The 144,179-nt window shown below is 44.1% G+C and overlaps 2 protein-coding genes across 2 annotated transcripts in view; both read right to left on the bottom strand.

Moving 5' to 3' along the window:
• The window catches only part of mc1r (melanocortin 1 receptor), a 1,718-nt gene extending 1,473 nt beyond the window's left edge, over positions 1-245 (bottom strand). Inside the window, exon 1 of the mRNA XM_078542981.1 lies at positions 1-245. This exon is cut by the window's left edge and continues 1,473 nt beyond it. Within this exon, the coding sequence (XP_078399107.1) occupies positions 1-214 (214 nt within the window). The 5' untranslated portion in view covers positions 215-245.
• Positions 246-71,317: 71,072 nt separating this feature from the next.
• Positions 71,318-141,122, bottom strand: slc22a31 (solute carrier family 22 member 31). Its single transcript, XM_078544461.1, has 9 exons — positions 140,634-141,122; positions 114,364-114,467; positions 111,380-111,534; positions 105,934-106,102; positions 100,932-101,077; positions 98,737-98,845; positions 90,908-91,122; positions 75,629-75,740; positions 71,318-72,351 (listed from the first exon to the last, which is right to left on the bottom strand). Exons 1-9 carry the CDS (start codon positions 141,024-141,026, stop codon positions 71,946-71,948), a joined length of 1,809 nt encoding a protein of 602 aa, XP_078400587.1. The 5' UTR covers positions 141,027-141,122; the 3' UTR covers positions 71,318-71,945.
• Positions 141,123-144,179: the final 3,057 nt, after the last annotated feature.

The raw sequence follows: 144,179 nt of genomic DNA, 5'->3' as shown, positions 1-144,179 counted from the left end.
GCAAATTTCGGTTTCTGATAATTGCTACGATAACCAGATTATTTTCCACCAAACTGACAATCCCAAGTGTTAAGAAAATCTCTTCTGGAATACTGACTTGTTCACACTTTAAAGTGGACGCATTGTAAGAACTGTTGGAATCCTTCGGCAACCAGTGGGATGAAATGTCCTTTGGCAATGTTCCGAGAGGAGTTAAACTTGTGATGTTCATCATTCAATAAGGTTAAACAATAAAGATAATACGAAAATAAATGTGGGTAACATGAAAACAAGATTGTAAAGGAGTTTTCAGTAATCACTTTCCCACTGGAGATGAAGACCTCTGGAACTGGAAAGCCTTTGTACACGGAGCAGGCAAAGTTATTAAGTTCTCAGAGCTAAAATAATTATTGTACCTTAAATGAAATTAGATGTACCAAACATATCAAAGAAATTACCCGTGCTTGAAAACTGGGTGCCTCTTTGGTGTTCATCAGCTGTTTGTAGAAAGTGACCGTACTTTTTCTGGCATATCTAATACAAACTTCAGTCGCAGTGTTTCTTTCATTTGTATCTGCTTTTGTTTCTCTCTCCGTGGATAAATTTTAAAGAGCACCGAAGTAACACCTTGAAGTCCTCTTTACTTAAATTGCTTCAGATCTGTTGTCTTGTTCTTCTTTGGGAATAGCTTGAAAAGGCAGGCTGGTTAGTAAAACATAAACTGAATTGCTTGATGAGGAAACTCAATTTATTAAACTTTCTCCTAAAAGATCATGCATTCTCCAGATAGGTCTTCCCACTAAACATAAATGAAAATTGACCAATCAAATGCTGGACCTACAGCATGCTATTAATTGATTGACAGTCAAAGGACTGGATCAGAAGAAGAAACAATTAACAAAGATCATCTGTTTTCTTGATGTTTGTCTGACTGTGAATGTATGCATGTAATTCAGATTACATAATGACAGCAAACTGTTGTGTTTCAATCCGCAGGGACTTCCCTCAACAATATGGTTCCTTATAGTGGTCGGCATGCATATCAGTGTAGTAAGAGTGCTCTGGTGTTCTAATCCACTGTGTATGTTACAATCCACATGCAAGTGAGTCTGCTCAACATTCCTCCCTATGGATAGCTTCTTTCACTCTTAAGTTATCAGGAGAGTTATTTTTAATTCATAAAGTGGTTGATATGGGAAATAAAATCACATGCTGATCCATACTTTTAAGACAGAGCTTAATTTATCCGGGTGGTTACAAGGAGTTTGACTCTTCATCTTGCAATTGAGGATGTTGTTGTTAGCTCTTTTTTTTCTTAAATTATACAACACTTCATTAATTGGCAACCCTTGATACTGGTTGCAAAAATACTCCATTATTCCGAATATTCCATTACTTATATTCCATTACTTAGCATGTCTGTCCCTCATGTTGATTAGCAAAAGAGACAACATTGATTGGAAGCTCTTGCGGGATTTCAAAACGTGGACAACGGGTGAATGGACGTGGAATCATTGATAAAGGATAAAAGGACAGATACCAGCAGATTTCTTGTACATTAGTAAACCAAAATGGCTTTGGAAGTTGCTGAGACTTTGCTATGGATGGAAGGTTTAACCCTGATTAGTTTACATAAAGAAACCAAAACTAAGCTAACAGGGTTGGTGGATAAATTGAAATTAGAATTAACCACAAGGATGAGGAAAGCAGACGTACTTGAAGTAGTAGCGAGGAATTTGAAATTGGAAGGGACACAAGAGAGACCATGTTCTCCATGGGGTGAGTCAATTGAGTTAGCTAGTATCCAGTTGCAAATTAAGCAGCTTGAACACAAAAAAGAAATGGAGGAACTTAAATTTGAAAAATGAAACGAACTGAGAAAACTTGAACAGGAGAAATGGAAATGTGAAAACTTGACCTCCAGAGAAAGAAGTTTGTAAGGGAAGAAAGAGAGAAGGAACGAGAAAGGGAATATCAACTTAAAAGTCTGGAATTTAAAAAAAGAGGCCTCAGATGTGGAGGAAAATTCTGATGATGATAAAACCACCCCATCCCAGAGCCCAGTGGGGAGAAGTTTAAATTTGTACAAGCCCTCCCAAATTTTGAAGGAAGAGATGTAGAAGCATTCATTATTTTGTTTGAGAAAGTAGCTATCATGAAGTGGCCAAAAGAAATCTGGACATTGCTCCTACAGAGTAGGTTGGTGGGTAGAGCTCATGAGGTTTATGCATCACTTTCAGAAGAGGTTTCTGAGGAATATGATGCAGGAAAAAAGGCTACTCTTTTTGTGTCCCTGAGGCATACAGGCAGAAATTTCGAAACATAATGAAGCAGCTGGGGCAAACCTATATTGAATTTGAGAGGATAAAGCAAAATAATTTTGGCCGTTGGATATGGGCATTAAAGGCAAATGTTACTTATGAAGCTCTTAGGCAAATAATTCCCCTGGAAGAATTTAAAAATTCATTTTCTCCAGTAGTTAGAACCCATGTTGAAGACCAAAGGGTTGAAACAGCTAGTCTGGCAGCAGAGGTGGCTGATGATTATGAGCTGGACCATAAATCCAAACCCTATTTCAGAACCCACACAAACACGCAAAGGATAGAAGGTTGGAAGGTAAAAGAAGGCAAGTAGCCAGGGAAGAGAGGGGACAGCTGGGAATGCCCCATAAATGCCTCCTCAGACTAGAAAGGAAGGTGCTGAGGGTGGAAATGACATTCGAAGCCTAAGTGTTTCCATTGTAATAACATGGCACACATTCGTGCAGACTGCTGGAAGTTGCGCGGGAAATTGATGAGACTTATGGGGAGGTGGTAGTTTAGTGGTATTGTCACTGGACTAATAACCCAGAGACCCAGGATAATGCCCTGGGGACCAGGTTCAAATCCCACCATGGCAGTTGGTGAAATTTGAAGTCAATGATGACCATGAAACCATTGTCGATTCCTTTCCTTTCCTTTAGGGAAAAAAATCTGGCATCCTGGTCTGGCCTACATGTGACTTCAGATCCACAGCAATGTGGTTGACTCTTAAATGTCCTCTGAAATGGCCTAGCAAACTACTAAGTTGTTTCAAACTGTTACCAAAGTCTGAAAGGAATGAAACCGGACAGACCAACTGGCATCGACCTAGGCACCAGGAACGACAATGGCAAACTCAGCCCAGCTGACCCTACAAAATCCTCCTTACTGGGCAAAAATTGGGAGAGCTGTCTCACAGACTAGTCAACCAACAGCCTGACATAGTCATACTCAGGGAATCATACCTTACAGACAATGTCCCAGATACCACCATCACCATCCCTGTCAGTGGGACAGGACAGACCCAGCAGAGGTGGTGGTATAGAGGTATACAATCAGGAGGAAGTTGCTCTGGGAGTCCACAATACCGACTTCGGACCCCATGAAGTCTCGTCATCAGGTCAAACATGGACAAGGAAGCCTCCTGCTGATTACCACATACCTCCTCCCCCTCAGCTGATGAATCAGTGCTCTTCCATGTTGAACACCATTTGGAGGTTGCACTGAGGGTGGCAAGGATGCAGAATTTACTCTGGGTGGTGGACTTCAATGTCCATCACCAAGAATGGCTCAGTAGCACGAATGCAGATCGAGCTGCCCGAGTCCTAAATGACATAGCTGCTAGACTGGGTCTGCAGCAGGTGGTGAGGGAACCAACAAGAGGGAAAAACATATTTGAATTATCCTCACCAACCTGCCTGCCACAGATGCATCTGTCTATGACAGTGTCGGTGGTAGTGACCACCACAAAGTCCTTGTGGAGACAAAGTCCCGCCTTCACATTGAGGATACCCTCCATCGTGTTGTGTGGCATTATCACTGAGCTAAATGGGATAGATTTTGAACAGATCTAGCAGCTCAAGACCAGGCATCCATGAGGTGCTGTGGGCCATCAGCACCAGCAGAATTGTACTCGAACACAATCTGTAACCTCATGGCCCAGCATATCCCCCACTCTACCATTACCATCAAGCCAGGGGATCAGCCTTGGTTCAATGAAGAGTGCGGAGGGCATGCCAGGAGCAACACCAAGCATACATAAAAATGAGGTGTCAACCTGGTGAAGCTACAACACAGGACTACTAGCATGCCAAACAGCATAAGGAGCAAGTGATAGACAGAGCTAAACAATCCCACAACCAACGGGTCAGATGTAAGCTCTGCAGTTCTGCCACATCCAGTTGTGAATGGTGGTGGACAATTAAACAATTCACTGGAGGAGGAGGGTCTACAAATATCCCCACCCTCAATGATGGGGTAGCCCAGCACATCAGTGCAAAAGATAAGGCTGAAGGACTTGCAACAACCTTCAGCCAAAAGTGGTGAGTAGATGATCCATCTTGGCCTCCTCTGGAGATCCCCAGCATCACAGATGCCAGTCTTCAGCCAATTTGTTTCACTCCACATGACATCAAGAAACGGCTAAAGGCACTGGATGATGCAAAGGCTATGGGCCCTGACATTATTCTCGCAATAGAACTGAAGACTTGTGCTCCAGAACTTGCTGTGCCCCTAGCCAAGCTGTTCCAGTACAGCTGCAACACTGGCACCTACCCGACTATGTGGAAAATTGCCCAGGTATATCCTGTACAGAAAAAGCAGCACAAATCCAACCCAGCCAATTACTGCCCCATCATTCAACTCTCAATCATCAGTAAAGTAGTGAAAGGGGTCATCAACAGTGCTATCAAGTGGCACTTGCTTTGTAATAACCTGCTCACTGACACTCAGTTTGGGTTCTGCCAGTCACTTAGCTCCTGACCTCATTACAGCCTTGGCTCAAGCATGTTCAAAAGAGCTGAACTCCAGAGGCGAGATGAGACTGCTCTTGATATCAAGGCAGCATTTGACCGAGTGTGGTATCAAGAAGCCCTAGTAAAACTGGAGTCAATGGGAATCAGGGGGAAAACTCTCTGCTGGTTGGAGTCATGCCTAGCACAAAGAAAGATGGCTGTGGTTGTTGCAGGTCAATCATCTCAGCTCCAGGACATCAATGCATGAGTTTCTCAGGGTAATGTCCTAGGACCAATCATCTTCAGCTACTTCATCAATGACCTTCCTTCCATCATAAGGTCAGAAGTAGGGATGTTTGTTGATGATTGCACAATGTTAAACACCATTTCTGACTCCTCAGATACTGGAACAGTCCATGTCCAAATGCAGCAAGACCTGGACAATTCTCAGGCTTGGGCTGACAAGTGGAAAGCAACATTTGTGTCAAACAAGTGCCAGGTAACAACCATCTCCAACAAGAAAGAATTTAACCATGACATTCAATGGCATTACCATTAATGAATCTCCCACTATCAATATCCTGGGGGTTACCATTGATCAGAAACTGATACTGTGGCTGCAAGAGCAGGTCAGAGGCTAGGAATCCTGTGGTGAGTGAATCACCTCCTGACTCTCCTAAGCCTTTTCACCATCTATAAGGCACAAGTCAGGGGTGTGATGGAATACTCTCCACTTGTCTGGATGTGTGCAGCTCCAACAATACTCAAGAAGCTTGACGCCATCCAGGATAAAGTATCCTGCTTGATTAGCATAATAATAAAAGTGAAACACTTTGGATGCTGGAAACCTGAAACAAAAACAGAAAATGTTGGAAAAACTCAGCATGTCTGGTAGCATCTGTGGAGAGAGAAACAGAGTTGATGTTCTGAGATCGTATGACTCTTCAGAACTGATTGGCACCCCATCCACAAATATTCACTCCCTCCACCACCGACGCACAGTAGCAGCAGTGTGTACCATCTACAAGAAGCACTGCAGGAACTCACCAAGGCTCCTTAGACAGCACCTGCGAAACTCATGACCACTACCATCTAGAAGGACAAGGGCAGCAGATAGCTGGGAACACCACCTCCTGGAAGTTCCCCTCCAAGTCATTCACCATCCTGACTTAGAAATATATTGCTGTTCCTTCACTGTCACTGGGTCAAAATCCTGGAACTCCCTCCCTAAAAGCACTGTGGGTGAACCTAGACCACATGGACTGCAGGGGTTCAAGAAGGCAGCTCACCACCACCTTCTCAAGGGCAATTAGGGATGGGCAATAAATGCTGGCTTAAACAGTGACGCTCACATCCCATGAATGAATATTAAAAAAATGTGTTGCCAATCTGTGGTAAAACTGTTGCAATTTCAAATTCCCTCAAATCTGTTTTATAATTTAAGTATTGTACAGCTAAACAGCAATGTGATATTAAAATCAGTACAATTATGTAACTGATCTTTTGAAGTAATAGACAAAAAATGTCAAAATCTGTGAAGGATTTATTCATGTGGTGCCAAATTCTTTCAGTAACTTTGTTAAAATAACCCTTTCAAAATATATAAACACATTTCATATACCAGTCTAAAATATAAATTTATGTCACTGAACATGTGGCAAATCATTGGGTAGATTCAAGACAGGAGACCATATCAGTAATATGGGAAATGAGGGTCATAGAATAGCAGGAAGGGACACAGAGATAAAACCTAAGACTACACCAATAGTCGAAACTATTGTCCTGATGTTGCAAAGACAACGGGCAGAATTTTGCCCTCGGTTGGCGGGCGGGGCCCACCAGCTCAGTGGCGGACGGGCAGCTGAAGTCCACCGCCGAAACGCGGCCCGCCGCCATTTTGAGTGGGCGGGCCAATTAAGGCCTGCCCAGTGGCCTGCCTGACAGGAAGCACAATGCGCTTCAGGTGCGGGGGGGTGGAGGGATTCCCCATCTGTCAAAGTGCTGAGATTCCCCATCTGCTCCCTGAGACTAAGTGCTCAGGAAGATTAGTGACAGTCTAAAAAACTTTAAAAATAGAAAAATTTAAAAATTATTAACATGTCCCCCTCATGTGACAATGTCACATGAGATGAGACATGTTAATAAATATCACAAATTTATTAAAGTTTTTAAAAATGGACATGAAACCTCATCCCACTAGCGGATGAGGTTTCATGTATTATCAGAAGCCCACTGGGGCTCCTGGCCAGCCTTAAGGTTGGACGGGCAGGGTCTTTAATTATCTTAATTACTCTGTCAATGGCCTCAATTGGTCATTGACAGGTCAGCGGGTGAACAGCTGATTTCGCTGTCCGCTCACCTTCCTAAAAATTTAAATGGATCGGGATGACGTCGGGGGTTCCTCCTGACGTCATCCCGCGTCATTTTCCTGTCGGCGAGCAGGCCCCGCCCCCAAATCGCCAATGGGAAAATTCTGGCCAACAAGAAGACAAAACTAAAGGCTCTGCATTTGAATTGATAGTGCACATTGAAGTAAATAAATATGATCTGGTAGCCAATACGGAGACGTGGCTGCAGGGTGACAAGGATTGGGTCCTGAATATTGAGTGGTATATGATATTCAAGAAGAATAGGAAGCTAGTAAAGGTGGAGGGGTAGCACTGGTGCGGGAGATCAGGATGTCGAATCGGTTTGGGTGGAGATGAGGAACAGTAGGGGAAAGAAGTCACTAGTGGGAGTGGTCTACAGGCCCCCTAACAGTAACCACACTCTAGGATAAAGTATACAAGAAGAAATATTGGGTGCTTGTGATAAAGGGTAAGCAATAATCATGGGTTAGAAATATCAAAGTTAATTAATTTAGGTAATTAGCATATTGTTACAAGATGCCATCCTCATTAGAACATGGAAATTGTCTTTGGGAATAGGTTATAAACACTGTAGATTTCAGATAATCTACATATAAACTGGAAAAATCAGATTGGCAGTAATAGCCTGGATGGGGAGTTCATAGAATGCCTTCGAGATAGTTTCTTAGAGCAGCATGTTCTGGAACCAATCAGAGAGCAGGTTATATTAGACTTGATATTGTGCAATGTGATAGGATTAATTAATGGCCTCAGATTGAAGGCACCCCTAGGTAAAAGCTACCACATCATGATTGAATTTTACATCCAGTTTGAAAGGGAGAAGGGTGGGTCTAAGACTAGTGTTTTAAACTTAACTATGAGGGCATGAAAGCTGAGCTAGCTGAAGTGAACTGGGATACTAGATTAGAGAATAGATCAATAGAGAAACAGTGGCAGATATTTAAGGGGATATTCAGAATACTCAGAATAAGTATATTCCTACTGTAAACAAAAATTCTAAGGGGAGGACCCACCATTGGTGGTTAACTAAAGAAATTAAGGAAAGTATCAAACTTAAGGTAAAAGTGTATAACCGCATAAAGATGAATGGCAATTCAGATGTTTGGTCAGAATATAAAGAATGGCAGAGAATGGTTAAAAGATTAATCAGGAGAAGGAAATTAGAGTATGAGAGGAAGCTAGCTAGGCATGTAAAAGTGGGTAGCAAGAGTTTCTATAGGTATTTAAAATGGAAAAGAGTAAGTAAAAGTGAGTGTTGGTCCCCTAGAGAGTGACAGTGGGGAGTTAATAGTCGATAATAAGGAAATGGTGGAAGAAATTAACAAAAATTTTGCTTCTGTGTTCACTATAAAGGATATAAAAACATTCCAGTAATAGCTGTAAATCAGGAGATGGAAGGGGGAGGGGAACTTGGTGAAATTACAATCACTAGGGAAGCAGTACTGAGCAAACTGATGGAACTGCGGTCTGACAAGTCTCTGGGTCCTGATGGACTTCATCCTAGAGTCTTAAAAGAGGTGGCTAATGAGGTAGTAGATGTGTTGGTGTTAAGGTTCCATCAGACTGGAAAGTAACAAATGTAACTCTTCTATTCAAGAAGGGAGGGAGGCAGAAACAGGAAACAATAGGTCAGTTAGCTTGAAATCTATTGTGGGGAAGGTGTTAGAATCGATCATTTAGGAGGTTATAGCTGGGTACATAAGAAACTCAAGGTAATTGGGAAGAGTCAGCATGGTTTCGTGAAAGAGAAATCATATTTAACCAGATTATTGGAGTTCTTTGAAGGAATAACATGCGTTGTGGATAAAAGGGAACCTGTAGATGTACTGTACTTGGATTTCCAGAAGGCATTTGATAAGGTGCCACAGCAACAGCCATTGCAGATAATAAAAGTTTATGGTGTAGGGGGTAACATTTTAGCATGGATTCAAGGTTGGCTAGCTGGCAAAAAACAGAGAGTATGCATAAATGGGTTTTTTTCTGATTGGCAGAATGTGATGAGAGGAGTCCCGCAGGGCTCTGTGCTGGGGCCTCAACTTTTTACAGTTTATATCAATGAGGGGAGTGAAGGCATGGTAGCTAAATTTGCAGATGACACTGAGATAGGTAGGAAAGTATGTTGTGAAGAGGACAGAAGGAGGTTGCCGACGGATATAGATAGGTTGAGTGAGTGGGCAAAAATCTGGCAGATGGAGTATAATGTAGGAAATTGTAAAGTTTTTCACTTTGGCAGGAAGAATAAAAAAGCAAAGTATTACTTAAACAGAATTCCGCGGTGCAGGGGGATCTAGGTGTTCTAGTGTATGAGTCACAGAAAGTTAATATGCAGGTACAGCTAATAATTAAGAAGGCTAATGGAATGCTATCCTTTATTATGAGGAGAATTGAACATAAAAGTAATGATGTTATGCTTCAGTTACACAGGGCATTGGTGAGACCACATCTCAAGTATTGTGTGTGGTTTTGGCCTCCTTATTTAAGGAATATAAATGCGTTGGAGGCAGTTCAGAGGAGATTTACTAGGTTGATACCTAAAATGAGCAGGTTGTTTTATGAGGAAAGGTTAGACAGACTGGCCTTCTCTCTTACACATTCCTTGAACGAGCACACCCAAGTCTCTTCTGTCTCATCAACACTCACAAGTTTCTCACCTTCTAAAAAATATTTTGTTTTTCTATTCTTATCACCAACTTGATTAACTTCACACTTCCTCCCATTATAATCCATCTGCCATATTGTTGCCCATTCACTTAACCTCTCTATATCTCTTTGCAGCCTTTCTGTGTCCTCCCCACAGCTTACCTTTGCACCCAGCTTTGTATCATCAGCAAACTTAGATACATTAATCGCTGTCTTTTCATCTAAGTCATTAATATAGATTGTAAATAGCTGAGACCCCAGCACTGACCCTTGCAGCACTCCACAATTCACTGCCTGCCCACTTGATAAAGCTCTGTTTATGCCCACTCTCTTCTTCCTGTCTGTTAACCAATCCTTTATCCATGCTAATATATTACCTCCAACTCCATGAGCCCTTATCTTGCTTATTAACCTTTTGTGTGGCACCTTATTGAATGCGTTTTGGAAATCCAGATATACTACATCTACTAGTTCCCCTCTATCTACCCTACTAGTTACATCCTTAACAAATTCTAATAAATTTGTCAATCAGGATTTCTCCTTAGTATAACCCTTTTGACTTGTTCTAATCATATTATGCTTTTCAAAGTGCATTTTTAAGACTTCCAGCATTTTCCCAACGACTGATATGAGGTTAACTGGCCTGTAATTCACTGTCTTCCCTCTCTCTCCTTTCTTGAAAAGTGGTGTAATATTTGGCAACTTTCAACCTGATGGGACTGCTCCCGAATCTAAGGAACTTTGGGAAATCATTGCTAGTGCATCCAATATCTGCAGCTAACACTTTTAGAACCCTAGGATGTAGGCCATCAGGTACCAGGGATTTGTTAGATTTTAGCCCCTTAAGTTTCTCCAATACTTTGCTGATATCAATTTCCTTAATTTCCTCACTCTTTTTAACCCCCAGGTTACTGCCTATTTCTGGTATGAAACATATCTTCAACTGTGAAGACAGACACAAAATATTTTTCAATGCCTCTACCATTTCCTCATTCCCCATAACAATTTCTTCTGTCTCTGCTTCTAAGGGACCAATGTTTATTTTAGCTCCTCTTTTTATTTGTATACACTTACAAAAGCTCTTACAATCATGTTTTATATTTCTAGCTAGTTTACTCTCAGATTCTATTTTTTCCCATTTTATTAACTCTTTGTGGCCCTTAACTGATTTCCAAAATACTCCCAAATCCTCAGACTTGCTATTTCTTTGCAAGATGATAGGACTCTTCTTTCAATCTAAAACAATCCTTAACTTTCTAAGTGAGCCATGGATGGGTCTCTCTTACTGAGGTTTTGTTTCTCAATGGAATGTATTTTTGTTGGACATTTTGAATTGTTTCTTCAAATGTCTCCCACAGCTCATTTACCACAATACCTTTTAGTCTATTTACCCAATTAACCTTGGCCAGATTTTAACATGGAATTCAATGGTATTATAATCACTATTTCCTAGTAGATCTTTTAACATGACATTACTAATTAACCCTGCATCATTACACAAGACTAGATCTAGGATAGCTTTATCCCTAGTTGGTTCCACAGCATATTGCTCCAAGAAACTGTCATGAAAACATTCTACAAGCTCATCTTCTAGATCACTCTTGCCAATTTGATTGTCCCAGTCTATATGAGGATTAATGTCCCCCACAATTATTGCATTGCCGTTGTTGCAAGCTCCAATAATTTGAGTTCAACAACGTCAGATCATGAACTCTCTCCTCCATCCTCACCCCTTTCTGATCCCCCTTTTTTCAAATATTTATTTTAAAAATTTTATATATACATTTTTTTCCCACCTATTTCTATGATTATTTAAAAAATTTATTTCCATTCATTGTTTTATCCCCACCTTTTAGCCTATTTTGATCCTTGCTCCCACACCATCCTCTCCCCCCACCACACACCCACTAGGGCCATCTGCCTCATCCTGCTCTCTACTCTTAATGTCACCATTAGCACCTCCTTTAGCCAGTTTCACCACCCCTTCGACCTTCTGTTTTTGACATCTTTTGCAATCTCTCCTTTGCCTCCACCTATCACTGGCCTTCTATCCAGCTTCATCTGTCCTACCCACCTTAAACACTATATATTTCACCACATTTCTACTTCTCTTTAGTTCTGAAGAAGTCACCTGGACTCGAAACGTTAACTCTGTCTTTCTCTCCATAGATGCTGTCAGACCTGCTGAGTTTTTCCAGCAATTTTTGTTTTTTTGTTCCAATAATTTCTTGTTTCATGCTCTGTCCAACAGTATAACTACTGTTAGGGGGCATATAAACTATTCCCATAAGTAGCCACTATTCTTAATTTCTACACACTGGGCAGGATTTTGCCCTTGGTAGGGGTGCTCGGCAGTGGTGGGCGGGGGCGGTCGGGAAGCCAACCACCGCCCGCGATGGCACCGGACCACGATTTCATGCTGGCGGGCCAATTAAGGCCCGCCCAGCGTTAAACGTGAGCGGCAGCGCTGAGTGCTATCCGTGTTGGGGGGGGAGGGGAGGAAAGTGAGCGGACCCAGGGCAAACTTGGCGCATGCGCACAAGTGAGCGCTGCATAATCTCCCCGAGGCACAGAGCTGCCTCAGGGAGATGAAGAAATATAACAAAAAATAATAAAGAAACTAAAACTGTAATAAAACATGTCCTCTCATGTGATTCTGTCAAATGAGCAGGGAGATGTTATTAATTCAATTGCAAAACTTTCATTTTATTTTTATTTGCTTTTGGAAACTTCATCCCGCCCGTGGATGAGGTTTCAAAAAACAAGCAAAGGCCGCTTGGCCTTTTTGCCCGCCCGCCAACTGTTGGGTTGGACGGGCAGCAAGAATTTTAATTTAATGGATTACTTAATAGCCTTAACAGGCCTTTTAATTGTCGGCAGGCACGCTGCCGGCTCCGGTGCACACCCGCTAACCAAACTATCACGCGACTGCATTTTGGCATCGGCACGCCCGGCCGACATCAACGCGCGTCATTTCATGCTCGAGCAGGTCGGGCACACAGCTGCCCACTGAGCAAAAATTTCTGTCCGCTGATCATCATGATCACCTGAGGCCAGATCCTTTCTCACTAATATCCTTGTGTCATTCTTTATTATCTGGGCTAGCCCTCCTCCTTTGCCGCACTGTCTCTCTTTCCGAAATATTGTGTACCCAGGAATATTTATTTCCCAACCTTGATCACCTTGGAATCCTGTTTTTGTAATGGCGATTAGATCTAAATCATTTACCTATACTTGTGCCACTAGTTCATTCATCTTATTGCAGATGCTTTGTGCATTCACGTAAAGAATATTTAGTTTTAATTTTTTTTACTTCTATTCCTTGCACTGACCTTATTCGCTGATGTACGCTTTTTATTAAACTCTCTGTCCCTACCTGTGCCATTCTGCTTGCCTTTACTCGTATCACTATTCTGTTCCGATGCCTCGACATTTTGTCTTTGGATTCTGAGGTAAGTAGCAGACTTCCCAGAACCTGTTCACCATCTACAAGGCACCAGTCAGGAGTGTGATGGAATACTCTCCACTTACCTGGATGAGTGCTGCTCAAGCAACATTCAAGCAGCTCAACTCCATCCAGAACAAAGCAGCCCACTTGATTGGCCCCCCATCCACCACCTTCAACATTCACTCCCTCCACCACCAATGCACAATGGCAGCTGTCTGTACCTCTACAAGATGCACTGTAGCAACTCACCAAGGTTCCTTCGACAGCACCTTCCAAACCTGTGACCTCTACCACCTAGGAGGATAAGGTCAGCAGATGCATGGGAACACCATAACCTGCAAGTTCCCCTCCAAACCACACACCATCCTGACTTGGAGCTATATTGCCATTCCTTCATAGTCAACTGGGTCAAAATCCCAGAACTTCCTTCCCAATGGCACTGTGGGTGTACGTACATCACATGGACTGCAGAGGTCCGAGAAGGTGGCACAACACCTCCTTCTCAAGGGTAATTAGGGGTGGGCAATAAATGCTGGCCTAGCCAGCGATGTCCACATCCTTAAACAAATAAAAAACATTGTTCTAGGAACATAAAAGCATTCTACAAATCCATCTCCCGGACTACCTTTGCCAATTTGATTTGTCCAGTCTAAATCAAGATTAATGTCCCAAACAATTCTTACATTGACTTTGTTACAAGTTCCAATTGTTTATTGCTTAATGTCGGGGACCTATAAACTAGTCTTAGCATTTTCTGATGCTTCTTATACCTAATCTCCACCCACACTGATCCTGCGCTCTGATCTTCTGAGCCAAGATCCATTCTCATTACTGTCCTTATGTCATCCTTTACTATCAGGTTATTTCTCCTCCTTTTCCATTATGTTTGTCTTTTTGAAATATTATGTATCCTGGAATATTTATTTCCCAAACTTGATCACCTTGTAACCATGCTTCTGTAATGGTGATTAAACTTAAACCATTTATCTCTATTTGTGCCACTAGCTCATCTACCTTATTATGAATGTCTTGTGCATTCAGATAAAGAGCCTTCAATTTTAGTTTTACCACCATTCACTGATGTACTATTTCTATTAAACTCTCTCTGTCCCTTTCCGTCCAACTCTGCCTGTCTTTATCTAAATCGCTACATTGCTTTATTGCCTCAAACTTTCTCTTTAGATTTCTATATCTTCCTTCTCCTGACCCCTAGCCCCTCTTTTAGTTTAAAGCTCCATCCACAACACTAGTCATACAATTCACCAGAACACTAATCCCACCCTGTTTTAAGTCAAGCCCATCCCAATGGAACAACACTCTTTTTCCATTGTATGGCGGCCACTGCTTCATGAATCAAAACCCTTTCTTCTCACACTACTCGTTGCATCATGCATTTAATTCATGTGGCTCAGATAACAATCCAGATGTTCTGTGTCTTAATTTTAGGCTCTAACTCCTCAGCCACTCTCAGCAGAACATCATTCCTAATTCTGTGTTCAAAGATTCAAAGTCAAAGGCTGAGGCTCCTCCATCACTATGTCCTCAATCCACATCCAGGTCGATTCCTTTGTGGACCATGAAAACTGAATCCTCCCCCTCCAACTTCAAGTTCTTCTCCAGCTGCAAGGAGATGTCTCTAACCCTGGCAGCTGGCAGGCATCAAAACCATTGGAACTCCTAGCCTCTGCTGCAGAGAACAGTATCTAATTTCCTGACTTTACTACCCTCATCACTAACACATTTCTTTTCACTATCCCCACTTGAATGGCTTCCTGCACCATGGTGCTATGGTCATTTTGCTCATCTATCCTGCACTTCCTGTTCTCATCCACAAAAATAGCAAGTACCTCGTACCTGTTGGTCAAAGTCAAAGGATAAAAGAGCACGAGGAGAGCGGAGACACAGGATGAAAGAGCGCGAGGAGAGCAGCGGAGGCACAGGATAAAATAGCACGAAGACAAACCTTGTAGTTAAGAAGCATATAACCTTAGTTGTTAGTGGTACTAGCATTCAATAAACACAGTAAATTGTAGCATACATAGGAAGAAAGTATTTAAAGTAAATTAAATAACATAAGTTAGAATGGCAGTACAGGTGTTAAGTTGCAGCTGTGAGGTGTGGGAGCTTTTGGACTCCACGGCGATCCATGACAAACATGCCTGCAGGAAGTATAAGCAGATTGAGGAATTCCAGATCATGATTATTGATCTGGAAGCCAAAATGCAGACACTGTGCAACATAAGGGAGGGGGAGAAATACCTGGATACTTTGTTCCAGAAGGCAGTTGTACCTCTTAGAAGAGGGTCATGTGTTTTGGTTAGCAGTGAGGGACAGGAGGATGTGACTGTCAGTGAGGCAGGTAATGGGACCGAGCAGACAGTAGGAGAGGAGCCTCAGGTTTTGCAATTATCAAATAGGTTTGAGGTGCTCACAGCCTGTGTGGATGAAAGCGAAGTCTGCAAGGTGGATGAGCTGGCTGGCCATGGCACTGTGGTACAGGAAGCCATTCAAGTGTGGGGGAGCAAAAAGGAATGTAGTGGTAGTAGGGGATAGTATAGTGAGAGGGATTGACATTGTTCTCTGCAGTAAAGATCGAGAGTCCAGATGGCTATGTTGCCTGCCTGGTGCCAGGGTTTGGGACATCTACTCAGGGCTGGAGGAACTTGCAGTCAGAGGGGGAGGTTCCAGTTGTCATGGTCCATGTAGGCACCAATGACATAGGTAGAACTAGGAAAGAGATTCTGCAAAGTCAGTATGAGGAGCTAGATACCAAATTAAGAAGCAGAACCTCAAAGGTAATAATCTCTGGATTATTACCTGAGGCATGTGCAAATTGGCATAGGACAAATAAGATTAGAGAGACAAATGCGTGACTCAGAGACTGGTGTGGGAGAAGTAGGTTCCGGTTGGTGGGGCATGGGCATCAGGATTGGGGAAAGTGGGGGCTGCACCGTTGGGACGGTTTACACCTGAACAGTGCTGGGACGAGTGTCCTTGCAAATCACAAAACTAGGGAAGTAGAGAGGACTTTAAACTAAACAAGAGGGATGAGGGATCAAGTTTGGGTAGTGGTAGCAATACAAGGTGTCATCAATTAAGATAGGAGAGCAAAATAGTAATATGAGAAATGAGGGCCAGAGAATGGCAGGAAGGGACAGAGAGAAAAAAACCTAAGAATACATCAACAGTCAAGACTAGATGTTACAAAGGTAACAAAAAGATGAAACTGAAGGCACTCTATCTGAATGCACGTAGCATTCATAACAAAGTAAATGAATTGATGGCCCGCATTGAAGTAAATAAATATGGTCTGATAGCAATTACGGAGACACGGCTGCAGGACGACAAAGATTGGGTCCTTAATATTGAAGGGTATATGACATTCAAGAAGAATAGGAAGCTAGGTAAATGTGGAGGGGGCATTGGTGCAATAGATAGAGATGACCTTGGTTCAGGAGATCAGGATGTAGAATCGGTTTGGGTGGAGATGAGGAATAGTAGGGGAAAAAGTCATTAGTGGGAGTGATCTACAGGCCCCCTAACAGCAACCATAGTGTAGAACAAAGTATTCAAGAGAAAATATTGTGTGCTTGCAATAAAGGGATGGCAATAATCAAAGGTGATTTTAATCTACACATAAACAGGAAAAATCAAATTGGAGTAGTAGCCTGGATGAAGAGTTCTTAGAATACTTTCGAGATAGCTTCTTAGAGCAACATGTTCTGGAACCAACCAGAGAGCAGGTTATATTAGGCTTGGCATTGTGTAACATGACAGGATTAATTAATGACCTCAGAGTAAAGGTACCCCTAGGTAGCAGCGACCACGATATGATTGAATTTTACATCCAGTTTGAAAGGGGGAAGAGGGCATCAAAGACTAGTATCTTAAACCTAAATAAGGGCAACTATTTGGGGATGAAAGCTGAGCTAGCTGAAGTGAACTGGAAAACTAGGCTAGAGGACAGGTAATAGAGAAGCAGTGGCAGACATTTAAGGGGATATTTCAGAGTATTCAGAATAAGTACATTCCTACTATAAAGAAAAATTCAAAGGGGAGGACCCACCATCTGTGGTTAACTAAAGATGTTAAGAAAAGCATCAAATTTAAGGAAAAAGCATATAACTGTGCAAAGATGAGTGGTAGGACATATGACTGGACAGAATATAAAGAATGGCAGAGAGTGACTAAAAGGTTAATTAGGAGAAAAAAACTAAAGTATGAGAGGAAGCTAGCTAGAAATGTAAAAATGTACAGCAAGAGTTTCTGCAGGTATTTAAAAAGGAAAAGCGTAAGTAAAGTGAGTGTTGGTCCTCTAAAGAATGAGAATGGGGAGTTAATAGTAGATAATAAGGAAATGGCGCATGAAATGAACAAATATTTTGCTTCTGTGCTCAATATAGAGGATACAAAAAACATTCCAGTAATAGCTGCAAATCAGGAGGGGAACGGGAGAAAGGAACTTGAATAATTGAAATCAATTGGGGAAATGGCACTGAGCAAATTGATGGAGCTGCAGGCTAGCAAGTCTCTGGGTCCCAATGGACTACATCCTGGCATCTTAAAAGAGGTGGCTAATGAGGTAGTAGATGCGCTGGTATTAACTTTCCAAAATTTGCTAGCTTCTGGAAAGGTTCCATTAGATTGGAAAGTAGCAAATATAAGCCCTCTATTCATGAAGGGAGGGAGGCAGAAAACAGGAAACTATAGGCCAGTTAGCTTGATGTCTGTTGTGGGAAGTTATTAGAATTGATCAGTAAGGAGATTATAACTGGGCACTTAGAAGAGCTCAAGGCAATAGGGAAGAGTCAACATGGTTTTGTGAAAGGAAAATCATGTTTAACCAATTTATTGGAGATTTTTGAAGGAGTAGCATGCACAGTGGATAAAGGGGAGCCTATCGACGTGCTGTACTTAGATTTCCAGAAGGAATTTGATACGGTTGATAATAATCAACCCTCTCTTCCTTCCTGATTTAATCTGATTGATTTCGTCCAAATTGCAAATCGGCTCTATGGGCTTGAATGTTCTTTCCAGACTGATAGGTTTATCCTTACCTGATTCCTGCTTATTAGCTGAAAGCCCTAGCTACCATTCTCATTATTCAATTTACCTGGACACCAGTCCCAGCTGATTTAAGTGGAGTAAGCTACAAAGGATCACTCTGTCTTTCCCAGTCTTGGCAACAGTGCCCCATGAATTGAAACCCCTGCCTCCCACAATGTTCTTGGAGTTTGCATTGAAACCCCTAATCTGATGATCCCAATGCCAAATTGTGCATGGCTCAGGTATTAATGATTATCTCTGAGGTCCTGCTTTTTCATTTGTACCCTAGCTTGAAATCACTTACTCCCTTGGCCCAACCATCTTCAGCTGCTTCATCAATGACCACCATTCCATCATAAGATCAGAAGTGGGGATGTTCGTTAATGATTGCACAATGTTCAGCACCAGGCTCCTTGGATAATGAAGCAGTCCATGTCCAAATGCAGCAAGGTCTAGACAATATCCAGGCTTGGGCTGACAAGTGGCAAATAATATTCGCACCACACAAGTGCCAGGCAATGATCATCTCCAACAAGAGAGAGGCTAACCATCACCCCTTGACGTTCAATGGTATTACCATCACTGAATCCCACACTGTAAACATCCTGGGGGTTACCATTGAGCAGAAATTGAACTAGACTGGCCATATAAATACTGTGGCTACAAGGGCAGGCCCTGTGATGAGTAACTCACCTCCTGACTCCCCAAAGCCTGTCCACCATCTACAAGGCACAAGTCAGGAGTGTGATGGAATACTCTCCACTTGCTTGGACGAATGCAGGTCCCACAACACTGAAGAAGCTCCATCCAGGACAAAGCAGCCCGCTTGATTGGCACCACATCCACAAACATTCACTCTCTCCACCACCGATGCACAGTAGCAGCAGTGTGTACCATCAAGATGCACTGCAGGAACTCACCAAGGCTCCTTCGATAGCACCTTCCAAACTCAGGACCACTACCATCTAGAAAGACAAGGGCAGCAGATAGATGGGAACACCACCACTTGGAAATTCCCCTTCAAGTCACTCACCATCCTGACTTGGAAATATATCGCCGTTCCTTCACAGTCGCTGGGTCAAAATCCTGGAACTTCCTGCCGAACAGCACTGTGGGTATACCTACGTCACATGGACTGCAGCGGTTCAAGAAGGCAGATCACCACCGCCTTCTCAAGGGCAACTAGGGATAGGCAATAAATGCTGGCCCAGTCAGCGCAGCCCACATACCATGAATGAATTTTTAAAAAAGGCTCCTCAAACTCCCTCCACAGAATCTCATTCCTAGTTCTGGCTATTGTGTTGAATTCTACATGGACCACAATAACGGGTTCCTCTTCTTCCTTCTCTAGGTTTTTCTCCAGCCATGAGAAGATGTCTTTAACCCTGGCACTGGGCAGGCAACACAGCCTTTGGGAGCCCTGGTTGTGGCTGCAGAGAACAGAGTCTATTCCCCTGATGATACAAGCCCCTACAAATACTACTTTCCTTTTTGTTTCCCCCCCCCCAAACCCCCATCACTTGAATGGCTTCCTATACCACAGTGCCGTGGTCAATTTGGCCACCGTCCTTGCAGACTTTGTTCTTATCCATGCCAATAGCAAGTACTCAATTGCAAAGGTTAAGGGTCCTTGTCCATCACTGCACCTGAGGTTCCTTTAACTGACTAAGTCTTAGTTACATCTTCACTCCTTGACAACTAACCAAAATCTAAACCACTACTTAACCTATGAGATGTGGCTATCCTGGATCAAAATTTCCAAGTAACTTGCTCTCTCCCTGATGCATCGCCATGACGGCAGCTCGAACTCCAGCTCAACAACCCTGAGCAGAATTTCCTCAAGTTTCAGATATTTGCTGCTGATGTAGTTGTCTGGGATTACGCTGTTCTCTACAAACTTCCACATGCTACAGATAAGGCACAGTTCCTCCACTGCTATCTCTAATCTTGCTTTATATATTTAATTAACTAAAGCTTTTTTGTAATTAATTCATTTGGTTTATTTTTCTTTCTTTATTAACTAATTAATTTAACTACTATCAATTAGTAATTTAATAAAGTATTCATTATAGGTTCCAAATTACTAGTTTCCACCACTATTTATATTTATTTATAGGTAATTATTTTTAATTTGAACGTTTCCTTTTTACACACTAACTTGCATCAAGCACTAAAACATTGACAAAATTTTAAACACACAGCCTCAAGCTTACACAAACCACTACAAGTGTTAAAGGCAAAAAGAAACACCTCCTTCTCCCTCTGCACCAAATTCCCATAATCTATCAAATTCTCAACTTTCCACTCAGTTAATGTTTTGATCTGTGGTTACACAGTTATGCATTGCACTGTAGCTCATCTTTGTTGATGGTATCAGCTCACGATTCATCTCGAATTTAATACAGGCTGGTGATTCTCATATGACTGAAAAAGAATATTTCTCCACACGCAGGATGCAAGATTGAACTGGTTCTTTCCTTGGGCTCTTTTCCTTCAGCTAACTGGATATGACTTGCTTCGAGCTTCGTCATGCCTATAATTAAGCCTATTTCTCCTGTCACAAGCATCATGGTCCCACATGTCAGCTGAGGTGCCATATTTTCTTTTAGATTGGTCTCTAGGCAGTCCCTATATCTTTTGAACTGAACTCCACAAGAGGATTAGAAAGCTTCAGCACACTGCAGAATACAGTCTTGGGTAACCTAGCATGAAACTTTCAGACCAGGTGACCTTAGCTGCACCTTCTTTATTCATTCATGGGATGTGGGTATCGCTGATAAGGTCAGCGTTTATTGCCCATCCCTAATTGCCCTTGAAAAAGTAATGAAGAAGCCGTCTTTAACCATTGCAGTCTATATGGCGCAGGTAAACTCACAGTGCTCTAGGGAATTCCACAATTATAACTCAGTGATGATTGAGGAGCAGTAATATAGTTCCAAGTCAGGATGTTGCGTGACTTGGAGGGAATCTTGCAGGTGCTGGTGTTCCCAAGCGTCTCCTGCTCTTGTTCTTCTAGGTGGTAGAGGTCACCTAAAGGTTCAAGGTGCATGTCAAAGGAGGCTTTGTGAGTTGCTGCAGTGCATCTTGTAAATGTTACACAAAACTGCCAGTCTGCACCTTTTGTGGAGGGAATTAATGTTTAAAGTGGTGTAAGCTACCAATTAAGCAGGTTGCTTTGTCCTGATTGGTGTTCAACATCTTGAGTGTTTCTGGAGCTGCACTCATCCAAGCAAGTGAAGAGTACTACATCACACTCCTGACATGTGCCTTGTAGATGGTGGAAATGTTTCGGGGAATCAAGAGTTGAATCAATTGTCACAGACTATCTATCTCTTTTCTGCTCATGTAGCCACAGTATTATGTGGCTGGTGCAGTTAAGTTCCTGATCAATGGTAACCAGAATGCTGATGATGGACAATTCAGCAATGGTAATGCCTTTGAATGGCAAGGGCAATGATTAGATTCCCACTTGTTGGAAAGCTTATTGCCTGACCTTTGTGTAGTGTGAATGTTACTTCCCACTTGTCAGTTCAAACCTGAATGTTGTCTACGTCTTGCTGAATGCAGGCTGGGCTATTTCATTAGCTGAGGAGTTAGAAATGGAATTGAACACTGCAATCATCAGCAAGCATCCCTCTTTTGACTTCATGGTGTAGAGATGGTAATTGATAAAGCAGCTGAATATGGTTGAGCCTAGATCACTGCTCTGGTTCCTGAGGGACTCCCCCAGCAATATCCTGGGCTGAAATGATTGGCCTTCAACAACCACAACCATCTTACATAGTGCCCGGTATGACTACAACCAATGGAGAAATTTCCCCCAATTCCCATTGACTTCATTTTTACTAGGGTTTCTTGGTCCCACACTCGGTCAAATGCTGCCTTGATGTCAAGGGCAGTCAATCTAACCTCACATCTGAAATTCAGCTCTTTTGTCCATGTTTATACCGAGGCAATAATGAGATCTGAAACTGAGTGGTCCAGTCAGAACACAAACCGGATGCTGATGAGCACATTATTGATGAATAAGTGCAACTTGAAAGCACTGTTGATGACATTGGATTCTCCCAAAATTGCACTAAGTGCGGTAGCGAGCAGGTAAAATGGAGTCCTATCTGCCGATGAAAATGACGGGTTTTCATGCTGTATCTTCCTGAGCCCACCTCATTATATATTCACTCCAGCTAAATGCACCGTTTCAACTATGCAAGATGGTTGTGGTTGTTGAAGGCTCTCATTCGCCTGCTCACCATCACCCCGCTGTTGCATCACGCCGGCTGCCACCTTTAAAAGACAGCCGCCAGCAAAGCTCAGCACTGCTGCCTGGGAGACATGGCCAGCAAAGGAAAAAAGACTGCAGCCTCCTCCTTCAATGACAGGTCCCTCGAGCAACTACTGGATGCCATGGAGGCCCAATGGGATGTGCTCTACCCCAGCTCCGGCCGCAGGATGGGCAGCAATGTCACCAACCCGGTTTGGGAGGCGGTGCCAGCGGTGGTCAGTGCAAATGCCCTTCAGAAGACGACAGCCACCCAGTGTCGCAAAAGGATGAATGATCTCCTCCGTTCTGCCAGGGTAAGTCACTCTTTTCATCACTCCCAACTTCCACAGTCACAGACCCATCACACATCCACAGGGCCCTCAGTCACTGCCAGTGCAAGGGGCATCACCATTTACTCTTTCACACACACCATCATTATCCTCATCCCATCCATGGGACCAATCATCACCCACACAAGCCACGCATACTCATCGTCTGGCCCGGCAGGCGTCCTGATACACTCTCCCCATCTCTATCCATGCAGGACAAGCTGGCACACAACAGGAGGGAAAGGTTGCAGACAGGTGGAGGGATGCCGAAATTCAAAGTTCTCACAGAATGTGAAAACAGCCATCCAGCTGGCCGGCGATGACCGGATCCGGTCCTGTGCTGACGGTGAGGTCGGCGCTGCTCTACCAAGTGAGGATCCAGCAGTCCAACATCCATCAGATAACCATGCCGTGAGTGATGTGTCCTCTTCCACAGGCCACTGCCATGCACTAATTATCTCCTCTGGCTTTCGCAGACACATTTGGGAAGCAGCAGATAGAGTCCACGGCCCAGAGACGGCAAGCAAGCTCCAAAGAAACCTCCGAAGAGGAATCTGAAAGCACCCTCCCTGAAGTTCCGTCACAGCGCTCACCCACACCCTCCACCAGTGCAGAGACACACACCTCAGTGGGACCTAGCTTTAGAGTAGCCTCAGGACCACAATCTGGTGAGCACATCGTACTTTCTGATCCGCAACAGGCAGAGGTAGGGACTTCCCAGGTCCCCGGCACTCGGAGGACTGCTGGAGGCCAGATGTTGCTGAGTCCGAGTCAGATGATGAGCCTCTGGACTCGGTCATGTCACAGTTGCTGGAGCTGCAAAGGCAAGCTCGGGAACATCAGGAAGGAATGGCCGCTGCACCCCTCAGATTGCAGGGCATGATGGAGAAGTCCATCTGTCTTCAGGCTGAGGTAATAGCGTCGGCATTGCAACGCACCGAGGTCAACACTGGCAGGATGGCGGCCGCCATGGAGACCTTGGTCCAGGACGTCCCTCATGCACTGCTGCACAGGCTTAACTTCATCGCTGATGCCATAGTTGGCCTCCAAAATTGTGTACACGAGAGGGGTGCTGGGCAGCTCAATCTCACTCCAGCTACCCCTTCCACTCACAGAGTCAGCTAGGGGCCCTTGGGCACCCATATGGAGGAGGATCTGCAGGTGCACACTCCGGGGCCATCCACCTAGGTGACACTGGGAGCGACCAGCCCATCTGACTCCCCTCTTCTTGTGACCTCCGCCGATCCAGCTTCACAGGCCGAGGAGGGTGCCACTGCCACACAGGAGGACCCGGAAAGCAGGCCAGGGCCCACCAAGTCTCGGCCCTCCAGAGGACACCCGCCAATATCATCACAGACAGGGTGTCACAGTCAGCAGGCTGCCTCCACCTCTGCTGTGGATGTCCGGGGAGCACCGAGACGTAGCGGCAGGATTAGGACAGTTAAGGAGAATTAGTTGCACGGGTGCGGGTGTTAATCACTTGTACATAATGTTCATTATTGTCAATAAATTCCCAAGAATGACTCTCTGCCTATGGCTCCTTGTTCTGATGAGCAGTGTTCTAAGTGAACCCTTTCTGCACAAGATAAAGGCAGGTGTCTCAGTCCAGGGCCCTTTCCCTGTGCTCTGTGCGGCCTTCACATCACAGCGATGGTCCAGCCTCACACTCCCTGGAAATATTACTGATGCCTGCACCTTGGTGGTGCTGGTCATTGCTGCCAGAATGTAGAGGGCAGGCGCCACAGAGTTCTCTCATTCTCTCTGTGAGCTCTCAGCACCTTTAAGGTGGGGCTGGCCCCTATCACACCAGCATCTGTGACCAGTGATGCTGTTCACCAGCTCCTGAAGGGCTGAGGTGCTGAAGGCAGACACAGCATCAGATGTGTCTAAAGTTTCATGGCTGTGTCTCTCTGACATGGCCCTGATCGTGGAGTGCACGCGAGCTGCTCTTAGCCAGACAGGAGTCAGACATTCTCAGAGGCTATGAAAAGATCTATGGAGTGTCCTCACTGCATGTTGTCATCATCCTCGATCGAATGACTATTAGGGCCTCCACTGCATCTCCATGACAGGTGCATTCTCTCAGAGGGTATTGGTGCTGAGATAAGCCAGACTGGAGCCAAACATTCACAACTGCGATGTGAGAATCTATGGAGACACCTCACTGTATGTCGTCATCATTCTCCACAAATCTGGCAGCTATGAGGGCCTCCCGAGTGCGCCTACCTCATCTAGCCAGTGTGAGAGCCTCATCCCCGTCGTCGTCACCACCGAGGACCCCCTCACCCTCATCCTCGCCAGCGTCCTCCTCATTGGAGGAGACCTCCAGCTCCTCCATCTCCTCCTCAGCCAGCTCCTCTCCCCATTGCTGCGCCAGGTTATAAAGGGCGCAGCAGACAATGACGATGATGTGTGACACCCTCTGCGGACTGTATTGCAGGGCTCCACCAGACCAGTCCAGGCACCGGAACCACATCTTAAGCATCCCGATGGTTTGCTCCACCATGTTGCGAGTTGCAGCATGAGCCTCATTATACCTTCGCTCTGCTGCAGTCTGAGGCTGCTGCACGGGTGTCATCAGCCACGGCTTCTGTGGGTAGCCCTTGTCCCCAAGGAGCCAACCCCGCAGCCTATGTGGACCCCGGAAGACTGCAAGGATCTGCAAGTGACTCAGGATGTAGGCTTTGTGCACACTCCCTGGAAACCGTGCGCATACCTGCAGGATGTGTTTCTGGTGGTTGCATACCAGCTGCACATTCAGTGAGTGGAATCCCTTGTGGTTGATGAAGTCCACTGAGTGTAGTGATGGAGACTTAAGTGCCACATGCGTGCGGTCAATCACACCCTGCAACTATGAGAATCCCCAGATCAGGGAAAATCCAATGGCCCTTGCATCCTGGCTGTCCCAGTCCCAGGCGAAATGCATGAAGCTGTGTGCCATGGAGAAGATTACATCCGTGACCTCATGGATGCATTTGTGGGTGGCGGATTGTGAAATCCCACAGAGGTCACCTGTGGAGCCCTGAAAGGAGCCACTGGCATAGAAATTGAGCGCCATGTTCACTTTTACAGCCACTGACAATGGATGCCCTCTATGTCCCCTTGGTGCCAAGTCCTGCAGTAAGTGGCAGGTGTGAGCCACCAGGTCCCTAGACATACGCAGATGTCGGCGACACTGCTTCTCAGTCATCTGCAGGAATGGCAGTCAGCGTCTATAGACCCTGGGTGTCACTATGCGCCAACCAGCCACAGCTCGCTGTCACTCCTGGGCAGTGTGTGCGGAAGCCCCTGATGCCCCTTCTTCATGAGGTTACTGCTCCTGCCTTTGCACAGCCAGGAGCCTCAGTCGCTCTCTCCTCCATCTTCTCTGCTCTCTGTAAGCCATCAGGCACACAGCTAGATCACCAGGATCCATGATCCTGATGTAGTCCTCCTGCAGCATGAAAGAGAGAGAGACGTGGTTATCATGGCTGTACTTAGCACCTTTCCTGGCCCTGTGTGACCGCCCCTTAATGCTTCCCAGAGAGTGCTGGTCACTCCTCGGATGGCCAGAGATGAGTGCGCTGTATGGCTGCCCTGTCAGCCTGTGACATGGGGGACACTGATCCAAACCGGGATGCTGTGATTGCAAAGGGCTGTGGGCACCTCCAGCAGTGACTGCTACATGGCCAACATTGGCAAGGAGATTGTACAACGTGTGCAGTCCAACTGCTCTGTGGTCCAATAAAGTGGTGGCGGACTCAAAGTCTGTGCTGGGGGTTAGCGGGGCTGGGGGGTGGGGTTAAGGTATGGAGCGCTTGTTGGCCCTTTGGTGCCTCCACGATGCTTGCATGGGTGGGCAGGCTAGGAGCCCAACCCCAATCATATCACTGTGGCTACGCCTGATCTGTCTCAGTTGCAGAGGCATGGTCAGTTTATATAGGTGTCCCTAATGTGTGGCCACTCTCCTCGCTTACCCTGCCTGTGCGCAGAATGCAGTGCCAGGGCAGCACTTGACCACCCCCCCAACCCCCGAGCAGTTGCTTCCAAGGTTGGCCAGCACTTGCCCCCAGACACCCCCCCACCCCTCAGCAGTCACCTCCGAGGCTGACCAGCACTTGCCCCCCGACACCATCTCCCCTTTAGCAGTCGTTTCCGGGGCCAGGCATCAGTTGCCCCCACATCCCAGCGTCCCTGTGGCCTGTAAACAATGGGCGAGCTGTGGAGAACGCTGCTTCTCACTCACCTGAGTTTCCCCCAAAGGGAAGACCGCCAAGTGCATGTCACCTGCGTGCTGTTTTGAAACACGTGGGCATGCTTTCCCGCCAACGTGGACGAACGATATGGCAGGGTTTCAAGAGCCTGGCGGGATGGCCCTTTAATTATATGCTAATGTATTACAATTAGCGTCCTGTTGACCGATGGTGGGAAACGCGGCCCTCCATTGCCAGGCTGAGCAGAAAATCGCGACCTGACTTCACACTGTCGTGAAGTGGATCCCGCCATATTTTCCGCGCACACCACCTATAACGCCCACCGCCAGCGGGCACGGAAAATTCCACCCATTTTCTCTCAATTTTCTGATGAGACTTTGTGTCTGTCTTCACAGCAGAAGACACAGAAAACGTTCCAGAAATAATGGAGGACCAAGGATCTAATGAAAGAGAGGAACTTAATGTAATTATTATCAGTAAAGTAAGAGTACTGGGGAAATTAATGGGACTGAAAGGTGACAAATCCCCTAAACCTGGCGTGTATTCTAAGGTTCTGAAAGAGGCGGCTGCAGAAGCAGTGGATGCATTGGTTGTAATCTTGCAATTTAACAGGATTCTAGAATGGTTCCTGTGGATTGAAAAGTAACAAATATAACACAGCGATTCATGAAAGGAGAGAGAGAGAAAACAGGGAACTTACCTTCAGGGAGCAAGGTGGAGAGGAGCGGACCTGCGGGAGAAACACAGATCTGGGAGCAGATAAATAAAGCCCAAGGAGTGACGACTACAGCACTTATCCAGGAGCACCCTGAGTTTGAAAAGAAAGTGAACAGTGATATCACAGGAAAGCCATAAGATGATTAACTGGTGAGTATTGCTCCTTAAGGACTGAATCTAAACAAATGGAAGTTTAACAAACATTAAAAACATTAACTATTAATAACAAGTGTATAGCTGGTGAGTCTCATCTTCTACTTTAAATAAGGTATATTACCTCCATTAAGGTATATTAAGCATTGTTAGGGTTTATCAGTATTAGTAAGGTTTATTATTAGCAGTAAGGTGTATTAGTATTGGTAAAGCTTTATTAGTGAGACATGGGCAGAAGGGAAGTAAGGAGCTGGCGAATCTACTGTTTTATTCTACTTCTAAGTGGTAAGGTTTATTGTACTACTAAGGTTTAAAGTAGCATGTTAAGTTGCGGTACAGAGAGACATTAATTAAAACATCATTAAGAAAATAAGTAATTAGCTAATTGGAGAGTGGTGGGAAGGAGCAAGAGCTGACCGGGACGTAAAAAGCAACCAGTGGGAGAGAAGCACAGGCAAAGTTCGAAATGTGATGTCAGGAATAAAAAGTTGATGTTGGCACAAGGGATGGAACTGATTGGTCAGTAGCTGGTGAGAAGTTCTACTTTCTGGTCACCAGTTTATAACAAAGTATGGCAGGGCGGCTTGACCATGTGGAATGCACATCCTATGACATGTGGGAAGTCGTGGACTCTTCCCATGGTCTAAATAACCACACATGCAGGAAGTACCACCAGCTGCAGAAACTTGAGCTCTGGGTTTCTGAGCTTGAGTGATGGCTGAAGTTGCTGTGGCACATCTGTGAGAGTGAGAACTATGTGGATAGCAGGTTTAGGGAAGTGGTCACATTGCAGGTTAAGAGAGTGCAGGGAGAGGGGGAAGGGTGACCGCCAGACAGTCTAGGAGGATCAGGCAGGTAGTGCAGGAGTCCCTTAAGTCCATCTCACTCACTAACCAGTTTTCCACTTTGGATACTGGTGACAGCGATGGTTCCTCAGAGGAGTGCAACCAGAGCTAAGTCCTTGGTAGACACCAGGTAACTCAGCTGCACAGGAGAGGGGGAAGAAGAGTGGAAGAGCAATACTGATAGGGGATTTAATAATTAGGGGAACAGACAAGTGTTTCTGCAGCTATAGATATGACTCCAGGGTGATATGTTGCCTCCCTGGTGCCAGGGTCAAGGATGTCATGAGCGGTTGCAGGACATTCTTACGGGGCAGGGTGAACAGCCAGAGGTTGTGGTCCATAGTGGTACCAACAACATTGATAGAAAGGGGGATAAGGACCTGAAAGCAGATTTTAGAGAGCTGGGAAAAAGATTAAAAAGTTGGACTTCAAAGGCAGTAATTCCAGGATTATTCCGTGTGCCACGTGCTAGTGGGTACTGAAATAGAAAGATAGGGGCAAATGAATGCATGGAGAGATGGTGCAGGAGGGAGGTCTTTAGATATCTGAGGCATTGGGATTAGTTCTGGAGCAGTTGGGAGCCATATAAGGAGGACAGGTTATACCTTAGCAGGACTGGGACCAATATCCTCATAGGCAGATTTTCTAGTGCTGTTGGCGTTTAAATTAGCTTGGCAGGGGGATGGGAACCAGAGAGGGAATTCAGATAGGAGAGAAACAAAGCTGGTAATGTTAGGAAGAAAAGTAGTAAGCGAAATTGGAAGACAGCAGAAACAACGGCCAGCATCACATAGGTTCAAATAGAAAAAATGTTTAAAAGGCAAAATTAAAGGCACTCTATCTGAATTGAGGGCACAAATAGGGTATGATCTAATTGCCATTACAGAGACATGGCTGCAGGATGACCAAATTTGGGAACTAAATGTTCAAGGGTATTCGACATTTAGGAAGGATAGACAAAAGTGAAAAGAAAGTGGGGTAAGCACCATAAAGGATGAGATCAGTACATTAATGAAAGAGGATCTTAGATCAGAAGATCAAGATGTAGAATCAGTTTGGGTAGAACTAAGAAACCGCAAAGGGCAGCAAACATTAGTGGGAGTTGTTTATAGGCCACCAAACAGTAGTGGTAATGTAGGGCACAGTATAAATCAGGAAATAACAGGTGCAAAGTAATACAGTAATCATGGGCGACTTCAATTGACATATAAACTGGGTAAACCCAATATGCTCTAATGCTATGGAGGGCAAATTCCTAGAATGTATAGGAGATGGTTTTCTAGAGCAGTGTGTTAATGAACCAACTAGATAACAGACTATTTTAGATCTGGCATTGTGCAATGAAAAAAGGAGAATTAATAATCTTGTTGTAAAAGAGTCTTTGGGGAAGAGTGGCCATAACATCGTGTAATTTTACATTGCGTTTGAAAGTAATGTAGTCCAATCTGAAACTAGGGTCTTAAATCTAAACAAAGGAAACTACAAAGGTCTGAGGGGAAAGTTGGCTATGGTAGATTGCAAAACTACATTAAAAGGTTTGACAGTAGACAGGCAATGTGGGCATTTAAAGAATTAATACATGGTTTACAGCCCAGGACAAGCCCAGCACGCCTGCACAAAATGAAGGAAAATAATGTGAAAACCCAGGTCAGGTGACCAGGAGTGTTGTTTGAGTGCATACTTGGGAATCCAGTGGAACAGAATCTCGGAAGACGAAATTGAAACTCCGCAAGGGGGGCCATTGTTGATGCTGTCTGAGTTTGGTAATTGAAGAGGGCTCAAGAGAAGCCCTGAAGATCCAAGAAGGCAGCCGAAGGTTGGTGACTCTGCGCTGCAAGCCATTGGGGCACAGATACCCCTTTGGAGCAGTCGTGTTTTACTTCGCAAGGCCGAAGAGCTGAAATTGTGCTTGTGAGTTGGTGGTTGAATGTATAGACTCGGGAATCTAGGGGAATGGTGGGCCATCGTCAAAACCATCTCGGTTGGAGCGTCTTTTGGAGAAAATTCCAAGGTGAAATCTTCAAAGGTGAAGATTGGAAACCCTTGTGTGAGAGATAAACTTTCAGTGAGATTGGTTGACTCACAGTGTTATGATGTCTGGGTGGGTTGTTGAGAAATCTATGGAATCTGTTTTGGTCATAGTGTGGTGTTTTCGACCACAGTTTGCCTGTTAATTCATATGTACCTCATACTAACCCTGAATGTTAAAGTATAAGATGGATATTGTAAATCGTTTTATCTTTCTGACCTTGTATAGTAAATTTTATATTTATTTGTTTAAGCCCGTGGAATCTTGTGGCTTTCTTCACTGAGCAAGTGTCTTGAATCTCAAACTTTGTCTACTTTAAACAAAGCGTTATTGGTCCCTAACAAGATCCTACCAACAATTTGGGGGTGTGGCCAAGGATCACAACACTGCCTTGATGGAGAAAGATACAAAAAACCTCCCAGGAATACTAGAGAGTCAAGGGACTAGCGAGAATGAGGAACTGAAAGAAATTAGTATAAGTAAGAAAAGTAGTACTGCAGAAATTAGTGGGACTGAAAGTTGATAAATCCTCTGGACCTAATGATCTACATCCCAGAATGTTGAAAGAGGTGGCTGTAGAGATAACGGATGCACTGGTGGTCATCTTCTAAAATTCTACAGATTCTGGAAAAGTGCCTGCAGATTGCAAGGTCGTAAATGTAACCCCACTATTTAAGAAAGGAAGGAGAGAGAAAATGGGGAACTATAGACCTATTAGTCTGATATCAGTAGTAAGGAAAATGCTAGAATCTATTATAAAGGATGTGATAATTGGACACTTAGAAAATGATGGTAGGATTGAGCAGAGGCAAAGTGGATTTAAGAAAGAGAAACCATGTTGACCAATCTGTTGGAGTTTTTTGACGATGTAACTAGCAGAATAGATAAGGTGGGTGGGTGGGTGGGGGGGGCGAACCAGTGGATGTGGTGTATTTGGATTTTCAGAAGGCTTTTGATCAGGTCCCACACAAGAGGTTAATAAACAAAATTAGAGCACATGGGACTAGGAGTAATATATTGGCATGGATTGAGAATTGGTTAATGGACAGAAAACAGAGAGTAGGAATAAACCAGCCATTTTCAGGTTGGCAGATTGTGACTAATGGAGTACCACAAGGGCCCCAACTTGGGCTTTAGCTATTCACAATCTATATCAATGATTTAGATGTGGGGACCAAATGTAATGTCTTCAGATTTGCTGACAACACAAAACCAGGTGGGAATGTGAATTGTGAGGAGAATGCAAAGAGGCTTCAAGGGGATTTAGATGGGCCAAGTGAATGGGGAAGAACATAGCAGATGGAATATAGTGTGGGAAAATGTGAAGTTATCCACTTTGGTAGGAAAAAACAGAAATGCAGAGTATTTCTTAAATGGTGAGAGATTGGGAAGTGTTGATGTCCAAAGGGACCTGGGTGTCTTTGTTCACTAAAGACACTAAAAGCTAACATGCAGGTGCAACAAGCCATTAGAAAGGTAAGTGTATGTTGGCCTTTACTGTAAGAGAATTTAAGTACAGGGGTAAAGATGTTTTGTTGCAATTGTATAGAGTGGTGGTGAGACTGCACCCAGAGTATTGTGTATCGTTTTGGTCTCCTAACCTAAGGAAGGATATACTTGCCAATAAGGGAGTGCAACGAAGGTTCACCAGACTAATTCCTGGGATAGTGGAGAGATTGAGGAGACTGGGCCTGTATTCTCTAGAGTTTAGAGGAATGAGTGGTGATCTCATTGAAACTTAAAGAATTCATACAGGGTTCAACAAGGTAGAGACAGGAAGGACGTTTCCCCTGACTGGAGTGTCTATAGCCAGAGGACATAATCTCAGAAAAAGGGATAGGCCAGTTAGGACTGGGATGTGGAGGAATTTCTTCACTCAGAGGGTGGTGAATCTTTGGAACTCTCTACCCCAGAGGGCTGCAGAGGCTCAGTCATTGACTAAGTTCAAGACAGTGATCGATAGATTTCTAGATATTAACAACATCAATGGATTTGGGGATAGTGCAGGAAAATGGCATTGAGGTAGAAAATCAGCTATGATCTAGTTGAATGGCGGAGCAGGCTCTAGGGGTTGAATGGCCTACTCCTGCTCCCGTTTCTATGTTCCTACATTCAGGCCAATCAGCCCAAAATCAGTCATTAATTGATTCTTAGGTATGATTAGAAAGTCAACATGGTCTTATGAAAGGGAAAAAGAGCTGAATTTTCCTCTTGGGTGGTTGCTTTTCCAAACTGGGCCATTTTGTGGCTCGCAAACTGCACTCTTGACTGATGTGCAACTTTGGCCAGGAGTTTTGTCTTTTCCTGCATGAATCTTGCAGTGTAGTTTATAAGCCTTGAACCAATGGAGGAGGAGTGTGGCTGTGGAGCCAGGCTAGTGAGAAGGCCTGCCTTGGTTCTCTGCAACATCAGCATGGCTCCTAAAATTATTTAAAGGCCTCCTAAACCTCACCCCACATCTCCTCACTCCCCCATGCACTTCTGCCACCCCATGTCCTCTCCATGTGACCCCATGTATCCTCCCTAGCCACTCACCCGGTATCCACTTTGTAAAGTATTCATATTCCATGCAATGTCAATGGAAATATATATTACATTCCTTAGAAAAAAATAAACTTCTCACCATCTAATAAAAGCCTCCATCAAACATACTATCATTGACACTGAGAAAAATATGCATCCTGCCATGTAAAACAAAACTTGTCATACTTGAATTCTTAATAGTTGTGTCAACAAACCAGGAACCACATCAAAGACCCAATCTGTTACTACAGCCTCTGAAAACTGTCAATCATTCTCAGATGAATGGAACTCCTACTATGCTGAAACCCAATAGGACTTGAAACTCATCCAAGTATTCATAATGGCCACAGCAGTCCAAACAACAGATGGAAAGAATAGAAAGTGCTCATTGGATGGGATCAAGTGGTTGCATTTTTTCAAGTTTCAAAAGCAGGAGTTTTTCTAACAGCCAGTGGTGTCACTCCATTTAAATCAAACCACGAAAGATGACTGCACAGGGTGACAGGACATTTTGTAAGATTTTTCACTGCATTATTATACTTTCTCCAATGGAAAAGTACTATAATCACAGAATCTTTACAATGCAGAAGGAGGCCATTCAGCCCATCGAGTCTGCATTGGCTCCCTGAAAGAACATTCTATCTAGTCCCACTCTCCTGCCTTATCCCCGTAACCTTGCACATTCTTTCCTTTCAGATAGCAATTCAATTCTTTTTTGAATACTTTGTTTGAACCTGCCTTCTCCACCCTCTCAGGAAGTTTGTTCCAGACTCTGACCGCCCTCTGGGTGAAAAAAATCTTTCCTTTTATCATTTTTACTCCTTTTGCCAATTATTTTGACTCTTTGCCCTCTAGTTAGTGATGCTCTCTTGAGTGTGAACAGTTTCTCACTATTTACCCTGTCCGTGCGTCTCAGGATTCTGAATACCTGTATGAAGTCTCCTCTCAGCCTTCTTTTCTCCAAGGAAGACAGACCCAACCTCTCCAAACTATCCTCATAGCTATAGTTGTTTATCCCTGGAATCATTCTTGTGAATCTCCTCTGTACTGTCTCTAATGCTTTCGCATCCTTCCTCAAGTATGGCACCCAGAACTGGACTCAGTACTCCAGATGCATCCTAACTAATGTCTTATACACGTTCAACATGACCTCCTTACTCTTGTACTCAGTGCCCCTATTAATAAAGCCTAAGATACTATATGCTTTATTAACTGCTGTCTCAACATGCCCGGCCAATTTCAATTACATATGTGCATATACACCAACGTCCCTCTGTTCCTATGTTTCCTTTAGAGTTTCTCCCTTTATTTTATACTACTTCTCCATATTCTTCCTGCCAAAATGAAACACCGTACACTCCTCTGCATTGAACTTCATCTACCACTTGTTTGCCCAATCCAACAACATGTCTATGTTATTTTGAAGTTCAAGATGATCCCCATCACAGTTGACAACATTTCCAATCTTCCTATCATCTGCAAATTTTGAAATCGTGCACTGAACACCACAGTTAAGGTCATTAATATATATTAGGAAGAGCAAGAGTCCCAAAACTGACCCCATGAGGAACTCCACTACAAACCTTCCTCCAATCTGAAAAACAACCATTTATCACCGCTCTCTGTTTCCTGTCACACAGGCAATTTCTTATCCAAGTGCCTATTTTCCCTTTTATTCCATGAACTAGAATTTTGTTCACATGTGTGTTGTGAGGCACTGTGTCAAATGCCTTTCGAAAATCTATATACACCACATCACCAGTGTTTCCCTAATGAACCTTCTCTGTTACTTCCTTAAAATACTCCAGCAAGTTAGTTAAACATGATCTTCCCTTAATGAATCCATGCTGGTTTTCCTTAATTGTCCTGCACTTTTCTAAGTGACTAATGGTTTTGTCCCAAACTATAATTTCCAGAAATTTCCCTACCACTGAAGTCAAACTGGTTTGTAGTTGCCTGCTTTATCCTTGCACCCCTTTTTGAACAAGGGTGTGACATTCGCAATTCTCCAGTCCACTAGCACCACCCCTGTGTCTAAGGAAGACAGGAAGATTATCATTAGTGCCTCTGCAATTTCCAGTCTCACTTCCCTCAGTACCCTTGGATGCATCTCATCCAGTCCTGGTACCTTATCTATTTTAAGTAAAGATAGCCTTTCTAACATCCTGGGGGTTATCATTGACCAGAAACTGAACTGGGCTAGCCATATAAATACAATGCCTACAAGACCACGTCAGAGGCTAGGAATTGTGCAATGAGTAACTCACCTCCTGACTCCGCAAAGCCTGTCCACCATCTATAAGGCACAAGTCAGGAGTGTGTTGGAACACACCCCACTTGCCTGGATGAATGCAGCTCCCACAACACTCAATAAGCTTGACACCATTCAGGACAAAGCAGCCCGCTTGATTGGCACCACATCCACAAACATTCACTGCCTCCACCACCGACGCACAGTAGCAGCAGTATGTACCATCTACAAGATGCACTGCAGAAATTCACCAAGGCTCCTTCAGCAGCACCTTCCAAACCCACAACCACTACCATCCAGAAGGAAAAGGGCAGCAGATAGATGGGAACACCACCACCTGGAAGTTTCCCTCCAATTCACTCACCATCCTGACTTGGAAATATATCGCCATTCCTTCACTGTCGTTGGGTCAAAATCCTGGAACTCCCTTCCTAGCAGCACTGTGGTGTACCTACACCACATGGACTACAGCGGTTCAAGAAGGCAGCTCACCACTGCCTTCTCAAGGGCAACTAGGGACGGGCAATAAATGCTAGCCCAGCCAGTGAAGCCCACATCCCATGAATGAATAACAAAGAACCTCCTCCTTCTCAATTGTAAATTCTTCTAGTGTACTAGTTAACTCCACTCTCACCTCAGCCTGGGTAACATCTTCTGCCTTTGTAAATACAGATGCAATGTATTTATTCAATATCTCTGCTATTTCTCCTGTCTCCATGTGCAAGTCCTCTATTTTATCCCTAAGCGGCCCTACTCTTTCCTTTACCACCCTTTTATTATTTATAGGCCTATAGACGACCTTGGGATATGCTTTTATGCTAGCTGCCTTTTTTCAGTTTAGTCTTTTTTAGTCTTTTTTCAAACTCTCTCCTTACTTTTCTTATTAGCTTTTTCACTTCCCCTCTGGTCCTTCTATATTTAGCCTGATTCCCCATTGTATTCTCTACCTGAACAACTACAATTGTCAATGTAAGGCTCAACTTACCTTTGCAGGACAAAGTTAACTGAATGAATGATGATGAATAACACATCTACTTTATGATACAGCACCTAATTGTGACACTTGAAGGTGTGAAATCATTTACACTTACCTTCCTCAGCAGGCCTTCCCTTTTCTTCACAAACTCCGGCATGCTTTTAATGGACTTCTAAAACCTGCAACACCATACGAAAATGGTATGTGGGAGGAAATCTTATTTTCAACTTTAATTTAGAATAACAAACCCAACCTCAAGGGGGACAGGTGTGTGTTTTGCACACTAGCCATTGCCAACCTGCAAAAAGACCAGAAGAAAATGGCATGGAGTTGGGAATGTGGAGGAAAATAGGATTTCTTCCAAAAATGTGGCCATTCCCACAGTGAGACGCACCTCCCCACACAGACAAAAGTACAGTCCATAGTGTTTGATAAATTTTTGAGAATGTAACTGGAAGGGTAGACAATGGGGCAAAAATGGATGTAGCATATTTGGTTTTTCAAAATGTGTTTGATAAGATTATGCACAAGGGTTTGCACTACTAGATAGGGACTCATGGGATAGAGAGTAATATATTTGCTTGGATAGAAGTTTGTTTGAAGGACAAAAAGCAGAGTAAAAGCAAACAGGTCAGCTGGTTTCAAACACTTCAGTCTTGTCTTTTGCACTAACATGCTGATCTTCCCCATCATTGTAGATGGAAATGTTAGTGGAGCCTTCTCCCATGATTAGTTGTTCAACTTTCCACCATCATTCATGACAGAAGGTGTGAAGTTTGCAGAATTTTGATCTGATTGTTTTTTGGATCACTTTGTTCCATCTATTGCATGCTACTTCTGCTGTTAAGCATGCATTTAGTCCTGTGTTATAGTTTCATCAAGTTGGCACCTCATTTTTAGGTATGTCTGGTGCTGCTCCTGGCATGCTCTCCTACACATCTTGTTGAACCAAGGTTGGCCCCCTCGCTTGATGGTAATGGTAGAGTGGGGGACATGCCGGGCCATGAGGTTACAGATTGTGGTTGAACACAATTCTGCTGCTGTTAATGGTCCACATGCTTCATGGATGCCTACTTTTGAGCTGCTGTGTCTGTTCTGAATCGATCCCATTTAGCGCGGTGGTAGCGCCACACAACACGATGGAGGGTGCCCTTAGTATGCAGATTGGATTTTGTCTCCACAAGTACTACTCTATGGTGGTCACTCCTTTCAATATTGTCATGGGCAGAGTAACAGCACAAGCAGATTGGTGAGGATGAAGTCAAGTAGTTTTTTCACCCATGTTTGTTCTCTCACCTCCTGTAACAGCATTCGCAAGCTGTGTCCTTCAAAACTTGGCCAGCTCAGTAGGAGTGGTATTACTGAGCCACTCTTGGCAATGGACATCGAAGTCCCCCACCCAGAGTACATCATGTTCCTCAGTACTTCTCCCAAGTAGTGTTTAAAATGGAGGAGTACTGATTCATGAGCTGCGGGAGGGCAGTAGATAGTAATCAACAGATTTCCTTGCCCGTGTTTGACCTGATGCCATGAGACTTCATGAGGTCCAGAGACAATGTGAGGGCTCCCAGAACTACTCCCTCCCAACAGCATACTACTATACTACAACCTCTGGTAGACTTTCCCTGCCTGTGGGACAGAACATACCCACGGGATGGTGATGGAGGAGTCTGAAATGTTGGCGAAAGGTGTTGAGAATGACAATGTCAGAGTGTTGCTTGATTAGTTTGCAGAATGGCTCTCCCAGTTTTGGCAAAGTCCCCAGATGTCAGTGAGGAGGACTTTGCAGGATTGACTAGGCCAATGCTGGGTGATCTATCCGGTTTTATTTTTATTAGACTTTTTTGTTGTGATTTCATACAACTGAGTGACTTGTTAGGACATTTCAGTGGGCAGTTAAGAGTCAACTACATTGCTGTGGGTCAGGAGTCAAACAGAAGCCAAACTGGGTAAAGACAGCAGATTTTCTTCCCCAAAGAACATTAGGGAACCAGATAGGTTTTTACAACAATCTGGTAGTTTCATGATCACCATTACTGATAGTTGTCCCAGCCTCCATTTCATCCATCTGTGCAAGGCTCCCTAAGAATCATCCACTTTAATATGCCCTCATTCCTCTCTTGGTGCTCCCACAATCCAGTTCTCTTCAAATGCACCTCTCCAGACCTCACATTGATTTTCCAAAAATACAGCGACCCAACCACTGGTCCCATACTTTTTTTTTCATTCGTTCACGGGATGTGGGCTTTGCTGGCTGGGCCAGCATTTATTGCCCATCACTAGTTGCCCTTGAGAAGGTGGTGGTGAGCTGCCTTCTTGAACTGGTGCAGTCCATGTGGTGTAGGTGCACCCACAGTGCTGTTAGGAAGGGAGTTCCAGGATTTTGATCCAGCGACAGTGAAGGAACGACAATATATTTCCAAGTCAGGATAGTGAGTGGCGTGGAGGGGAACTTCCAGGTGGTGGTGTTCCCATATATCTGCTGTCCTTTTCCTTCTAGATGGTAATGGCCATGGATTTGGAAGGTGCTGCTGAAGGAGCCTTGGTGAATTTCTGCAGTGCATCTTGTAGATGGTACACACTGCTGCTACTGTGCATCGGTGGTGGAGGGAGTGAATGTTTGTGGATGTGGTGCCAATCAAATGGGCTGCTTTGTCCTGGATGATGTCAAACATCTTGAGTGTTGTTGGAGTTGCACTCATCACACTCCTGACTTGTGCCTTGTAGATGATGGACAGACTTTGGGGAGTCAGGAGACAAGTTATTCGCCGTAGAATTCCTAGCCTCTGACCTGCTCTTATAGCCACAGTATTTATATAGCCAGTCCAGTTAAGTTTCTGATCAATGGTAACCCCCAGGATGTTGATAGCGGGGGATTCAGTGATGGGGTAATGCCATTGAACATCCAGGGGCAAAGGTTGGATTCTCTATTGTTGGAGATGGTCATTGCCTGGCACTTGTGTGATGCGAATGTTACTTGCCACTTGTCAGCCCAAACCTGGATATTGTCCAGGTCTTGCTGCACTTGGACATGGACTGCTTCTGTATCTGTGGAGTCACAAATGGTGCTGAACATTGTGCAATCATCAGCGAACATCCCCACTTCTGACCTTATGGTGGGAGGAAGGTCATTGATGAAGCAGCTGAAGATGGTTGGGCCGAGGACACTACCCTGAGGAACTCCTGCAGTGATGTTCTGGAGCTGAGATGACTGACCTCCAACAGTCACAACCATCTTCCTTTGTGCTAGATATGACTCCAACCAATGCAGAGTTTTCCCCCCGATTCCCATTGACTCCAGTTTTGCTAGGGCTCCTTGATGCCAAACTTGGTCAAATGCTGCCAAGGACAGTCACTCTCACCTCACCTTGTGAGTTCAGCTATTTTGTCCATGTTTGAACCAAGGCTGTAATGAGGTCAGGCAGAGCCCAAACTGGGTGTCAGTGAGCAGGTTATTGCTAAGCAAGTGCCGCTTAATGGCACTGTTGATAATCCCTTTCTTTACTTTACTGATGATGGAGAGTAGACAAATGGGACGGTAATTGGCCTGGTTGGATTTGTCCTGCTTTTTGTGTACAGGACATACCTGGACAATTTTCCACATAGCCAGGTAGATGTCAGTGTTGTAGCTGTACTGGAACAGCTTGGCTAGGAGTGTGGCAAGTTCTGGAGCACAAGTCTTCAGTACTATTGCCGGAATATTGTCAGGGCCCATAGCTTTTGCAGTAACTAGTGCCTTCAGCCATTTCTTGATATCACGTGGAGTGAATCAAATTGGTTGAAGACTGGCATCTGTGATGTTGGGGACCTCCGGAGGAGGCCGAGATGGATCATCGACTCGGCACTTCTGGCTGAAGATTGTAGCAAATGCTTCAGCCTTATCTATTGCACTGATGTGCTGGGCTCCTCCATCATTGAGGATGGTGATATTTGTGGAGTATCCTCCTCCAGTGAGTTGTTTAATTGTCCATCAACATTCACGACTGGATGTGGCAGGACCGCAGAGCTTAGATCTGAACCGTTGGTTGTGGGATTGCTTAGCCCTGCCCATTACTTGCTGCTTATGCTGTTTGGCAAGTAGTCCTGTGTTATAACTTCACTAGGTTGACACCTCATTTTTAGGTATGCCTGGTGCTGCTCCTGGCATGCCCTCCTGCACTCTTCATTGAACTAGGATTGATCCCCTGACTTGATGATAATGGTGGAGTGGGGGATATGCCGGGCCATGAGGTTGCAGATTGTGTTCGAGTACAATTCTGATGCTTCTGATAGCCTACAGCGCCTCATGGATGCCCACTCTTGAGTTGCTAGATCTGTTCGAAAACTATCCCATTTAGCACAGTGGTAGTGCCACACAACACAATGGAGGGTATCCTCAATGTAAAGCTGGGACATCGCCTCCACAACAATGTGGGGTGGTCATAACCATAACTCTCCCTCAGCACTTTGAGGATCACAATGCTCTCAGCTCATTAGCTGATTGCCCATGGGTCTTGAGAGAAATGCATTTTCAGGGCTACTGGGATAGAGCAGGGGAATGGAACTGATTTGATTGCTCTACAGGGAGCATGGTTCAATGGGTCGATGGGCTGAAGGGCCTCCTCCTGTGCTGTAATGACTCTGATGATGACATACCAGCCCAACCAGTTTTGCCATCTGCTCAAATCTCCTGTTTTTCCCCACTCTCCAACATCTGCTTAAGTGGCTCATACTCCATACTCCCAGGCACTAGCCTGTCCCTTCCCACCCTGAGTATTGTATCACCCATTCCATCCTCAAGTACACCACTGTATCCTTACCAAAATCCTGCCAGAATCCAGATACTACCAAAGTCCTAGCAGACTGTCAGACTGTTAAAATCCCATCATTTCCCATATCCCAACGTGTGTACTTTGCCCTTAAAAGAACAAATCAGTAAAGGAACATTTGAGAACCACACAGGAGACATTAGAATCATAAAGTATGGAACAGGGGAGACAGAACAAAGCAGAGACTTGCAGAAACAGTGAGATAGAAACAATGCGAGAGAGAATCAGGATAATATAGACACTGAGAACAGTGTGTGATAATCATATAGATAAAGAATGAAGATAAAGACAAAGAGCGGAATTTTCCCATCCTGCCTGTGGCGGGTTTTGTGGGGGCGGGAGCGGAATATTAGGAGAGCGCTCCAAAATTGGATTCCAGCCAGTATGAAAACATTTGGCAATTTCCCCCTAACCTCTTTAATGCCGGGTTAATGGCGGGTCAGGTATCCTGGTGACTAGTGATGTGACCGCTATTTGCATTCATTACCATCTCATGAATGCTCATTAAATATGCTTCTCGCCAAAATGACATGCCGCCTTCCAATTCTGCATCTCGCCAGCGGGAATTCGCGCCGGTCTGTTTCATGTTTGAAAAAGAATTGTGTGCAGCGGTCAGTTCTCACTTCGCTTGTAACTTTGAGATAAGTGCAACATTCAAAGCCGACCTGGAACAGCGCCACTCTGGTCTCATTGCGATGCCAGTGGAAAACCGCACTGCTGGGGGTGTAGGGTTGGTCTGCTCCCGTTGGGTGTCTCTGTACTTCAGGAGGACACCATTGTGCAGTGGCTCTCAGGCAGGGTTGTACACTCAAACAGAGACCAGGTTGGTGATTAGGGGGAGTGGAAGGACGACGTACACATGTGGGGGCAATGGGGTAGGGCGGTGTTGGAAGGGGGTAGAGGGTAACGGGCACATAGGGGGCAATGGGGTAGGAAGAGGTTGGAAGGGGGTGGGGTGTAGGGGAAACGATGGCAGGCAGAGGGGAGACTGAGGAGTGGGAAGGTGGAACCCGACAAGGAAAACTGAAATGCAGACACACAAGGGGATGGATGGTATTCCAAATATATGAACAGGAGGGGATATACATAGACTTCGGATTAGGAAATGGGGTGTGTGTTAGTGTGGCACAAGAGAGATAGGTTGCACAGAGACTCATGGAGGGGGGGTGTTGCGTTGTGGGGGGAAAGGGAGACGGCGTTGTGATCTGTCATGAGGCAACAAGAGAGCTCATTGAAAGATAATCGGAGTCCCTGGTATGGGACCAACAGGTAGGAGTGTGAGAGTAGAGACAGTCCTAGAGCTCTGTGTTCCCCACAGCCTGCGTGAGAGAGTATAGATAGTCTTGGGGTGCAGTGGGCCATGCTACAGGGCTATGCATGGCACGTATATCATAGTCCCGCTCTAGAGAGGGGTAAGGCTTGTGTGCTCAATTGGGATAAGGCACAGCTTAGTGTGTAGGGTGTGTTCACAGTCGGTTGCTATGGGTTTGTCTGACTCAGTACTGAGCTGCAGATGGGATGGTCATGGTTAGGGAAGGCACCTGTAGCCTGTAAATGGGGAAAATGTAATAAGGGAAGATATTTGAAGCTCTTTTGGTGAGGGGGATGTGTGGTCTCCTCTGAATGTGACAGTGTGCAGAGCCTCTAGATGGGGAGGGGCGAGGTCCACATGGGGCACAGGCACATCAACAATGATGAGTTCAGGGGGGAAGGGTTGTTATATTTACCTCAACAACAATGGGATCCAGTATTACTGGGGGAGGCTTGAGAATATCAGGAGGGAACTTGACCTGCACATCGTGAGATTCCAGGAAAATTGGAGGGAGCCGAACACTGACAAGGGGAGGGTCAAAGCTGGTCTCAAAATAAAAATGAAGTACTGCCATCTTGAATCAACAAAGTAATGGCACAGTTTGAAATCAAAACTGGAAACGATTCTGCATGGGGTGAGGGGGGTCAGAGGCAGAGTGGGAGGAGCGCATGGCTGGACTAAGGGCCCTTTCAGGGGGTGCCCTCAAACTACTTAGAGGCACAAGATTGAAATTGAGTCAGAGCTGAGAGAAAATAGGAAGACTTCCTTGAGAAGGTGCCATTGGAGCCAATGCCTTTTGCTGCACAATAACAAGAGACTGCAGGAGTCATTGGCTTCGCAATACAGTCACTCCATTTCAGCATTAACACACAGGAATGTGAAGATTGGGAATGCAGGCAACCGTTAAGGAGGCACAGCTGCTGCATATCTGCCAGATCGTCAATAAAAGCCTCTAATGTGCTTTCCACAATTGGCATGGATAATGGGCCAAAGGGCATCCAGTCATTGCTTGGGTGCAAGTTATCTATAATCAGCATACCAGATTAGAGATTGCAGGAGTGCGTTTGGTAGGATGGTGCATTTTATGAATGCATCCAAACCTTTTCCAACCTCTGTGGATTGAGATGTTCAGTATCAAGGTTGGCATCTTGGTCACCTTGATCTGTTAGTTTGCTACAAGGCTGTATCATTGACGACACTCACAATGCAGATGCAGTGCGAGGCCATGATAGTGGCTTTTTGTTTGCAAGTGGAAGTTTTACTATTTTTCCCTGCTATTCATTAATACGTTATATCTATTAGCCCACAGAGAGAAGGAGGAAACAAAAAGGATCCTGGGCTCAATGCTGCCTTCTTGAGGTACTCATCAAATGGAGCAGGAGAAGAAGGGACCAGTGACACCTAATGCAGCTTCAAGAGGAGGCCCCATCTGAGATCCAGGGTACAGGGGTGCCCCAGCAAGGACCAGAGGATCAGGATGATAGACCCATACCACGGAGGTGACTCGCTCGAGCAAGGGTCTACCAAAGAAGATTCCCCTATCTGCTGATCAGCAAGGGACAATGCTGCGCAGGTCTGCGCTTCTCCAGGGATGTGGTGGATCATATCTGCCACATTCTGTGGAAGGATCTAACACCCCATGGACTGCGAGGGCATCCCCTGCCAGTGGATCTGAAGGTCACCACCATGCTCAATTATTTTGACTACGGATCGTTCCTGTGATCCACAGCGACCTTGTGTGGCATCTCACAGTCCGCCACACATAGATGCTTCAAGGAGGTGACAGATGCCCTCTACAGTGAGGCTGATCAATATGTGAGGGTCACACTTCACGAAGATAGCCAGGCTGTTAGAGTTAATGGTTTTGTAGCTATCTCAGGCTTCCCTAGAGTGCAGGGTGCAATCGACTGCACACGTGTCTTTGAGGGTTCCATGGCAGCAGTCCGTAATGTTTATCAACCGTAACGGGTTCCACTCCATCAACGTTCAAGTATGTGTGTAATCATCAGAAAACATTGTGTACATTTGTGCTGGGTAGCCTGGGAGTTCCCATGACTCATACATCCTGAGTCAGTCTCACATATCCGAAGGGCCTCAGCGAGTACAGGGCCGGCTGCTTGGGGATAAAGGGTACCCACTCAAATAATGGTTCATGACACCAGTGCATCATCCTCAGAATGCCTCTGAGGAGAAGTACAATGCAGCTTATGGCTCGACAAGATCCATAATTGAGCAGACCATTGACATCCTGAAGATGCTTGTCCAATGTTCGGACCACTCAGGTGGGGCTCTGCAATACACTCCACAGAGGGTCTCCTGCATAGTCATGGTTTATTGCACCCTTCACAACCTGGTGCTTCAAATGGGGGATCCCTTGCCAGAGGGGAAAATGGAGGAGGATGGGAGATCCTCCGATGAAGAGCAGGAGGGTCAGGAACCTGAAGAGGGAGATGAGGGTCAGCTTCCACATGACAATGCCATCAAGGAAGCGAGACATGGGTGACTTTCCCATGCCCACTGATAGCCACAAGATTACAGGAGCAGTAAGGTGAAGGCAACAGGAGATGGCCACATTCTTCCTGTCCCTTTATGCAATGCCATTGCACTGAAAGGCGTTGGAGGGTGGCCGAGTTGTGCTGTTAGTGATAGAGTGGATCAGCAGACACTTCTTGGGTGGAAACTTTAAGTTTATTTGCGAAATACCCAGCAGCAACTACACTTATGTTTTCAACTTCAACTTTAACTCTGCACTGACTGCTGAGATAGCTCGAGCTACTCTCCTATTGGTTACTGCAGGTCATGTGATCTTCCTTAACAAGTATTAATCTTAAAGTTGCATTACACACTAAATAAAACCATAATTGTTACATTTCTCCCACTTTAATTCAGCTGTATATATATTTACAAGTACATATTTTTCAAGACAACATAGTATTTACACTGGGTAAGGAATTTACAAGTTCAGTCTTTCAGGTGGTTTCCTGGTACGTGTGGAATGTCGCAGCTCCACAACTTCAGATTCTTTGTCAGGAACCTCCTTTTCCGGAGTTTCCTGGACATCAGGAGCTTCGGTGGGCATTTGCAGTTCTGTATCCTCAACTCTTACAGGAACATCAGACATGTCAGTCCTGGGTTGAATATCCTCAACAGGAAACGCAGACCCAGTCATGGTCACTGGTTGAACCAAATCTCGGTGATTTGTCTCTCTCTTCCTTAAATGGTTCACATGTTTACGGATTATCTGGCCTTTCACCTCCACGTGGTAAGATAGAGGTCCAGTCACCCCACTTTTTTCACCCGGTAACCACTTTGGTCTTTCCATGAAGTTTTTCACATATACCGGCTCTCCTGCGGTAAATTTCCTCTCACGACTATGCCAGTCAAATCTAGTTTTCTGACTTCCCTGACTCTTTATCACCTTCCCCTCCAAATTTGGCATGATTAAGCTCAATCTCATTCTGAAATATCGATTCAATAATAACTCCGCAGGTGTGACACCTGTTGTTGTGTGAGGGGTGGTCCTGTAATGAAGGAATCACTGGTTAGCTTTTTCATGCCTGCCTTGAACGTTTGAGCTGCCCTTTCGGCCAGTTTGAGGAAGGGTGGTACGGTGCAGTTTTTATATGAGTGACACTGTTGAGGCTGATAAACTGTTGAAATTCAGCACTCTTAAATGCCATGCCGTTATCGGAAACAACTACTTCTGGTAGTCCATGAATGGCAAAACTCTGACATAATTTCTCAATTATAGCAACTGACGTTGGTGACTTCACCTCATATACATCCAACCATTTTGAATGGGCATCAACAATGAGCAGAAATATTGTTTCCAGGAAAGGTCCAACATAGTCAATGTGTAACGGCACCCAGGGTCTACCTGGCCACTCTCATGGGTGTAATGGAGCTGTTACTGGCAACTTTTGCAGTTGCTGACATTGCACACAATGCTTTCCTAACTCTCTATTTCACCATCCATCCCAGGCCACCATAGATAGCTGCATCTATGACCTTCATTCGGGAAACTCCTGGATGGGCACTGAGTAGTTCAACTAAAAGTGACCCCCTTCCCTTTGGAGGAACTATCACTCGTGCTCCCCACAATAAGATGCCATCCTGGTTGGTTATTTCATGTCTTCTGTTGAAGTACGGTTTCATTTCGTCCAATACAGGCTCCTGTGACCAACCATATAACACTTGTTCTCGTACTTGAGATAGGACTGGGTGTCATCTTGTCCAGTCTCTGATCTGTCGAGTGCATACCAGAGAGCAATCTAAGAAATTTAACAGTAAAACAAGTTCCAGTGGAACTGGGACATGCTCATCATTTTCTTGTAAAAGCAAACAACTAAGGGCATCGGCGTTTGCGATTTGATTGCCAGGCCTATGTATGAAAATGCATTCATATGCCACCAGAATTAAAGCTCATTGTTGTATTGTTGCTGAGCCTATGGGTGGTATAGCCTTGTCCTCACTAAGCAATCCTAGTATAAGTTTGTGGTCTGAAACAATTGTAAAATGGCAGCCATGTACATACTGGTGAAATTTCTTGACACCAAAGATGATGGACAAGCCTTTTCTATCTGCGAATATCCCTTTTCAGCTGTGGTGAGCATTCTTGATATGTAACGTATTGGCCGTTCCGTGCCACTGTCCATCCGATGAGAGAGCACTAATCCCACTCTGTAGGGAGATGCATCACATGTCAGCACCAATTCTTTCGTCTGGTCATAATGCACTATTAGATTGGATGAGTGCAACAATTGTTTCACCTTTATGAAAGCTTCTTTCTGGGGCACCTCCCAAGACCAATGTTGGTTCTTTTTGAGTAGAGAATGCAGGGGGGCCAGCATTGTAGACAAATTGGGTAAGAATCACCCATATTAGTTGATCATTCCTAGGAATGATTTGAGCTCTGAGGCGTTCTTTGGTGCAAGTGCCTCTCTTATGGCTCTCACTTTCTCCTCAACTGGGTGGAGGGCCTGTGAATCTACACAGTGACACAAATAGATTACCTTCCTTGCTTGGAACGTGCACTTTTCTTTTTTTTTAGCGCAGATTTTAATTCCAGCCTTCTTTTTGACTTCACTATTGGCCAGACCTCTCCCAGATGCAAGCTCAACTTGTCTGAGCTCAGTGGCTGAGTCTCCCAAAATTTCATTATCTGTCTGCTTCTTGAGAAATTCTGCTACTTTTGCTTCCAAAGCCTCTTTGGCTTCATTTAGCTGATTCTTCAGCTCTTCTGTCTCTTTTTCTGCCTCCTGGAAAATTGAACATTGTTGTGTCTTCTCTGCCAACTCATTCTCCAGTTTGTTCAGAGAAGTGCTGAATTCTTTCTGTTTTTGACCTGAGGGAATCTTGTAGTGTGTGAAGGTCTTTCAACAGGTTTTCTTTTTCCCTTTGAATTCGAACTCTGTCATTGAGCAGGGCGGTCTTTGAGGTTCTTCTCTTCATCTTCCAGGGTTTGACTTAAGACAGTCTGCATTTCTTCAGGTTGTTGAGTTCTTACACACTCCTTTTTCAAAACAGGAATGCTTCCAACTTCCTTTTGGAATCCCAGTGGACAATCAAGGTTGATTTCCCTTAGCCAATTTCGCTTTGTCCTCTGCCTCTCAATACTAACACTGGTAGCTTTGCCGATTGGCTTCCATAATGGACAATTACTCTGCTTATGCCTTTTACTTGAATGTCTTCACCCGTATATGTTTTTAGCTTGGCGGCTGTTTCTTCTAAACTTAATTGATGTTCATCATTATTCAAACATCTGAAGGTATGTTCCCCAATTACTGTAGTGGAAGCTCCCATGTCCACTTCCATTCTAACAGGTTTGCCATTAACTTTCACTATGACAAATATTGATTCTATCTTTCCAACTTTCAGATTAAACAACGAGTAAATGTCTGAATTTGTTGTTTCAGACTCTTCTACATTGTAGATTTCATTGGGCTTCTTCATTTGTTTACAAGCCTGCTTGAATCTTCCCTTGCATTGTCTCATTATATGTCCATTTCAATGACAATAGTAGCATTTGATTTTTTTTAAATTGTCAATGGCTAAAAGATTGTTTCCACCTCTATTAAAATTATACTTCAATTTCACCGCTAAGTTATTTTTCTTTATTCTTGGCTAGCGGGAGCTGTTTCCCACTTCTCAGTGGAGTCTCGCTTTTTCATGCCTCTTTCGGCTGAGGTTTCCTGCTTGATGTGGAGAACGGAGCCATTTTGCACACCCTGTATTGCTTTCAAATCTCTTACCGACCTTTCCATGACCAGTGCTATCTCTAGCGCCTTCTTCAAATCTAGATTTACTCCTGAATAGTGTCCTCTTTCACACCACATACTAAACGATTTCTAAGTATGTCGTTCAGAGTCGTACCGAACTCACAATGTTCTGTTAACGCTTCAAGTTTGCCACGTAGCATGCAATTGTCTCACCTGTGGCTCTATTTCGTGAATTAAACCTTAACCTCTGCATCATGACTGTGAGTTTGGGTTGAAAATGACCCTTCACAAGGTCCACCAATTCATCGAAATTTTTTGAACCTGGGCTACTGGGTGCCATCAAACTTCAAATTAGACTGTAGCTTTTCTCCCACAAGTACTCGAGAGGATCGCTCGCCTCTTCTCTCCCCCGTAATCTCGTTCACTTGAAAAAAGAATGTGAGGTGCTCTATGTATTGAGGCCAATCATCTGTGGCTGGTTCAAAAGGATCAGTTCTCCCAAACTGTGCCATTTTGAGAGAGGATAACTTCTTCAATTCTAACAGAGCTTGCTGCTTACAATCACTGGGCAAGGTACAGAGCCGATTTCTTCTTAACTTGATTTCTTGTGTTCAGTACTGTTTTATCCTCGTCACTGGTTTGTTGTAGGGTGGCCAAGTTGTGGTATTAATGATAGAGTTGATCAGCAGACGCTTCTTGGGTGGAAACTGTAAGTTTATTTACAATATACTCAGCAGCAACTATACTTGTGCTTTCAACTCCAACTCTAACTCTGCACTGACTGCTGAGGTAGCCTGAGCTACTCTCCTATTGGTTACTACAGATCATGTGATCTTCCTTAGAAAGTATTATTCTTAAAGGTACACTACACACCATGTAAAACTATCATTACTAAAAAAGAGCATCACAACCAGTAACATTTAGAGCAAGTTCAGCATTCGGACTTACACCTTCAACCCTCATGATTTACCAAGCCATGATCTGTGGAAAGGTCAGCGGTGAACCCTGTGTGTGTGTGGTCTGGGATGTGAAAGTCGACACATCAGCGCAAACGCTGCGTCAAAGAGTTTGGTGCAGTTGCGGCCACCTTCATGAGAAACTACAGCGGCCGGTGAGATGAGCGCATGGATATCATCTCATTAGGTCTTATGTTTTGGCACTGCCACAACTGCAGCTAACCCTTCAAGGCTGCTGAGCAGCCCTCACACAAGATTGTCTTGCAAGTAATAAAGGTTACAAATTCAGTTAGCACACACTTCCAATAAAGATTTTGACACATCTCCCTGACATCACAGAAGGGTTCGGTAACTATCTAGAGTGAAGTTGACATCGCATGAATGTGAGGCTCACAAAGGGAGGAGACCACTGAGTGGGAGGATGGCTCACCCTCGCAATAAGATGGTGCATGTATGAATATGCATGATGCCTTCAAATGACCAAAGCATTCTCATTGACATCAAATGTATTTACAAAAGTGCAAGATTTATACAGTGATTGAACACCCGTGCCCAGAAGTGATGTTAATGTTTCCTAATTTCCCTAATCCTACCACTAAGTCTGATCTGTAGCCCTGACATCTGCAGCAGAGGTGGAGACAGCCTGCCCACTGCTATGCCCTGATGTCAGTGATGGCCTTGATGGCCGTCCTCTGGTGGCCCGAGGCCTGATCGGGGCAAATGCACCCTCCTCAGCCTGACCAGCTGAAGTGGATGGGGTCACAGGCAGAGGGGATTCTGAGCGGCTTGACACCCTTAAAGTGTCCTGTGTGGAGGCTCCTGGGGTGCCCGGCTGACGCTCATCCTCCCTGTAGGTGCCTGAGGGCTCCCGCCGAATCCTTGAGGAAAAGGGGCATCTGGAGGGAGTTCAAGGTGCCTCGCCCCCTCTTGCTGAGCCACTGATTAATCGCACTACACCTATAGCCATGGAGTGTAGATCTAAGTGCATCTCCGGCAAAGCCTGCTGGGCCAAGGTCTCCAAGGTGGTCGCCACCCTTCCCATGGTGACCTCGAGCCTCTTGCATGTCAGAGCCACACCATCAGACAGCATGTGAACAGACTCCTCCATCGTTCACTCTAGTCTGCTGAGTGACTCTTGCATCTCTGCCAGATTTTCCACGGCCTGTCATTTCATCTCCAGCATTGTCTCAACTGCCGCTAGCAGACGCTCATCATCTGACTCAGACTCAGCGGGTGCCTGATCTCCAGCCATCTTCTGGATTCCAGAGACCTGGGCTGTCATTGCCTCCGACTGCTGTGGGGATGCTTCAGTGAAGTGTTCTCCAGAAAGTGACCCCAAGCCTAACCTAGGACTATAACCCACCAAGGTGCATGTCTCTGTGCTGGTTGAGGGTGTGTATGAACACAATGATGGACCTTCTTGACTTGGCTCTCAGCATCCTCCTCTGAGGTGGACTGGGGCCTGGGGCTTATATTGGCCCTCTTGAGTACCTGGACCTACTGGTGCCTTGTAAGAGAAAGAAGATAGATTTAGTTTGTGAGCAGGCAGAATACAAGATTGCGTGTTACTCACTGTGAATGTCAGCATATGATCAACTCATGAAGAGTTCATCCTTACAAGGTTGCTTGGAGAAGCCAATCTCACCTTCCCCACAGGAGCAATCCCTGGTCCTCCCCACCCAGCTCAGTGGCATCCTCCTTGAATCTGGTGAGCTCCATGATGTTGGCCGGCCCTCCTCCCATCTGGGATCTCTCCCTCCAGCTGTGGGCAAGCTTGGACTGCATGAAGACAAAAGGAAGGAATGTGCTGAGGTGGGATGGAGCAGTGGTTGGGAAGCTTGCATGCCTCCTGTGTGTGGTGAGCCCTCCCCAGAAAGAGCTGAGGATGGAGTTTGTGCAGCATGATAGATGAGATGGTGGTGATGTGAAAGTATCCATGAGACAGTCAATACCGATATGTGTCTCCTGCTAATATTGTGTGAGATCTCTGAAGAGGGTAGCCCTTTGAATGCATATGTCATGATGAGGGTGTGATACTGGAGTGAGCTGAACAATCGCAAACTAGTTTCACGCAGTCATGAAACCGATTGCGCTATATTTCCGCTCACGCCAGTGAACACGCCCAATGCCAGCGGGCACGGAAAATCCCAGCCCATGTTTAAGTATGATCATCTCTGTTACCTGGCTTTGATCTCTTGTACACAGCATGAAAGTAAGTCCCCTCATTTTGCCTGGGAACGTTTCCTGCCATCAGACGTCAGGAACCTCATTGTAACACATCAGCATATCATTATCAGGCCAGCCCGCTGGACTCATTCCCCCCACTGGATCGTCCACCCACGTCAACAGGAAAACGCGTCAACGTGTTTCACAACAGCACATAAGCGACGTGCACCTGGCGGGCTGAACTTCGCTCGGGACTTCAGGGTTTGTTTGCCTACCTTGCTTCAGTCAGTACGCGCAGTCATCAGCGCCAGGCTTCACAGACGGCACCACATCACTTTTAGGGGGGCTCACGGGTAGGTCTCTACCTACCAGACCAGCTATATGTGGGTGGCTTTTCAATGGCTGTAGGGCTAGGGCTTGCTTGGGGAAGGTGGAGGTGTGGCCTCAAGCAAGGGAAGAGGCTGCAGGACGAGGGCTGTACTGGGGAAGGAGGGTATCCCAGGGTGTGTGTGGGGGCACAGGTTGATCTGTGCAAGTGGCCTCAAGATGGTGAGGGCTGAGGAGGCAGTCTCCAGAGGAGATGAGGCCAAATGGACATGTGAGGATATGTGTGTGACAATGGGTGGTGATGTCCCTTGAGCTGGCAGTGAGTGAGATGCCAGTGAATGTGTGATGGGTTTGAGTGTGTGAGTTTAGAGTGATGAGATGGTTGCCATACCCTGGCTGCATGGATGAGGTCATTCATCCTCTATCTGCACTGGATGGCCAACCTCGTCTGTGCAGCATTTGCACCGACCACTGCTGCCACCGCCTGCTAGGCTGGATTGGTGATGCTGCTGTCCACCCTGTGGCCAGAGCAGGGGTAGAGGATATCACAGCAGGCCTCCACGGCATCCAAATGGCATTCCAGTGACGCGTAATTAAACCTGGGGGCTGCAGTCTTTTTGCCTTTCGTTGGCATCTTGCCTGCAGTAATCGTGGGCTGGAAGCAGTGAGATGTGTGCGCAGGCTGGACTTTAAGTATGGCGCCCGGCGTGATGAAACGGCGAGGTGATGGCGTGGCGGGCAAATGAGAGCCCGCCTGCCATGGAAACGGCGTGTTTCCCGGGAATGCATAAGTAATGTGGTGGCTTTGGGATGATACAGCGTGAAAACCCACCATCACGGCTGGTGGGTAAAAGTCGTTTTACCGCTACTGCACTTAGAGCAAAGCTGGGTCGATTCCGCTCATGGCTTTATATTCTCTGTGCTCTTCCTGATTAATAACATAAAAAAGGCAACATTTAAATAGATTCTATAAAGATTGTATACGCACTATACATTTAAGTGAGAGCACTAAACATTACCAGGATGTTATTTTCTCAAATCCCAGGACGGTATTCAGGCTGAAATCCGATGCATAGAAAATTAAACTTTTGAGGCCAACTCGAAAGGCAATGAAGCACATGTGACATGGTGCTAATTGCTCTACTTTATAGACACTAAAATGATTCATTACTCATCTTATGTAACATCTGCATTTGTTTTGCTCCCTATGTAGGACAGTGAATCAATTAAATACTTTCAAAAGTAAATTTTATAACGTTATATCAAATGCTGAATTTTGAGTTCTACTCTTGTTCCACTATATTTGTGACTATCTTAGAACTGACAAAATAATATGATTGCATTTTCTCACTCTAATTTTCTTATATCATTACATTAAGTTATGGGGAGACAGAGGCATAGTGGTACAGTCACTGGATTAATAACCCAGGCTAATGATCTGTGGACATGAGTCCGAATCCCACCATGGGAGGTGGTGTAATTTAAATTCAATGAGCAAATATGGAATTGAAAGCTAGTCTCAGTAATGGTGACCATGATTGATTGCCAACTGTCATCGATTGTTGTAGAAACCCATCTGGTTCACTAATACCCTGCTTTAGGGAAGGAAATCTGCCATCCTTACCTGGTCTAACCTACATGTGACTCCAGACCCACAGCAATGTGGTTGACCTTTAACTGTCCTTTGAAATGGCTTGGCAAGCCATCCTGTTCATGGGCAAACAAATGCTGGCCTTCCCAGCAATGCCCACATCCCATGATAAAATAAAGGAAAAAATGCCATGAGTGCAAAAGCAAAATACTGCAGATGCTGTAAATCTGAAATAAAAATAGAAAAGGCTGGAAATGTTCAGCAGGTCTAGCAGCACCTGTGGGGGAAGAAACAGAGTTAATGTTTCAGGTTGATGACCTTTCATCAGAATGGGAAAAGTTAGAAATGTAATAGCTTTTTAAGCAAGTGAAAGAAGGAGGATGAAAAAAAAAAACAAAGGGGAAGGTCTGTGATAGGGCGGAAGACAGGAAAGAGCAAATGAGAAAAGAGTTAGTAGTGCAAGACCAAAGGGACTAGGAATGGGACGAGTAAAGAAACATAAGATGTCTAGAGGAGGTGTGAATGGCAGTGATGAACAGCTATCCTCCAAAGCAAAAATGAGAAAATTAGAATAAAACTGAAACGCACGAGGAAAATGGAAACAAAATGGGGGCAAAGGTTACAGTCTAAAATTATTGAACCCAATTTTGAGTTTGGACAGCTGTAAAATGCCTGATCAAAAGATGAGGTGCTGTTCCTCAAGCTTACGTGAGCTTCATTGGAACACTGTAGAACACTTGCTGAAATTTCACCTCTCTCCTAACTATACTTCAGTTCTGCCGAAGGGTCATGAGGACTTGAAACGTCAACTGTTTTCTTCTCCACCGATGCTGCCAGACCTGCTGAGTTTTTCCAGGTAATTCTGTTTTTGTTTTGGATTTCCAGCATCCGCAGTAGCTTTTAGCTTTTTGTTTTTATCACTTGTAATGGTTATCCAGCTGCTCTTAAATGAATCTGAGTATTTGGCTCAACTACTCCATCTGGTGGGCAAATTCCACATTCTAACCACTCCGGGTAAAGGATTTATTTCAATGTCCTTATTGAATTTATTAATGTCTCTCTTTTTTTATGACTCTAGTTTTGGACTCCCCCAAAATTTCTTTATATCTACTCTGTCACTCCCTTCATAATTTTAAAGACCTCTAATAAGTTTTCTCTAAGCCTTGTCTTTTCTAGATAAAGGAGCCCCAGCATGTTCAGACTTTCTTTATAATTATACTCTTTCAGTTCTGGTATCTTTGTAAATCATTTTGGCACCTTTTCCAGTGCCTCTATACTAGTTTTGTAAAATGGAGATCAGAACAGAGTGCAATATTTGGAGTGAATCACAGAATTATAGAATTCACAATCACAGGATTTCCAAAAGACATTTCATATTGTGCTTCACAACAGACTTGTGAGCAAAGTTATAGCTTATGGAATAAAAGGAGGGGAAGCAACCCAGATACGAAATTGGCTAAGTGGCAGGAAACAGAGAGTAGTGGTTAATGGATGTGTTTTGGGCTGGAGGAAGGTTTGTAGTGGAGTTCCCCAAGGGTCGGTGTTGGGACCCTTGCTCTTCCTGACATATATTAATGACCTGGACCTTGGCGTACAGGACACAATTGCAAAATTTGCAGATGATACGAAACTTGGAAGCATTTTGAACTGTGAAGAGAATAGTGTAGAACTTCATTAGGACACAGACAACTTGGTGGAATGGGTGGACAAGTGGCAGGTGAAGATCAATGCAGAGAAATGTGAAGTGAATAATTTTGGTAGGAAGAACATGGAGAGACACTGTGGGTGTACCTACACCACATGGACAGCAGCAGTTCAAGAAGGCAGCTCACCACCACCTTCTCAAGGGCAACTAGGGATGGGCAATAAATGCTGGCCCAGCCAGCGACGCCCACATCCCATGGATGAATTAAAAAAAGACAATATAAAATAAAGGGTATAACTGTAAAGGGGGTGCAGGAGCAGGGAGACCAGGGTGTATATGTGCATGAGTCATTGAAGGTGGCAGGACAGGTTGATAGCATGGTAAATAAAGCATACAGTATCTGAGGCTTTATTAATAGGGCATAGTGTAAAAGAGCATGGAGGTTATGCTGAACTTGTATAAGACACTGGTTCGTCCTCAGCTGGTGTATTGCATCCAGTTCTGGGCGCCGCACTTTAGGAAACATTGGAGAGAGTGCAGAAAAGATTCATGAGAATGGTTCCGGCGATGAGGAACTTCAGTTAAGAAGATAGATTGGAGAAGTTGGGAATGCAGCAGTTCAAGGAGGCAGCTCACCACCACCTTCTCAAGGGCAATTAAGGATGGGCAATAAATGCTGGCCCAGCCCACATCCCGTGAATGCATCAAAAAAAGGAAGAGAAGGCTGAGAGGAGATTTGATAGAGGTATTAAAAATCATGAGGGTCAGGACAGAGTTGATGGAGGGAAACTTTTCCCACTTGTGAAAGGATCAAGAATGAGAGGACACTGATTTAAAGCAATTGGCAAAAGAATCAAAAGTGACATGAGGAAAAACCATATGATGCAGCAAGTGGTTATGGTCTGGAGTGCTCTGCCTGAGAGTGTGGTTGGAGGCAGGTTCAATTGAGGCATTCAAAAAGGAATTAGACTGTTATGTGAAAAGGAAGAACATGCAGGGTTACCATGGGAAGGCAGGAGAATGGCACTAGGCGAATTGCTGATTTGGAGAGCCAGCGCAGACACAATGGGCCAAATGGCCTCCTTCTGTGCTGTAACAATTCCATGATTCTCTGGTTTTATCCTGAGTGCGGTCTAACCGATGTTCTGTGCAGAACAAGCTTAACATAACTTCTCCGTTTTTCAATTCTATTCCTCTAGAAATGAAACCCTGTGCTTTGCATTTTTATCACCTTGTTAATCTGCATTGCTATGTTTAGTGATTTGTGACTGCAGCCCTAGGTCCCTTTGCTCTTCTCCACCGCTTAGACTCCAGGGAATATGTTACCTCCTTATTTTTCCTATTTCCTAATTAATTCTTCCTTTTTGCTTTTGCGAAATTAGTTATTGGCAAATTTAAATTAAATAAAGAAAACTCCACAAGAGGGTGCTATTTTACTGGCTCAGCTATGCAACAAATATCGAGAAACAGAAAGAGGTTACTCAAATAAGAACCTGAAGCTAGCTCAAAGGTACAATTTAGTCCTAACTGCAATGTAGAGCCAACAATACCACAATATTCAGAATAGTTTGGCATTGACAAAACCACTTGAACAGTATTTGAGAATGTAGCATGCCTGGCATCCATAGATTAATTTAGTGCCATTAATAACTTGCATTTATATTGTGCCTTTAACAAAGCCAAATAAAGGGATTTAGGAGAGGTGATTGAAGTATTGGTCAAAGAGATGGGGTTTAGAGGGAGTTTTAAAGGACGGGTGTGGGGACCATAAAACAGCATAACGACAGAGGAGACTTGTGAGTACAAAATGAGAACACAGTTAGAATGGAGATCAGATTATAAAGAGATCCTAGCGAGTGGGAGAGTTGTCGGTATGCAGCAAGAGTGGAGACCCAGTATATAAAGAGGGTGTAGTGAGAGTGGAGACCTAAGAATATAAAGAGAGCTCAGTGAGAGTAGAAACCCAAGACAGTGAATAAAGCCGGGTGGTAGTGAATACCCATAGAGCAGAATTTTGCCCTTGGCGTGTGGGGTCGGCGGGGACGGTCAGTACCGCGATTTTATGCTGGCGGGTCAATCAAGGCCTGCCCAGCGTGATACGTGGCTTGTGAATAAGCGAGAAGGAGCGGACAGGGGCGGGGGCATGATGTCCGCCGGGTCCAATGGCGACCTGGCGGACGATTCCAATGCTGCCTCAGCAGCCTCTGGAAGGCTGCCACAGAAGGACGCGGAAGTCTGGTCAATGGAATCTGTTATGAGTGGACACAGCAGGCGGGAGAGCAGGGCAGCAGGGCAGTCGGCCCCGCGATTCTCGGACTAGTGCCTCGCAGCCCTCCTGGAGGAGGTGGCAGTGCAGAGAGAAACCCTTCTCCCCAGAGACGGGAGGAGGAGCACCCCCTCACCTCACCAAAAAGACCTGGGAGGAGGTGGCATCCTGAGTCAGCAGCCACAATGTGGTGAGGTGCACATGGGTGCAGCGCTGGAAGCGCTTCAACGATCTGCTGCGATCAGGAAGGGTGAGTACCGTGTTGGCATGGGTCACTTTGCAGAACAGTTAAAAGCTGCCCATCCCCCCGAGGACCTCAGAGGTGTTAGAGTGTGAGTGGAAAATGTCAATGAGGCAGGAGCTGACCAAGGGTGTGAGCTCTGGCTGCTTGGACTGACTGCCTTGCGGCTCCTGTGTCACGAATCGGCTGAGCCCTGGGAGGTGGTCCTCAGGTGGGATTGGCCAGGCTGCAGTGACGCTGCAGGTAGAGGGGGAACTAATCAATGCTCCTCTATCCTTTCAGGAGAAACAATGCTGAGAGGTCACAGACTGTCAGGGGACCCCCCACATCTCCTCATCCTCAAGCGATACGAGCAGGAGGCCTTGGAGCTGGAGAGGCGCCATGCACCTCAGTCAAGCAGCCGCGCTGAGGTTAGGGTGCCAGAGGAAGGTAAGAGTGCAGTGCGCTGAGGTGAGAATGTCCGTTATTGCAACCATTCCAATGTAGTATCGATATTGATGTGAGCCTGGAATCCCCATTGATAATCGAAAGACGAGGGCACCATGATGTATAGCTCTGTCTCATCAGGGTGCCAGGCATGCGCAGTGACAGTGGCATGACTTAAACTAATGACATGTCCTTCTTCTCCCTTTTAGACTCACCACCAACTGGTCGTCATGAGGAGCCTGAAGGTCCACCCCTGACCCCGGAGGACCACCATGCTCAGCACGCACCTACATCGCACCCTCTCTGCCATGCAGGCACCAGCACAGATACCAGCACCTCGCTGGGCATAATATCGCCATGTAGTCTATTGGTGCACATTGGTGAGGGAACTTCACACTCGCTTGAGATGCAGGTGGAGGCAGAGAGTGCCCAGGGCGCTGGCAGTCAGAGGACTGATGGGGACCAGGGCAACGCTCAGTTGGTGGCTGATGATGGGCCTCTGGAGTCGTCCATGAGGCAGCAGATGTTGGATGCCCAGCAGGGTGTGCGAGAGGATCTGATGGAGATACATGGGGAATGCATGCCATAGTGTCTGTTGCGGGGGAGTCCTTGTGGAGCATAAGCAGTCCATTGACCTTCCTGGCTGAGTGCAAAGCCTCCTCCATGGAGAGAGTGGCAGCTCTCATGGAGAGGCTCCTTGCTGGGGGTGCACTCGGACCTGCAAACCCTCACACCAGCAATGACCTCAGCTGGTCTGCGTCAGTGTGGGAGATGGATTGGGCACCCAGTATCCCAGCTAGGTGCCCGTCCATTAATGGTGAGCAGGGAGGTCCAGAGCGACCTCACATTGGCACACATCTCTGCGGGCTCCTCCGACCCTCTGCCAGCGACCGTAGCATCTGATGAGGCTGTGGCGACTGGGGAGATGCCAGCCGTGGCACTGGCCACTCCCTCCCTGGTGGGGCCAGCACAGGCTCCACGGGCCAGAGGATGCCCGCCTAGGTCATCAAGGCCAACAGGACAGCAGAGTGAGCAGGCTGTCTCCAATGCCAGTGCCAACGAGGGGGGAGCACCTAGACGTAGCACCCACAAACGAAAACTTAAAGCACCTTAATCACAACACAGGCTTATTCAGGGTGATATTTTGTTCCCCCATTTTTCTTTACATTTTTTAATGGTGTGATTGAAAACACAGGTTAATGTTAATTTCAGCAATGTTTCACATTCACAAATAAATGAGGTGTTATTTTGTGCAACTGGCCTCTGTATGCTTCATTTGTACTGTAGGTTCAGGGTAGGCCATTATGTTATGATGTACATGTGTCTCCTGAAACTTCATTACAAAGACAATGTTGTTGACCAAGAAAATGCTTCTGTCAGGGATCGAGTATGGAGCCTGCAGCTCTGGCATGTGGTGGTGGTTCTTATTTGGTAGGCTAGCTGAAGGTGCGTTGGATCAAAGCATCCCAGGTGTCCCTGCCTCCCTAGAGGTTACCCAGGTCAGTGTCCATGCCCTCAGCATTCTCCTCACTGTGCTTGTCCTCGAACTCACTACTGGACTCATCATCTGTTGATTGTGCAGCTGCATCAAGATCTTCTTCCTCCACTGGGTCCTCCCCTTTCCAGTGCCAGATTGTGGAGAGTGCAGCATGCAACCACTATCAGTGACACACGATCTGGGTGGTATTGTAGTGCACATCCTGAACGGTCCAGGCTTGGAAGTGAATCTTGAGAAGATCTATGGGACTCTCTACCGCCGCCCTTGTGGAGGCGTGGCTCCTGTTGTACCGCCGCTCGGCCTCTGTTCTTGGGTGGCAGAGAAGCGTCATGAGCCACCTTTTGACGGGATAGCCCTTGTCACCTAGCAGCCATCCATCCAGTCGGGCTGGAACACTGAAGAGCCTCAGCACCTGGGAGTGTCTGAGGATGTAAGCATCGTGGGAGCTGCCTGGGTACCTTGCACATACTTGTAGAATCTGCATCCTGTGATCACACATTATCTGCACGTTCATGGAGTGAAATCCCTTCCTGTTGCTGAAGGCACTGGGCTCACCCGCTGGCGCCTTGATGGCCACGTGTGCAGTCTATTGCACCCTGGATGCGGGGGAAGAGAGCAATCACGGCAAGCCTCTGGCTCACTCTGCCTGGCTGGCCTCGTCCGTACGGTAATGAATGAAAGTCAATGCACGTTTGAACAGAGCTTCTGTCACCAGTTTGACACAACTGTGGACAGCTGATTGGGAGACTCCACACAGATCCCCCACTGACCCCAGGAAAGAGCCAGAGGCATAGAAGTTGAGGGCCGCTGTGACCTTCAGCACCACTAGCATGGACTGTCCACTCACACAGTCGGAGCTGATCTCACAGATGATTCTCTGACAAATGGGGGTCACTGTCTCCCAGAGACACGGAGCCTCCTTCGGCATTGCACCTCAGACATATTGAGGTAGCTGCATCACCACCTGTAAACCTTGGCAGCAGGATATTGGCATCTTCTGCAGCCCCTTACGCCTGATGGCCCTGCACCCCTTGTGCCTGCGCCTCTACCCCCACAAGTTGCTCACCTGGAAGCTGAATAGGGACACCTGGCCTCCTTCCCCTTCTAACCCTCTCTTCCTCCTCAGAGCAGGTGCATCCAGCAGAGGCCACAATCCCCATTCCCAGGGTAAGGGAAGGCTGATACTTGGAAGGGCCCACGCTGTGGGAATCCTCTGGGGGCCTGGAAAACAACAGTTGAGTCCTGAACTGAAGCCTCTAAATTCTCTGAATGCAGCTCTGAAGCGAGATGAAGCTGTCCTGTTCACAGAAGTAACCAGCAGCAAGTGATATCCTGAACTCCTCATTAATCGCTTTGACAAGGCCACTGACCCCTCTTATCCCTCCCGTGGATAATATTTTGCAAATTGTGGCCTGCCCGCCTGCCTGTTTTGCCCGTGTGATGGCCTAAAAATCGCACGGGCAACGTAAAGTTGGAGACAATTGGTGTCTCAAGGGCCTTAACTGGCCACTTAATTAATGGCGGGTGCGCCTCTGTCTCCCTCGCACGCCCACCTAGCGAAATATCATGAGAGTGCGCGTTGACGTTGGCATGCTTGGCCGATGTCAATGCGCTTTATTTAACGCTCGAGCGGGTCAGGCGCGCACCCGCCTGCCAAGCTAAAAATTCTGCCCATAAAGCGTAAAGAGAACATTGTGAGACAGGAAAGCAGAGAGTATAAAGAGACCACAGTGAGAGCAGAGCCCATTTTGTGCATGGCCACCCTTGACATTTGTGTAACAACTACACTTACAATGGTTTGATTTCCATGAGAAAATCATTCAGTCCCACTGTAGTGTATACACAGTAGTTTGAGTTATAATCATTTGAATATGGTGGAGCATTGCAATTAAATCAGCTTTCAGCCAGACCGGGGGAGGAATAATTTTTTAAACATGCCAAAAGTTGGATTAAAAATAAATTTTTGACCCGAATCTTCTGAGGAGCAGCACTCACCAAATTGCTGCTCTACTCCTACTTTTCTGTACCATTCTGGAGCTCCGCATTTCTGGCTGAGACTTCCGATCCCAGCTTCCTCAGAAATGCAGTGCCCACCTTCAATCCAATTGTTTCCTTATAGCACTGGATTGTTGGGGGAAGTCAAGCCACACATCTTATTACAGCACCAGCTGCAGTATTCTGCTAAGTGTTCACTACCACACTGAAAAGCTAGAACATTTAAATAGCTTTTCAGTGTGTTAATGTAGGAGTGTCTGAGTGAATGGGTGAATGTGCAGGTGGGTAAGGGGGTAATATGATTGAGGTAAATGGGTAAGAGGGTGGTGTGGCAGGCGGGTGAGGTGGTAGGTAGGGTAGTAGATGGGCAGAGTGGCAGATGGGTAGGGTAGTAGGGTGGCAGGTGTGTAGAGTGGTAGCTTGGTAGGATGGTGAGGTTGGCTGATGTCAGGTCAAGGGCAGAGTTCAGCTGGGGAGCTGGAGGGTCAGGTCAGGTCAGTGGGGAGTTGGGGAATGAGTCAGGGGTGGTAAGGTCAGGGGGAGTTGGGGGGAATCATGGGGTCGAGGGGGAAGTGGGCAGTGGGGGGCGTCAGTTTGAGTGATTGTGGGAGTCACTTGTATAGTTACTTGAGCGTTAGACTAGGATTTTTCTGTCTAACATTTCCTGGTTAACTATTCAGGTAATAAACTGGAACTGTCCAAAGTCTCTGGCTCTAACTCAGGTCGGAGACGCTTTCAGGGGGTCCCGGGGAGCAGGGGAATTGCCCATTGGAAGTTCAAACTACCTGGGCAATTCCCACTGAGTCAATATATTGAGACTTCTGAGGAGTACCAACAAGTAACTTGGGGATATGCCTGGTCTCCACCAATTCAGAGACTGGAAGATCTGAGCCAATATTTATCTTACCTTCCTCCAAAGCACATTAAGGTGTACTATATACAGGGATGTACAGCCATAGAAATTACATAACATGAATCTCCAGTGCAGTGCTGCACTGTTGAAGGTGCTATCCTTCAAATGAGACATTAAACCAGAGGCTCCACGTTCCCCCTGTTATAACCTCAGTAGAGATTTATTTACTTTTGTATCTGAAAACCCGGTTGTTTACTAAAAGTATGAAGTCATAAGGTTCAAGGTTCAAATCAAAAGAATTTTAGCACTCAAAAATCAAAGAACATGAATACTAATAACTACATTCTATCTTAAATAGTCAGTTACATTAACAATATTGAAAGTACAATGAACACAGATACTTATGCTTTAAACCAAACTTCTTAATTCAACTTTCCATCCACATCCATTTGACTTACCCTGTCCCTCACCCCCAATAAATCAAGTCAGATACTTATCAGAAATTGGAAGATTAACCCACTTGGTCTGAGTACTATTTGAAAAATGAGTATAACTGTTAAGATTTCTTGGGCCTTCTGCTTACTTCCAGGAAGGTTGTCCCGTCAAATCTCACCCAATCGTCCCATGGTTGTAGACTCCTCATTCAACATAGATTTTGCTATTGTCTTAAGCATAGCCACCTCAGGTCAGAACCCTCTTGGTTCTAGTGTTCTTTAACTCTGGATTCTTGCATCTAAAACTCTCTCTCTCTCTCTCTTTCTCCTCAGCTTGGCTATCCCAGAAGTCTAACTCACTGCTAGGAGTCTTTCAGTTAACAAGAAGGGTTAAACTCTTTTAGTCAGCACCCCAAATTTCAAATGAACTCTACTAGAAGAGACGTTCTTTGCTCTGCACCCAGATTATTATAAAACAAAAGAAAAAAATCCTGCTTGAAACAGACGCACCCCACCACCCCAACACCCACACACACAATCTACTCACTACAACAATTAACTTCTTGTTGGCCCTTTGCGATTCTACTGTTTATTTCCCAGGCAACCTGGTCACATGATCAGTTACTGGAAGCCAGGTGCTTTACCAGAAAAGATCTCATAGAGACACCTAGTTCTTATTGACTATCACCCAACATAAAAACATAATAATTTCCTCAAAGTACGTGGGCCATCACACATCCCCTCTCAAAAGAAGAAAAGCTTTACTGAAGTAAGAATTTTTTCACAACTCTTTCAAATACTACAAATTTTAACATTATAGTTCAATCAAAAATTCAACTGTCCAACATCTTGCAATCCAAGGTCCTTGATCAAAACAGACGGAGAGATCGGGTCCATATAAATAAAGTTTATGTTTTCTTTATGCAGTTATGAGGTATTTAAAAAATAGTCAAACTCTGGATAAAGCATCTGAAATTACGTTGTTCCTTCCAGCAACATGAACAATTTTTAAAGTAAATGGTTGCAGCATCAGGCTCCAATGAAACCAACACAAAATCTTGTTCTGTAATTTTTCCAAAAACGTTCTTGGATTATGGTCTGTGTAGATCATTGTCTCTCCGGCATTTCCAGAAACGTATATTTGAAAAAGTTAAAGAGCTTCCTTTTCAACCATGGAGGGCTTATGTTGACAAGAATTAAGTTCCTCGAGAAATAACTGACTGGAAGCTCTATGTTAGCATCATCATCTTGTAACAATATGGTTCCCACACCACTGGCTATCTTGAGTAGTTTATGGAAATTCGGAGCAACCAACGCAAGCACAATTATTAAAACAACTTTTAATCTCTTGAAGGCAGTCTGACAAGACTCCATCCAATCATATTTGACTTTCTTCTTCAATAAGATTTTGTTAATGGAGCAGCTGCTCTGCTGAAATTAGGGGCAAACTTCCTATGAAATTCATATATTCTGAGGAACTGCAATATCACTTGTTTGGTTTCAATAATAAGTGTTTCAATTTTAGCTTCTCGCGGCAACACTTGACTTTGCCCATGACATGTCCCAAATATGTGACCTTGGCTTTGGCAAATTCATTTTTCACCAAATTTATCACTAAGTCAGTTTTTTGTAGTCTCTTGAATAATGCACCAAAGTATTTCACATGGTCTTCCAAAGTGTCACTGGAGACAAATAAATCATCAGCATAGACAACACAGTTTGATAGTCCATTAATAACTTGATTTATTAGTCTTTGAAAAGTAGCTGGTGACAACAGCAAACGCAGCCCTATTGACCCTGCAAAGTCCCCCATACTAACATCTGGGTGCTAGTGCCAAAATTGTGAGACCTGTCTCACAGACTAGTCAAGCAGCCTCACGGGATCATATCTTAAAGATGTCCCAGACACCACCATCACCATCCCTGCAGAGGTGGCGGCACAGTGGTATACAGTTGGGAGGGAGTTGCCCTGGGAGTGCTCAGCATCGACTCTGGACCCCATGAAATCTCATGGCATCAGGTCAAACATGGGCAAGGAAACCTCCTGCTATTACCATGTACCACCCTCCCTCAGTTGATGAATCAGTGCTCCTCTGTGTTGAACACTACTTGGAAGAAGCACTGAAGGTGGAAAGGATGCAGAATGTGCTCTGGGTGGGGGGTTCAATGTCCATTACCAAGAGTGGCTCACGAGCACCATTAATGGCTGAATTCTAAAGGACATAACTGCTAGACTGGGTCTGCAGCAGGTGGTGAGGGAGCCAACAAGAGGGAAAACATACTTGACTTATCCTCACAAACTTGCCTGCTGCTGATGCATCTGTCCATGACAGTATCGGTAGGAGTGACCACCACACAGTCCTTGTGGAGGCAAAGTCCCGTCTTCACATTGAGGATACCCGCCATCGTGTTGTGTGGTACTACCACTGTGCTAAATGGAATAGATTTCTAGCAACTCAAGACTGGGCATCCATGAGGCGCTGTGGACCGTCAGCAGCAGCAGAATTGTACTCAACCACAATCTGTGACGTTATGGCCTGGCATATCCTCCACTCTACCATTACCATCAAACCGGGGATCAACCCTGGTTTAATGAAGAGTGCAGGAGAGCATGACAGGAGCAGCACCAGGCATACCTAAAAATGACGTGTAAACCTGGTTAAGCTATAACACAGGACTACTTGCATGCCAAACAGCATAAGCAGCAAGTGATAGACAGAGCTAAGTGATCCCACAAGCAACAGGTCAGATCTAAGCTCTGCAGTCATGCCACATCCAGTTGTGAATGGTGGTGGACAATTAAACAATTGACTGGAGGAGGCGGCTCCACAAATATTCGCATCCTCAAAGATGAGGGGAGCCCAGAACATTAGTGCAAAAGATAAGGCTGAAGCATTTGCTACAATCTTCAGCCAGAAGTGCCGAATGGATGATTCATCTTGGCATCCTCCGGAGGTCCCTAGCATCACAGGTGTCGCCCTTCAGCCAATTTGATTCACTCCATGTGATATCAAGAAATGGCTGAAGGCACTGGATATAGCAAAGGCAATGGGCCCTGACAATATTCTGGCAATTGTGCTCCAGAGCTTGCCATGCCCAAACTGTACCAGTACAGCTACAACACTGGCATCTACTGGGCAATGTGGAAAATTGCTCAGGTATGTCTTGCACACAAAAAGCAGGACAAATCCAACCGGGCCAATTACTGCCCCATCAGTCTACTCTCCATCATCAGGAACATGATGGAAGGGGTCATCAGCAGTGCTATCAAGCAGCACTTGCTTATCAATAACCTGCTCACTGACGCCCAGTTTGAGTTCTGCCAGGGTCACTTAGCTCCTGACCTCATTACAGCCTTGGTTCAAAACTGGACAAAAGAGCTGAACTCCTGAGGTGAGGTGAGAGTGACTGCCCTTGACATCAAGGCCACATTTGACCGAGTGTGGCATCAAGGAGCCCTTGCAAAACTGAAGTCAATGTGAATCAGGGGGAAAACGCTCCACTCTTGGAGTCATACCTAGCACAAAGGAAGATGGTTGTGGTTGTTGGAGGTCAGTCATCTCAGCTCCAGGACATCACTGCAGGAGTTCCTCAGGGTAGTGTCCTCAGCTACTTCATCAATGACCTTCCTTCCATCATAAGGTCAGAAGTGGGGATGTTTGCTGATGATTGCACAATGTTCAGCACCATTCGCAACTCCTCAGAAACTGAAGCAGTCCATGTCCAAATGCAGCAAGACCTGGACAATATCCAGGCTTTGGCTGACAAGTGGCAAGTAACATTTGTGCCACACAAGTGCCAAGTAATGACCATGTCCAACAAAAGAGAATCTAACCATTGCCTCTTGGTGTTCAATTGCATTACCATCACTGAATCCCCCACTATCCTGGTGGTTACCATTGACCAGAAATTGAATTGAACTAGCCATATAAATGCTGTGGCTACAAGAGCACATCAGAGGCTAGGAATCCTGAGGTGAGTAACTCACCTGTCCAATATCTACAAGGCATAAGTCAAGAGTGTCATGGAATACTCTCCACTTGCCTGGATGAGTGCAGATTCCACATACTCAAGAAGCTTGACACCATCTGGGTGTCCGCTTGATTGGCACCGCATCCACAAACATTCACTCCCTCCACCACCGAGGCACAATAGCAGCAGTGTGTACCTTCTACAAAATGCACTGCAGAAATTCATCAAGGCTCCTTCGACAGCATCTTTCAAACCCACGACCACTACCATCTAGAAGGACAAGGGCAGCAGATAGATGGGAATGCCACCACCTGGAGGTTCCCCTCCAAGTCACTCATCATCCTGACCTGGAAAATGTTTCGCTGTTCCTTCATCATCGCTGGGTCAAAATCCCTGATCTCCCTTCCTAACAGCACTGTGGGTATACCTACAGCACACAGACTGCAGCGGTTCAAGAAGGCAGCTCATCACCACCTTCTCAAGGGCAACTAGGGATGGGCAATAAATGCTGGCTCAGCTAATGTAGCCCACATCCCGTGAATGAATAAAAAGAATCAGTTTTAGTTACGCCATTCATTTTACAATAATCAATGTAATCTTAATACATCTGGTGAACTCTAACAACTTTGTTCAAGTTCAATTATATCATTATCCAACATGAATATGGGTTCTTCTCCGATTTGAGCATATTTCTCAGCATTCGGTCTATAAGGGTTTGTTTAATAGGAGGAGTACTTCCCACATCAACATCAACATCATGCATAGCTAAAGAAGCTTATCCCAGTCTACCACTACAAAGTGACTCAAACTCTTTTAGCAATTTGACTATGTCACCCCAAGGCTTTTGCGGGAAGTTGATGTAACATTTGATCCAACTTTTTTAGCACCTCAATATTGACTAATCTTATTATTGAGAGTTCAATTTGAAAACCTCCAGTCTCTGTCTCTGAAGCCTCAGGTATGGTCAGATTACTCTCTTCTTTCTTCACTACCTGAAGGACACTCATTGGTTGGTTATCCTCCCTGCCGTAATACCGTTTCAGCATTTTTATGGGACATACTCATTGAGTTCTCCTTCTATCTGGCACACTAATAACATTGTTTACCTCATTAGTTTCTTTTCAACCAAGTACAGTCCACTAAATTTAGCCTTCACTGGTTCACCCTGCATAGATAATAGAACCAATACTTTTTCCCCAGGTTTAAAAGTGTGTACTTAGTGAAAAACTGAACTAACCCTTCAATTAGCATCTTTGCAGTAATCTTTCTTAGGGGAATTACTTCTGGGAACCTCATAGGCAAATCCATGATAGCTAAAAGGTATTAAATACCCCTAAAGCCAAGTGCTTTACCAGAAAACATCCCATAGAGAAATCTAGTTCTTAAAGGAACCATCACCCCACCATAAAACATAAATTCTTTCCCCAAAAGCACATAGGGCATCACACCCCTCAGGTGGATGTAAAAGATTCCACTCCTCTGTTTTGAAGAGCTGGGAGTTAACCCTCCAAAATTCTGATCATTATCACATTGCTGTTTGTGGGAGATTGGTGTGCAAATTGGTGGCCACATTTCCTACATTAATGAATGACTACACTTCAGTAGTACTTGACTTTTGAGCATCCTGAGGTCATGCTATATAAATGCAAGATGTTCCTTTTATCGCATGCTTATGATTCACTATTTGACCTACTGTGCCTGTGAAAGCTCTTCAACTGAAGCTCTCTCTCCATGTCCTGCATTTGCACCAATACAAACAAGCTGAAATTAAAGAGCAAGCCATTCAGCCCCTTGAACCTATTCTGCCATTCAATTAGATTACAGCTGATCTGCAACTTAACTCTATCTAGTCACCTTGACTCTGTTACTATTAATGTCTTTGCTGAACACAAATCAATTAATCTGTTTTGGAATTTTCAATTAGCTGAGCCTCAACAGCTTTTCTCTTGAGGGTGAGGGGTGGCAAGAGTGGCAGATTTCCACCTGTGAAATGCTTCCTGGTATCATCGTTGAATGGCTTAGTTCTAACTTTATGATTATGTCCTCTTTATTCTGGATTCTTTCATCTAAAAAAATTGTTTATGCTCTATTGACTCCCTTAATCATCTCGACACTTCAAATGCATACCCCTTAATCTTCTATACTCAAGGCAATATAAACCTCGTCTGTGCAACCCATCCTTATCATTTAACCCTTTCAACTGTGTGATATTCTGATGAAGCTGCCCACTCATTCATCTATCAATTTCCTTTTGTAACTTTCTCCCGCTTTCTATGTTATTTACTGTGGGAAAAGCTGTGTCAAATCAGTGGGAGGCAGACAAAGGCGAGGTTCTACAGGCACAGTGTAGACATGTCTCCACAAAGAAAATGGGTGGTACTGCCAAATCTAGAGCCCCCTGGTTATCCAGAAGCATGCAGGTCAAGAAAAGTGTAGCTACAAGCAGAGATTGGATAGGTTGGGATTATTTTCCTTAGAACAAAGAAGGCTGAGAGGTGACTTGATTGAGGTGTACAATATTATGAGGGGAATAGATAGAGTGGACAGGATAAAATTGTTTCCCTTGGTGAAGAATTCTAGAACCAGGGGACATAGATTCAAGATAAGTGGCAGAAGGTGTAGGGGAGGCATGAGGAAGAACTTTTTTTAACACAGTGTGTCTGGAATTCGCTGCCCAAGTTGGTGGTAGAGGCAGAAACTCTAAAAAGAACCTGGATCTGTACCTTAAGTGCTGCAAGCTGCAGGGCTATGGGCCGGGTGCAGGAAGGTGGGATTAGAAAGGGCACCTGGGTGTCCTCTGGCTGGCATGGACAAGATGGGCCGAATGGCTTCCTTCTGTGCTGTAACTTTTCTATGGTTCTATAAAGCAGAAAAAGAAAGCTTATGACAGTCACAAAAGACTTAATACTGTAGAAAGTCTTGAGGAATATAGAAAGTACAGGGGTGAAGTAAAAATGGAAATTAGGAAAGCAAAGAGAGGATATGAAAAAATATTGGCAGGTAAAATCAAAGAAAATCGTAAGATGTTTGGCCAGTACTTTACGAGCAAGAGAATAACTAAGGAAAAGATAGGGCCTATCAGTGATGTACATGGTAACTTGTGGGTTGATGCAGAAGATGTGGGCCGGGTTCTCAATGAGTACTTTGTCTTGGTCTTCACTAAGGAGAAGGATGATGCAGACATTCTAGTTAAAGAGGATGAGTGTGAACAATAAGCATAGTGAGAGAGGAAGTACTGGAGGGACTGGCATTATTGAAGATGGAGAAATCACCAGGGCCAGATGGATTGTATCCCAGGCTGTTGAAGGAAGCCAGGGAGGAAATAGTGTATGCTCTGATGATCATTTTCAAATTCTCACTAGATGCAGGCGAGGTACCAGAGGATTAGAGGTCTGCAAATGTTGTACCATTATTTAAAAATGATGGAACGCTCTTCACTTGCCTGGATGAGTGCAGCTCCAACAACACTCAAGCAGCTTGACACTATCCAGGACAAATCAGCCTGCTTGATTGGCACCCTGTCCACATTCACTCCCTCCATCACCATTGCACAGTGTGCACTATCTACAAGACGCACTGGTGGGAACTCAAGCCTCCTTTGACAGCACCTTCCAAACCCACAACCACTACAGTCTAGAAGGACAAGGGCAGCAGGTACATGGAAACACCACTGCCTACAAGTTCTCCTCCAAGCCACTCACCATCCTGACTTGGAAATATATTGCTGTTCCTTCACTGTTACTTGGTCAAAATCCTGGAACTCCCTCCCTAACAGCACTGTGGGTGTGCCTACACCAAATGGACTGCAACAGCCCACCACCACCTTTTCACAGACAACTAGGGATGGGCAACAAATGTTGGCCTAGCTGGCGACACCCACTTCCCATGAATGAATAAAAAACGATTGTGGGGACGAACAAATGCCAGAATCTTGTATGAATAATTTTGTTATTTGGAATTGAACCCAAGTAACTTCTGATTCATTTGTGTGACAATATTGAAAAATTCAAAGTATAGGTACATAGCAAATAATCAAAGCCCAAGGCACAATGTTTACTGCTCAGTCCAACATAATTAGCAAAATTGGCTACACAATCTTTGAAGTAATAGGAAACATTCTCCATTTTTATTGCAGTAAAACAATTAAACAAATTAAAGGTTTTGCTTACGCTCAGTAACACTTTCTCATACAAGGATTTGATCAATGGATTCTAGCATAGAAAAGAGAGCAAAAAATTCAACCTCCATGAACCAAAAAGGATTTCAAACATAATTTCAGCCTAGGCCAAGATAGTTATATGGCAATGAATGGAAGGGATACCACAAAAATAGCTGAGCTGATCCATGACAGGTTTCACTTAATTTTGACACGTTTGGCTATATAAAAAGGAGAGAGTGAAATAATCAACCAACTACATTATGCATATCATTTTCAAGGTACACAGATGACTGGAGATGTTGAAAGTACATTCAACATTTTGCGCTTTAAACTCCAATCTCAATTTACAATCTATCATTATGGAAGCACATATCTTTAGAAACATGAACTTGTAATGGAGATTGAACTTCCTCAGCTGATATGTTAAACAGTTTGTAGTTTAGCCAAACCGCTCGTTAGGTGTTAGAAAATACAAAATCTGTAATGTCTAAATGACTATTTGCTGTAGTGCAGGATATGCAATAGTAGAATATTTCTACATTTCTTTGTACACCATGAAGGATTGGTTAAGATGCTGACTCTCTTGTATCCTCAGTCACACTTTCATTTACAGGGTCCTGTGATTGAAAAGGGACATTTTGGGCCAACATTTTCTTGGTTGCTGTGACAAGCTTGGAATAGTTTTCTGGATTATAATGTCTATGCTGTTTTGAATGCAGCAGAGGAGCTCTATCCTTGTTTCGTGATAAAAACATTGGAGGACGTCTCTGCTTTTCACCATCTTTCAAAGATTCTGGGAGTGGCTTCCGTTTGCTTTCTGGAAGCAACATGATGCACAGTACTGAGAGGACAGCAAAAGTGGCGAACACAACATGAAGGAGGAAGAAGCCGTGTTTATTGTGGAGATCCATCATTGGTGATGTTGCTTTTCCAATGCAGCCTGTTGCCATAATAAGGCCTAAGCCTGCACCTCTGTGGAAAGATTTTATAAAGATAAAAATTATGAATATATGAATATAGGTGAAAATAGATACTATAAGTGCTTCTGGAAAACTTGTAAGGTTAATTATAAAAAGTACATAAATGACCTAATTCATAAAAGGCCAGAATTGTTATCAAAGTAATGTTAAAGCATTATTCATGGGTAAATGGTACAGCAATTTTAGGGGGGGCAGCAAGTATGTTGTTCAATGGCAATATCCAAAAATAGCTGTCTGAGTTTCACTGCTCCACCATTAGCTTCATGAAAACAGCATCTCAATCTTGGCCTCCTGATTTTGTTATAAAATATAAAATAACTTTCTAAGGTGACTTTATTGGGTAAAAAAAAGAAAGTTTTAAGTACAAAAATAACAATGTGATGAGTGTCAATAAATAAAATCAATAATAAATGACAGTCATTCAACCTCTTTGGCAATAAGAATTAATTACTACAGGTGTGGAGTCTCATTTATTTAGGGGCTTGATCCCATCTTTGGGAGACTTAATCTTTCCCGTACATTAGTGTTCATAGCCGTTGCCAATGATTTGTGTGACTGAATACATCAAATTCAGTTTTATTTTATGGTACTCTGAGATCTGGGAGGAGGAGCGCAGGACAGGGACGGGAAGCTGCTGGCTGTGATCGGGTGATGAACTATAGTAATCCAGGGCAGGCCAGAGCAGAGCAAGGGGTAGGGAGCCTCCCCCACAGTAACTTCAGCGGTACCCTACCCTGGCTAATTGAGCCTCCCCACTCTGGCTTCATCCGTGACCCCTCCCACGACCGGCTTCTTTTGCGGCACTCAGTGGAACAGAGGCTCGACAACTGCAAACATTCAGGAAAGGGTCCAGGCTCTGGAGGCAGAGAGAGAGACACACAGCGGCAGAGGGAGGGAAAAGGAGCGAGAGAGGAAAAAAGGAGAGAGGAAAGGAGAGGGAGAGACAGAGAGAGAGAGAGAAAAAAGAGAGGAAAAAGAGAGAGAGAGAGAGAGAGAGGGGAAAAAGAGAGAAAGAGGAAGAGAGAGAGAGAGAAAAAAAAGAGAGAAAAAAGAGAGAGAAAAAAGAGAGAGAAAAAAGAGAGAAAAAAGAGAGAAAAAAGAGAGAAAAAAGAGAAAAAAGAGAAAAAAGAGAAAAAAAAGAGAGAAAAAAGAGAGAGAAAAAAGAGAGAGAAAAAAGAGAGAGAAAAAAGAGAGAGAAAAAAGAGAGAAAAGAGAGAAAAAAGAGAGAGAAAAAAGAGAGAAAAAGAGAGAAAAAAGAGAGAGAGAAAAGAGAGAGAAAAAAGAGAAAGAAAGGAGAGAGAGCGAGAGAGAGGAGAGGGGGCAGAGAGCGCGAGAAAGGAGAGAAAGCGCGTGAGAGGCGGGAAAGGAGAGAGAGCGAGTGAGAGGAAAGAGAGCAAGAGAGGAAAGGAGAGAGAGGAAAGAGTGAGTGAGCGAGAGTAGGGAAAGGAGAGCGAGCGAGTGAGATGGGAAAGGAGAGAGAGAGAGAGAAAGAGGGGAAGAGAGGAACAAGCATGAGAGAGGTTGGAAAAGGAGAGAGAGGTTGGAAAAAGGAGAGAGAGAGAGAGGTTGGAAAAAGGAGAGAGAGAGAGAGAGAGAGGTTGGAAAGAGGAAAGAGGGAGAGAGGTTGGAAAGAGAGAGAGAGAGAGGTTGGAAAGAGAGAGAGAGAGGTTGGAAAGAGAGAGAGAGAGATTGGAAAAAGGAGAGAGAGAGAGTGGAAAAAGGAGAGAGAGAGGTTGGAAAAAGGAGAGAGAGAGAGAGGTTGGAAAAAGGAGAGAGAGAGAGAGGTTGGAAAAAGGAGAGAGAGAGAGAGAGGTTGGAAAAAGGAGAGAGAGAGAGAGGTTGGAAAAAGGAGAGAGAGAGAGAGAGAGGTTGGAAAAAGGAGAGAGAGAGAGAGAGGTTGGAAAAAGGAGAGAGAGAGAGAGAGGTTGGAAAAAGGAGAGAGAGAGAGAGAGAGAGAGAGGTTGGAAAAAGGAGAGAGAGAGAGAGAGGTTGGAAAAAGGAGAGAGAGAGAGAGAGAGGTTGGAAAAAGGAGAGAGAGAGAGAGAGGTTGGAAAAAGGAGAGAGAGAGAGAGAGAGGTTGGAAAAAGGAGAGAGAGAGAGACAGGCTGGAAAAAGGAGAGAGGAGAGAGAGGAAAGAAAAGGGAGGAGAGAGAGAGACGGACAGGGAAAGGAGAGAGAGCGAGAGACTGGAGAGAGAGGGAGGGAGAGACAGAGAAACACAGGCAGTGGGAAAGGAGAGAGGAAAGGAGAGACAGTGAAGGGGTGGGTGGGGGGAAAAAGAGAGAGAGAGAGAGAGAGAGACCCAGAGAGAGAAAGAGATAGACAGAGAAAGGAAAGCAAGCAAAAAGATGAGCTGAATTTCAGGTGTGCTGTGGGTGAGACACAGAAACTGTGCTTCTCAGGGCTTGTTTGGGTGATTTAGTGTTATATAATTTCAATTTATATAGTATTTCTGTTATATTCAGTGATTTATTTCAATTTGCAAGCTATTCCAGCTAATGCTGCATATGTCTGGCACAGTATTTCAGTTTGTACATTGGTTTTTCCTTGCAAGAAATATCTGAAGGAATCCAACTCTGACTTTAACATTGATTCCTAAAGGAACCCATGATTCACTTTAAGTTGTTTCACTTAAAATCACAATTTTCAGGAATACAACCACAACTTTAAGTGAGGACTTTCTCTACAATTACTGGGTAAGTGGGGATATACCAAATGAAGGACCAGCACTTTCCAATTCAGGTAACAACAGGGAAGAACCGTGCAAATTGTGGCCTATTATTTCAAAATGGCATGACCTTATTCTTCCACTCTTCTGTGATTCAAATGGTAGACTACAAAATACCTGATATGTTGGACCTCAGCTACTGAATCCTACTGCATGTACCAACCTGAGTTTCTGCTTCAACACTGACCAGCCTGTGATTTTGCCAGTAGTGGGAAGTTTAGGGGTGAGGGGGGGCAGAAAAAGTCACAAGCCAAACACTGTAGACTGCACCTCAACAGGTGTTGAAAATAATTTGCAACTTTCAGATGTGAATCAGTTTTGAAATAAATTTATTAGAAGGACACTTCTACCTTTTCATTGTTACCTCTAGCACATTTGTAGTATTGGAAAGTATTACTATGTTGCAGGAGTTTCATATTTGCCACTTTAATTCAAATTCAAGGTCTCAAATTTTAGTGACATGCCTGTAAAAAGTCAGAAAAAATTGGTATGTAAAAAATTAAATGAAAATGAACATAAAAACTACAATTGCTGTACTTACCGAACTACAGTTGGAATAACCTCACTGGCAAAAAATATGCTCAGTGTAACAACAGCATAGGCTGAGAAGAGACCCAGAATGGAAAGAGCCAGGTGAAAACCTTGATGTAGGTCTGGAGAAAAACAAAAAAAAACTGTTGGTAGCATATTACCGAAGCACAAAAGCTCAAATCACTTTGCCAAATAGTTTGAGAATCATAGGGCAGAATTTTTTGTCCCGCGGACGGGCACGAGCCGGACCTGAATGGGAGTAAAATAATGCGTGATGACGTTGGGTGAGCATCCTGAAGTCATCGCACACGCGCACGATATTTTGCTCGGCGGGCGCGCGCAGGTGCCGGAGCGGCGCCCACCATTAATTCACAGGCCACATAAGGCCCTTAACAGTCCAACAGACTGTGATTTTACCTTGCCCGTGCAATTTTCTGCTCATTGCATGGGCAGAAATCAGGCAGGTGGCCATCCAACATTTTCACAAACCTCATCCAAGGGTGGAATAAAAAGAGTCAGCAGCATTGCCAATGTGAGTAGTGAGAAGTTTTGGAGATAGTTAGCAGCTGGTTGCTTATTGGTACTTGGCAGCTATATCTCTGTTTGGGGCTTCATTCTTAGCATTTCCAGGCCTCATTTCAGGACTCATTGCTGTCTTCCAAGTCCCCGGAGGATTCAGACCATGTGAACCCTTCCAGGTATTAGACAGCCTTCTTTTACCCTGGTAACAGGGATTGTGGTCTCTGCTGGTGGCACCTACTCTGTGGAGGGAGGGGTATAAGGGAGAGGAGGCCAGGTGTCCCAGTGCAGCTTCCAGGGGAGGGGCCTGTGGAAGGAGGGGTGCAGGCACAGGGCAGGCAGGTAATCCAAGGCAGACAGTGCAGCAGAAGGCACCGCTATCCTGCTGCCAGGGTTTACAGGCGGCGAGGTTCTGTTGAAGGGTCATGAGGACTCGAAACGTCAACTCTTTTCTTCTCCGCCGATGCTGCCAGACCTGCTGAGTTTTTCCAGGTAATTCTGTTTTTGTTTAGGATTTCCAGCATCCGCAGTTTTTTGTTTTTATTTACAGGCGGCAATGCAGTTACCCCAATATGTCTGAGGTGCAATGCCAAAGGAGGCTCCGCCTCTCAAGGATGGCCATGACCTCCATTTGCCAGCTGATTGGGCCTAAGACCAGTTACGACTGTGTAGGTGAACACCCCACGCCAGTGGCTCTTAAGGTTACAGTGCCCCTCAATTTCTATGCCTCCGGCTCTTTCCAGGGCTCAGTGGGGGATCTTTGCGAGTCTCCCAATCAGCTGTCCACTGCTGCATCAAGCTGGTGACAGAAGCTTTGTTCAGGCGGGTACCTTTATTCTCTACCATACGGACGAGGTCAACCAGGCTAAGTGAGCCAGAGGCTTTGCAGTGATTGCTGGGTTCCCCCACATCCAGGATGCCATCGACTGCAGATATGTGGCCATCAAGGTGCCAGAGGGTCAGCTGGGTGCCTTTGTCAACAGAAAAGGATTCCACTCCATGGATGCAAATTCTGTAGGTTTGTACAAGTGTCCTGAGACACTCCCAGATGTTGAGGCTCTTCAGTGCTCCAGCCCAACTGGATGGATGGCTGCTGGGTGACAAGGGCTGTCCGCTGAAGAGATGGCTCATGATGCCTCTCTGCCACCCAGAACAGAGGCAGAATAGCGTTACAAGTCATGCCTCCACAAGGGCGGTGGTAGAGAGGACCATAGGTCTTCTCAAGATGTGCTTCCGATGCCTGGACCATTCAGGGGGACCGCTACAATACCTGCCAGAGCTGGTGTCACTGATTGTGGTTACAATCAGTCTCCACAATCTGGCACTGGCAAGGGGGGGACCCACTGGAGGAAGGGGATCTTGACACAGCTGCACAGGCCACGAATGATGAGTCCAGTAGTGAGTCTGAAGATGAGCACGGTGAGAACGCTGAGGGTGTGGAGCCAGACCTTGGTAGTCTCCAGGGAGGCAGGGACACCAGGGATGCCTTGATCCAACGCTTCTTCAGCTAGGCTACCAAAACTCAGTTTCAAACGCATGCCAGAGCTGCCTCCTCCATCCCCAATGTCTGAAAGGACCCTTTCAATTGAACACAAAGGACACTTAGTGCCTGTGCAATAAAGTTCAAAGGCATTTACGTCCAGTATTACATACTGGCATACCCTGTACCAATAAAATAAAAGGTGAAGCATACTCAGGCCATGACGACAAAAACAAAATTTATCTCATTTTGACAATTCCAAATTATTTACATAAACTGCTCTGGTCTTCATTCCCAGACCAGTATAGATAAAGTAAACACAAATGAACATAAAACAAAACAAAAACAGAATTACCTGGAAAAACTCAGCAAGTCTGGCAGCATCGGCGGAGAAGAAATCAGTCAACGTTTCGAGCCTTCATGGCCCTTCGGCAGAACTGCAGCATAGTTTCAACAAGGGAGAAATATAAATTGGTTTAAGGTGGGTTGGGGGGGGGGGGGGGGGGGGAAGAGACACATTGAGGGTGTGGTGTGAGCAGATAATAATCAAAAGATGTCACAGACAAAAGGGTCAAAGAGGTGTTGAAGGTGGTGGTCTTTGTCTGAGAAAAGTGCTAATTAAGAATGGAAAACAGGATATTCAAAGTACAGCTCTAGTGGGGGTGGTGTGGAAAGACTAAAGGTTTTAGTTTTAGATTTAAAAATAATGGAAATAGGTGGGGAAAGAAGAATCTATATAAATTATTGAAAAAAAAGCGGGTGGGGGTGGGGGGAAAGAAACGGGGTGGGGATGGGGGGAGGGGGAGTTTAAGATCTAAAGTTGTTGAATTCAATATTCAGCCCAGAGGGCTGTAAAGTGCCTAGTCGGAAGATGAGGTGCTGTTCCTCCAGTTTGCGTTGGGCTTCACTGGAACAATGCAGCAAGCCAAGGACAGACATGTTGGCAAGAGAACAGGGTGGAGTGTTAAAATGGCAAGCGACAGGGAGGTTTGGGTCTTTCTTGTGGACAGACCGCAGGTGTTCCGCAAAACGGTCGCCCAGTTTATGTTTGGTCTCTCCAATGTAGAGGAGACCGCATTGGGAGCAACGAATGCAGTAGACTAAGTTAGGGGAAATGCAAGTGAAATGCTGCTTCACTTGAAAGGAGTGTTTGGGCCCTTGGACGGTGAGGAGAGAGGAAGTGAAGGGGCAGGTGTTGCATCTTCTGCGTGGGCATGGGGAGGTGCCATAAGTGGGGGTTGAGGAATAGGGGGTGATGGAGGAGTGGACCAGGGTGTCCCGGAGGGAACGATCCCTACGGAATGCCGTCAAGGGGGGGTGAAGGGAAGATGTGTTTGGTGGTGGCATCATGCTGGAGTTGGCGGAAATGGCGGAGGCCATTTTAACACTCCACCCTGTTCTCTTGCCAACATGTCTGTCCTTGGCTTGCTGCATTGTTCCAGTGAAGCCCAACGCAAACTGGAGGAACAGCACCTCATCTTCCGACTAGGCACTTTACAGCCCTCTGGGCTGAATATTGAATTCAACAACTTTAGATCTTAAACTCCCCCTCCCCCCATCCCCACCCCGTTTCTTTTCCCCCCCCCACCCGCTTTTTTTTCAATAATTTATATAGATTCTTCTTTCCCCACCTATTTCCATTATTTTTAAATCTAAAACTAAAACCTTTAGTCTTTCCACCCCACCCCCACTAGAGCTGTACTTTGAATATCCTGTTTTCCATTCTTAATTAGCACTTTTCTCAGACAAAGAACACCACCTTCAACACCTCTTTGACCCTTTTGTCTGTGACATCTTTTGATTATTATCTGCTCACACCACACCCTCAATGTGTCTCTTCCGCCCCCCCCCCCCCCCCCCACCCACCTTAAATCAATTTATATTTCTCCCTTGTTGAAACTATGCTGCAGTTCTGCCGAAGGGCCATGAAGGCTCGAAACGTTGACTGATTTCTTCTCCGCCGATGCTGCCAGACTTGCTGAGTTTTTCCAGGTAATTCTGTTTTTGTTTTGTTTTGGATTTCCAGCATCCGCAGTAGCTTTTAGATTTTTGTTTTCACAAATGAACATAAAATCACCCATGACCTGTGCCTCTTGTGCTCATGGTGCCTTTGACTTACATTTGCACGTGCTACATCTTGGTGTTCCCCACTCACTGGCACCGGCATTGGAGACAGCCTGCTGACTTGTTGGCCTTGATGACCTTAGTGGTCGTCCTCTGGCCAATGGAGCCTGTGCTCGCCCCACCTGGAAGGGAGTGGCCAATGCCACACCTGGCATCTCCTCAGGCATCGCAGCCTCAGATGCCACGGTCACTGGCAGAGGGGCAGAGGAGCTGCTGCCGTCATCCGGAGTGCCCTGAGAGGAGGCTGCAGAGATGACAGGCAGCTTGTGTGCCAATGCGAAGTAGCTCTGCACCTACCCGCACACGACTGATGGACGGACACTTAGCTGGGATACTGGGTGCCTTATCCGTCTCCCACATTGACACTCACCACCTGAGGTCAGTGTCAGTGTGAGGGCTTGCAGGTTCGAGCGCAACCCAAGGAATCCTTCATTCTGTCCCTGGAGCTGCCTCTCTCTGAGTGTCGCCACTCTCCCAATGGAGGAGGCAGTGCGCTCATCCATGACGATCAACACAGTGCTCACGCTCCACATGGGACTCCTCCATCATGGAGACCATGGCACGCAGACCCTCATGGATCTCCGCCAGATCCTCCTGCACATCTCACTGGATATCCATCGTCTGCCGCCTAAAGGATGACTCCAGAGGCTCATCGTCAGCCTTTGACTGACCCATGGTCCTGGTCTCCAGCAGTTCTCTGACTGCTGGCGCCCTGGGCACACTCTGCCTGCACCTCAAATGACTGTGAAGTGCCCTCACCAATGTGCGCCAAGATACTAGCTGCCACTCTAATGCCCACTGAGAAGCTGGTATCTGTGCTGGTGCCTGCTTCAGCGAGCGGGTGTGACACAGGTGAAAATGATGCCCAGTGGTCCTCTGGTGTCAGGGTGGCCCTTCGGGGTCTGCAGATCGGACACCTGCTGGCTAACCTAAAAGGGAGAAGGAGATGCCATTAGTTAAAGTCATCACACTGTCATTGCACGTGCCAGGCACACGGGTGAGACAATGGAGATCTCTATCACGGTGCTATCGTCTTTCAATGATCAATGGGGACTCCAAGTTTGAGGCTTCCGTCAATGAGGAGACTACACGAGAATGGTTGCACAATCCGAAACTCTCACCTCTGTGCACTGCACTCTTACCTTCATCTGGGACCTCCACCTCTCCACATCCGGTTGCATGGGGAGCATGCCGGCTCTCGAGCTCTAGGGTGCCCTGTTTGAATCAGGAGAGCAGCAGCAGGTTAGGCGGGCCTCTACTTGTACATGCCCTCTCCACTTGGTTATGGCTCTTCTGCTCCTGAAAGGACAGAGGAGCATTGATTAGTCCACTCTCTACCTGCAGCGCCATTGCAGCCTGGCCAACCCCAGCTGAGGAACACCTCACAGGGCACATCCGAGTCGTGGCCCTTGAGTGCAAGGCACTCAGTCCAAGCAGCCAGGGCTCACCCCTTTGGCCGGCTCCAACGTGTTGACAGTTGGCACTCAGGCTCTAGCATCCCTGAGGTCCATCGGGGGACGGCCACACCGTAGCACTTCTGCACACTTATCCATGCCAGCACGGTACTCACCCTTCCAGAGCGCAGCAGGTCATTGAAACGCTTCCGGCACTGCACCCATGTTCATTGCACCATGTCATGGCTGCTCACCAGGGCTGCCACTTTCTCCCTTGCCCTCTTTGTGAAGTGCAGTGGCCTCCTCCTCCCATCTCTGGGGACAAGGGTGTCCCTCCTGGCAGCCACCTCCTCCAGGAGGACAGCGAGGCACTCATCAGAAAAGTGGGGGGGCCAAGTGCCCACCAGACCTGCCCCACGGCCTGGTGTTTGCAGCCGCACGACTCCATCGTTACAATGGCAAACAGACGTCCTTCCCTGGCAGCCTTTCTGGGGCTGCTTGGGCCATTCCTGAGCCGGCTGCCAGGTCGCCATTGGACCCGGTGGCCGACAGGCCCCCAATTGGCCCTTCCTGGTCAGTGTGGAGCTGCGTTTCACGCTGTGCGGGCCTTAATTGGCCCACCAGCGAGAAATCGTGTCAGTGCCCGATTGTGGGCGACGGTCGATTTCGTGGCTGCTCCAGAGGCCCGCCCACTGCACTCGCCCGAAAAGGGAAAAATTCTGCCCATAGTGTATCCTGTTGTTTTTACTAGCACCAGATTTGGCATAACTGCATTTGTCATAGACTGAGGTGCTGTAAACAATCATAGGGCATTAGTACATTTAAAAAAAGCAGGCGTGGGCCATACGCTCCCTTCAAACCTGATCCGCCATTCAATAAGGCTATGGCTAAAATTTTACATAACTTCATTTTTCAGCCCAATCTCCATATCCCTCAATTCCCTTAGTGCCCAAAAATCTATCAATTTCAATCTTGAATGCATTCAATGACTTAATATCCATGGCTATCTTGGGTAGAGAATTTAAAATATTTTCAATCCTCTGAAGGAACAGTATTTCTCCTCATGTCATTCCTAAAAGGCTAACTGTTATCCTGAGACTACTATCAGGCTCAGCAGCCTGGGGAAACAGCTTCTCAGAAGGTTTACCAGGGTAGATGCCAAGAATTTTATATGTTTCAATGAAATCATCTCTCTTTCTTCTGAACTCCAGCGAATGTCGGCCCATTTTACTCAATTTCTCCTCTTAGGTCATCTCTTTTTTCCTAAGAATCAATCAAGTGAAATTTCTTTGTACTCCGTCTAAGGCTAGTATACCTTTCTTTAGGCAAAAAACCAAAACTGTACATAGTACTCCAGGTGTAATCTCACCAAAGAAAGACCACCTTATTCTTATGATCCAAGCTCCATGAAACAATAGCTAGCATACACCTGGCTTCCTAATTCTTTGTTGTACCTGCATGTTAACTTTCGGTAATTCGTGTACAAGGACATACAAAACCCTCTGAATCCCAACATTTACTATAATAAAAGCAAAATGGCAAAAAATGCAAATTACTTTCCCTTTCTTTGTATCATCAGCAAACTTGGATATATTATATTCAGTTCCATTCTCTAAATCATTGACATAGATTGCAAATAGCTGAGATTCAAGCACTGATCTTTGTAGCACTTCAATAGTTACATCCTGCCATTCTGAAAATGACCTGTTTATTCCTTTTCTCCCATTTTCTATCGATGAACCAATCCTCAATCCAAACTAATATATTACTCCCAATACCTTAAACCCATTATTAGCATCTAAGTGAGTGCCTTCAGAGAATCCAAATATACTACATCAGATGGTTTCCCTGATCAACTCTGCTAGTTACATCCTCAAAAATTAATAGATTTCACAAACATGGTTGCTCTTCGTAACACTGTGTTGACTCTAACCAATTTGTGAATTTTCAAGTGCTTTTTTGCCACATCCTTAATAATAGATTCTCTTGTTTTCCCTACTACTGATGTCAAGCTAGCTGCCCTCTTGTTTTCCATTTTCTCTCTCCCCTTCCTTTCTTGAACAAGGTTATATTTGTTACCTTCCAATCCATGGGGACCGTTCTAGAATCTAGGGAACTCTAGAAGATCAAAATCAATACATTCACTATCTCTGCAATTGATTATTTTAGAAATCTAGGATGTAGGCCTTTAGGTCCTAAGACTGTTAGCTTTTAGCCCCATTAATTTCTCCAGTATGTATTCCATTACTGATAATTACTTTAAGTTCCTCACTCTCATGAGGCTTTTGGTTCCCCAGACTTTCTGGTATATTGTGTGGGTCTTCTTACTGGTCAAAAAAAAAGACAAGGAATAATTGTTATTAATGTCTCTGCCATTTCCTTATTCTCTATTATAATTCCTCCCATCTCTACCTCTAAGGGACCCATGTTTTCTTTTGTTGATTTTTTAAATAAATACTTGTAAAAGCTTTTACAATCTGTTTTAATATTTCTTGCTGGTTTACTCTCATCCTATTATCCCCTTCTTTATTACTTTCATGCACATCCTTTGCTAATTTTTAAAACCCTCCCAATCCTCAGGCTTACAATGTTGCCAAGAAGTGTCGTAAGCCTCTATTAATTGAATACTATCCCTAACTTTGCTACTTAACCTTGGCTGTAGTGTTTCTCCAGTAGGGTTTTCATTCCTAGAGGAAATGAATATTCATCGAGAATTGTGATGTTTCTTTAAATGTTGGCCATTACTTATCTACAATCATATCTTTTAACTTACTTGCCCACTTTACCTCAGCTAACTCATGCCTCCCTAATTGCATGTGTTTAAAATTTAAGACCCTAGTTTCAGACTTAACTACATCACTCTCACACTTAATACTAAATTTCATTATATTATGTCTACTTGCTCCAAATGGGTTTGCCCAATCTAGAAGATTAAAAGCCTCCAGGTTACCCTTGTTACATGCTTCCCCAATTTGCTGCCTTATACTCTGTCCAGCGTTATGATTACTGTTAGGGAGCCTAATAAACTATTTACAGCAGTGTCTTCTGCTCTTTGTCATTTGTTAGCTCTACCCACACTGTCTCTGCTTTGTTGTGTTAAGATTTGTTCTCACTACTGCCTTTACCAGGGCTATCCCAGCTTCTTTTCCATTTTGCCTATCTTCACTGGGATATTTAATTCCTAACCTTGATAACCCTGCTATGTCTCAGTAATGCCTACTAGCTCAAACCCATTTATGCCTATTTGTCCTACAAATTCATCTGTTTCATTACAAATGTTTTGTGCATTCCACTATAGCACTTTAAATATACATATAGAGCGCTTTAAGTAAATTCACTTCATCACCTAGGCAGCACTCTTAGAAAGGCAAATAAAATGCAGATATCACATTTGGATCACAGAACCCACCGGTTTTTCTTCCACTGAAATTAAAGAGAAATTGAGCAGGGTTCTGTAATGGATGTGCAATCCTTCAGTTACATCCTTTTTTGTGCTTTGCCCAGTGCATGAAAATTTAAATTTACTCCAGACTGAGAAAGACCCTACCCTAGAGCTAACTTGGTTCCTGGTCTAGCAACATCTTGACTTTTAAAAGTCTCATCTTTGTTTTCAAATCCCTCCTTGATCTCACAACCCCGATTTCTGTAATCTTCCCCCGCCCCATAACCCTCAGATATCTGTGCTCTTCTAATTCTGGCCTCTTAAGGATCCCCGATTTTAATTGCCCCACCATTAGTGTCCACACCTTTAGACAGCCCTGATAAAGGCAGTAGTGAGAATTGATCTTAACAAGCAAATCAATACAGATTTGCAAAGAATGACAAAGGGCGGAAAATACTGCTGAAAATAGTTTATTAGCTACCCTAACAGTAATCATAGCGTTGAACATAAGAAATAGGAGCAGGAGTAGGCCATTTGGCCCTTCAAGACTGCCCCCCTGTTCAATAAGATTATGGCTGATCTGCCCCAGGCCTCAACTCCTCTTTCGTGCCAGCTCCTCAAAGCCCTCAACTTTCCGATATTTCAAAAATCTATCTACCTCCTCTTTAAATATTTCCAGTGATCCAACCTCCACAACTCTCTGGGGTAGAGGATTCCAGACATGCACACCCTCTGAGAGAAGAAATTCCTTCGCATCTCAGTTTTAAATGAGTGTCCCCTTATTTTGTAACTATATCCCCTAGCTCGAGATTCCCCCACTAGTGGGAACATCATCTTAATATCTACCCTGTCAAGCCTCCTCAGAATCTTGTATGTTTCAAAAAGATCAACCCTCATTCTTCTAAACTCTAATGAATAAAGGCCTAACCTGTTTAGCCGTTCTTGATAAGTCAACCCCTTCATCCCAGAAATCAGCCTAGTGAATCTCTTTTGAACTGCCTCCAATACCACTATATCCTTTCTTAAATACAGGGACCAAAACCGTACACAGTACTCCAGGCGCGGCTTCACCAACACCCTGTACAGTTGTAACAAGACTTCCCTATTTTTAAACTCCAACCTCCTAGCAATACAGGCCAAAATTCCATTTGCCTTCTTAATTACTTGCTGCACCTGCATACCAACGTTTTGGTGTTTCATGCACAAGAACACCCAGATCCCTCTGTGCTGCACTTTTTTGGAGTCTCTCTCCATTTAACAGTCTGCCTTTTGATTCTTCCTACCAAAATGCATGACCTCACACTTTCCTACATTAAACTCCATCTGCCAAGTTTTCGCCCACTCACTCAACCTATCTATAACCCCTTGCAGATTCTTTATGTCCTCAGCACAACATGCCCTCCCACCTATTTTTGTATCGTCAGCAAATTTGGATACATTACACTCTGCCCCCTCCTCCAAGTCATTGATATAGATAGTAAATAATCGTGGCCCCAGGGCTGATCCTTGTGGGACTCCACTAATTACATCTTTCCAACCTGGAAAAGGCTCATTAATCCTGACTCTCTTTCTTGTGTGTGTTAACAAATCCTCAATCCATGCTAATACATTACCCCAAATACCGTGAATGCCCAAATATCTTGTGCAATAACCTTTTATGTGGCACCTTATCAAATGCCTTCTGGAAATCCAAATACACTACATCTACCGGTTCCCCTTTATCAGCTCTGCTTGTTATATCCTCAAAGAACTCTGGTAAATTTGTCAAACATGAGTTCCCTTTCACAAAACCATGTTGACTCTGTTCAATTGCGTTAAGCTTTTCTAAATGTCCTGCTATTTCTTCCTTAATAATACTCTTGCATTTTCCCTACAACAGATGTTAGGCTGACTGGCCTATAGTTTCCTGCTTTCTATCTCCCTCCCTTCTTGAACATGGACATCACATTAGCAGTTTTCCAATCTGCTGAGACCCTCCTGGAATCCAGTGAGTTCTGGAATATTTCGACCAATGCCTCCACTATCTCTGCAGCCACTTGTTTTAAAACCCTTGGATGCAGGCCATCAGGTCCTGGCGACTTGTCTGCCTTTAGTCCCATTAGTTTGTCAAATACTTTGTCCCTCGTGATAAAGGCTGTTACAACAGCTTTCCACCCATTAGCTCCTTGCTTACCTGATATCTTTGGGATGTTTATAGTGTCCTCCACTGTGAAGACCAATGCAAAATATTGGTTTAAATGATCTGCCATTTCCCTGTTCCCCATTATCAATTCTCCAGTCGCATCCTCCAAGGGTCCCATGCTCAATTTAGCCACTCTCTTTTTATATACCCGTAGAAGCTCTTGCCATTTGTTTTTATATTTCTTGCCAATTTACTTTCACAATCAATTTTTGCCCTCTTTATTAGCTTTTTAGTCATCTGCTGCTGGTTCCTAAAAAAATCCCAATCCTCTAGCCCACCACTACTTTTTGCTACTTTGTATGCTTTAGTTTTTGATTGGATACTCTCCTTGACCATCTTTATTGACCACGGGTGGTTCATCCTTCTCATTGAGTCCTTCTTTTTGACCGGGATAAATTTTTGCTGAGCGTTATGAAATTTCTGCTTAAAATGTCTGCCACTGCTTATCCACTGACCCTTCCCTTAGTCTATTTTCCCAGCCCCCTTTAGACAACTCTTTCTTCATACCTCTGTAATTACCCTTATTTAAGTTGAGGACACTGGTTTGAGAGCAGAGTTGCTCGCCCTCAAACTGAATTAGAAATTCTACCATGTTGTGATTGCTGCTCCCTAGAGGATCCTTAACTACGATATCTCTTATTAATCCCACCTCATTACACATTGCTAGACCTAAAATAGCCCATTCCTGGGTAGGCTCCGTAATGTATTGCTCTAAGAAACAATCCCTGATGCACTCTACAAATTCATCTTCCATGTTACCCCTGCCAATCTGATTTGTCCAGTCAATATGCAGATTAAAATCACCCATGACAATTGTAGCACCTTTCTTACACGCCTCCATTATTTCCCGATTTATACTTTGTCCTAGAGTGAGGCAGCTCTTCTGGGGCCTATAGACAATTCCCACCGTGGCTTCTTCCCCTTGCTATTCCTTATTTCCACCCAAACTGATCCCACATCACGATCTATTGCACCTATATGACTACTCACCACGGCACTGATACCTTCCTTTATTAACAAAGCTATCCCACCTCCTTTTCCTTTTTGTCTATTTTTCCAGAACGTCAAATACCCTTAAATATTGAATTCTCAGTCTTGGTCACCCTGCAACCATGTCTCTGTAATAGCTATCAAGTCATACCCATTTATTTCTATTTGTGCAGTAAACTTATCTATCTTGTTACAAATGCTGCGTGCATTCAGATAAAGAGCCTTAAGCTTTGACTTTTTACCATTTTTACTCATTTCTGGTTCTAATTTCTGCTGCATTCTTCTGCTTATATTTTCTGCCCCTTCCTGTTATACTTTGATTATTGTTCGCCTCTCCCCGACCCTGCACCTTTGCTCTTGCATTTCTTTTTGACTTTTTAAACTTCCCTTCAATTGAACCCTCCCCTCTACTAATTAGTTTAAAGTCCCATCTACAACCCTAGTTATACGATTCGCCAGGACACTGGTCCTAGCATGTTTCAAATGAAGCCCGTCCCAACTTAACAGCTCTCTCCTTCCCCAGTACTGGTGCCAGTGCCCCATGAATCGAAACCCATTTCCCCCATACCAATCTTTGAGCCATGCATTTACCTCTCTAATCTTATTTAACCTACGCCAATTTGCACGTGGCTCAGATAGTAATCTGGAGATTATTACCTTTGTGGTTCTGCAAATTAGGCAAGCATGTAACAAAGGTAATGCGATAATCCAGAGGCTTTTAATCTTCCAGATTGGGCAAATCAGTTTGGAAAAAGTAGCCATAATTTGATGAAATTTCATTTCAAGCGTGAGAGAGTGATGTAGGCAAGTCTGAAACTAGGGTCTTAAATTTTAAAGAAATGCAATTAGGGAGGCATGAGCCCTAAACTATGGAATACCCTCCCAACACCTCTCCGCCTCACTTTTCTCCTTTAAGACACTCCTCAAATCCTACCTCTGACAAAGTTTTTGGCCACCTGACCTAATATCTCCTTATATAGCTCGGTGTCATATTTTGCTTTATGATGATCTTCTGAAGCTCTTTGGAGTGTTGTATTATGTTAAAGGCACTATATAAATACAAGTTGTTGAAAAAGAACATGTTTAAAATATAGGCAAAATATTAATATACTCAGTAGAAATTTCTACAAAATAAAATTCTATTCTCCTGGCTCAATGGAAGCAAACGTAACACTAGCTCCTCAAATAAGGTTTTATTCACGTACCCCAAAGTTCAATTTTCATACACTTGAGTAGCACTAGTTGAAAAATAAAAATAGAACTTCAGAATAAACTGGGTAGGTAACCAGGGAAATTACACAAATGTCAGAGAAATGGTAGAAATAGCACCTTATTTTTAAAGGGACTTCTACCAATTTACCAAGGTTATTTTTATTCACACACAGGGTATGGACATTGCTGGCAAGTTCAACATTTATTACCCACCCCTAACTGCTCGTGAGAAAGTGATGGTGAGCTGTGTTCTTGAACCATTGCAGTCCAAGTGGTGTAGGTATACTCACAATTTTGATGCGGTAGAGTTACAAGATTTTGACTCAGGAAAGATTAAGTAATATGTTCAAGTTAGGAAGGATTGAGTTGGAGGGGAACTGGCAAGTGGTGGTGTTCCCAAGCACCTACTGCCCTTGTTCTTCTAGCTGGTGCAGGTCACAGTTTTGGAAGTTGCTGTCCAAGAAGCCTTGGTGAGTTGCTGCAGTGCATCATGTAGATGGTACACACTGCAGCCATGGTGTGCCAGTGGTGGAGGGGTGAATGTTTAAGGTGGTGGATAGGGTGCTGATCAAGCAGTTGCTTTGCCTCAGAGGGTTTGAGCTTCTTGAGCATTCTTTGAGCTGTACTCGTCAAGACAAGTGCAACATATTCCATCGCATTCCTGTCTTGTACCTTGTAGATGGTGGAAAGGCTTTGGGGAATCTGGTGAGTCATTCACCGCAGAATAACCAAACTCTGATCTAGTCTTGTAGCCACAGTATTTGTAGGACTGGTCCAGTTAAGTTTCTGGTAAGTGGTGACCCACAGGATGTTGATAGTAGGGGATTTGGTGATTGTCATGCCATTGAATATCAAGGTGAGGTGGTTAGACTCTCTCTTGTTAGAGATGGTCACTGTTGGACAATTGATGTGGCACAAATGTTACTTGCCATTTATCAGGCCAAGCCTAAATGTTGTCCATGTCTTGCTGCATGGAGTCACGGACTGTTTCATTATCTGAAAAATTGGGAATGGTGCTGAACACGCTACAATCATCAATGAACATCGCCACTTCTGACCTTATGTTGGAGGGAAGATGTTTGAGCTCAGGGCAATGCCCTGATGAACTCCTGTAGTGATGCCCTGGAGCTCAGCTGATTAGCCTGCAACAAGGAGAACCATTTTCCTTTATATTCAGTATGACTCCAACCAGTGGAGAGCTTTCCTACCCTCAAATTCCCATGAACTTCAATTTTACCAAATATTTTCTTTATTTCATCCTCCCTTGCCTACTGGCAACAGTAATTGTGCCCCTAACCAACATCCACCAGATACATTTTTCATGGGGTAGTCATTGAGGTGATTAAGAGCAAGAACTCTGGCCAATATGCCCAAACCATTGGACTGTGGCTTCACCAAAGCTCAGGTAATATTCACTAAGGCAGTAAAAGTCAGGGATAAAACCTAGAACTTCCTAATCTATACTGTATAGTGGAAAGCTTTAGAGCACTATTACCTTTCAGCAGCTGTTCCATTGCCTATCCTAGAAATTAGTGGTTTGTTTTAGGTCCTCAGTTTGGCTACAAGTCACCATATGTCAAACATGACAATCTCACCCACAGAATCCAGCAACGTTCCCATTATGTTCTTGAACAGCAATGTTCTTGTAGAATTGCACAGTAAGTCTGTCATTTTTGCAATCTAAGCAACTTTTTCACTTGTGTGTGCAATTTAGCAACTGTGTGCAAAGTTGGAAGAGATTAAAATCAATCTAAGACCCATCGCTTTGCTCCTTTTCTCTTTTTACACAAGCCAAAATATTTCACTTATACCATTCTGAAAGATTGTTGTCCCAGATGACTTTATCTAGATGATCCAGTAGAGTAGGTTTTTGTAGTTATTATAAAATTTCTCACCAGGAACTACAATTAATGGCAACAGACACTACAAATATTATAGCTATGTGTTAGAAATTCGAACATGTTTCTATTCCATGCTAAAAATCTGTAGCAATCACCTATACTTACATTGTATAAGAGCAAGCAACAATAGTGACGACATTCCTGTGATGATTGTTGACAGCAGTAGAATACCACGTCGGCCAAACTTGTTCACGGTAAAATATAGGAAAAGAAGGGCCACACCTTCAGCACCAGTAATGACTAAATAGCTCAAGTGGAAGCTGGGACTATAAGCAACGAGGTTTTGGGAAAAGCAATTCTGGATTCCACTGCCAATGAACCTGAGATGAAACGAATAAGGTTATTCCCTCTCAGTGGACTCCTTGCAATGGCTAACACATTAACCAGCATCAAAATTCAGAGGAGGGAAAGTAGAATCATAGATAGTGGTAAGATAGTAATAAATAGGCATTTTTATTTTACACAAACCAGTCAACTTTAAATCTCAGTGAAAGGTGAAAGTACCAATTTGTCTTCAGGTTAAAAATTTTTATTTCTTGAACAAGAGTGCGGGAAGCCATCTTTTATTGTTTAGCAGAATTTCTTCCAGTCTCAATTATGAGCCTGGAGAGTGCCCTCCATGGTCCAATAGACACTATTGTTCACTCTCCAGGCTTATACATGAAGACTGATGACTTGGGAAAATTACTAGAACGCTGTCAACATCTGTAGAACGCCACCAGTAAAAAATAAAATCAGTACCATTAGGAACAGTAGAGATTTTCCTAAAGAACTAAAAACTACATAGAATTATAGTTTACAATGCAGAAACAGGTCATCTGGCCCAACAGGTCTAGGCTGTTGCTTATTCTCCAAAAAAGATATTCTCCTCTCGCCCTCTTAATTTAATCTTATCAGCAATTCCTGTCTTCTGTCCCTTTTGGTTTTATGTGCTTATCTAAGCTCCTCTTAGATCCATTTAAGGTATTCAGCTTTGTGTTCGTGGATTGCACATTCTAACCACTCTCTGGGTAAAGTCGTTTCTCCTGAATTCTCCATTTGATTTATTAACAGAGAGAAAACTTTATTCAATTTAACCAAATTATTATTAAGTAATAGCAATTTACTTTTTCCAAAAGATATACCAAAGAATATTATGTCAATGTTGGTCACAAATCACAAAAGCAGTAACAAATGTATGACTTCAAAGAAGGTCAACCCCATGTCAAGTCAAGGACACTAGTAGTGGTAAGCTAGAGAGCAAAGAATACTGAGAAACTGATGGCATAAAAGAAAGAACTTTAAAGTATGTAAGACAAGACCAGTAGTCAATATGTAAGATAAAAAAGTCTCATGCTACTTTTATCACCCAGAGCAAGTGGATAGCCAGAAAGCGATGAAGCCAATAAAGGATCGAGGAAGTTACCTTACTATCTGCTATAAGAGATGCTAAATAAATATTTTGTCATTGTGTTTATAGATGAGAAGAAGGAAGGAATGTGTATATTATACAAGTTACTATGTGGCTTGAGGAAACTTAAATTTTTGAAGTTATTTAAATGTAGTTTAATGTATTGTGTATTTAAATGCTCAAGGTATCAATTAGCTGAAGTACCATTCTTTGGGAACAGGAATTGCCCTAGAAGACCAATGGGTAGTGAATGCTACACTTTACAAAAGAATATACAAATTAGGAGCAGGGGTAGGCCACTCAGCCTCTCGAGCCTGCTCCGCCATTCAGTAAAATCAGGGCTGATCTGATTTTAAGCTCAACTTCACATTCCTGCCAACCCCCAATAACTTATCACCCCCTAGCTTATCAAGGATCTATCTACCTCTGCCTTAAAGATATTCAAGGACTCTGCTTCAACAGTCTTTTGAGGAAGAGAATTCCAAAGTCTCTCAACCCGCGGAGAAAATCTTTTCCTCTTCTCTGTCCAAAATGGACCCCTTATTCTAAAAGGGTGGCCGAGTTAGAGATCCTTTCCACATCTACCCTGTCAAGTCCCTTCAGGATCTTATATGTTTCAGTCAAATTGCCTCTTACTCTTCTAAACGCCAGGGAATACAAGCCTAGCCTGTGCAGCCTTCCCTCATAAGACAACTGCCCATTCCAGGTATTAATCTAATAAACCTTCTGTGAATTGCTTTTAAATGCATTTACATCTTTCTTTAAATAAGTGGACCAATACTGTACACAGTACTCCAGGTGTGGTCTCACCAGTGCCCTGTATAACTGAAGCATAGCCTCCCTATTCTTGTATTCGATTCTCCTTGCAATAAATGATAACATTTTATTTGCTTTATTAATTATTTGCTGCACCTGCAAACTAACCTTCTGCAATTCATACATTAGGCCACCCAGATCCCTCTGCATCTCTCGCCATTTAGATAATATGCCTCTTATTTGTCCTGACAAAATGGACAACCTCACATTTTCCCACATTATACTCCATTTGCCAGATCTTTGCCCACTCACCTAACCTATATATATCCTTCTGTAGCCTCATGTCCTCATCACAACTTACTTTCTTACTTATCATTGTGTCATCAGCAAATTTAGCAATTATACCATCAATCCCTTCATCCAAATCATTTATACAAATTGTAAAGAATTGAGGCCCCAACGCTGTTCCCTGTGTCACACTACTTGTCACATTCTACCAACCAGAAGTCCCACTTATGCCTCCTCCTAGTCTGTTAGCTAGCCAATCTTCTATCCACACCAATAAGTTACCCTCTACACCACGAGCTTTTATTTCACACAATAACCTTTGATGAGGCACCTTATCAAATGTCTTCTGAAAATCTAAGTACAGTACATCCACCAGTTCCCCTTTATCCAAAGCACCTGTTATTTGTTCAAAGAACTCCAATAAACTGGTTAAATATGATTTCCCTCTCATAAAACCGTGTTGACTCTGTCCGATTACCTTGAATTTTTCCAAGTACTCTATTACAAGGTCTTTAATAATAGCTTCTAACATTTTCCCTATGATGGATGTTAAGCCTATAGTTTCCGGCTTTTTATCTCCCTCCCTTTCTGAATAAAGGAGTTACATTTGCTATTTTCCAATCTAATGGAACCTTCCTCGGATTGAATGAATTTTGGAAAATTGAAACCAATGCATCAACTATCTCACTAGCCACTTGTTTCAAGACCCTAGGATGAAATCTATCAGAACCCAGGAACTTGACAACTTATTGGATCTACGAGTTGACAAGTATCACATCCCTGGTGATTGCAATTTTCCTGAGTTCCTCCCTCCCTTCCAATTCCTGATTTACAGCTATTTCTCGGATGTTACTTGTATCCTCTATGGTGAATACCGATGCAAAATATCAGTTCAATTCATCTGCCATCTCCTTATTTTCCTTTACTAGTTCCCCAGGCTCACTTTCTATAGGATCAATGCTCACTAACTTTTTTAAAAAATCTATAGAAACTCTGTCTTTATATTTCTAGCTAGCTTTCTCTCGTACTCTAATTTTTCCTTCCTTAATCTTGTCATTCTTTGCTGTTCTTTATTTTCTATCCAATCTTCTGACCTGCCACCCATCTGTGCCTTTTCTTTAAGTTTGATACTATCTTTAACTTTTTTAGTTAACCATGTATGGTGGATTCCCCCCTTCGAATTTTCTCGTTGGAATGTATCTATTCTGTATATTTTGAAATATCCCCATAAATGTCTGCCGCTGCATCTCTATGGACCTATCCCTTATCCTAAATTTCTAGTTCACTTTTGCTAGCTCTACTTTCATGCACTTGTAATTGCCCTTATTTAAGTTTAAAGTACCAGTCTTGGCGCCATTCTTCTCTCCCTCAAACTGAATGTAAAATTTAATCATATCATAATATGTAGCATTCGAAACAAAACAGATGAACTGATAGTGCAAATAGAGATAAATAAGTATGATCTAATTGCCATTACAGAGACAAAGCTGCAGGGTGGCTTAAATTTAGACCTGAATATTGAAGGAAATGTGACTTTTAGGAAGGATAGGAAGTTAGGAAAAGGTGGGGGGTTGGGGTGGCTCTGTTAATAGAAGACAACATTAGCACAATCACTGCTACATAGGGGCACCTTCACTATGAGGTCATGAATAATCCTATCTTGTTGCACAATACCAGGTCTCATATAGCCTGCTCCCTGGTTGGCTCCAGAACATGCTGATCTAAGAAATTATCCTGAAAACATTCTATAAATTTGTCATCTACGCTACTGCCCATACGTACATTAAAATCACCGCACCTTTCTGCAAGCTCCTACTATTTCTTCTTCATACCCCATCCTACCGTGTGATTACTGTTAGGGGGCCTGTACACTACTCACACAAGTGACTTCTTGCCTTTGTCATTCCTCATCTCTACCCAAACCACTTCTATATCCTGGTTTCCTGAACTTAGGTCATCTCTTTCTATTGTGCTAATGTTGTCTTCTATTAACAGAGCCACCCCAACCCCCCACCTTTTCCTAACTTCCTATCCTTCCTAAAAGTCACATCTCCTTCAATATTCAGGTCTCAATTTAAGCCATCCTGCAGCTTTGTCTCTGTAATGGCAATTAGATCATACTTATTTATCTCTATTTGCACTATCAGTTCATCTGTTTTGTTTCAAATGCTACATGCATTCAGATACAGAGCCTTAAGTTTTGTCCTTTTATTATTTTTGTAACTTCTAGCTTTATCTATTGGTTTACTCTTAGACTTGTACTTTCTGACCCTTCCTGTCATGGTCTGTTTATCATTTCCCATATTAATATATTCCTCTCTTACATTGTCTCTGCTCTTTTGATATACCACTCTTTGATATGCCACATCTTCCCATGTGATCCCTTGTCCTCCACTATTTAGTTTAAAACCCTTCCTACTTCCTTAGTTATGCGATGCACAAGAACACTTGTTCCAGCACAGTTCAGGAGTAGACTGTCCTAACAGTACATCCCTCACTTTTCCCAGTACTGATGCCAGTGCCTCATGAACCGGAACCCACTTCTACCAACAAGTCTTTGAGCCACACATTCATCTCTCTAATCTTATTTGCCCTGTGCCAATTTGCACATGGCTCACTTTTGGGTGATTAAAAGAGCCTTGTGTCAGTAGTAGGAGAACTGCTAGACAGCACAAGCTGGGACAACATTAGGTTAATAATTAGAAAGGGATGATCCTTCAGGAACACAACACTGCTTATTAAAGAGTGAATAATATTAATCAAATTAAATAAAGAAACTGAGTGTAGACTAAGGTAATGAAGCGATTACGCGTGGATTTTCAAAAGAACCGTTATCTAAATGGTGCCACGTAGAGTTCATGGTACTAGAAGCTAAAACGGCAGTATGTCTCAGAGTAGCTGGAGGATAGAAAGCAGAGAAGGGGATAAGTGGAGTATTTTTGATTCTTGAGATGTAACCGGTAGCATGTTGCATGGATCTCTGTTGTGACCACTCCTTTAAAACGATTTGGAGCTGTGCATTAAGAGAATGTCAAAATTTGTTGACCATCATGGCAAACTAAGGAAGAATGCAAGAAACTGCAGGAGGATGAATAGTTTAGAATAACAGATATGTGACCAATGTATAGGAATAGAATGGAAACATAATCCAGCTAGGAGAGTGCCAATGGGTGGGGTTTTCCAGCCCCACCCACCGCCAGGATCGTCTGGTCCCGCCGAAAGTCAATGGACTTTTGGGTAGGCCACTGAATCTCCCACGATGGGTCTCGCCATGACGGGGCTGGAAAATCCCGGCCCATGACTCAATCCAATAACCTTTTAAGGGTATCCAAAACTACATGTAGGATGTGAACTTTGGCAAAACTATTTTCTCAGTTTAGTAATCACATCTTTTTTTGTGCATTCCTAAATAAACTCAAAATTTGATTTGCCCATTTTTATGGCCTTTTCCAACTGCATTCCTGACTTTAAATATCTTGTATGTTTGCACCACTTTTCAACTACTCGTTGGCATCCTTCACCATGGCATAACCCAAGAAGTTCAAAAGAGAATCAGTAAAGGAAGCACAAAGGAGGAAAATTAGGAGAATTCTTTTTACTCCCACCCTCACCATCTACAGGATGTGGCTATTTAAGTTGAGTCAATTAATTAGAGCACTTGAGGGAATTAGATAAACAGGAAAAATAAAATGTAACAGGGAAAAAGAGGGAAATGAGAATAGAATAGCATTGATGGAGTCAGCATTGACACAGGCACCATAGGTCCCATTTTTTATTGGTTTAAACTCAATAAAAAGTTAATTTTAATCATAAAGGAAATTTTATTATAATTATTTAATTTGCAAAGTAGTGTCTCTAGTAGAACTCTGGTCTCATCCAGTATACCAGTAGTTGATTACATTTTCTCCAGTGGCTTCACAAACTCTTTTGCAAGAATTTAAAATATTCTTATAAAAGCCACACTACAAAAAGTAATTTATGCAAGGTCAAAGAAATAACATTCACATACCACCTTTCCTGTATTAGGACTTCCCAAAACATTGAAGTGCAGTCACTGTTAGGCACAGGCTATTACACAATACTCAGCCATGCATCTAATCCCCACCCAAGGAACTGCATCTAAGTCACGGTTCCTAATAACAGCCAACTTTCCAACTTGAAAGGTTGCATTCCATGAAATAATATGTCCTTTTGTGTTCACAAGAAACTAGGTTAGGAACATTCAAACTCTTTTCACACATTCTCTGTAACTATAGCCATGCTGCATCACACTCCTCAGTCTTTCTGCAGCTTTTGATATGGTCAACCACACCATCCTTCCCCAATTCCTATCTACTACTGTCCAACTTGGCAGGGCTGACCTCATTTGGCTGGGTTTTACCTATTTGATCAAAGCCTATGAATCTCCAGCAATGGATTCTCTTCCAGCCCCAGCATTGTTCTACAACGATTTATCCTTGGTTCCCCCCTCATTCACATGCTTCTCCATGGTGACATTGTCCAAAAACATGGGCTCAGTCTAAATATCAATGCTGATGACACACAGCTCCAGTGCTCTATCACCTCTTTTCACCATTCCACCAGCCACTATCTTTGCAGCACATCCAAGATTAGAGGGCAGACAAGCAGTACGGCAACAACTTTCTTCAACTAAGTACTGGAAAGACTAAAGCCATACTCATCTCTGGCCCCTGCTAGAAACTCTGATCCCTTGCCAATGACCGCATCAGTCTCAGTGTCACCATCTTGGTTTTTGAACCAGAATGCTGATTACCTCAACCTACTCTGTGACTGCAAATAAAGTTCCATATTGCCTCAAATTTTACATTTTCATTCTCATTCTCTCTGTAACTTAATCCAATCATACAATGCCACCCCGCCACAACCTGGGCCCCAACACACATACTTTCTGGCCACCTGTACATCATGAAGGCAGTTTGATAATCTGGAAATAAGAAGTTAGGATCAGTAAGTCACCTTGAAGGTGTTGAACTGTCTAATTCATTAATCAATGAACCAAACAGATTCATTAATATCTTTTAGGGAAAGAAAAGAGTCACCCTTACCCAGTTTTGCCTACATGTGACTCCAGTCCAGAGTAGGTGACTGACTGTACTCTAAAATAGTTCAGTAAGCCTCCCAGTTGGCAACCATGCTTTCCCCTCCTATTCCACATACTCTGGAACTTCCTTCCTAAATCCTACTGCCCATCTAGCCCTTTCAGATCTTCCTTAACAGCTACCTCTTTTGGTCAACCATCTTAATATCTGCTTCTTTGGTTTCCGATCTATACTTTTGATTAAACCTGTATGTCATATTAGGGTTTTTTTTTCGAGAATAAAGGTGCTACATAAATGCAAGTCGTTGTTACACCACATTAGAGGTGCAAACTGATCAATGTGCATCCAAGATTGCAGGGCAATATTTCAACCCATTTCTGAAATAAAACAAGTGGATCTTGGGTAGCAGAAAAAGTTTATTGCTAAACAGCTTTACTTACGTGGTAAACCCCAGTATCAAGATGTTCTTCCAAATGACTCGCGTGGTCACCATATCGCAGAAAGTATACAGACGAGGCTGCGTATACTCGCCAAACATGGAATCCATCTCTGTGGTTGAGGGCGGTGGGGGTGGGGTAGGGGAAGAAGGAAGCAAAGCTCTCAGTAATAATCTTTAATGCACTGAAGGAAAATATTCATGTAATAACATGTAATAAGATGCTCATAACATATTTTGAATAATGTGCCCAACTGTTCCTACTTAAAAAGAACATTAACGTTGTGGTTTATATTCCTGAAATGTTAACTTGTCTCCATAGATGCTGCCTGATGCATTCAGCTTTGTTTTCAAATTTATGGCTAAAGTTATTAGGAGAGACTCAAAGAACTGAATTTGTTTTCAGTGGAGAGCAGAACATTGAGGAGAAATGTGACACTGGTCTCTAAAATGTTAAAAGGCATGTTCATAACTGAAAGAGATGGCAATTTGATGATCTGGAAATAATAAGCTAGAAAGAGTAAATCACCTTGAAGGTGTTGGATTGTCACAAACACCCAAAACTGGTTCATTAACCTCTTTTAGGGATGGAAAACAGTCACCCGTACCCAGTTTTTGCCTATATGTGACTCTGGTCCAGTATAGTTGATTAACTGCCCTCTAAAATAATCCAGTGAGCCCCTCAGGCATTCAGGGAAACTAGGGATGGTCAATACGTCAACCTTACTAGTTATGTCTACATCCCAAGAATAAATAAATTGTCCTCCACTAGCAACCATGCTTCCACATACACTGGAACTTCCTTCCTAAATCCCACTGCCCCTCCAGCCCTTTCAGATCCTCCTCAACATCTACCTCTTTTGGTCAACCATCTTAATATCTGCTTCTTTGGCAGACAACAGTTAACAGACTGATGATAGGTTTAAAGAGAAAAATGTGTATTTATATTTCAAATTATGTTGCTCAAACTTTCCAAAATGCTTTACAAGGCATTACTTCGAAGTGCAGTCACCTAACCTCAGAAAATTCTATGAAGTACTTTTTCATCTTTTCTTCAGTTCATTGGAAGGTCATTCAAAATATTAACCTGCCTTTGTTCTTCCCTAGATGCTGACAGATTTGTTGCATCTCCAGCCGGTTTTGTTTCAGATACACATGGTTGAAAACATAGGGCAGAATTTTCCCCCTGTCAGGGGGGGGAAGTTCAGGACCTGGCACGTGCAGGCGTGCCTCCGATCGGCACCCCAAATTGGGGACGCACCGCAATTTTACGTGGGTGGGTCAATTAAGGCCCACCCAGCATGACGTCCGCCAGGAAGCGCTATGCGCCCCCTGTGCAAGGCGGGGGGGGGGCGGGGGGGGGAAAGAGAGATTCCCTAAGCCGAGGGTGCACTCTTTCGCGCATGCGCACGAAAGAGCGCACTCATCTCCCTGAGGCAAAGTGTTGCCTCAGGGGGGTCGGCAACAAATTCAAAAATGTTAAATATAGAAAAATAAAATTTCCCTGACATGTCTCCTCATGTGACAGTGTCACATGAGTTGGGACATGTCCATCAATTTTAATTAAACTTTTAAAAACCTACATGAAACCTCATCCCGCCCCGGGATGAGGTTTCATGCCTTCTCTGAAGCCTGCCAGGGCTCCCGGCCTGCCCGCCAACCTTAAGGTTGGACGGGCAGGTCCTTAAACGAGTTCAATTACTTTTTAAATGGTCTCAATTGGCCGTTGACAGGTCAGTGGGTGCACAGCTGATTTGGCTGCGCCCCCGCCGACCTGGATAATGAAATGACGCGGGGTGAGTCGGGAGTTCCGCCCGACGTGTCATCCCGCGTCATTTTATGGGGCCGCGAGGGGGCTCCACCCCACCGTTCTCAATATCCTGCCCATAATTGTAGGTTACAAGAATAAATTGATAATCAAATATTAGACAGAGCATAACTGTTTGTGTGCTTGCAGAAGTACTGCAACCAGAAAATGTTTGTGGAATTGTGGAGATAGAGGGATGGTGGAGGAAGCAGGGGTATAGACGGCTTGTCAAGTTTATTTATGTAGAGCTTTCTACATGCAGCTAAGTGGGAAAGTGAAATGCACTTTAAGTAAGGAACAGGCTTGGTGGACTTGTTCTATACTAATGTGTTAGAACACACTAATGGAGCTCAATCGGGTTTTCTATTACAAATTCACAGCGTGTCACATACCATTAAACACATTGCACGGGGTGTATAATTCATCATCCATGCTGACACCATTGCTAGCTGCTATACTTCGCAGCATTTGCTTACACTTCGCAATCTGTCTGGTTGCAAGAAGCCAGCGTGGAGACTCTGGGAATAAAGCTGGAATGCTGGAATTGTTCAAAAGACATGATTTAGTTTCATAATTGGAAAATTAAGTTTATTAAAATGTTACTAAAAATGTTATTGATTCAATTGAAAAAGAAAACAATTTTCGCCAAAAGGAAAGAATACAAAAGAATCTATTAAAAATACTTACTTTTGCAGTGACCTATGCTGAGCAGGTCATGCATATTACCATTTTGGGAATGAAATTGGATGGGTACTTAAGGTTGAGAATGAAGCTGCCCTCAGGCACTCTCATGCCATTGAGTAGGCTGGCAAAATGACAACAGCCCTAACAGGAGAGATTTATATTACTTATTTATGATAAGTATATTTAAATCTGTTGATCTATCACGTTGATAGTTCCAGCCAGATACGGCACTTCAGATGATCAATCCATTAAATGTATCTTCAGTAGTTACCATGAAATCAAATATTCCTCCCAATTCTGATGCAAGAACACAACTAAAAAAGTTCTCAGCTAGTCAAAGTTTTGAACCCAAGTCAATGAAAGGTGTGAATTCCTACTCAATGTCAGTTCAGTCTAGCAGTTGTGAAGATTCAATACACAGGTTTCCAGCAAGCTTTAAAGTATTACAGAACATTTTTTTTAGGTAGTACCGAGAGAGAGTTCTTTTAAAATTTAATGCTTATTTTGGAACATGATTGCTTAATGGGTCAAAGAATTGCATAATGAAGTTAATCCTATTGCAAACGAACCATACATTTTACACCAGAGTGAGATAATTGTCACATGTCATCTATTTGTTTGGATGAGTAGAAAATTCTAGCTAATGTTTTCAACTATATTCCAGGACATGATATCACTAGCACATTTCATAGATGGGCCAATACCGGAAAGTCAGGAACTATGCCTTCAACTTTACTTTTTGTTTTATAAATGTCTTAACCATCAACTTTGGGAAAGGGTGGGTTGGAGGAAGGGTAGGGCAACATGGATAAATCATGTGAATCCATACCCATAAAATCTTTCAGTGTCCCCTCAGCTCCTCTCTCTTATAAAAAGGGGTCTTGCAGCATAAATTTTGGTGACATACTGAAATGATCATCAATGTACAAATTGAAACAAAATAATATCCATAATGTGTACTCCTTTCAAGGCTCAGTCTCTGATCCAATAGGATGCAAGTGCTGACACCCATGCAGCTTCTTCAAGGTGGAAATGGGCAGTAGAACAGGGAACTGAAATCCTGAGGGAAGTCCCATCCCATATTCAACTTTCTTGAAATTCTAAAAATCAGGTTTCAACATTATAGATAGTGCCCAAAATAATGCAGGACATACTACCCAGCAATCCAACAGACATCATCAGGATTTCGCAGCTGGCAAGGTCTAAAAGATTTTGGAATTTCAAATAAGAGTGGCAGGTCTTAATGGTTTAGCCATTAAGCTTACAAGCTCCCAGCTTACAAACTTGCATCTATTAAACATTTTTAAAAACCAAGAGGTAATTTCATATGGAATTACCTTAAGAGAATAGCAAATGTATGGAGTTCAACAATTTTAAAGGTATTAGAGTTGTCATCAAGACCAAGCAAAATTTCCTTAACTGGGTCCCTGCAGTCACAACATTCTGAATTATATAACTGTTGCCATAGAGTCATAGAAATTTACAGCACAGAAGAGGCCATTCAGACCATTGTCTGTGCTAGCACACAAGTAACAATCTAGCCTAATCACACTTTCCAGCTCTGGTCCAAAGCCTTGTAGATTACAGCATTTCAGGTGCTTTTCCAAATACTTTTTAAATGTTATGAGGGTTTCTGCCTTTACCACCGTCACAGTGAGTAAGTTCCAGATCCCCAGCACCCTCAGAATGAAAAGATTTCTTACCTCTCACCCTAAACCTATGCCCCCTAGTTATGGGCCCCCCAATCAAGGGGAAAAAGGCCTTCCTATTAACTCTATCTATACCACTCAATTTTATACACCAATTAGGTCTCCCCTCAGCCTGCTCTGTTCCAAAGAAAACAACCCTAGCCTACCTATAACTAAAATTCTTCAGTCCAGGCAACATCCCCTAAATCATCTTTGTATCTTTCCAGTGCAAATCAAACTGCATGCAGTACTCCAGCTGAGGCCTAGTGCTTAATTAGAGTTCCAGGATAACCTTTTATATTTTGCATCTTAGCTAATAAAGGCAGCTATCCTATATGCTTTCTTGACCTCCTTATCTAACTGCCCAGCTACCTTCAGGGATCTGTGGACATGTACTCCACTGTCACTCAGTTCCTCTAGACTTCTCATGTATCCTGAAAAAAAAACCTGTAACATGCCAAGGTTCAAATAGTAGTTTTGGTAGTACAGAGCTTGAGTATTACTGGAAAAAAAAAAGACATGCTATTGAAGCTTTTAGTCTTGCATTCATCAAGACAGCTCGCAAGGTAAACTAACAGTAAAGGGAACAACAATTTATACTGCTCGAGAAGAGATTGATTGATAGAAGCATTGCCATGGAGAATGTCGCAGAGAATAGTTAGCTGCCCAGCACTGGTTCAAATTCAAACCAGGCAGGTAGACTCTGATTGTCCAATCCTATGGCAATGTCTGGACCAACATATGCTAACCAATCCTGACTGCTAAGAATTACACTGAAAATCAATTTAAGATCATTAGTTGGGCTCACAGCGTGGCTCACTTGTGCATGCTGTCCTTTACAGACAGAAGGAGCATATCCACGCATTGCGCCTTTACTAACTAAACAAAGCTTGGGGGACAACCATTCCCTGGTTCATTCCCCATGGCAATGCCTTGACCAGAGTTGTCCTGCCTGGTTGGAATTTGAACAAAAGCTGCAAGTTAACCATTCTCTGCTGCAGTCTCCATGGCAATGCCTCTTACCAGAGCCCACTTGCCTAATCAGCACTCTCTTCTCAAGCAGTATAAATTGTTGTTCCCTTTACTGTTGGTTTAACTTGCGAGCTGTCCTGATGAGCTCAAGATGAAAAGCTTAAATAGTGTGTCTCCTTTTTTCAGCAAGGCCAGGGTCCCGGGCACAAAGTCCTACGCACCCATCTCTCTTATCTAGTAACAGATCCGGGTTCTTGGGAACAAACTCATTTCCTTTACCTGCAAAAACCAGGATTCCTGTGCAAAGACAACTCAGACCCGTCTCCCTTCTCATGTTACGGTGTGTGCATGCAAGAGAATCATAAAATGGCATCTGGTCATAATCTTAGATCTTTGGTGCTAGTAGCTCACTAACAGCAAAGACATGTTGCCATCATTATTGAACATCAAATGACTGCTATTAATTGCCACCACCCATAGTTTCATGATATTTATTTTCAACTGATGTTCAACAGCATACTCTCTTACATCAAAAAGCAGAAGGCCAATTATCTTTTAACAGTTTGGCACTTCTGCACAGTTGTGCTCATACAGTGTGCAGTTTAGAAAATTACACACTCCAGTAGGTATCCATGATGCATTGTGGGCCACCAGCAGAATTATATTCCACCACAACCTGTAACTTCATGACCTGGCTCATTTCTCACTCTGTTAATACCATTAAGCTGGAGGATCAGCCCAAAATTAGTGTGTAGAAAAGCATGCCTGGAGTAGCACTAGGTGGACCTAAACAAATGAACAGCCAATCAAGTGAAGCTAAAACAAGGGAGCATATACATGCTAAACATCAGAAGCAGCATTGCATAGATGGGCTACATGATTCCACAAGCAATGGATCAGATCAAAGCCCTGAAGACCTGCCATCACCAGCTGCGAATGGTGGTGGGTAATTAAACAAATAATGGGGAGGAGGTGGTTTAAAGAACATTCCAATCCTCAATGATGGCAGAACAAAGCATCCCCCGGTCGGGTCCGCGGCACCATTTTACGTGGAAGAGCCAATTAAGGCCTGCCCAGCGTGACGTGCGCCTGGAACCACTGTGTACTCCCTGTGCGGGCAGGGGGGTTCCCTGAGTCAGGGCCCCCCCGACGCTGCGCTCAAAAGAGAGCAGAAATCTCCCTGAGGCACAGAGGTGCCTCAGGAAGATTAGTTTAAGTTTTAAAAATTTAAATAAAGAAAAGAAAATATTTTAAGACATGTCCCCTCATGTGACAGTGTCACATGAGCTGGGACATGTCAAGGAACATGAATGAAAAAAATTTATTTAATATATAAACCCTTCATGAAACCTCATCCCGCCCGTGGATGAGGTTCCATGAAAAATGCAAAGGCCGCCTGGGCTCTTCGCCTGCCCGCCAACCTTAAGCTTGGACGGGCAGCTCAGTTTATTACTCTAATTGATATTTAAATGGCCTTAATAGGCCTTTGACAGTTTGGCGGGCGCACAGCCGAGTCGGCTGCGCGCCAGCCCAACTGAAAATCTAAACGACACGTGGTGACGTCGGGATACCTACCCGATGTCACCGCGTGTCATTTTACGCCTTGGCGAGTGGGCCCCAACCCCGAGCCGAAAATTCTGGCCTAGATGTTTTCTTTTACAGTAAAGGCATTACATTAAGGAAAGCTGTTGTTGAATGTTTAACTACATGAAAGCAAAGCAATATAGTTGACAACATTAGCAATCCTATTGGAACTTTTTAAACATAACCACAAGAGAAATTCAGAAGTTAGAATGAATTATCTGAATATGAAAAAATGCCTTTTGAAAAACAAATCACTCTCTTCATGTTTCTAAAACAAAAAAATATTTTTTGTACATTTAAAAGCTGCCTACTCCATCCATGCCTGTAATATACAAGAATACTATAAAAGGAAGATTATTTGACATGTCTACAATTTTAGAATCTGCAAAAGAAGAGAGTTTGCATTTGGCGGTTTATACTGTTTTCTAACTGAGTCAGATGATGAACTTACTGTTAAAGAACTCACCACCAATAAATGAGTAGTAATATGAAAGGGGCAGTGACAACACCCTGCAAAATTCTCCAGTCCTTGCATAATTCAGCTAATCCTGGCAGCAACATCTTCCCAGCCACTGTAAAGGATCCGGCAATCATTGTGATCATCAGTCGGTGTGGTGGGTCACACATCTCCAATCCTAGACAGAAAAAAAGTTAACATTGGAAATCGAAAAATTCTAATCATTTTGTGCTTCCAGTATGAGAAACACGTGCCCTGCAGAATCTTGCAAAGCAATTCCCAAGAATGGAACTGAAAGAGATGTTCACTAAATGTAGGCCAGAAAAAGTGGATGTACAAAAGACTGAAGTTAATGGAGTTTATTTTGGTAGGGGCAGGATGCCGTATGGCTGCAGAAGATTAGAGATATAAAGATGAGTTTGGTGATGGATGGATTTTTTAAAAAAAACCAAAAATTCTAAATTAGATTTTTGTGGACTGGAATCCAATACAGGGCAGTGAAGAAAGGATTGTGAGTGGTACGTGGTAAGGGATAGGCTACAAGAAGCTGAGTTTTGGATTAGTTTAAATAGTGGAAGATGGCAAGTTGGCAAGGAGAAAGCTAAAGCAATTGCTCTAAAGGGTTAGGAATGCATATATGAAGGATTTCAATGGCATATGGGGTGAGGTAGGGACAGAGGCAGAGCAATGTTACAAAGGTGAAAGCAGGTGTCTTTTGTAATGGGTAAAACAGGATGCTCAGGTTGAAAATGTAAGTGGTTCAGTCAAAGACAGTAGCATGGAAAAAGAGTGGAATCAGTCAAAGAAAGAAAGAGCTTGTGGTATAGGTCAAAGGTAATGACTTTAGGCTCATCCAAAACAATAATATACAGTCAAACAGCAGAGATGCAGGAGAAGGGCCTAGAGGTTTTAAAGAAGAATGTATTGCCATCTGCCTGCATGTGGAAGCAGATCCCATGAATATAGAATGTGTAACTAAGGGATTGCATGTAAATGAGAAAGATAAGGGGGGCCAGATGGATCGTTGGGGAACTCAAGGGGTGACACTGTAATGGAAAGAGCCATTGCTAGAAATGCACAATTTACTGTTAAGTGCACAGCTAGGCAGTAAAAAGGCTTGAGAATAAAGGCAATGTTGTGTATTGAATGTTGCAGAGGTTGAGAAGAACTGATGAGAGGTTGACAGTCCTTTTGTCACTTTGGTTAGGTCATGTGTGTTGTAGGTGTGGCCTAAATAATGGTGGCAGAGAAAAGCATGGAACTGGAAAGAGCTGAAAACACATTTAAGGAAAGGGAGGTTGTAGAAAGAACAGCACTTTTTATATTTGAGATGTTGTGATACTGGTAAACCAGCATTTGCCCTGAAAGGACTAAGAGCTAAGCCTATAATGTGGGACTGGGATTGCATAGATTCCAGGCTAGGTAGGGAGGCACATTGGTGAGGGTTTTTTAAATAAAAGTTCAGCAACCGTGGTGGGCTTTGAACTTACAACCTATGGGTTGCTGCTAATCCAGTACCATAACCACTAAGCTTGCAAACAGAGGGATTGAGGATTTTTTTAATATAAAAAAGATTATCTTGCCAGTCACCTCTTTGCTGTTAATGGGAACAGTGAACAAATATTGGTTTATGTATTTGCCTACATACGTCACTGCACTTCAAAAAAAAAATCCAGTGTCTTGAAAAGTTGGAAGCTTGATAAAGTCCACATATCTTTTTAAAAAGAAACTCAGTAAAGGTCATAAAAGAACCCTGGTTTCCCAACATCATGCTCATATGGTTTTAAATCAGCAATATCTTGATATTAAAGGGTGCAAATGCCACAAAGCCTTACTAGTGATAAAAGAACACGCATTGTGCAGGCAGATAGACTAGTGACAGGACCAGTGACACTAAACAGATGATTTTGACCAAGAGCATACAAACTTATCTTCAAATCAAGTCAAGGGAGTAAAGAAACAACAAAAAACTCTAGGCCACCTTTGACAAACTATTTAGTAGAGGAACGAGAAGATCTGTAAGAAGGCAAGTAGCGAAGTTCAAAAATGACAGCAAGGGATAGAATAGGAATCAAATGCGGCAAAACGCCAGGCATATGCTGGCACTACAACATTTTGCACTACATTCAAATATGCAACTAATTCACCACTCTTAATACAACCTTAAAAAAATTAGCAGAAATAACACGTATTCATAAAGCACCTTTAACGTAATAGAATGTCACAAGGCATTTCAAAGGAGGATTGTAGAACAAAACATGACACTGAGCCACACAAAGAGATCAGATGAGCAAAAGCCGAGTCAAAGTATGTTTTAAGGAGTGTCATAAAAGGAGGAAAGCGAGGGAGAGAGGTGGAGAGGTATAGGGAGGATATTCTAGAGCTCCGGGCCTAGGCAACTGAAGACTTAGCCACCAATGGAGCAATGATTAAAAATCGTGGATCTCAAGAATGACAGGTTATGTTGAAGATTGAGAAACTTGAGGAGATTAGAGAAAAAGGGAAGGACGAGGCTATGGAGGGATTTGAAAACAAGGGTGAGAATATTAAAATCATGACATTGCTCAACCAGGGCCTGAATTTTTTGGTCATCGGGTGAACGTGATTGGCGGGCCCAGGAGCGGATTGGAAATGGGCCACTGGCCGTGATTTCATGCTGGCTGGCCAATTAATGGCCAACCAGTGTGAAACACGCGCTGAAATGCTCAGTGCTGCCAGGGTGGGGGCGGGAAGAGGGCGGCGCAGACGCAACTGAGGGTGCAGGTGAGCGCTTTGGAGAGTGCTCCCTGAAGACAGACAGCTGCCCCAGGGAGCTGCAGACCTCCACAGACTAAAGGACATGACAAAAATGCTGCAAAATATGTCCATGCAGCACAATCAAGCACCTGAAAGCATACCTAAAAAACAAGTACTCAGATGTCTCTTTTTATTTTATTTCTGCACGGAGATTTCATCCTGCCCTGGGTCAAGGCTCGAGCAAAAATGGGAATGCTGCTTGGGAAAATAGCCCGTCCGCCAACCATAAATGTGGACGAGCCACATAAAATCACTGTCGATTGCATCGTTAATGAGCTTAATTGCCCACTTAATTGTTGGCAGGCGCACTTCTGACTGCCGCGCATGCCCTCCGAGCAAAATATTGCGCGAATGCGGGATGATGCCGGGATGCTTGTCTGAAGTTATCTCGTGCTACATGTCTGTTCGGGTCAGCGCAAGCCCACCCACGGCCCAGGGGTCAACATAGATCAGTGAGCACAGGGGTGATAAGTGAACGGCACCTGCTGCAAGTTAAAGCACAGGCAGCAGAGTTTTGGATGACCTGAAGTTTACACTGGGTAGAATATACAGGGAGACCAGCCATGATCTCTAAATATAAAATTATTATAGTTGAATCTTAGCATTGCTGAAAAAAGACATGAAACTTTTCGTCTTGTACTCATCAGGACACTTTACAAGAATACCAATATAAGGGGAAAACAACAATTTATACTGTATTAGAAGAAAGTTCTGATTGGTTGGCAAGTGGACTATGATTTGTAGAGACATTGCCATGGAGAATGCACCAGTGATGGTGACTGACAGTTAACTGCCAAGCATTGTTTGAAATTTAAACCAGGCAGCTTGACCCTGATTGGACAAGGCATTGCCCTGAGAAATGAGTCAATGAATAGCTGTCACTTATTTTGTTCTGTTGAAACAGGCGCAATGTGTGTACATGTTTGCTCTGCCTGTAAAGAACAGGGCCCTGTGTATTAATAGATGTAGTTTCCAGTACACACAAATGCGCCACATTGTGAGCCCGACTGAAAATCTTAAATTGGTTGCCAGCGTAATTTTTAGCCCACTGAGGGAGGGGGGAAAAGAGAGAGAGGGGTTGTGCGGGGGCAGGTGGGAGCGAGCGCAAACTTGATCGGCACCCCCAATTGGGGGCGCGCCACCATTTTACGTGGGCAGGCCAATTAAGGCCCACCTAGCGTGACGCACACCCGGAAGTGCTATGCACTCCCTGAGCGAGCAGGGGGGGATTCCCTGAGTCAGGGCCTGCATTCTTTTGTGCATGCGCGCGAAAGAAGGCAGCTCAGGGAGATTAGTTTAAGTTTCGAAAAATGTAATAAAAGGTAAAAAAAAATTAAGGACACTTCCCCTCATGTGAAACTAGCACATGAGCTGGGACATGTCCATTAACCTTTTCAAAAAATTTTATGTAATTAATAAACCCTTCGTGAAACCTCATCCGGCCCGTGGATGAGGTTTCATGAAAAATGCGGAGGCAGCCTGGGCTCGTCGCCTGCCTGCCAACCTTAAGGTTGGACAGGCAGCATTCTTAACAGCTTTAATCACTTCATTAATGGCCTTAATAGGCCTTTGACAGTTCAGCGGGCACGCAGCCGACACTGGCCCCGCCCCCGCTCGCCAACAGGAAAATTCTCCCCTATGTTTCTTCAATTCTGAACCTGTCAACCCTTAGAAGCTTTGTTTCTGTCCATACAATTCCATCCCTTCATAGTTTTAAATGCCATCAAATCAACCTGTAACCTCCTCCATTCAAATGAAAACAGCCCAATTTGAGTGGATATGTTTGTTTTCCCAATTGAGACAGCTTTAAGAAATCCCACTTACCTTCAGAAATAAAAGATATTCCTTTGAATTAGATTTTACAAATGAAACGAAATTGATGCACCAACACGCCACCAATTTACTTGATGGATTTCAAGTCCCTCACCCTGCCCAATTTCTTTTCCATAACTTGATGACATTCACAAAAAGTCAAATTTTCTACATTTCCAATTCATTTTACTAAGCTGATTGAAAAGCATTTCTTATTCTCATGCAGTGCATTTGCATCCCATGTTTTCACTGGGTTATAATTTTAGCTTTCTATCAGTCCATAAAACTGCCTAGTGAACAGCTCAGAAAATAAAAACCAACTGAAATTATGCATCAGCTTTTACAGCTAACTCCAACATTTTCTCATTCCATATTAAGTCTTAACAGCTGCAAGTTATTCAGTCCATAGAGACATAGCAATTTAATCCAATTTAGCAAGCTTTACATACTACCAACTAAATTTGCTGCAGTAATATAAAAAAATGACTTCTGACCTTGATGGGAGATGAAAAAGAATAATTTTGTAGTGCAAAAAGTTTGTTATAGTTTAGTTTAGATTTGGGGGAAATTTAATTTTAGGATGCACAAAGTGACTTCTTAGAACTGAAGAGCTCAAAGGTGTAGTATTTAGATACACTTTGTAATTGAAGGGGAGGTGGACAAAAGTCATATCTTAAAGGTCAGTACTGGAAAATTATATAAACGTTGACTTTGTACCTCCAAAAAAACAAAAAAATAGCCACAAGAAACTAAGAAAGGAGTAAAACCTGCAATTTTGAGAGGCAAGCACAAATTTGAAAACACTGCTTTGTCATGTGGTCAAATTCTAAGCTGATTATATACTTACTTGCAATGTACAAAGACAAGAAGAGTCCAGCAAATGCTACCCCACTAAACATATGGAATACAACAAACATGAGGAAATCCACAGAGACTGATATTCCAATATGCTGGATAATTGTTACAACTAGCGAGAGAATGAATGTATTTCGACGGCCCAGTCTATAGGTGAAGAAAAAAAATGATCAATAATTTGGTCTCATTTTGTAAAGTCTGCTTCAGCATTACAACTATAGTAGAAATGAAATTTGAAAATTGACAAGAGTTTTCAATTCAATTCTTCTGTTTCGGACAGGGCCTGAGCTATTCAGGAAATCAGTTTTCCCACTTCCATTTGGATGGTCACTTGAGTAAATTTCTAGCTCAAAATATATTTGTAACTTAAAAATGGAGAAGTTCTTTGTATCTGTGTTTATTAAGGAAGAGGAATCTGACCATATATTGGTAGATATATATATATATCTTCTCCACACTTACTGGCGATGGACTGTCCCAGCCTAGTGCTTGATGTGTTTTCCCTTGAAACTTATCCAGGAGAATGGAAACACCACCCATCGTAGGATCTGAACTTCAGTAATGTGATGTTTACTCTGTATCTAATGTGCTGCACCTGTCCTGGGAGTGTTTGATGGGAGTGTTTGATGGGACAGTCTAGAGGGAGCTTTGCTCTGTATCTAATTCTGCTATACCTGCCTTGGTGCAGATCTATCCTGTGCTGATCTTTGATTTATTCCTGTTAGATTACTGATGTTTGGGGTTGCTTTCTGCCCAAGCTATCGGAGTGAGGGGTTGGGGAACGGTTTCAAATATTCACATTAAAGTGGCAAGTAATGGAGATAGTGGAGGCAATGGATAGTGTGAAAATTGAGGGAGGTGGTACTGGAAACGCTGGAAACAATATGCTTCAGGTAGATAAGTCACCTGGTCCAGATGGTTTGCAACCGAGTTTGCTAAAAGAAGTGGAGGTGGAGATAGTGGAAGGGCTTGTCTTAATTTTACAAGCTTCCCTAGATTTGGGAGAAGTTCCAGAGAATTGGAGATTGGCAAATGTAACATCCTTATCCAAGAATGGGTGCAAGAGCAGCCCCAGCAACTCAAGTCAGCTAGTCTAACATCAGTGGTGGGCAAAATTTTGGAATCCTTAAATCAGGGATAAAAACAAACAGGTACTTGCAGTGGTTCAAGTTACTTAAGGAGAGCCAGCATGGATTTGGAAAATGCAGGTCATGTTTGACTGATATAATTGAATTTTTTGATGAAGCAACAGACAAAGTTGATGAAGGGAATGTGGTGGGTATTGTCTATATGGATTTTAAGAAGGCTTTTGACAAGGCACCACAAAAAAGGCTGGATAATAAAACTGAGGCTTATGGAATAAGGGGGCCAATGTGCAATTGGATTTTTTAAAAATTAGCTTAAGGTCTGACGTTTCTCACGTGTCAGTGCAGACTCGATGAGCCGAAGGGCCTCTTCCGCACTGTGATTCGGTGATTGTGTGATTCTGTGAAAGCAGCGACTTGTGGTAGCTGGTTGTTTTGCCCGACTAGAAGGTGTGCCCTTAGGGTCAGTGCTAGGAGCGCTGCTTTTTTTGCTATATAGAAATTGACTCAAATGTTGGAATATGGAGTGAAATTTCAAAATTTGCCAATGATGCCAAACTTAGAGGGATGGCAACAGTGAGGATGATACAAATTGCCTGCAACAGAACATAAAATGGGCAGACAAGCAGCAGATAGAAGTTAATGCAGAGAAGTGTGAGGTGATTCACTTTGGCAGGGATGGGGAGAGGCAACTTAATGACACAATTCCAAAAGTGTGCAGGAACATAGGGACCTAGGGGTGCATGTGCATCAATCTTTGAAGGTGGCAAAACTTATTGAGAGAGCGATTAGCAAAGCATACAGGATCTTGGGCTTCATAAATAGAAATGTTGAGTACAAAAGCAGGGAAGTTATGATGAAAGTTTTAGTCAGGCCCAACTAGAATACTGTGTCCAGTTTTAGTCACCACAATTTAGAAAACATCTGAAGGTCCTTGAGGGGGTGAAGAGGAGATAGTGGAAGTGGTGATAAGTTTTACTTGCAAGCTTAAGTTGGAAAGGCTGAGCTTGTTCTGCCTGGAGCAAAGGAAGTCGATGGGAAATTTGATAGAGGTGTGCAAGATTATGACAGGCTTAGATGAGGTAGGCAAGGAAAAACTCTTCCCATTAGGTGATCATACAAGGACTAGGGGACGCTGATTTAAGATTCTGGAGAGGTGATGCAGGGAAAATGTAAGAAAAAACTTTTTTTAAAAAAATGCAGCAAGTGGTAATGACCTGGAATTCGCTGCCCACAAGGGTGGTGGATGCAGAAACAATGATTTCAAAAAGAAACTGGACAGGCACTTGAAGGATACAAACTTATAGGACTACAGGAACCGAGTGGAGAGGTGAGACTGACTGGATTGCTTTGCAGGGAGTTGGCATGGATTTGATGGGCCGAATGGCCTCCTTCTTTGCCATAAATTATTTTAATAACAGTTTCTATTCAAAAGGTCCAAAAGTTCCCATTATTCAAATCTACTTGTCTTTACTGAGAAGGATTTTCAAGCAGTTCTTCACTGGCATACTAGTGAAGCTATTTTCAAACCCTGAATTTATTAGGCTGTGCAGGTGAGCATAACAGTAAAAGCAGGTAGGTGAACTAGCTATTGCAAGCCTTTTGCCAAACAAGAACCCGCAATCATACCAAAGCTAACCAAATGTGCACTGGGTAAGATTGTGCAAGTCGTTACACCTGTATCATGTTGTTCAAAATAGTAAGCTGCCACTACTAGGAATGTAAAACTTATGTACCTAGTTTTGTAAAGGTTATAAATATAGCAACAAGACAGGCAGATTCTTGAAATTTACACCAACAGCAGTTTTAGCAGGATACCAAACACCAAAACAAATCGCAGAAAGCCCGAGACACCAACAATGTGAATCACAATAAGAAAAAAAAAACTTACCTATCAGCAACAGATCCTAAGATCAAATATCCAACAGTCCAACCAATCTTGTAGCTCACTTGCTCAAGTGGAACTTTCCAAGCGTTCTTACAAACCAGGTTCCACTTAAAAGAATGAAAAGAAAACTGTTTAATCCCAAGAGCACAAATGTGCTTTATTCTCGACCTTTCATTTCTGAGGAAAAACTCAAATTGACTTATAATTAATACAGTAGATTGTATTTATGGCTTTGTCCTTGCTCAATCCCTTCATTTTTTGGGTATTTTAGCCACTCTCACACAAAGTAAATATAGTTCTCTCCAGCAAACTTATACAAATTTAGCAAGTAGTAATGAAAAAAAGCACTATTAGGATGGCAGTCAGCTCAGCATTTTATGCTTCTAGACCCAATGCCTCAAATATCAACTTATCTTTCCCCTTTACACTATTTTTGCAACATTTGCATGAGAGAAATTGTGTGGGAACAGTCATTTTAATTATCCTGATATTTGAGATGTCATTTGTGAGCCAACAAGTTACTCAAAGGTGTGTTAAATCGTCATTTTTAGAAAAAAAATGGCTAAAATAATAAATGCTCACTAAAGTTTCTCCCCACCCAGAACCTTCTTTGAGGTGTTTCACTTGCTATATGCTGAAATCATTATCGCTAAAGTCAAGTGTGCACTGGGCATGTACGCTTGTGCATTGGATTCAACATTATCTGCATCATTAACCATAAACATTCCACTCTCAGGGCAGAATTTTCATCCTGCCCGCGGCAGGTTTTGTGGTGGGTAGGAGCGGAGAATCTAGCAGGAGCCAAAAATAAAAAGGAAAAATTGGAATCCTGCCAGCATAAAAATAGTTCACCATCCTCCTGATGGTGGGTTGGGTATCCCACTGAGTAGTGGTATTAATGCATTTAATTACCATCTCATGAATGCTCATTAAATTAGCTGCTCGCCAGAATCATGTGCCACCTTCTAATCTTGCATCATACCGGCAGGAAATCACACCAGTCTGAATCTAGTTTGATGAAGAGCGGCATGCAACCAGTTGAACCTCCCTTTACTCGCAACTTCGAGGTGGTGCAACATACATATCTTACCTGCCATGGCACTGTGCCAGTCTTGATGTGATGCCAATGACACTGCTGGGGGTGTAGGGTTGGTCTACTCCCAGCGGGTGCCTCCGTAGTCAGAAGGACACCACTGTGCAACAGTACTTAGGCAGGTCTCAACATTTAAACAGAGGTCAGTATTGCAACTGGAGATGTGGTGGGGTGTAGGGTTGGTCTGCTCCAGGTGGGGGGCCACCATTGTTCTGAAGGGCACAACTGTGCAGTGGTACTCAGACAGGGCTGAACATTCTGAGGCCAGCATTTTGACTGGAGGTGGGAGAAGGATAACAAGCACATGCGGTTGGGGCAAAGGGGCAGGAAAGCTTTACAAGGGTTGGGGAACGATGGAAGGCAGAGGGGAGACTGAGGGGTGGGAAGCTGGAGCCTGACAAGAGAAACTGACAAACAAGGGGATGAATGGGATACCATATGAGTGAATAGGAGGGGCTGCACGCAGACTCTAGAATAGGAAAGGGGGGTTGTGTTAATGTGGCACAAGAGGGATGGGTCACACGGAGACTCATGATGGAGAGGGAAGGGAGACAAAGTAGTCTTCAGTCATGAGGGCAATGGGGAACTCATTGAAAGTCAAAGTCCTTGGTCTGGGGCTTAGCAGGTCAGAGTCAGAGTAGAGACACTCCTTGGGCTCAGTCAGGAAGCAGAGATAGAGCTGGAGCTCTGTGGACCTCACAGTCAAGAGTAAGAGAGTTGAGACAGTCATGGGGTGCAGTGGGCCATGCTACAGGGCAATTCATGACGGGCACGCGGTACTCCTGCTCCATGGAGGGGCAAGGGATTTGTGCTCAACTGGAATAATGCATAGCTTGGTGTGCAGGGTGTTTTCGCAGTCACTGTCCATGGGCTTGTCTGTTTCTGTACTGGGTTGCAGATGGGACAGTAATGGTTATGGGAGGTGTCTGCAGCCTGTATTTGGGAAAAACAATGCGGGGAGGGTGCATGTGAAGCTTTCCTGGGGGGGTCCGCCTCTGTTTGTGACAGTGCACACAGCCTCTAGATGGGGAGGGTGGAGGTCCACATGGGGCATGGGCACATCAGCAAAGATAGGCTCAGGGGGGAAAGTAGGAATGTCGACCACAACAACAACAGGATCCAGCATTACTGGGGGATGCTGGAGAATAACAGGACGGAGCTCTACCTTCACATAGGGGAGGTTTGAGGTTAATTTCTGGGATGTGGACAGTGAGAGAGGGAGTGTCAAAGCTGGCCTCCTAGTAATAACACAGAACCACCATCTTGTACTACTGAAGTAATGGCGCAATAATAAATCAAAAGTAGATGCAAATCTGATCAGGAGGGGTCTGGGGCAGTGTGGGAAGAGAGCACTGCTAGACAAAGGGGCCCTCTAACTTGTTGGTTCCACAAAATTAAACCACAAAATCCGAGCTGAGAGAAAAGGAGGAAGGCCTCCTTGAGAAGCTAGCCGTTGGAACCCATGCCTTTTGCAGCATTGTAATAAGGAAATGTAGGAGTCTCTGGCTTGGCATCACAGTCGCTGCATTTCAATATCAACACATAGGAATGTGAAGTTTTGGAATGTAGGCAACCGTTAAGGAGACACAGGTGTTGCATATATGGCATCACATCAATGAAGGGCTGTCACATGCTTCCCAGAATTGACATTTGTAATGAGTCAAAGGGCATCAAGTCATTAATCATGAGCAACCTTTTGTTAATTAGTATGCCAGATCTGAGATTGGGACATTGAGCTAGGTCAGGTCGCGCATGTCATTCAAACCTTCTCCAACCACTGTAGGACTCAGATGTTAAATCTCAGGGATGGATCTTGGTCACCTGATGTGCCTGTTAGCACCTCAGATACAAGGCTGCATCAACGACAAGGCTTGTAAGGCAGAAACCACTATAGATTATTACGGTTGTTATTGGTTCAAGAATATGAGCTTCATTATCTTCACCCATTATTCATTAATCTATTCAATCTTTCATTTCAGAGAGAAGGATAAAACAATTATGGATCCAGGGCTCAATGCTGCCTTTGAGGGTTCTGATACAATGGAGAAGGAAGAGGTGATGCTAAGCTTTAGAAGGAGGCCCCACCTGGAGGTCCAGCATGCAGGGGAGCCACAGTAAGAACCTGAGGTTCAGGAGGATAGACCCAGACCACGGAGGTAGGGACATAAGATGTAGGAGCAGAAGTAGGCCATTCGGACCATCGGATCTGCTTCACCATTCAATGAGATCATGGCTGATCTGTTAATCCTCAACTCCACTTTCCTGCCTTGTCCCCATAACCCTGGATTCCCTTATTGATTAAAAATCTGTAATTGATTATACATAATGACCCTGCCTCTACAGCCATCTGCAGTAAAGAATTCCACAGATTCACTACCCTCAGAGAAGAAATTCCTCCTCATCTCTGTTTTAAATGGGCATCCCCTCACTCTGAGATTATGCCCTCTGGTCCTAGACTCTCCCACAAAGGGAAACAACATTTCAGCATCTACCCTGTCAAGCCCCCTAAGAATCTTAGATGTTTCAGTAAGGTCGTCTCTCATTCTTCTAAACTCCAATGAGCACAGGCCCAACCTTCTCAATTTCTCATAAGAAAATCCCTCCATACCCAGGATCAACCAAGTGAACCTTCTCTGGACTGCCTCCAATGCCAGTATATCTTTCCTTAGATAAGGGGATTAAAATTGTTCACAGTATTCTAGGTATTCTATTTTTATACTCCATTCCTTTTGAAATAAAGGTCAACATTTCATTTGTCTTCCCTATTACCTGTAGAACTTGTATGTTAGCTTTCATGCACAAGGACTCCCAAATCCCTCTGTGCTGCAGCCTTCTGTAGTTTTTCTCCGTTTAAATAGTATTCAGCTGCTCTATTCTTCCAGCCAAAGTGCATAATCTCACATTTTCCCACATTATATTCCATCTGTCAAGTTTTTACCCACTCACTTAACCTGTCTATATCCCTCTGCAGGCTCTTTGTGTCATCCTCACCACTTACTTTCCCAACTATTTTTGTGTCATCCGCAAACTTGACGATAGTACATTCACTTCCCTCATCCAAATCATTAATATATATTGTAAATAATTGTGGCTCCAGCACTGATCCCTGTGGCACTTCACTAGTTACAGATTGCCATCCTGAAAATGCCCCCCTTATCCCAACTCTGTCTTCTATTACAAAAAAAAAACCTGGAAAAACTCAGCAGGTCCGGCAGCATCTGTGGAGAGGAGCACAGTTAACGTTTCGAGTCCGCATGACTCTTCAACAGAACTAAGGAAAAATAGAAAAGGGGTGAAATATAAGCTGGTTTAAGGGTGGGGGGGGGGGGGGGGGTTGGGACAAGAAGAGCTGGATAGAGGGCCAGTGATAGGTGGAGATAACCAAAAGATGTCACAAGGACAAAGAGGTGTTGAAGGTGGTGATATTATCTAAGGGAATGTGCTAATTAAGGGTAGAAAGCAGGACAAGCAAGGTACAGATAGCCCTGGTGCGGGTGGGGTGGGGTGAAGGAATCGAAAAAGGCTAAAAGGTAGAGATAAAACAATGGATGGAAATACATTTAAAAATAATGGAAGTAGGTGGGAAAAGAAAAACCTATATAAATTATTGGAAAAAACAAAAAGGAGGGGGAAAAAATCAGAAAGGGGGTGGGGATGGAGGAGAGAGTTCATGATCTAAAATTGTTGAACTCAATATTCAGTCCGGAAGGCTGTAAAGTGCCGAGTTGGAAGATGAGGTGCTGTTCCTCCAGTTTGCGTTGAGCTTCACTGGAACAATGCAGCAAGCCAAGGACGGACATGTGGGCATGAGAGCAGGGTGGAGTGTTGAAATGGCAAGCGACAGGGAGGTCTGGGTAATGCTTGCGGACAGACCGAAGGTGTTCTGCAAAGCAGTCACCCAGTCTGCATTTGGTCTCTCCAATGTAGAGGAAACCACATTGGGAGCAACGAATGCAGTCTGGATTCTTACCTTCTCTTGATCTTTTCATTGAGAACGGTCGGTGTGACATTAGTCGTCTCAATTTCTCTGCTCCTCTCACCCATTCTAACCTGTCTCTTTCTGAACTTGCTGCAATCCGTTCTCTCAGGTCCAACCATGACATTGTCATCAAACCCGCTGACAAGGGTGGTGCTGTTGTTGTCTGGCGCACTGACCTCTACCTCGCAGAGGCTGAGCGTCAACTCGCAGACACTTCCTCCTATATCTCCCTGGATCATGACCCCACTACTGAACATCAAGCCATTGTTTCCAGGACTGTTACTGACCTCATCTCCTCTGGAGACCTTCCTTCCACAGCTTCCAGCCTAATAGTCGCCCAACCTCGGACGGCCCGCTTCTAACTCCTACCCAAAATCCACAAACAGGACTGTCCCGGCAGACCGATCGTGTCAGCCTGTTCCTGCCCCATGGAACTAATTTCTCGCTATTTTGACTCCATTCTCTCTCCCCTTGTCCAGTCCCTTCCCACATACATCCGTGATTCCTCTGACACCCTACACCATATCAACAATTTCCAGTTCCACGGCCCCAACCGCCTCCTCTTCACCATGGACGTCCAATCCCTCTACACCTCCATCCCCCACCGGGATGGTCTGATGGCTCTCCGCTTCTTCCTCGAACAGAGGCCCGAACAATCCCCATCCACCACTACTTTCCTCTGTCTGGCTGAACTTGTTCTCACGCTAAACAATTTCTCCTTAAACTCCTCTCACTTCCTCTAAATAAAAGGTGTGGCTATGGGTACCCGCATGGGCCCCAGCTATGCCTGTCTCTTTATGGGATATGTGGAACATTCCTTGTTCCAGTCCTACTCCGGCCCCCTCTCACAACTCTTTCTTCGGTACATCGATGATTACTTCGGTGCTGCTTCATGCTCTCGTCTGGACCTGGAAAATTTTATTAATTTTGCTTCCAATTTCCACCCCTCAATTTTCACATGGTCTATCTCTGACACTTCCCTTCCTTGACCTCACTGTCTCAATTTCTGGTGATAGACTGTCCACCAATATCCAATACAAGCCTACCGACTCCCACAGCTACCTCGACTACAGCTCCTCACACCCCGCTTCCTGTAAGGACTCCATCCCATTCTCTCAGTTCCTTCACCTCCATCACATCTGTTCTGATGATGCCACTTTCAAAAACAGTTCCTCTGACATGTCCTCCTTCTTCCTTAACCGAGGTTTTCCACCCACGGTGGTTGACAGGGCCCTCAACCGTGTCCGGCCCATATCCCGCGCATCTGCCCTCACGCCTTCTTCTCCCTCCCAGACACATGATAGGGTCCCCCTTGTCCTCACTTATCACCCCACCAGCCTCCGCATTCAAAGGATCATCCTCCGCCATTTCCGCCAACTCCAGCATGATGCCACCACCAATCACATCTTCCCTTCACCAGCCCGACGGTGTTCCGCAGGGATTGTTCCCTCCGGGACACCCTGGTCCACTCCTCCATCACCCCCTACACCTCAACCCCCTCCCACGGCACCTTCCCATGCAACCGCAGAAGGTGCAACACTTACCCCATTACTTCCCCCCTCCTCACCGTCCAAGGGCCCAAACACTCCTTTCAAGTGAAGAAGCATTTCACTTGCACTTCCCTCAATTTAGTCCACTGCATTCGCTGCTCCCAATGCGGTCTCCTCTACATCTGTCCGCAAGCATGACCCAGACCTCCATGTCGCTTGCCATTTCAACACTCCACCCTGCTCTCATGCCCACATGTCCGTCCTTGGCCTGCTGCATTGTTCCAGTGAATCTCAACGCAAACTGGAGGAACAGCACCTCATCTTCCGACTCGGCACTTTACAGCCTTCCGGACTGAATATTGAGTTCAACAATTTTAGATCATTAACTCTCTCCTCCATCCCTATCCCCTTTCTGATTTTCCCCCCTCATTTTTTTTCCCAATAATTTATATAGGCTTTTCTTTTCCCACCTATTTCCATTATTTTTAAATGTACTTCCATCCATTGTTTTATCTCTACCTTTTAGCCTTTCTCGATTCCTTCACCCCACCCCACCCGGGCTATCTGTACCTTGCTTGTCCTGCTTTCTGCCCTTAATTAGCACATTCCTTTAGATAATATCACTACCTTCAACACCTCTTTGTCCTTTTGTCTATGACATCTTTTGGTTATCTCCACCTATCACTGGCCCTCTATCCAGCTCTTCTTGTCCCAACCCCGCCTTAAACCAGCTTATATTTCACCCCTTTTCTATTTTTCCTTAGTTCTGTTGAAGAGTCACGCAGACTCAAAACGTTAACTGTGCTCCTCTCCACAGATGCTGCCGGACCTGCTGAGTTTGTCCAGGTATTTTTGTTTTTGTTTTCGATTTCCAGCATCCGCAGTTTTTTGCTTTTATCTGTCTTCTATTAGTTAGCCAATCCTCTATCCATGTTAATATACTACCCCCAATACCATGGGCTCTTATCTTATGTACGGTACCTTATCAAACGCCTTTTGGAAATCCAAATATATTACATCTACTGGTTCCCCTAATCCTATCCTGCTTGTTACCTCCTCAAAGAATTGTAATAAGTTTGTTAGCCATGATTCCCCTTCATGAAGCCATGCTGACTCTGCTTAACTAGATTATGTATTTCTAAATGTTCTGCTGTTACATCCTTTATAATAGGCTCCAACATTTTCCCAATTAGAGAGATGTTAAGCTAACTGGGCTATAGTTACCTGTTTTTTGTCTCCCTCTCTTTTTGAATAAGGGTGTTACATTGGCTGTTCTCCAATTCTCTGGGACTTTTCCAGAATCTAAGGATTCTTGGAAGATTACTACCAGTGCATCCACTATCTCTGTAGCTACTTCCTTTAATATCCTAGGATGCAACCCATCAGGTCCAATGGACTTCTTGGCCTTTAACTTCATTAGTTTCGCTAGTACCTTTTCTCCAGTGAGTTATTGTATTTATTTTCTCCCCCCCACTTTTGCTCCTTGATTATTTAGTATTTTTGGAATGCTACTAGTATCTTCTACCGTGAAGACTTAAGCAAAGTATTTATTCAACTCCTCGGCCATTTCCTGGTTCCCCATTATTATTTCCCCAGCCTCTTTTTCTAAGGGGCCTATGTTCACTTTGGCCTCTCTCTTCCTTTTTGTATATTCAAAGAAGCTCTTACTATCCATTTTTATATTACTTGCTAGTTTGCCCTCAAAGCTTATTTTCTCCCTCTATTATTTTTTTGGTCATTTTTTGTTGGTTTTTAAAACTTTCCCAATCCTCTGGCTTACCACTAATCTTTGCCACATTGTATGTTTTTTCTTTAAATTTGATACTGTCCTTAACTTCGTTGGTTAACCATGGTTGGTTGATCCCCTTTCTTGAATCCTTCTTCCTCACTGGGATCCATCTTTGTTGAGAATCATGAACTATTTCCTTAAATGTCTGCCATTGTTCATCAACTGTGTTTTCTGCTAAAATCCTATCCCATTCCACCCTCATTCCTTGTAATTACCCTTATTTAAGTTTAGCACAGTTGTTTCTGACCCAAGTTTCTCACTCTCAAACTGAATGTTAAACTCTACCATATTATGGTCACTGTTTCCTAGGGGATCCTTTACTCTGAGATCATTTATTAAACCTGCTTCATTACACATTACCAGATCCAAAATAACCTGATCCCTGGTTGGATTCACAACTTTTGTTCTAAGAAACTGTCCCGAATACACAATGAATTCTTGCTTGTGTCTACCTCTGCCAATTTGATTTTCCCCAATCTACATGAAGATTAAAGTCACCCAAGATTAATGTACTGCCTTTTTTACATGCCCTCATTATCTCCTGATTTATTCTCTATCCTACAGTATAGCTACTGTCAGGAGGCCTATAGGCTACTCCCACCAGTGTCTTCTTCCCCTTGCTATTTCTTACCTCCATCCATATGGATTCTACATCTTCCAATCCAAGATCCTTTCTTGCTATCGTACTTATTTCATCTCATACTAACAAAGCTACCCCACCCCCCTTTCCTTCCTGTCCTTTCGAAAAGTCACATTCCCCTGAATATTTAGTTGATGGCTTTGATCTCCTTGTAACCAGGTCTCCCTAATGGCTAGAAGACCCATTAACCTCTATTTGTGCCGTTAATTCATTTATTTTGGTCCAAATACTACGTGCATTTAAGTAAAAGGCCTTTAATTTTGCCTTTTTTAACATTTTATCCCCCTTTGACCCTATTTACTGCTTTTGTTTTTAATGTTTGTATACACTGTCCCTTCCTGTCACTCTGGGTATTATTACCTAAATAGCTGCCCTGCAAGGCTGCCAAATCCTTTTGCTTTGTAAGCCTATGTGTCCCCTTTCCAGAACTTTCCACCCCCTCCACACCCCCATTTAGTTTAAAGCCCTCTCTACAGCCCTAGTTATTTGGTTCACCAGGACACTGGTCCCAGCACTGTCCAAGTGAAGCCCACACCGGCACACCGGAACAGCTCCCTTCTACTCCAGTACTGGTGCCAGTGCCTCATGAACTGAAACCCATTCCTCCCACACCAATCTCTGAGCCATGCATTTAATTCTTTGACTTTATTTACCCTATGCCAGTTTGCCCATGGCTCAGGTAGCAATCCCGAGATTATTACCTTGGAGGTTCTGCTTTTTAATTTAGCTCCTAACTGTTCAAATTCTTTCAGCAGAACCTCCTTTCTAGTCCTATCAATGTTGTTGGTACCAACATGGACGACAACAACTGGATCGCTCCCCTCCTACTCCAAGTTCCTCTGTAGCCTCGAGATGTCCTGAACCCTGGCACCAGGCAGGCAACACAGCCTTCGGGTCTCACGCTCACAGCTGCAGAGAACAGTATCTATCCCCCTAATTATACTGTCCCCTACCACGTCTACATTCCTATTTCCTCACCCCACTGAGTGGCTCCCTATACCACGGTGCCGTGGTCAGGTCGTTCATCCTCCCTGCAGTCCCCACTCTCATCCACACAGTTTGCAAGAACCTTGTAACTATTGGACAGTTGCAGGGGCAGGGGCTCCTTGAATGCTCCCCCTGGGTCCCCACACCTGCTTCACCTGCAGTCACACCATCCTGTCCCTGATCACAGACCAAATTTGAATTACTTAATCTGAGGGGTGTGACCGCCTCCTGGAACAAAGTGTCCAGGTAATTTACCCCCTCCCTGACGTGGCGCAATGTCTGCAGCTTGGACTCCAGCTCCTTAACTCAGATCTGAAGTTCCTCGATCTGCAAACATTTGGTACAGATGCGTTCGCTCTGGATCACCTTGGTGTCCAGCAGCTCCCACAATGCTGCAGCAACAACACATCACCCGTCCTGCCATCGCTATCATATTTTATTCTATTAATTAATTACTCTAGTATCCCCACTCTTTACACTTTATTATATATATATATTTTTTTATACACACCAGTATTGATCTTGTACTTAACAAGCTATCTTTAAGAGGAAAAAAGACTACAGATCTAAACATAAAGACCTTACTTTTAGTTTAAAGGCTAGAAATACTCACCAATCAGCTGCTCTCCACGGTCTTTTTCTCTCACGCTCTTTAATAGCCTTACATTCTTCTCTCACTCTCTCACCTGTAAATGACCACGCTGTTTCTCTCATGCTCTCTCACTGTAAAGTGGCTGGGGTATACCGAAGATGACTCTCCTAATTACAAGCGAGAGACAGACAATGCTGTGCATGTCTGCGCTTGGGATATCTGCTTTATTCTTCATGAAGACCCAACACCCTGTGGAATGGGAGGCTATCCCCTACCAGTGGCTTTGAAAGTGACTGCCACGCTCAATTTCTTTGCTTGCGGGTCATTCCAGTAATGCACAGGTGACCTATGTGGAATCTCTCAGTATACAACACAGGTGCATCAAGGAGGTCACAGACACCCTCTACAGCAAGGGACATCACTGTGTGAGGTTTGCACTCGATGAAGATAGCCAGGTTGCGAGATTCAATGGCTTTGCAGCTATCTCAGGCTTCCCAAGAGTGCACAGTGCAATCAACAGTGCCTGTGTGGCTTTGAGGGCTCCATGGCAGCAGCCCCTAAAATTTATCAACCGTAAAGGCTTTCATTCCATCAATGTTCAACTTGCGTCCGATCATCGGAAGCACATAATGCACATGTGCCAGGTATCCTGGAAGTTCCCATGACTCATACACCCCAGGTCAATCCCTGGTGCCTCAGATATTCGAAGGGCCTAAGCATCCATGGTTGGCTGCTTGTGGATAATATGTACCCACTGAGACGCTGGCTCATGACGCCAGTGCGTCGGAGAAAAGGTACAATGCAGCTCACAGCTCCACACGGTCCCTAATTAAGCAGACATTGGAAGATGCACTTCCGATGTTAGGGTTGCTCATGTGGTGCACTGCGGTACATTCCCATTGCTGTGTGTTGCGCCCTTTACAAGCTAGCGCTGCAAAGAGGGGATCCCTTGCCAAAGGGTGAAATGGAGGAGGATGAGAGCTCCTCGTTGGATGAAGAGTAGGTGGCCCAGGAACCTGAAGAGGGTGATGAGGGTCAGCTTTCATGGGACGATGCCATCGAGGAAGCAAGACATGAAAGACAGGCCCGTGCCACTTTAATTGCTATCAGATTCCAGGAGGAGTAAAGGGCAAGGGGAGATGGCCACAGTTCACCTGGCCCTGAATGCCATTCCATCGCATCGAAAGGGATGTCCAGCCAACCAGTCACATCGAGAGCAAGTTCAGCATTCACACTTGCACCTTCTAGGCCATGATCTCGAGGAGGTTAGCGGTACACCCTGTATGTGCTTGCTCTGGGAAGCGAGTTAATACAAGAACACTGCGGAAATGTACTTGATGCAGTCGTTGCCACATTAAATGAGAAACTACAGCAGCCAGTGAGATGGTGACATGGTTGGGGATATCCTCCTCCTGTCCAGGTCTTGTCCTTTGGCACTAACACTGAAGAGACACAGCTACCACTAATCCCCTAAGGCTGCTGAGCTACCCTCAAACAAATGGTGTTTTGTTGGGAAGGGTTACAAACGCATTAATCACACACGTCCAATAAAGATCTTAACACATCTCCCTGACATCACACAAGGGTGCGGAATGTAGCTTCAGTGAGGTTGACATCACATGAATGTGAATCTCACAGAAGGAGACTATCACAGTGGGAGGATGGCTAAACCTTGAAATAAGAAAATTCAAATGTACATAATCACAACGCTTTCAGTTGACCAAGCCATTTACATAAATATCAAATTTATTAACAGAAATGCTATATTTTTACAGTGGTTTCACACCTGTGACCCAAAAGTCAGATCAATATTTCTCAACTTTCCTAATCTTACCAACATGCCTCCGTGCCGCCCCGACATCTGCAGCAGAGGTGGTGGCAGCCTGTTAACTGCTATGTCCTGATGTCTCTAATGACCTTGGTAGACGCCCTCTAGTAGCCCGAGGCCTGATAAAGGTTTCCTGCTCAGAGGAAAATGCACCCTCCTTGGCTTGAGCAACTGGAGTGGATAGGGTCACAGGCAAGGGAGAATCTGAGTGGCTGGATACCCTTGGAGTGTGCTGAGTGGAAGCCCCTGGGGTGTCTGGCTGATGCTCATCCTCCAGAGGACCCCTCCCTGACTCCTTGAGGAGATGGGGCACCTGGAGGGAGGTCAAGGTGTCTTGCCCCCCTCTCGCTTAAACATGATGGTGCCCACCAGTGTGTGTGGCCATGGACACCATGGGTGAGCACAAATCTGGAGGATGGGCATCAGCTAGACACCCCAGGGGCCTCCATTCAAAACATTCCAAGGGTGTCCAGCCATTCCAAATCCCCTCTGCCTGGACCAAGGTCTCCATGGTGGTTGCCAATTTTCCCCATGCTGATCTCAAGATGCTCACATGTCGAAGTCACAACATCATACAGAATGTGAATGGACTCCTCCATCCTTCGCTCTAGTCTGCTGATTGACATGCTGAATCTCTGCCTGATGTTCCGCCACCTGTTGTTGCATCTCCAGCACCGAGTTGGTAGCCGTTCACAGGGACTCATAATCTGACTCAGGCTCAGCCAGTGGCTCATCATCAGAAGCCCTCAAGAGTGCCAGAGACCTGGGCTGTCCCTGCCTCTGAATGCTGTGGGGACATGTCAGTGAGGTGCTTTCCAGTAGGTGAGCCCGAGCCTAATATAGAGGTATGCCCCACCGAGGTGTGCGTCTCTGGGCTGGTGGAGGGTCCTGGTGAGCGCAGTGATGGTTCTTCCTCATCCGACATGGTCTGGGGGCTGGGGCTTATGTTGGTCAGCTTTGTGGACCTCGATCTGCTGGTGCCTACAAAAGAAAGAGAAGAGAATTTTAGTTCATGAGTAGGCAGTTTACAAGTTTGCATATCACTCACTGCGAATGTCAGGATATGGTGAACTCATGGCGGTGTGATCCGTACTAGTTTACTAGGACAATCCGATCTCCCCTTTCCCACAGGAATAATCCCTTTCCTCCTCAGCGAGCTCTGCAGCATCCTCCTCGAATTGCGTGACAGCAACTATGTTGGCCATCCCTCCCCTGCTCTGGGATCTTTCCTGTCTGAGAGTAAATTTGCCCTGGATGAAGACAAAAAGACATGTGGTGAGAAGGGATGGAGCAGAGGTTGGGAAACATGCATGTCCCGTGTGTGATGAGCCCTCCTCAGGAGGGGCGGAGGACAAGTGTGAGCAGCATGATAGATGGAGATGGTGGTGACGTGAAAGTTTCATGAGAAAGCAGGGTTATGTGACCCCCACTAATGTTTGGGAGAGATCCCTGAAGAGAGAGTAGCCCTTTGAATACATGATGCCATGATGAGTATTTAATATTGGGGGAGTTGAATGACTTACCCTGGTGGAGTGAGCGAGATTATTCATCCTCTTCCTGCACTGGATGGCATTGTGGATATGACAGCCAGCCACACTGACATCCTCTGCGATGGTCTCCCAGGCCGGAGAGGCAAGGCTAGTGTGCTTTCCGGAGCCATCCCTGGGGTAAAGCACAACCCCATGCTCACGCACTCCTCGTATCAATGCCTTGAAGGCATCAGGGCAGAAGCAGCAGCCTTCTTGTGGTTTGCTTTCTTCTTTGAGGTAGCCAGACATCTCGACCCATCTCTTGTAAGCAAGTGGGCTGGAGAGAGCGAGGTGTGCGCGCTCGGGTGGCATTTAAATATGACACCTGGACCTTTGACCCCATCAAGTAACGGTGGGGTGGACAGATCAGCTCCCAACCCGCCAGGTGATTTGGAGAGATGCTTGCCTGTGCATAATTAGTGAGCTTCCAAGCTCCGAATAGGGCATAATTTCCCGCCTTTCCAAACAGCGGGAAACATGCCGCAGAACTCTCCCACCACTGCATTAGTTTCAAAAAAACCTAAAATTCTGCCTCAGTAATTAAAGATCTTGAATATCTTGCTTGCATGATAAACATATTGAAGGCCCTCATAACAGCAGAGTTAAGCCATACATAACTCAAGAACATAAGAATTGGGAGAAATAGGCCATTCTGCCCCTCGAGCCTGCTCCACCATTTGATAAGGTCATGGCTGATCTGATTATGGCCTCAACTGCACTTTCCTGTCTGCTCCCCTTACCCCTTGACACCCTTGTTAATCGAAAAACTATTTAACTCAGCCTTGAACATATTCAATGACCTAATCTACATTAGTTTTGGGGGAATAGAATTCTACAGACTAATGAGCCTTAGAAAAAAATTCTCATCTGTCTTGATTAGAGACCTCTAATTTTTAAACTGTATCCCTTAGTTCTAAATTCCACCTACCGCCCCCGCCAAGGGCAAACATCCTCTCTGCGTTCACCCTGTCAATTCCCCTCAGGATCCTATCCGCTTCAACAAGATCACCTCTCATTCTTCTAAACTCCAATGGGTAAAGGCCCAAGATAACCCTTTCAGCCCAGGAATTAGTAGAGTGCACCTTCTTTGAACTGCTTCTGATGCAAGAAAGAAGACCAAAGCTGTACACAGTACTCCAGATGCAGTCCTAAGGCCTTCTACAGCTGTAGCAACACTTCCTTACTTTTATACTCAATTCCCTTTGCAATAAACACCAACATTCCATTTGCCTTCCTAATTACTTACTGCACCTGCATGCTAACTTTTTGTGATTCACATACCAAGACACCCAGATCCCTTTGTACTGTAGAGGTCCGAAATCTCTCTCCACTAAAATGAGATACTGCTTTTCTATTCTATTCTTCCTGCCAAAGTGAAGAAGTTCACATTTTTCCACATTATACTCCATCTTCCAAACTTTTGCCCACTCAACCTATCCAAATCCCTTTGTAGATTATGTCCTCTTGACTTGCCTACCTTTGTGCCATCAGCAAATTTAAGTACCATACATTCAGTCCCTTTATCAAAGTCATTGATATAGATTGGAAATAGTTGAGGCCGCAGCACTGATCCTTGTGGCACTCCATTCATCACATCTTGCCAACCTAAAAAACACCCACTTATCCATATTATCTGCTTACTGTTGGCTAAACAATCCTCTATCCATGCTAATATGCTACCCCCATGAGCTTTTATTTTATGTAGTAACCTTTAAACATGAAAAAAAGCTAATCTTTGAACACATGGTACAATAACCTAAAAGTGAGATGGATTGTGCTGTAGTTTATAATAACAGGAAACAAATATAGCCTCAGTTGGTAAACCTATATGAGGAGACAAATCAGGTGATGTGCTCTGACTGCCAGCATATGCAAAACAGATGAGTCACTGGTAGTCAAACATGCTTTAGTTAAAATCCTGATGCCTTTTAAAAGTGGTGCAATACAGGTCAGTTTTACTATTCCGCATTTTTTTGTCATTTAGTGTATAGCTCAATGAGGTTTAAAAATATATGGTGCTGCTCATACATTCTGTCATTAACTTTGGAAAAACATAACTAAGAACATTTCATCATACAGAATCAGGACTTGAAGCTTCTTAAAATTTTTAAATGTTAATAGTAGAATTTATTAATACCCATTGGCATTTGTTTAACCACTTAAACAGTGTTCTAAAAGCACATGAATTGTGCCAGCATCTTAAAAGCAAATTTAATGAAGCTACACAGAGGACATATTGTTAAAGAGTTTTGCAGAATTGAAATCAGTGAAAAATATCTGGCCACTGCCTCAGAGGGTAAGTTAGCTCTTTGACTTAATTCCATTTGAAAATTACTTGCCTAGATCACATTTTTTTTTAAAAAGCAGGGTGGTTCAACATATTTTAGACTTTTCTATATACTAAACTAGTATCGGTACCCATGCCCCTGCCCCACCACTCATGACCAGCCTACCATGAAGGGAAATTGAATTCAAGGACCAAAATCACAGAATTAACTTCAGAATAAGAAAGGAGGCTATTTGGTTAGTTATGCCTCGGCTAATGCGAGCTGTTCATCTAGAGCTATTAAGTCCAACCCCAGGTCCCTGCCTTTACTCCATAGCCTCCTTTCCCAACTTTCTTTCTGATATGGAGAGGTCATGTCTGACCAATTTGATTGAATTTTTCGAAGAGGTGACCAGGTGTACAGATGAGAGCAATGCATTTGACGTAGTCTACTTGAACTTTAGCAAAGCCTTTGATAAGGTTTCGCATAGGAGACTGATAACGAAGGTAAGAGCCTATGGGATCCAAGGCAATTTGGGTCCAGAATTGGCTGAGTGGCAGGAAGCAGAGGGTGATGGTCAAAGGTGTTTTTGTGACTGGATGCCTGTGTCCAGTGGGGTTCCACAGGGATCAGTGTTGGGTCCCTTGCTGTTTGTGGTATATACAAACAATTTAGGCTTGAACGTAGGAGGGTTGATCAGTAAGTTCGCGGATGACACAAAAATTGGTGGGGTGGTTTATCGTGAGGACGATAGCCTTAGATTACAGGAGGATATAGACGGGCTGATCAATGCCAAATGGAATTTAATCCGGATAAGATGCACTTGGGTAGGACAAACAAGACACGGGAAATACACGATGAATGGTAGGATCCTGGGAAGTACCGAGGATCAGAGGGACCTTGGTGTGCATGTCCACCGGGGGTCCCTTAAGGACAGGTAGATAAGATGGTTAAGAAGGCATATGGGATACTTGCCTTTATTAGCCGAGGCATAGAATATAAGAACTGGGAGGTTATGCTGGAACTGTATAAAATGTGGTTAGGCCACAGCTAAAGTAATGCATGCAGTTCTGGAATCTGCATTATAGGAAGGATGTGATTGCACTAGGAACTGCGCAGAGGAGATTTACCAGGATGTTGCCTGGGCTGGAGAGTTTTAGTTATGAGGAGAGATTGGATAGAATGGGGTTATTTTCCCTGGAGCAGAGGAGATTGAGGGGAGACATGATTGAGGTGTATAAAATTATGAGGGGCATAGATAGGGTAAATAGGAAGGAACTTTTCCCCTTGGTGGAGGGATCAATAACCAGGGGGGATAGATTTAAGGTAAGGGGCAGGAGGTTTAGAGGGGATGTGAGGAAGATTTTTTTCACCCAGAGGGTGGTGGGAATCTGGAAGTCACTGCTTGAAAGGGTGGTAGAGGCAGAAACCCTCATAACATTTAAGAAGTATTTGGATGTGCACTTGCGATGCCATGGCATACAAGGCTATGGGCCTAGTGCTGGAAAATGGGATTAGAATAGTAGGTACTTGTTTGACCGGCACAGACTCGATGGGCCAAAGGGCCTTTTTCTGTGCTGTAGACCTCTATGACTTTATAAATTGGATTTCTCAACAGCCAGTTATCATAGATGATAAGAAAAAATAATTCTTGTAATTCTTCCAGTCACAGTCCAAAGTCTATGCTGCCAATAGAAACAATGTTGTTACTGACTTCATGAAAAATATCCAAGGCAGAACATAACGAATGTAAACCTGTAATGTACACACTATAGGTAGGTTTCGACTACACAAAAAATCCAGTATTGTGTAATCATACCCAAGAGGTGGACTTGCGCACCCTTAGGACCAAAGCATTTGCAGTTTAGTTAATCTGCAACTTCATACACACATGCTTGGAGAGCCCTTTGTTCCTAACCAGGGAAGATGAAATGCAGAAGCAAAGTAACAGCGTATAAAAGCTGTTCTGAGAATGGGGTGCAACAGCACCCACAATTTCAATTGCATTCAATCAACTACTAGAATTGCATATGGTAGGGTAAGATGGAGATTCTACTCTTCCTCCAAAGACTGAAGTGGAAATCTCCAGTGTATTTTCCCACCATTATCAGCCTTTGATTTTTCTTTTATTAAAAAAACCTCTCCCAGGAGGTTACGTGACTTGGTGGGGGTCAAAAGTTTCCAGTCATGATGTTCCAGTCACCATGAGTCTGGGCTTGATAGGCATACTAGTCTTTTCGGGCCATGTGATTTTGCATGTTTGTATCAAATCTCCTGCCCTCTCAAAAATTCATTTTGTTCTTGTGGTCAACTTACTGACCCCTCAACCTTTCAGTTTGCAGTGCTAGATGATTTTTTTAAGGCAAGAAAACAAACATTTTCCTTAAATTCTTTCATTGGATGAGGGTGTCACTTACAAGGCCAGCATTTGTTGCTCATCCCTAACTGCCCTTGAGGAGGCGGTGGTGTGGCCTTCTTGAACCGCTGCAGCCCATTTTTTTTTTATTGCACAGGATACGGGTATCATTGGCTAGGCCAGCATTTATTGCCCACCACCAATTGCCCTTGAGGTGGTGGTGGTGAACTGCCTTCTTGAACCATGCAGCCCATGTGATGTAGGTAGTGCTGTTAGGCAGGTAGTTCCAGGATTTTGACCCAGCGACAGTGAAGGAACAGCAATATATTTCCAAGTCAGGCTAGTGTGTGGCTTGCAGGGGAACTTGCAGGTGGTGGTGTTCCCATGTCCTTCTAGGTGGCAGAGATCGCAGGTTTAGAAGGTGCTGTTGAAGGAACAGTGATATAATTCCAAGTCAGGATGGTGTGAGAGACTTGGGAAAGAATTTGCAGATAGGCAGTGATGTTTCCATGCGTCTGCTGCCCTTGTCCTTCTGGGTGGTAAAAGTTGGGGGTTTGGAAGGTGCTGTGGAAGGAGACTTTGCAAATTGCCGCACTGCTTCTTGTATATGTTACACATTGCTGCCACTGTGCATTGGTGGTGGAGGAAGTGAATGTTTAAGATGATGGATGGGATGCCGATCAAACGGGCTGCCTTGTCCTGGATGGTATTGAGCCTCTTGAGTATTGTTGGAGCTACACTCATCCAGGCAAGTGGACAGTAAAAAATGACCCATGACCGATCAATTACAATCTCAATTCCATTGTTTTTGACAGTGTCATTCCCATTTTCCAGATACACTGTTCCAATCACACCAATCTTTCTTCTACATATCTTACAGCTCTCAAGACAACTTCTTGCAAAAGTCACAAATGACATTTTCTCCTCACTCTTACCAATATTTGCTACAATTAAGCAAAACATTTTCCTCCAAAGCATCTCTATCATCAGCTCCACGGGGCTGTCTTTGCATGATTTCATTCCTACCTAAATGAGCACATACAATGCATTTCTAGGAATGAATTTTCATCTCTTCCCTTGCAACCACTTTCAGAAATAAAGAACCTCCCCTTCTTTACCTAGAGGTTATCCCTTAGCAATATCATATGCAGACGTGTTCAGTTTTCACAGGCATGCAGGTGAACTATACTGCTCTATCATTTCTATCAACCCTTGAATTCCCATATACAGCTTATCCAACATCAAGTCTTGGATGAGTCACAACTTTGTCCAACTCAAAACTGAGACAGCCAAAGCGCTGTTCTGGCCCTCACCATAAATTCCTTGCCCCATTGGCAATTCTCAGGCTAAAAAGTTCATTTCTGAGTTCGATACCCTGTTTGACTCAGAGCTGAGATTTAAATCCCAATCCCTATCCATTACCAAAACAGCTTACTTACGTTTCAGTAACATATCGATCACCTCCAGACTTAACCCCAACACCCCAATTTACGGGTGCCTCATCCTCCAAATTGTTGGTAATCTGTTTGCACATATCCTATCCACATCAAACTGCACTAGCCTCTAGCATCCATGACTCCCAGCCTCAGCAAATTAGCTTCCCATTTTCACAGCAAATTAAATCCTCACCCATCTTTTCAAATCCCTTCATTGCCACAACCCAGCCTATTTCTGCAGCATCCCCTAACACTATATACCCTCTAGTAAATAATCTGTCCTTATCACTCAGGCCACTTGTGCATTCACTCCTCCACCATTGGCAGCAGAGGTTTCTACTGCCCTTTTCCAACAAACTGTCCACCCCCTTAGACTTCTTTGCCTTTCTCTCCACCTCTCTTAAATCTAATTAATTTCCCCCATCCTAGTCAGAGACTGTTCCTTTATACCTATGTGTAATATCTTGGGATGTTTCCTTATATCAAAGATGCTATACAAGTGTAGGTTGTTGATGGCGAGAAGTTGCAATTCTGGGTGAGTTGGGCCTGTACAACCTGGACAGGTTGTACTTCAACAGCGCCAAGACCAATAATGTGGCAAGGAGGTTTGCTAGAGCTTTTGGAGAACTTAAACTAACTTAACTGATCTTCCGAGTTACCTCCTCATAAAATTCAATGAGGCTAGCTGCTTTGAATGGGGGATGGGAAGTTGAGTGTAACTTCAGAAGGGAGAGATGAAAATGGAAAGCCGAAAATTAGTAAGCGATTATGGAAGACAGAGGAAACAAAGGCTAGAAAATAGATGATAAATAAGTCAGTGATTAATGGCATATTCTTCAATGCAAGGAATCTAGTGAATAAGGCAGATGAGCTGAGGGCACAGGTATACCCCTGGAAATATATCATAGCTGTAAGGAACACATCTTTTTATTTCTGTCGGACTATGGATTAAAATTACAATGGCTGCAGGTTGAAAGACATGTCCACTGGAACAGGATGAGAGATATATACAATGTTGCAGTCCTGGAGCAGAGTGTGCCATGAAAGACAGGATGGTGCCAGAAAGGAATCCTGGACCAAGAGAGCTGCCTGGCAACACCGTTTTAATTGGCTCCTGACCAGGTGACCAGGTTTTGTGTGAGATCAGTGCAGCAGAACAGCTTCTAGCCTGAACAGAAAAATACCTAAAACCTCTCTCTCCTGTGTGTGGAAGATTCCAGTAATTCCACAATAATAGTTAGCTGGCTTTTTCTCCTCATATCTCTATAACCTGCTCTCTCTGAAAAACCCTGTCAAGAGGCAAAGGGAAAAATCACGTTAGAGGCATTGAAAGACAAGTGCTCAACCAGTGAACAAAATACTGAAAGTGCTGGTAGACCACCTCAGCGTCAATAAGAACTGAAAGGAATTTGGAAGACATCTATCAAAATCAACCCATCGAATCCTGTACTCCAGATTGGTGCAATTGAACTGTTTTATCCCACCCTTAAAATCAATGTTTTTGCGTGTCTTATGTGTCTTGAATGTGTGTATAGGGATTTAAGAAGGGTTAGAGTTTAGGTTATACAGTTAGAAACTAGCAGTTCATATTTCTTTCTTTTGCCACTGATTAACGACAACTTGTTCAATAAACAGTTACTTACTTATTAAGTTTACAAACCTGGTGCTCGTATTCTGTTAACCTAAATTAAACAATTAGATGGGTTGATCAAACTTTTTTCACATTTGTCGCGGCTCGGGGTGCAGTAGGGCTTGATATTGCAGCATACTATCCCCAGTGGGTCGTGACATAGCTACTACTGGAACATAGTTTAAAAGAGGGGCAGGAATGGCATTCCTGGTCACAGTTTTCAGATGGGATTACTAAACAAGATTTAAAGAGGGAGTGGGGAGTTGCAATATTAGATAAAGAGAGGAGTACGGAGAAAACAGCAGCATGAGGCACACCTTCCAGGGTGCCCCAGAGGCAGGGTCAACCTCTGGTGGCTGTGGTCAAAAGGAAGCAAGTGATCAGCAGTTACAGGGATAATTTTTCTTCATGTTCCTGCTCTCTCAGCTCATTTGCTCCCCGTTCTTGTTGACTCCATACTCCTGCTTTCTATGTGGCATACTTAATATTGCTCCTGCTATCCCACTGCTCCCAGAGTACTTTCTTCATGCTCCTGCTCTCTGCAAGCTTGGGTCATAATTGACGGACTCAGATGGGTGTGCCTGCTTTTCACTGCTAACTGATATAGGTAAGTAAATAAAGACGGAAAATACTGGAAATGCTCAGCAGGCCTGCCAGCATCTGTAGAGAGAACAAAAAGAGTTAATGTTTCATGTCGTGATCTTTCTACAGAACTGGGGAAAATTATAAATGGAACAGCTTTTAATGAGGTGAAATGGGGGAAAGAGTAGAAAAAGAAAGCAAAAGAGAAGGTCTGGGATAGGGTGGAGGGCAAGAAGATGGGAGTCATTGGGCCAGATCTTTCAATCAATAGCAATCCTGCTGACCGCAGAGATTATTGTGTGCTTACCATTTTGCACGCTTTCAGCTGGGACCTCAGTAGACAGTCGGTCGGGTTGGGTGGCGGGGGTAGGTGGTGGTGGGTTGCTTTGCGCTGTTAATCATGCAGTTACACACAGAGATTAAACAGTGCAACAATTCTAGGCCAAGTATTCTAGTTTCCAGACCAAGAAGTGATTACAGTTTGAAATTGTTGACCTAAATGCTGAGTCCAGAAGCCTGTAAATTGCCTAATTGAAAGATGAGCCGCTGTTCATTAACTCTTTGTCCTCTCCATAGATGCTGGCAGACCCGCTGAGTATTTCCAGGGTTTTCTGTCTTTATTTACTTACCTATATCAGTTAGATGAGTGCGCCTGCTTCTCACTGCGGAGTCTGTCAATTATGACTCAAGTTTGCAGAGAGCAGGAACATGGAAAGTACTCTGGGAGCAGTGCTGAGCTTCATTGGATTAAATGCCGGTTTTCTTAAAAGCATTATTGAAACACTCTTCACGTGCATCACTTTCATATTGTTTTCTTACATATTATCATGTAGCTTGGTCCATGATTATTCTTTCTCTCTGCTTGTAGCTACTCCTACCAGATCTGCTGTCATGGTGTGTCACATTAGTTTGTCTTGCATCCTCACACATCCAATGGAACTCATCTGCAAAGTCCATCATCCAACTACGCGTAAGTCGACCCCTCTTTCTGTTGCTCTCCACTTTTCTCTCTAACAGAGATCTCTGTAGCTTTTCATCTCTGATCAAAAGGCCAAAATACTAACATTTTCTTTTCTGGGTGTCACTTTTTAGCATTCTTTTCGCCCTTGCAATTTCAAGCACCTCTCCACTTATGTATTTTAAGCGTGCGTCTTAGTATGCACATTTCAAAGGTCTCTATTTTCTTCCACAGGTCTTTATTTATTATTCCAGGTTTCTGAGGCATAAAGGAAAGTGGATAGAATGTAGCATCTTGAGTTTTATTCCTTGTTAAAGCTCGACTTTTCTTGATAACACATCCTTCATCTTCACAAAATTACTTCTGGCTATCTCTATTCTTCTTCTGACTTTGGCATCACATTTACCATCTTCTATTATCATTTGTCCTAAGTAGACAAACTTATCTATTTGTTCTAGTGTGACACCATCCACTTTCATTTCCCCCAATGTATTCGCTCTGTATTTTTGGTGTTTCAATAATGATTACTAATCCATTTGAAAATGGATCCCTCACCCAAAAATGTTTTGAGAATCACTGATTTAGAAAGCCATAAATTATTTAAGGGCAGTCACCACAGTTTTTTTTTAAGGGTAGGCCACCTCAGACTAATTTGACTGATCTTCCTAGTTAACTCCTCATAAAATTCAATGAGGATAGCTGCTTTGAGTCTACATGAATTTTAGCAAAGGTTTTGACAAGATCCCAAAGGACAAACCGGTCAGAATCCTTGGGATTCAAGGGCAAGTGATAAGTTGGATCCAAAATTGGTTCAGTGACAAGAAGCAAAGGTAAGGATTGACTGGTGCTTTTGGATTGTTTCCACTGAGGTTCTGCACAACTCAGTAGTAGGTCCCTTGCTTTTCATGGTATATAAATCAATGATTTAGACTTAAGAGGAGTATGGGTACAATGAAATAAAGTTTGCATATGATACCATCAACCACACAGCCAATTTTTGTAAGGAGGAGAGGTGGGCTGCAAGATGATATCAATGGACTATTCAGGTGGGCAGAAAACTGGCAAATAGAGTTCAATCTAGATCAGTGTGAGGTAATGAATCCAGGGAGGGCAAACAATGTGAAGGAATGCACAATATGGTAGGATACTGAGAAGTGTAGAGGAACAAAGGGACCTTGGAATCCATGTCCATAGACCCTAACTGTAACAGGGCAAGCACAGTAACTAAGGTATTTAAGGCAGCATATGGTATACTTGGCTTTATTAGCTAAGGTATAGAATATAACAGCAGGGAGGTTATACTAGAACTATATAAAACATTGGTTAGGCCAGACAGCAAACTTTTATCATTATGATAATTGCATTACAGAATGGATATGATTGTCAATAGAGAGGAAATTCACAAGACTTTTGCCAGGAATGGAGATTTTTAGCTATGAGGAAAGATTGATAGGTTGGGATTGTTTCCTTTGAAACAGAGAAACCATGGGAAAATTTAACTGACATGTATAAAATTATGAGGGGCTTAGATTGAGTGGATAGCAAAGGATCTATTTCACTTAGCAAAGAGGTTAGTAACCAGAGGATGGAGATTTAAACTAATTGGCAGAAAGAGGAAGCAGGAATTAAAGAGGATTTTTTTCCAGCTAGAGGATGTTCAGGATCTGAAATTTATTGAAAGTGCAGACTCACTGAAGGACATAGAAAACTATTTTATCAACACCTGGATATGTACTTGAAATGCCATAACTGTTATGGCTACAGACCAAGAGCTGGAAGGTGGGTTAACCTGGATAGACTTCTTTTTGCCAAAAGATATGATGAGCTAAATGGCCTCCTGCACTGTAAATTTTAAAGTTTCTATATATTTAGTGTATACCAATTAAATTTCAGCTGTAAACACAGTTTAATTCAAATGTTCCAATTATTTTGCACATACATCAAGCTACAGGTAACAACTAGGATCTTCATATCCTGCTTCAGGATTTACGCACAAATAAGGCAAGAATTAGAACAGCCCACTCCAAATTTGCAAATCCACAAAATTTAAAAGTTGGACAAATCAGCAAATAAATGCAAATACAAATGATTTGCCTGAGCGAGCGTTTACATGCTAAATTTAAATCTAAGCCTAGCTTTAAGAGTGAAATATTGAGGCAGACAGTATAAATATTTGCGCAACAGGATTAACAGCGTTGTTACACAAAGCTAAATTTTTGATTGACATGCGCAAATTAGTTCGAACCCGGAAAAACGTTCGGCATTTAAAAACCTACACACACACTTATCAGGAGTTTCGCGAAGTGATTATTATGCCAAAAACATCGCAAGATTAGTTTTCCAAAAATGCATTTTTTACAATACAGTATTAGAATATGAAGTTATATTATATATTAGTGGCCAGAGAGTAGTATGCTGAGTGCGACGGGCTAATATTTCAAGCAGCAAAAACTGTGGGGATTATTTTGAGTTTTGCAGCAGTCAGCTAACCTGTTTGATCCATCTTTCATGGCCAAGCTTTTTCTTAAAAATGGAAAACATTCACACAAATGGCATCAAATGAATTACCGCAATCGGACCAGCAACATGCAGGCAAACAGCTGCAATAATCCTGGGCCACGGCTAAAACTCCGCGAAACCAAACTATAAAACTACAACAAATTTCGCACGTTCCCATCGCTAATCAGTTGCTACCAACTCTTTTAAAACACGATGGTGCCACATAAACCTTAAGGATTTCTATGGAAAGGATTTTTAAAAAATAAAATGTGCGTGTCTCGTCCGAGGAACTGGTAAATCATATACAATCAGGCGAGATTTTAAATTCGGTCGAAACCCACCCACCCACTCACAGAGAGTTAAAATCAGGCGCAAGGAGCGCACAAGCAGCAGTGAATTCTTTTGATCAAAAAAAAACTGCGCATGCTGGAAATCCAAAACAAAAACAAAAATACCTGGAAAAAAAACTCAGCAGGTCCGGCAGCATCCGTGGAGAGGAGCAGAGTTAACGTTTCGAGTCCGAATGACCCTTCGTTAACTCCACGGATGCTGCCGGACCTGCTGAGTTTTCCAGTGAATTCTTGGGAGTCCGTTTGAAATGGGCGCGCGGCGGCTCACCTGGCTAACGACATTGTTGCAGAGGCCGCCGCGCGGCTCGAACCGCCAGCCTCGGGTGCACGGGACGGTGCCGTTGGGCAGCGGCTGCCTCGCGCCGGCCGTCAGCGGGTATCGGTAGAGCCGGCAGCGGCTCCAGGCGGCGGGAGCCCGCTCGCCGTCGCCGCTTTCCGGTGGGAGGCTGTAGTTGAGCAGCGGGGAGCCCGACAGGTTTCGGAGGGCGAGGGGCAGGAGCTGCGGGTCAGGCCGGCAGTGGTGGCTCGGAGTCAGGCCAAGGAAGGCGTCGCTGAAGAAGCCGAAAGCCAGCAGCAGGTTGGGGAGGCAGGCAGCGACCGCCAGCCGCTTCTGGTAACGACCGAAACCTCCGAGCTGCGGGATGATGATGTCGTACTCCATCGCCTCCCGCCAGTCGTTCTCTTAACCTGAACTGGTCCTGTAGAAAAGGAGATTCATGTGCTCAGTCGGTGAGTCATCGCTGCTGGCTAATCACCTGCCTTTTAAAAGGCGGCTCAAACGTAATTGTTATTTTAAAAATGATCCATCTGCCGCACGCGCACAGAAAAAATCCTCCCCGCCATCTTCACACTTTTTTTTTCTCCCAGGAATATACTTTATTCATAAAATATCTAAAAGAACATTTCAAAATGGTCATTACAGAAAGTGCAACTTTTCCCCCTAGAGTATGTTGCACTCTGGGGTGCCTCAATACAATTGCATTTGCTATATACATTCAATGACAAGCCTGAGGGGTTCTACACTGTTACCAGTCCCTCCCTGCTATGGCTGAAAGGCGTTAGACAGTAGCCATTCCCCATTGCGCCTTTGCAGTGGCTGTGCCAACCTTTAGTGCATCCCTCAACATGTAGTCTTCGAGCTTTGAATGTGCCAGTCTGTAACATGGTCAAAGGCAACTCTTTGCATTGGAATGCCAACAAGTTTTAGGCAGACCAAAAAGCATCTTTCACTGAGTTGATGATCCTCCAGCTGGAGTGAATATTTACCTCTGTGTGTCCCTGGGAACAGCCTGAAGAGCAGAGTCCTGGGCGTCATGGAGCTACATAGGATGAACCTCGACAAAAACCACTGCATCTTTTCCCAGACCTCCTTTGCAAAGGCACGTTCCAGAAGGATGTGTGTGATGGTCTCATCCACACCGCAGCTGCTTCAAGGACAGCTTGCCGTGATGCAGAAACTTCGGGCGTGCATGAATGATCTGACAGGGAGTACTTTTCTCGCCATCAGCCAAGCTACATCTCAGTGCTTGTTTGAAAGTTCTAACAATGAGGCATTCTGCCAAATTACTTTGACAGTCTGCTCAGGGAAGCATCCAAAAGGATGTACTATTTCCCTTTTCCCGCAGGGCCTCGAGAACATTACGTGATGGACTTGAGGTCAAAGGTGTTTTTCTGCCCACACTTTTCCAAACCTATTGAGGGATAGGCGACACAGCATAGTCCAACTACTTGATGCGTTCCACAGCAATGTGGTCAGACCTATCCTTTGCAACACCGGGAACAGGTAGAACCTCAGCATGTAGTGACACTTGGTGTTTGCGTACTGAGGGTCCACGCATAGCTTGATGCAATTGCACACAAAGGTGGCCATCAGGATAAGGGCGACATTGGGTATGTTCCCCTGCCCCGCACCGCAGAATGACACCAGTTCCCACTGTTATGGTCCTGGCCAGGTCCCCACATTTTTGGTGTGATTTGGTTAGGGACTAGTAACCTTTTCTTTAAAGCAGACAAAGTTTGAGGTCCAAAGTATTTGCTAAGAGAATAAAGGCACAAGGTTCCATGGATTTTGAACAAACAAAATAAACTTTACTATACAAGGCTAGAATGATAAAACAATTTACAATCTTATACTCTAACGTTCAGAATTAACATGAGGGACATGTGAATTAACAGGCAAACTGTGGTTAAACATCCCACCTGCACAATAAATGGCAAATGTGACCAAGACAGATCCCACGGATTTCTCAGCAACCCACCCGGATGTGAGTAAACACAGAGTCAACCAATCTAGTTGAAACTCTATCCCTTTCTTCAGGGATTCCTTTCTTCACCTTTGTAGATCTAACCTCAGCATTCACTTCAAAGGTTGCTCCAAGTTGGACTGCCTCAATGACTGCTCACCTCCCAGGGTTTCAATCTCATCTCCCGAGACTTCGTTCCCCTGGCTTTGAGTCTGCACTCAAGCACCAACTCACAAGCACAACTTCAGCTCTTCAGTCACACCAAGCAGAACACTACTGCTCCAAAGGGTTACTTTTGGCCCAAAGGCCTGCAGCCCACTGTTACCAACCTTCTGCTGCCTTCTCAGAACTCCAGGACCTTTCCTGATGCCTCACTACTTGAAGCATGCCAACAGCAGCACTTTTATTGCTTGCAGCCTCCTTCGTTGCTCCTCTCCCTGTTGGTTCCTACCGGTGGTCTCTTCCTCCCAGTGGCTCCTTCCCTGGTTCTCTCTCTCCCACTCTCTTTCTGGGACCTCTCCCTGGGTCCCCTTTACCTCTCTGGGATCTTTCCCTTGAACTGATCTGGATGATTGATTTAACAGGGCAAGGACCTCGTACTCTATATTTTGATAATATATACACTCATAGCTACTTTCTAAAATTTTAAAACTGGACAATGAGTGAAGCTATGCCTGGCTATGACCCTCGAACAATAAGAGCTATTTGGCAGTATCGCAGCACCTTGCACCTCATTATTTCTGAAGCGACACTAATGACCCTAGTGGGCTGCAGAGGTCTAATTCAATAATTCAAAGGGAATTATACAGAGGCCATCTACATGTCATAAGACAGGCATGGCCCCTGGAGTCTGCTAGTCTGCTAAGACAAAGAGCCCTGCAACCTTTCTTCCAAGATCTCTAACAATCTCAGGAACCCAGACAAATGTACATACACCCTTTGTCAAAGCCAAAGTGGAGAGTTGGGAGTCATGTGACATGACCCCCCCCCCCCCCCCCCCTCCCCTCCTTTGCTCGGAGAACCAGTTATACTGTCTTGCTGTACTGCAAGTCAGTCTGCCATGTACCAAGTAGCAGCACAAAACAAGAGCTCTGTCCAGATATAAATGCCTGGCCCCCATCAACATTATTTCTACTGGGACTTTTGAACTTTAAGACAAATTAATTTCTGCGTCCCTATCTCATTGTGGAAGCCAACTCTACTGGAAAAATGAATTATCCAGCATCAGTTCAGCCTGCCAACCTCCATGAAGGAATTCACCATTGACATTTGATTCTGGACTCTGGACTCACGTGAAACAATAATTCTTTGCTCTGTGGTCTTTGCCTTGTAAATCTTTCTTTCCCTCGTTCATTGTATGAATGCACAGGCGACTACGTAGTGACACTCCTGCGTTCTGAATGTGTGTGAATAAACCAATTCTCTGAGTTTCACCCTATCTCAAATTTGCTGTGGGGTTATTAATAGAAATTGGATTGCACCAAAACTGAGGATTTGGGAAATACGCCACCAGTTTTGAAGAGGGAAATCAAAATCAAAACACCTTTCTGTTTACAGATGCGTGGTAAGCG

This window comes from Cetorhinus maximus, chromosome 6 (assembly GCF_964194155.1).
Source record: "Cetorhinus maximus chromosome 6, sCetMax3.hap1.1, whole genome shotgun sequence".
NCBI classification, from domain to species: Eukaryota; Metazoa; Chordata; class Chondrichthyes; order Lamniformes; family Cetorhinidae; genus Cetorhinus; species Cetorhinus maximus.
This window is presented reverse-complemented; position numbering and strand designations above follow the sequence as displayed.

What these genes read in the sequence shown, in the direction of transcription:
- slc22a31 (XM_078544461.1), bottom strand. Translation starts at nt 141,026, where the DNA reads ATGGAGTACGACATCATCATCCCGCAGCTCGGAGGTTTCGGTCGTTAC. An exon ending in TTACTACTCATTTATTGGTG is followed by an intron (nt 101,078 to 105,933) that starts GTGAGTTCTTTA and finishes GAACAATTCCAG; the next exon opens with CATTCCAGCTTTATTCCCAG. An exon ending in GTTATTCCAACTGTAGTTCG is followed by an intron (nt 72,352 to 75,628) that starts GTAAGTACAGCA and finishes ATCTTTCCACAG; the next exon opens with AGGTGCAGGCTTAGGCCTTA.